This window comes from Dendrobates tinctorius, unplaced genomic scaffold (genome assembly GCF_039654945.1).
Source record: "Dendrobates tinctorius isolate UK_male_01 unplaced genomic scaffold, ASM3965494v1 ptg000043l, whole genome shotgun sequence".
Lineage (NCBI taxonomy): Eukaryota > Metazoa > Chordata > Amphibia > Anura > Dendrobatidae > Dendrobates > Dendrobates tinctorius.
In genome coordinates this window covers 11,803,603-11,947,781 of record NW_027361711.1, presented here as the reverse complement: position 1 = coordinate 11,947,781, position 144,179 = coordinate 11,803,603, and the positions used below count along the sequence as shown (strand labels likewise).

At 44.4% G+C, this 144,179-nt stretch overlaps 1 protein-coding gene across 1 annotated transcript; it reads left to right on the top strand.

Moving 5' to 3' along the window:
- The first annotated feature begins 24,487 nt into the window (after window positions 1–24,487).
- On the top strand, window positions 24,488–126,436 carry AFAP1L1 (actin filament associated protein 1 like 1). Its single transcript, XM_073575203.1, has 18 exons — window positions 24,488–25,110; window positions 84,628–84,756; window positions 86,928–87,005; window positions 87,831–88,019; window positions 88,678–88,776; window positions 93,672–93,883; window positions 98,135–98,314; window positions 99,389–99,469; window positions 102,608–102,695; window positions 102,899–103,051; window positions 103,462–103,673; window positions 105,409–105,554; window positions 106,035–106,101; window positions 108,441–108,555; window positions 112,251–112,415; window positions 114,294–114,472; window positions 125,269–125,388; window positions 125,541–126,436. The coding sequence occupies exons 1-18, from the start codon at window positions 25,095–25,097 to the stop codon at window positions 125,562–125,564; spliced, it is 2,253 nt and encodes a 750-aa protein (XP_073431304.1). The 5' UTR covers window positions 24,488–25,094; the 3' UTR covers window positions 125,565–126,436.
- The last annotated feature ends 17,743 nt before the right edge of the window (window positions 126,437–144,179 follow it).

Here is a 144,179-nt window from a genome sequence, read left to right as displayed (position 1 = left end):
TGTTGAGGGCAGAGCAAAATACTGCAGTGCGCAAGCGCTGGGCCTCTCTGACCTTTCCCGGCACCTGTATAAGGGGGTACAGAGACGAGTTCATGCCAAACACTTCTTACATACATCCCTGCAGAACTGGTATATTTCGTATGTCTGATACCTCATATGTTTTATAATGCTGCTATAATGTATCATGCAATGTACATATGTTATTGTGTAGGGAAAGTGTAGGATTTAGATTAGCCCACTGGGGGAGCACAATAGAGTAATATAGGAACAAGTTAGACCGATGGGATTTAGTTAGGAGGGGCCAGCTGGGAGTAAGATAGGGAGCTTCCTGAGTTCAGTTAGTTTGGGCTGGGAGCCAGTTCAAGACAGTTGTGTCCCGCAACGTTTTAGCTAGGGAGCCCAGCCGTCCAGGGCCTTTGGGCTGACAGTCACATGGTAGTAGTGGAATACAGGGCAGCCTCAAGATGGTAGCTATTTTCATGGCAACAATCCCAAACATCCAGGGCGAAACGGACAGGGAACTCCTGAAGCGGGTTGGTCTGGCCAGTCTCGAAACTGCGGTACCGAAGGCAACGGTATGACCCTGCAATATTCCTGGAGGAGTGAGGAACAGCACAGGGAAAGGCAAGGTTATACTCTGTGAAGAATCTTGTGCTCCTTCTGTGACAAAACTGGATGCGCTGTGTAAAGAACTACTGTAAGTAAAGTTGTTTTGTTGGAACTGGATATCGACTCTGACTGTCATTGCGTGGTCCTTAAAGGAAGAAGGCCCCAGCAGGCCGGAGTGGTCTCTGATGTGCAAGTAAGTGAACCACCAAGTGCACAACTGAAGGGACAATGTGTTTATGTGACGGTGTGACAGTTAGCTACGACTACCCCCCTGGCCTTCGTTACACCTGTGTACTGCAGTACTTTCCTCTGCCCTCAACAAGTCATAAAAGTACACCTGCGCAGAAGCACGATGCCAGGGAGCCAGAAAGCAAGCAGGAGGGCGGCAGTGCAAGAAGATGAGATGACCCGGACCCACGACAACCATCGGACCGAACCGCTCCCCGGGTGAATATAATAATACTTATTTTTCTTATCTTTCAGGCCGGATCGGTAGCCCAATAGGAACAATGCATATATAAGAGGTATTGAATATATCCTTAATATACAAATGTTTTACAGACTAGATGAGAGAAAGCTGCTTCCTAGCATAATAATTAGGAATGCTTCTGTAAATACTTCAGCGCTACCGGCAATAATATCCCAGTTATGACTAGACTGGTCCGCCAGCAGACATGGGACTACTGTTTTAGGCAAGGGGTCACCCCATGCAGCATTCTCTCCCTGTAGTTAGAGAATAACTAGTTTTATCATATGTACAGTCATAAGTATTCAGACCCTTTGCTCAGACACTCATTTAAGTCACATGCTGTCCATTTCCTTGTGAGCCTCCTTGAGATAGTTCTACTCCCTCATTGGAGTCCAGCTGTGTTTAATTTAAACTGATAGGACTTGATTTGTAAAGGCACACACCTGTCTATATAAGACCTCACAGCTCACAGTGCATGTCAGACCAAATGAGAATCATGAGGTCAAAGGAACTGGCCAAGGAGCCCAGAGACAGAATTGTGGCAAGGCACAGATCTGGCCAAGGCTACAAAAGAATTTCTGCAGTACTCAAGGTTCCTAAGAGAACAGTGGCCTCCATAATCCTTAAATGGAAGAAGTTTGGGACCATCAGAAGTATTCCTAGACCTGGCTGTCCAGCCAAACTGAGTAATCGTGGGAGAAGAGCCTTGGTGAGAGAGGTAAAGAAGAACCCCAAGATCACTGTGGCTGAGCTCCACAGATGCAGTAGGGAGATGGGAGAAAGATCCACAAAGTCAACTATCACTGCAGCCCTCCACCAGTCGGGTCTTTATGACAGAGCGGCCCAGCGGAAGCCTCTCCTCAGTGCCAAACATATTAAAGCCCGCATAGAGTTTGCTAAAAACCACACGAAGGACTCAGACTATGAGAAATTAGATTCTCTTGTCTGATGAGACAAAGATAGAACTTTTTGGTGATAATTCTAAATGGTATGTGTGGAGAAAACCAGTCACTGCTCATCACCTGCCCAATACAATCCCAACAGTGAAACGTGGTGGCAGCATCATGCTATGGGGGTGTTTTTCAGCTGCAGGGAAAGGATGATTGGTTACTATTGAAGGAAACATGAATGAGGCCAAGTACAGAGATATTCTGGATGAAAACCTCTTCCAGAGTGCTCTGGACCTCAAACTTAGCTAAAGGTTCACCTTCCAACAAGACCATGACCCAAAGCACACAGCTAAAATAACAGGAGTGGCTTCAGAGCAACTCTGTGACCATTCTTGACTGACCCAGCCAGAGCCCTGACCTTAACCCGATTGAGCATCTCAGGAGAGACCTGAAAATGGCTGTCCACCAACGTTCACCATCCAACCTGACGGAACTCGAGAGGATCTGCAAGGAAGAATGGCAGAGGATCCCCAATCCAGGTGTGAAAAACTTGTTGCATCATGCCAAAGATGACTCTTGGCTGTACTATCTCAAAAGGGTGCTTCTACTCAATACTTAGCAAAGGGTCTGAATACTTTTGACCATGTGATATTTCAGTTTTTCTTTTTTAATAAATTTGCAAAAATTTCAACATTTCTGTTTTTTTCAGTCAAGACAGGGTGCAGAGTGTACATTAATGAGAAAAAAATGAACTTTTTTGAATTTACCAAATGGCTGCAATGAAACAAAGAGTGAAAAATTTAAAGGGGTCTGAATACTTTCCGTACCCATTGTACATATGTTCTGCCCATATGTATTTAAATGAGTAGTTTGATTAGTACTTTGAAATAAAAAATGGACTAAATGGCCTGACCACTTGACCTCTAGCACCAGTATAATTATAGTAAGACTGTATTTATAGGTGGTCCTGATATCAATGAGAGATTCATATTTTTCTACCTTTTAACTTCTCTTCTAAGGCCAGAGATCATATGTAATATTTCCCAAATAACCATTCTGCCACCCCCGGACTGGGAGTCGGCAGCTCTCTGAGCCGGGTTTCAAGCTGACAGGAGCTGTAGCAGTATTCTGAAAAACGCAAGTGCAATTGAACCTCTAACCGCCGGGTCAGAGCAAAGTCAGCAGCGTTGATCAGGTTATGTGAGCACTCTGCTGATGTCACTCGCCAACACATAGGGCATTGGCGATAAGTGAAGACACCGCTGAAGACCCCAAAGATTGGGGGGATATTTACAGCCGTGGGGGGTATTTACTGATGTGGGGGGTATTACTGTGTGGGGGAGGGATTTACTGTCTGCATGTGGTATGTACTGCGTGGGGGGCATTATTGTGTGTGCGGGGGGAGGTATTTACTCTGTGTGGAATTTTTACTGTGTGTGTTGGAAGAATTTACTTTGTGTATGGGTGGTTTTTAATGCTATGGGGGGGTATTAGTTTGTGTATGGGGGATATTTACTGTGTGGGAGAGGTACTGTATATACTGTGTGGGAAAGGTATTTACTGTGGGGATTTATTCACTGTATGTGGGGGGTGTCTTTGCTGTGGGGGTATATTTACTATGCGAGGGTATTATAACGGGCCTGGGGAAGATTTACTGTGATGGGTGCATTTAATGTAACTCGGCGGGGGGGATTTGGTGTAACGTGGGGATGATTTGAAGGCACAAGTTTGGGAAGCAAAGAAGGGACAGCTGCAGACATAATATGGGGAGTGGGAGAAATTTGAATACACAATATGAGGAGGAAGAGGTGACATGAGGGGCATGTATGGGAGGGATGGGTGCAGAGGAGGGAGGGGGAAATGTATACAGACAGTGGAGAGCGAGGGTGATTGAATAGGTGTGGACACAGTAGGGGGAATCAGAAGGATGTGTGAGAGGCAGTATGGAAAGAGAAGATAAATGTATGAGGAGGGAGGGGGAAACGTGTGAGGAGACTATTGAGGGCAATAGTGCGAGGAGACAGTATGGGTGGAGAAAAGTATGAGTTGGTACTGTCAAGAACACTGCACTGCACTTGCTCACTGAGTCAGTGCGCGTGTCCTGAGTACAAAGACTGCACAAAGATACCTGTGGAGCGGAGTCTCAGTGGTGACGATGCATGCTCCAAGCTCACAGGACCTGAAGCATGTGACTGCTGGGGGCGTGGCCTCAGAGCCACAGAGCCAGGAGCTGCAGGGACACTCCTAGAAAGGTGACTAAAGGCAATGTTACCAAGGGGCATAGACAGAGACAGAAACCAGATCAAGTCGGGTCAAAGCACGAGATAGCAATACAGTAGCAAAGGTTTAGACAGAATGGATAGTCAGGACGTAGCAATAGATCAGAAAACCAGAACGGGCAATAGACGGTACAATAGGGACAAACTGTAACAGAGTAACGATAGCTAAGCCAGGAGGTCAGAACCAGAAAAGACAATAGTACCAAAACGAGAGACGGAGAACAGAGTGAGGGAACGGAACGGACCGGGTCATACAAACAAGCAACGCAGAATACACGCACACCAGGGGTCAGACACACCAGAACAACAGTATAGCTGACAGAGAACCCTGGTAAAGAGTGAGTATAAGTACCCCTCCCAGATCCAGAAAGAGGCCACGAACACTTAACCATGTGAGTGCAGGGCAAGAACCCTGTTCAAACCATGACAGGTACCATCTTACTGGAGAAGAAAGAAAAATTCCACCTCCAAGATGGTGCTGCCGGCGCATGCCTAGTAGCTGCTATCAGATCACCTCTATATACACTGATAGCTGCTACTGCGCAGGCGCAGCGGGTGCCATTTTCAAATTGATTTTTTTTTCCAGCTGAATAAACATGAAGAATAGTTATTATTGGTACATCAAACCTGCGATTATGCTGCAGAGCAGGTACCCAGACCGGCACCTGCCTGCAGAAGGTTTTTTTTTAAAGTATTTACAGATATTCATTATGCAAACTAAGGGGCAGGTCAGTGAGGGATCAGTGGCCTGTCAGCAGTCTGCATTATGAATATCTAATCAGAGCACCACTTAAAGAACCCCCCTCCAGGCCCGCCCCAGGGCAAGAGCATATATTTAACTGAAAATATAGATTAAAGAATAACCACAAAACCTTTCATCAACCAAAGAATCATTTTAATCAGTATAACGGCGCCAACCTGACACTGTCTCTTGGTTACTGTGCCCAATCCTGCTGACAGGTTGCCTTTAAGGGTATCATGTGGGGATGTGCTGCAGAAGACTGGAGAAGATGGGAGTCTGCAGAGATGACCTGTGGATGAGAAAACTCCTCATGGCGTCTGGACAAGGTGAAGAAGAAAAGAAAGAGAACGACTCCACAGACGTCAATTATAAGGTACCGGGACGAGTAGCATAGCTACTGGGGGGGGCAGGGGGGGTGGCCCCGGGCCCCGCCCTCTGAGGGGTCCCACCGGAGCTACACTACACCACTATTCTGCAGCAGAGCAGGGAGAATTGATCTCCCCATTCTGCTGCCCGGCCGTTATGGGCCCCTGAGAGGACGGTGGGGGCCCCGATGCCAGCAGTGGGACCCCCACCTCTCTGCCAGCAATGTCATCCTGGGATATTCTGTGCGCTCAGGACCTGTGATGAGGTCACAGGAGGGGTGGAGTCAGGGGTCACATGATCAGGGGCTTCCGTGGCTGCAGGACTCTGCTGTGCTGGTTATCATGGTGCTGGCTGGATGAGGTCAAGTTTCTGTGTGGGGTCAGGAGGGGTTTACAGCCAGGTAGATGTAGCAGAGCTGTGTGTGTATGAGGTGTACAGAGTAGAGCCGTGTGTGTAGAAGGTGTACGGAGCAGAGATATGCATATATGAGGTGTACGGAGGAGCGGAGCCGTGTGTGTATGGGGTGAGAAGAGCCGTCTGTGTACAAGGTGTACGCAGCGGAGCCGTTTTGTACAAAGTGTATGCAGCGGAGCCGTTTGTGTACAAGGTGTATGCAGCGGAGCCGTTTGTGTACAAGGTGTACGGAGCGGAGCCTGTGTGTATGGGGTGCACGGAGCGGAGCCATGTGTGTACAAGGTGTACGGAGCGGAGCTGCATGTGTACAAGGTGTACAGAGCAGAGCCACGTGTGTACAGCGTGTACGGAGCAGAGCCGCGTGTGTACAGCGTGTAAGGAGTAGAGCTGCGTGTGTACAGCGTGTACGGAGCAGAGCCATGTGTGTACAGCGTGTATGGAACAGAGCCGTGTGTGTATAGGGGGTATCAGGTGCAGTAATAGGGACACATGCGGCAGCAGCGGCTCAGCATTGGGGTATCAGGTGCAGTAATAGGGACACATTCGGCAGCAGAGGCTCAGCATTGGGGTATCAGGTGCAGTAATAGGGAAACATATGGCAGCAGTGGCTCAGCATTGGGGTATCAGGTGCAGTAATAGGGACACATACGGCAGCAGCGGCTCAGCATTGGGATATCAGCAGGATGAGGGGTTTGTGCAGGTTGGGGATATATGGTGATGTAGCTGGAATATGAGAAGTGAAACATGTCGTTTTTGTATTCTCTGTAGCAGAGCCATGGCTGGAGGAGTTGTCATGTCGGACTGGGCCAGATGGAAAAGACGTGAAAAGTGAACGATTTCATCCGAAAGATCGTCAGCGGTAATACATTATCTGTAACTCTGCTGTAATCACTTGTATGTTTTGTAGGACTGGTATTTACCACTGACCATGGTGGTAATATCAATATTGGTCTTTATATAGGGATTATTTTCAGTAACAGCGCAGTCGTCTCCTACATCCACTATTAGGGTGCGTCACCGAATTGTTATCAAAGGTACCTAGTTAGCGGCCCACTCAGAAGTTTCGCCCCCCCGAACCAAAACCCTAGCTACGCCTCTGACCGCTACGTAAATGTTTGTTTGTCATATTCATTAGTGCTCATTTTTATTTAATTTTGGAGCAATAAAGGGGTTGTCTAGGTATGTGATGAGACTGCAGTCATTCTTTGTGACTGCAGACCTCTGAATTCGCACAATGCACGCTGTCAGGATTTTCTGGTGCTGCCGATTTGCATACACTCACTGAAAATGAATTGAGCGAGGCTGGACAAGTCTAGTTGGAATGTGGCCGGAAGTATACAAATCACATACTTGTGCAAAGGAGAATCCTAAGGGTATGTGCACACGCTGCGGATTGGGGTGCGGATTTGGCCGCGCAAATTTTGTAAAATCCGCAGGTAAATCTGAAGGTCAAAAGACCTGCAGTTTTACCTGCGGATTAGCCTGCGGTTTTGCTCTGCGGTTTTTCATCTCCACAATGGAGGAGATGGCAAACCGCAGCGGAATCCGCAGAAAGAATTGACATGTCAATTCTTTCTGCGGTTTAGAAACCGCAAGAAGACCGCGCGGAAAAATCTGCACCGTCTGCACTGCGGTTTTTACTATCCATAGGATATTATGGTAATGTACACCGCAGCAAAAACTGCTGCGGATCCGCAGGGCCAAATCCGCTGCGGACCGCAGCAGAATCCGCAGCGTGTGCACACACCCTAAAAGTGTGCAGTGCACACACCCTAAAAGTGTGCAGTGCATGCGCTGTGAGATTTCAGAAGCCTGCAGCAACCTGTAGTGACTGCAGACTTTCATCTCAAGCCTGGACACACCCTTTAAAACCTGGACGCCACTTCACTCATGCAATTTTCATACTTGCAGTCAAGTGAAAACAAGCTTCTCTTCGGCTTCTCTCAGTTTTTCACTGAACATTGAATTAGGGAGAGCAGCTCGTCAGGACCTGACTAGGTGTGCAAATCGCATATGTGCTTGGGGATGGGGGCGCGAATCTGAATTGTTGCCCTGAGTGCCAGAAAACCTAGATACACCTCGGCGTGTGTACAGTATATAGGGAGAGACCTATTAGTCACTGGCAGTCTGTCTGACTAGTCTCCCATGTGGCTCGATCCTGTCGACTACTAAATTACGTTTAAATACAGCAGCATTTCAGAGCTAAACTTACCTATCTGAGATCAAACAGCCGGCATCTGATACATGCTGCCCATAAATCGGCGGCATGTATCTGCTGTCTGGTTCACTTTCATACATTTGGTACAAATCCTTCCAAAGACATCCTTTCTTTAGACGAGCCTTTGTAAATGTGACCCAATGACTGTTAAAGTGACAATGACATAGAATTATACTAACTTTCCAAGTTCAACAAAGCTCTCTTATATTCTGCTAGGGCTTCTCCAGTCAGTTGTGTATCGAGTTATTGTTCATTGCAAAACTCTAATGGCACAAAAACGGTTTCCCATGAGCTTCACGGACTGGATCTTCATTTCTGGGCTACAAGCCCAAGATCATATGTAATATCAGTCAGTCATTGGAATGATGGTTTAGGAAACATTTCTGTTGGACGCTGGAGCACAGTATACAAATGATCAAGATTTCTGAATCACCGTTGACTTATCTGGATGGCCACGAGAGCCAATGTGTTATGCCAACCGTAAGTTTTGGTGGAAAAGAACTAATAGTCTGGGGCTCTTTTTCACACGGTGGGTTGGGCATCATAACTCCAACGAGGTGACAATGCCCCTGAGCACAAAGCCATAGTCCATACAGCATTGGTTTTCCGAGTTTGGTCATTTGACCATGTAGTGTGTAAGTGATGTGTACAAAGTAATTTATTCAACAGTGCCCAAATTTATAAAAGCAATTTCACTAGTAGTCCAGAGGAAATTGCTTTGCAAAGTCGCAAAAATGGCATTTTCACAACAGTTTTTCATCTCAGCCAAAACAGTCAGAGCAGTGGTGGGACAGGGGCGTGATGCCAGAGATCATGTAATTCATGTCAAACTGTGACATTTCCTATGTCAAGGACTGGAGTAAGATTTTAGACTTGGTGCACGCCACTTGTCATTGGCATGCACCTCTTAAAGACGCAGGAGCACCTGACTCCAACACTCCTCTCATCACGATCAGTGATGAATCAGTATGGAGCACTCACAGGAGACCCACGCAAACACATGGAAAACATACAAAAATCACCGGTCTTGAGGATTCTGATGTACCTGAACAAAATCCTCTAAAACAGAGGGAAAATATATAAGCTCCTTACAGATGTTGTCCTTGGTGGGATTTGAACATAGGACCTAACCACTGAGCCACTGTGCTGTTCTGCGCTTCCGTGCCACCACTGTATGGGGTTAACCCATGTAGATGGTAGCATGTAGAACCTTATACTTTTATATCAGCAGCCATAAGTTTTCCTTATGCAGAGGACGCATGAAAAAAGACGCCATTGAATTTCATAAATGGAAACGCGGAAAGCCTTTCCTTTAATAAACTGCTCAAATTCATTATGTATTGTGCAATATAATATGGGTCAAAATGGATGCGGTCTTATGTGAGGCCCGTTCACAGAAATAAAGTACACATTAGCTGCAATCTGAGCTTCTTAGTAGGAGCAGTAAAAGGACTACACAGTGCCATATGAATAAATGTGAATTCCTATGTCTGGGGGTGACCGCTGCATTATTAAACAGGGGCCATGTCAGCCCTGTACAGCGAGATCACATGACACATTCCCACTCCTACAATCTCCGCCGTCCCCCCTCTTATTGCTCCACTATATCCTGTGTACTGTGCTCATTGATTTACATGAATCCCATACCACAGCCTTTACCACTTACATGACCTATATTCACCCATCTACATAGGGCACAATGACAGCGCAGGGTTGTCAGCTTGTATGTTAGTGTTAGGGCCCAACATCATGTACCCTGAAGACTTGATGATGTCATAGACGTAATGCCTACATTCTATTAAAAAATGATGTAGGAAACCTAAAATTGCATGTGCGCATATGTAATGGAAGATGACAGAGGCAAGGACAACTAACAAGCACTGGATTTGGTCTGGTAAGATTCTGATTAGATAGTAAGACATCAGATAAAAGACAAGCTCTCCATGAATAACATAGCATTTACCAATGATGGTTGTGGAGTTTGAAGGTGTTGTCCGTGACTTTTGTATTGGTGGCCTATCATTTATATCTGATCAGTGGCGGTGAGTCACCCGGCACCACTGCCGAGAAGTTGCTACCTGTGTTGGTGGTGACTGGATGTGCTGAGTTGTGGAGTGGAACTATACAGCTCTATCATCTGCATTGTTACTGCACATCCGCCGCTCCTTATTAATTCAGATAGGTGTGGATCTGCAGTACAGAGCATCATCCATACATCTGATGGAGATGCGCTGTACAGCTCCGCAACTGATCATAACGAATGACTACTGGCACCGGGAACAGTTGACTGGCAGGGATACCCGATGTCGCACTCCCAAGGATAGAATCATAGAATGGTAGAGTTGGAAGGGACCTCCTGGGCCATCTGGTCCAACCCCCTGATCAAAGCAAGATTCACTAAATCATCCCAGACAGATGTCTGTCCAGCCTCTGAAGACTTTCATTCATGGAGAACTCACCACCTCTCGTGGCAGCCTGTTCCACTCATTGATCACTCTGTCAAAAAGTTTTTTCTAATGTCTAATCTGTGTCTCCTCCCATTCAGTTTCATCCCATTGCTTCTAGTCTTTCCTTATGCAAATGAGAATAAAGATGATCCTTTGGTAATTGGATATTAATTACCTTTCCTCAGGATAGGCCATCAATATGAACGTTCCGGACAACTGCTTTAACTATTATTTTTCTATGAGTGCTTTCATCATGGACAGTACTATTCTCAGGGACCTATAGGCACCTACTCTTAAAAATCTCACTGAAAACCACATCCCTTATGCATATAAATAAAATAAATCTAAATTATTGATCAATATTCAAACAAGAACAATCAGAGCATCATTGGAATACACAAGTATAAAATGTTATCTTTGCCCACATACTGTACACCAGGCCAACTTTCCTACAGGACTGCTTTTAGCTACATAGATCTTATGACAAGTTAAAAATCCAACCCTGAGCATACAGCATGACATACAGTGGCTTGCAAAAGCATTCAAAAATGGTCCAAGTCGAGGAGGATACATTGCATCAGAATACATTGCTGATCTGTGGCATAGGTAGGGCACCTGCTCAGCCCGGCATCCAGGACACAATGAGTTAAGCATGAGAAGGCGGTAACCTTAATGACATCACACACAGGCACATTCTCACGCTCAGCAATGCAACCAAATGTAGCATAGTTAGTGATCTTCATGGGACATTACTATTATGAATATCGATAGGCAGGAGAGTATGAATTTGTTATTTTATTTTTACATTAATAAATGGGTAAAAGAGGGCATAAAAAAGCTGACATCAGCCCCAAAACTATTACTCCGTTTGCCACCGCTCCATGGCAAGTAGGAAGAGCCAGGCCAAGCATCAGAATTGGCACATCTAATTGATGCACCATTTCTGGGGCGGTTGCGGGCTGCTATTTTTTTGCTGGAGAGGGCCTATATCCATGAGCGTTCCCAACCTGAGAATACCAGCCCCCAGCTGTCCACTTTAGCTTGGCTGGTTATCAACAATGAGGGGACCCCACAACGTTTTTTTTTTAATTATTTATTTAAATAATTTAAAAAAATGGCATGGGGTCCTCCATATTTTTAAAAAGCAGCAAAGGCTAAGAAGACAGATGAAGGCCTTGAATATTGGCCCCATTCCTGACTAATAACATTAATAAAAAATCTAATCCTCACCTGTGCACAGATAATCCATAATAATGAGGTCACTTGACTAAACCAAACTCTGCTACATCCAGTGTATGGAGCTCTGTTCAAACAACGCATCTCCATACATACACAAATGCTGGGTGTCGCGCTTGAGACCCAGCTGCTGGGAACTGAGGTGACATGAGGTTATCTCAGTTCACAACTCCCAATACTCACGAGGGCAGCACCACTGTGAACTGAGATAACCTTATTGTAAGGTCATCTAGGTTCATAGCAGCCGTTTCTCATTCTGCACAGCACCAGTGCCTGACTGATGAACGACCGCGAGTCTGGCACTCAGTACTCCGCAACTCTCACACTCAGCTCAGTGTGCTCTGACTGCCAGGCTGAGCGGGGACATTTGTCACCGCTCAGCAATGCAACTAGATGTAGCAGAGTTGGCGATCGTCATGGTACATCAGCCTGGGTGAAAGTGTCTCAGTGGACCCCTTTAATACATACCACAATTCATGATGTACAGTTAAGAAGTATAGCACAATGCAAAATATTTCACTTACTTCTTACATTACAAGAGTGATATCTAATGTAAATTTTACAATAGCTCAGAAACTGACGAATCCTTACATTTCACAGTGCATGCGCTGAAGGGATTCAAAAGTCTGCAGTCACTCTTCATTTTAGATCGGACAGTATAATTCTCCATGCAGTATTATGGGCACCACATAGTCCTCCATACAGTATTATGAAAACCATATACTGCTCCGTAGAGTATAATGTGACCCATATATTGTTCCATACAGTATAATGGGCTCCATACAGTATAATGGGCCCCACATAGTGTTCCATACACTATAATGGGCCCCATATAATGCTCCATACAGTATATAGGCCCCATATAGTAAATACTGTAATTATCCCATATAGTGCTCCATAGAGAATAATGGGCCCCATATAATGATCCATGTAGAATAATGTACCTCATAAAATGAAATGCTCCATACAGTATAATGGGCCCCTTATAATGCTCTATACAGTACAATGGGCCCCATATATTGCTTGATATAGTATATAATGACCCCATATAATGCTCCATACAGTATAATGGGCCCCATATATTGCTCCATACATTATGCAATATACCCATATAATGCTCCATACAGTATATAATGGGCCTATATAGTGCTCCTTATAGTATAATGGGCTCCATATAATGCTTGATTCAGTATAATGGCCCCATATATTGCTTAATACAGTATAATGGACCCCATATATTGCTTCATACAAAATATAATGACCCCATGTAATGTTCCATACAGTATAATGGGCCCTATATAATGCTCCATACAGTATAATGGTCCCATATATTGCTTCATACAGTATAACGGGGCCCATATATTGCTCCATACAAAATAATGCGCCCCATATATTACTTCATACAGTATAATGGGCCCCATATATTGTTCCATACAATATATGAAGCAAAGAAGAGGAAAAAACAATAATGCAGCCCAAGAGTGAATAAAAATATAAACACTTCATTATCATAGTTATATCAAAAGAGATGAAAGTGGAGAGGAAAAAGTGCAGGAGTACAGAGTGCAGGAAACACGGTGCAAACTGATGGTCAAACATTAAATATATAACAGTTGGCCAAAGGCCATCACATTAGTATATAGAATTTAAAGACCAATAGCCCAGAATCAGTACCAAGTGGTGTGATGTCAAATAGCAGGTAAAGTAAGCCAGTATTGTAGCTAGGCCATGAAGGTATAAAGTGGCACAATTAGCATATAAATGTTAAGGTAATTAGTACATACCTAGTAAAGACACCACAAAGCAGAGGGCACAGCAGCATATGCATGGGCCCCAACGCGCGTTTCGGACCTGCTTTCATCAGTGGGCATATCGAAAATGTGAGTGCAGAGGGCGGGCCGAGCCAAATGTGTGCAGATTGGAAATGACGTGTGGGTTGCCGCAGCAACCACTATGCCAGCCGGAGTCCATGTCATGTGGCAGGTGAAGCCGGGAGCACACAGGGCTCAAGACCCGACGCCAGCCAGGCGTTTCTTGTCACATGTGTGACCTTTTTAATGTTTTTGTGTGTCCTTTTGTACTCAATAAAATTTCTATATAGTATTTATGCTCTGTGGTGATCCCCTTATTATGGCCTACATCTTTCTCTGTTGTATTTGAGACACGGAAGGCCGGCGGGAACAGAAAGCCCACAGCACCCATGCGTACATGGTCACCATGCAGACCATAAGCCACACACCTACCACAGTGGACACATCCACACCTAGTAACACAGGCATCCAAGAACATAGTCTTAAGGGGGTTTTACACATAGCGATATTGCTAGCAATATCGCTAAAGCGTCACCGATTTTGTGACACAGCAGCAATATTGCTAGCGATATCGCTACATGTGATACTTACCTCCGACCGGCTCCCCCGCTGGCTATCGCTGATCATGCGAGATCGGTCTGGTCCATTTCTCGTCGTCGGCTTCCTGCTGGCGCCGACGAGCGAGCCATGGATGCAGGCGGAAGACGGACACCCTCTCCGCGTCTGAAAGGTAAGAGCAACCGCCGAGCATCGCTGCGTCGCTAGTGAGATCTGCCTGTTTGGCAGCTCACTAGCGACCATTTAGCGATACACCAGCGATCCTGACCAGGTCATATCGTGGTCGGGATCGCTGGTGCATCGCTAAAAGTAAAGGGGCCTTAAGAGTAACCAATATAGTGGTTAGTCGCAGTTATTTTGGCTAAAGGTTGTGCAACCAAGTATTAGGCTGAGGGTGCCAATACTTTTGTCTGGCCCATTTTTGGAGTTTTGTGTGAAATGATCAATGTTTTGCTTTTTGTTTCATTCTCTTTTGTGTTTTTTCATTTAAGACAAATTAAATGAAGATAATAATACCAAATAATTTGTGTTTGCAATCATTTTCAGGAAGAAACTGAGTATTATCTGACAAAATTGCAGGCGTGTCAATACTTTTGGCCACAACTGTATATTGCTACATACAGATTAATGAGCCCCATATATTGCTCCATACAGTGTAATGAGCACATATATCACTCCATACAGAATTATGAGCCCCATATATTGCTCCATACAGAATAATGAGCCCCATATATTGCTCCATACAGAATATGAGCCCCATACAGAATAATGAGCCCTTATATTGCTCCATACAGGATGAGCTCCATATATTGCTCCATACAGAATAATGAGCCCCATATAATGCTCCATACAGGATAATGGCCCCATATATTGCTCCATACAGTATTATGGGCACCACATAGTGCTCCAAACAGAATAATGTGCCCCATATATTACTCCATACAGAATAATGAGCCCCATATATTGCTCCATACAGTATAATGGGCCCCATATATTGCTACATGCAGAATAATGAGCCCCATATATTGCTCCATACAGTATTATCAGCACCTCATTGTGCTCCATACAGAATAATGAGCCCCATAAATTGCTCCATACTGAATAATAGTCCCCATATAATGATCCATACAGTATAATGAGCCCCATATAATGCTCCTTACAGTATCATGAACCACATACATTGCTCTATACAGAATAATGGACCCCATATAATGATCCATACAGTATCATGAACCACATACATTGCTCCATACAGAGTAATGGGCTTAATATAATGCTACATACAGAATAATGGCCACATACAGTGGGGAAAAAAAGTATTTAGTCAGTCAGCAATAGTGCAAGTTCCACTACTTAAAAAGATGAGAGGCGTCTGTAATTTACATCATAGGTAGACCTCAACTATGGGAGACAAACTGAGAAAAAAAAAATCCAGAAAATCACATTGTCTGTTTTTTTTTTTCATTTTATTTGCATATTATGGTGGAAAATAAGTATTTGGTCAGAAACAAAATTTCATCTCAATACTTTGTGATATATCCTTTGTTGGCAATGACAGAGGTCAAACGTTTTCTGTAAGTCTTGACAAGGTTGCCACACACTGTTGTTGGTATGTTGGCCCATTCCTCCATGCAGATCTCCTCTAGAGCAGTGATGTTTTTGGCTTTTCGCTTGGCAACACGGACTTTCAACTCCCTCCAAAGGTTTTCTATAGGGTTGAGATCTGGAGACCGGCTAGGCCACTCCAGGACCTTGAAATGCTTCTTACGAAGCCACTCCTTCGTTGCCCTGGCGGTGTGCTTTGGATCATTGTCATGTTGAAAGACCCAGCCACGTTTCATCTTCAATGCCCTTGCTGATGGAAGGAGGTTTGTACTCAAAATCTCACGATACATGGCCCCATTCATTCTTTCATGTACCCGGATCAGTCGTCCTGGCCCCTTTGCAGAGAAACAGCCCCAAAGCATGATGTTTCCACCACCATGCTTTACAGTAGGTATGGTGTTTGATGGATGCAACTCAGTATTCTTTTTCCTCCAAACACGACAAGTTGTGTTTCTACCAAACAGTTCCAGTTTGGATTCATCAGACCATAGGACATTCTCCCAAAACTCCTCGGATCATCCAAATGCTCTCTAGCAAACTTCAGACGGGCCCGGACATGTACAGGCTTAAGCAGTGGGACACGTCTGGCACTGCAGGATCTGAGTCCATGGTGGCGTAGTGTGTTACTTATGGTAGGCCTTGTTACATTGGTCCCAGCTCTCTGCAGTTCATTCACTAGGTCCCCCCGCGTGGTTCTGGGATTTTTGCTCACCGTTCTTGTGATCATTCTGACCCCACGGGGTGGGATTTTGCGTGGAGCACCAGATCGAGGGAGATTATCAGTGGTCTTGTATGTCTTCCATTTTCTAATTATTGCTCCCACAGTTGATTTGTTCACTCCAAGCTGGTTGGCTATTGCAGATTCAGTCTTCCCAGCCTGGTGCAGGGCTACAATTTTGTTTCTGGTGTCCTTTGACAGCTCTTTGGTCTTCACCATAGTGGAGTTTGGAGTCAGACTGTTTGAGGGTGTGCACAGGTGTCTTTTTATACTGATAACAAGTTTAAACAGGTGCCATTACTACAGGTAATGAGTGGAGGAAAGAGGAGACTCTTAAAGAAGAAGTTACAGGTCTGTGAGAGCCAGAAATCTTGATTGCTTGTTTCTGACCAAATACTTATTTTCCACCATAATATGCAAATAAAATGAAAAAAACCAGACAATGTGATTTTCTGGATTTTTTTTTCTCAGTTTGTCTCCCATAGTTGAGGTCTACCTATGATGTAAATTACAGACGCCTCTCATCTTTTTAAGTGGTGGAACTTGCACTATTGCTGACTGACTAAATACTTTTTTTCCCCACTGTATATTGCTACATACAGAATAATGGATCCCATATATTGCGCCATTCAGTATAATGAACCCCATGTATTACTCCATACTGTATAATGGGCCCTATATAATGCTCCATAAAGAATAATGAGCCCCTTATATTTCCCCATATATAATAGGCCCCATATAATAAGCCATACAGTATAGTATGGGCCCCATAGAGTATGAGTCCCGTAAATTGCTCTATAATGAGTCCCATATATTTCTCCATACAATGTATAATGGGCCTTATATATCATGCTCCAGTGTATGATGGGCCCCATATATGATGCTCCAGTGTATGATGGGCCCCATATATCATGCTCCATTGTATAATGAGCCCCATATATGATGCTCCAGTGTATAGTGGGCCATATATATGATGCTGCAGTGTGTAATGGGCCCCATAAATGATGCTCTAGTGTATAATGAGCCCCATATATGAGGCTCCAGTGTATAATGAGCCCCATATATGATGCTCCAGTGTATAGTGGGCCACATATATGATGCTCCAGAGTATAATGGTCCCCATATATGATGCTCTGTGTATGATGGTCCCCATATATGATGCTCTGTGTATGATGGTCCTCATATATGATGCTCTGTGTATGATGGTCCCCATATATGATGCTCTGTGTATGATGGCCCCCATATATGATGCAGGGAGCCAACCCATGCCAAATATTGACTGAGATGTCCGCCTCGCCATCCAAATGTAATTCTCATCTAGTAATCTCCCCTGCTGGGCACATCCCTCCCCCCAGCTCATTCTCATCCCCCCTCATTCTCATCTCCCCCGCTGGGCTCATCCCCATCTCCCCCGGGGGCCAGGCTCATTCCCCCCATTCATTCTCACCTGGCTCATTCCCCCCGCCGCCGCTCATTCTCAACCTGGCTCATTCTCACCCAGCCCATTCCCCCCCTGGCCCTGCCGCCGGTCAGTCTCAACCCAGCTCATTCTCCCCCACCCCCGGCTCATTCTCATCCTCGCACACCGCTCACCTGAGTCCTGGCATGGTCCCTGCATGTATGTCCAGCCAGGCGCCGGTAACTTTTTCCTGTGAGAGCGTGCGGTCACGTGGTCATGAATATGGGCGCCACACCTATGGGAGCGGAGTAGCTTCCATATTCATGACCTTAATGAGCGGTACCAGGTAACCGCGCGCGCACACAGGAAAAAGATACCGGTGCCGGAGACCATTGAGCTGCAGGAGGTGAGTATGATGTCTGGCGGAGGGCGGGGGACCGACCCCGGACTTATTAAAAAAAAGCCTTGATCAGGTGCCGAGTGGGCCCCCCTGATCTCGCCATACATACATAGAAATAAATAATAAATACCTCTACTCGTTCCCCTTGACTGCGGTCGCTTCAACATCTTCTGACTGTCTGCACTGGTCAGCAGAGGGCAAGCTGTAGTGACGACAACACACCCTGTACACTGAGAAGTCACAAACGTCAGATGACACTGAATAGACTGGAGTAGCGAGGAACAGGGAGAGGTGAGTATTTTGGGGGGCCCGGTGCCAGTGCTGACACCAGGCTCCCCAGACTCGCAGGTCCTGCGTCCCCGACAGCAAGTGCCCCCCTCCCATTCGTCCAGGGCCACGGCACTTACCTGGGTGCGCTGGGTGGTGACCCCAGACCTGCCTGTATTTTTCTCACTTCACTGCGCCAACTTAGACTATTTATTGCCGATGCATCACCTACAAATCAGATTACAAAAATATTTAAAACACAGTTTGTAATAGAACAAAATAGTCTGTATATACAGTAGCTTGCAAAAGTGTCGGCACCCTTGAAATTGTTCCCAAAAATGGCGTCTATCCCCCATAGAATATTTGAGGGTGTCAACAAATTTGTCCGTCCCATTTTTGGGGTTTGGGGTGAAATTGTGCACAATTTGCATGTTTGTTTTTTTTTGTGTTGTTCCAATACACACAAAGGAAATAAACGTGTGTAACAAAACATGAGTGATTGCAATCATTTTCTGGGAGAAATACTGCATTTTCTGGAACAATTTCAAGGGTGCCTCTCTCTCTCTCTATATATATATATATATATATATATATATATATATATATATATATATATATATATATATATATATATATATATACATACACTCACTGGCCACTTTATTAGGTACACCATGCTAGTAACGGGTTGGACCCCCTTTTGCCTTCAGAACTGCCTCAATTCTTCGTGGCAGAGATTCAACAAGGTGCTGGAAGCATTCCTCAGAGATTTTGGACCATATTGACATGATGGCATCACACAGTTGGCGCAGATTTGTCGGCTGCACATCCCTGATGCGAATCTCCCGTTCCACCACATCCCAAAGATGCTCTATTGGATTGAGATCTGGTGACTGAGGAGGCCATTTGAGTACAGTGAACTCATTGTCATGTTCAAGAAACCAATCTGAGATGATTCGAGCTTTATGACATGGCGCATTATCCTGCTGAAAGTAGCCATCAGATGTTGGGTACATTGTGGTCATAAAGGGATGGACATGGTCAGCAACAATACTCAGGTAGGCTGTGGCGTTGCAACGATGCTCAATTGGTACCAAGGGGCCCAAAGAGTGCCAAGAAAAAATTCCCCACACCATGACACCACCACCACCAGCCTGAACCGTTGATACAAGGCTGGATGGATCCATGCTTTCATGTTGTTTACGCCAAATTCTGACCCTACCATCCGAATGTCGCAGCAGAAATCGAGACTCATCAGACCAGGCAACGTTTTTCCAATCTTCTACTGTCCAATTTCGATGAGCTTGTGCAAATTGTAGCCTCAGTTTCCTGTTCTTAGCTGAGAGGAGTGGTACCCAGTGTGGTCTTCTGCTGCTGTAGCCCATCTGCCTCAAAGTTCGACGCACTGTGCGTTCAGAGATGCTCTTCTGCCTACCTTGGTTGTAACGGGTGGCAATTTGAGTCACTGTTGCCTTTCTATCAGCTCGAACCAGTATGCCCATTCTCCTCTGACCTCTGGCATCAACAAGGCATTTCCGGCCACAGAACTGCCGCTCACTGGATTTTTTTTCTTTTTCGGACCATTCTCTGTAAACCCTAGAGATGGTTGTGCGTGAAAATCCCAGTAGATCAGCAGTTTCTGAAATACTCAGACCAGCCCTTCTGGCACCAACAATCATGCCACGTTCAAAGGCACTCAAATCACCTTTCTTCCCCATACTGATGCTCGGTTTGAACTGCAGGAGATTGTCTTGACCATGTCTACATGCCTAAATGCACTGAGTTGCCGCCATGTGATTGGCTGATTAGAAATTAAGTCTTAACACACAGTTGGACAGGTGTACCTAATAAAGTGGCCAGTGAGTGTATATATATGTAGCAAAAAACAGGGAAACAGCACATGGAGTAAGAAAAGTGAACTTTAATGCCCAATGGCATGGCAACGTTTCGGATGTGAAATCCTTTTTCTTGCTATATATATATATATCTATATATAAAACTGAATGTACTGTATGTATGTGTGTATCACCAACCAATCACGAAGCATCTTTGATTTCACCAGAGCTGAGAGAGAATGCAACGGACGTCCATCCATCAGAATCCGCCGCTAATGTAAGTCTATGTGGAAAAAAAAAGGATCCGCCAAAAAAAAAAAATCGCTGATCCGTTTTTTTGTAAAAACCGCGGATTTTGACTGACGTCAAAAAACTGAAGTGTGAAACAGGCCTAACTTAAAAATTCAAACACAGTTTTTAAAAAAACACAAGATGGATTTCTCCAACCCAGGTATCATTTTAATCGTTTAACAGTGCCATCCTGACAATGTTGGCTCTGACGGGATGATGTGGGATATTAGGGGTAGTAGTCCGGTGGGTCTGACGGGATGATGTGGGATATTAGGAGCAGTAGTCCGGTGGCTCTGACAGAATGATGTGGGATATTAGGAGCAGTAGTCCGGTGGCTCTGGCTGACAGGATGATGTGGGATATTAGGGGTAGTAGTCCGGTGGCCCTGCAGGATGATGTGGGATATTAGGGGTAGTAGTCCGGTGACTCTGACAGGATGATGTGGGATATTAAGGGTAGTAGTCCGGTGGCTCTGACTGGATGATGTGGGATATTAGAGGTAGTAGTCGGGTGGCTCTGGCTGACTGGATGATGTGGGATATTAGGGGTAGTAGTCCAGTGGCCCTGCAGGATGATGTGGGATATTAGGGGTAGTAGTCCGGTGACTCTGACAGGATGATGTGGGATATTAAGGGTAGTAGTCCGGTGGCTCTGACTGGATGATGTGGGATATTAGAGGTAGTAGTCCGGTGGCTCTGGCTGACTGGATGATGTGGGATATTAGGGGTAGTTGTCTGGTGGATTTGGCTGATGGGATGATGTGGGATATTAGGGGTAGTTGTCCGGTGGATTTGGCTGATGGGATGATGTGGGATATTAGGGGTAGTTGTCTGGTGGATTTGGCTGACGGGATGATGTGGGATATTAGGGGTAGTAGTCCGGTGGCTCTGGCTGACTGGATGATGTGGGATATTAGGGGTAGTAGTCCGGTGGCTCTGGCTGACAGGATGATGTAGGATATTAGGGGTAGTTGTCCGGTGGATTTGGCTGATGGGATGATGTGGGATATTAGGGGTAGTTGTCCGGTGGCTCTGGCTGACGGGATGATGTGGGATATTAGGGGTAGTAGTCCGGTGGCTCTGGCTGACTGGATGATGTGGGATATTAGGGGTAGTTGTCCGGTGGATTTGGCTGATGGGATGATGTGGGATATTAGGGGTAGTTGTCCGGTGGCTCTGGCTGACAGGATGATGTGGGATATTAGGGGTAGTAGTCCGGTGACTCTGACGGGATGATGTGGGATATTAGGGGTAGTAGTCCGGTGGCTCTGACAGGATGATGTGGGATATTAGGAGCAGTAGTCCAGTGGCTCTGGCTGACTGGATGATGTGGGATATTAGGGATAGTTGTCCGGTGGATTTGGCTGATGGGATGATGTGGGATATTAGTGGTAGTAGTCCGGTGGCTCTGGCTGACGGGATGATGTGGGATATTAGGGGTAGTAGTCCGGTGGCTTTGACAGGATGATGTGGGATATTAGGGGTAGTAGTCCGGTGGTTCTGACAGGATGATGTGGGATATTAGGAGCAGTAGTCCGGTGGCTCTGGCTGACAGGATGATGTGGGATATTAGGGGTAGTAGTCCGGTGGCCCTGCAGGATGATGTGGGATATTAGGGGTAGTAGTCCGGTGGCCCTGCAGGATGATGTGGGATATTAGGGGTAGTAGTCCGGTGGCTCTGACAGGATGATGTGGGATATTAGGAGCAGTAGTCCAGTGGCTCTGGCTGACTGGATGATGTGGGATATTAGGGGTAGTAGTCCGGTGGATTTGGCTGATGGGATGATGTGGGATATTAGTGGTAGTAGCCCGGTGGCTCTGATGGGATGATGTGGGATATTAGGGGTAGTAGTCCGATGGCTCTGATGGGTTGTAGTGGAATATTAGTGGTAGTAGTCCGGTAGTTCTGGCTGACGGGATGATGTGGGATATTAGGGGTAGTAGTCCGGTGACTCTGGCTGATGGAACGATGTGGGATATTAGGGGTAGTAGTCCGGTGGCTCTGGCTGACGGGATGATGTGGGATATTAGGGGTAGTAGTCCGGTGGCTTTGACAGGATGATGTGGGATATTAGGGGTAGTAGTCCGGTAGCTCTGGCTGACGGAATGTGGGATATTAGGGGTAGTAGTCGGTAGCTCTGGCTGACGGAATGTGGGATATTAGGGGTAGTAGTCCGGTGGCTCTGGCTGATGGGACGATGTAGGATATTAGGGGTTGTAGTCCGGTGGCTCTTGCTGACGGGACGATGTAGGATATTAGGGGTTGTGGTCCGGTGGCTCTGGCTGACGGAATGTGGGATATTAGGGGTAGTAGTCCGGTGGCTCTGGTTGACGGGATGATGTGGGATATTAGGGGTAGTAGTCCGGTGGCTCTGGCTGACGGGATGATGTGGGATATTAGGGGTAGTAGTCCGGTGGCTCTGGCTGACGGGATAATGTGGGATATTAGGGGTAGCAGTCCGGTGGCTCTGATGGGACGATATAGGATATTAGGAGTAGTAGTCCGGTAGATCTAGCTGACGGGATGATGTGGGATATTATAGTGCAGGGGTCCCCAACCATCAGTCCGCGGCCAAGGACCGGGCCGTTGGGGTTCTTGCGCCGGTCCGCGGCGGTGGCGCCGACCAGCACTATACACACAGACATTGTTCTCTGCGGCGGCTCAGAGAACACTGCAGGTGCCTATGACCAGGGCGGGGCGTGCGTACGCACACAGCGTTCATCATCTGAACGCTACGACGCATGTGTGGCTGCAGCCGGGAACGCGCTGACCCCGTTATCATAACGGCGTTATGTGTCAGCACGGTCTGTTGGCAGAGAGCATTCACTCTGTTCTCCTGCCCGTGGCCCTAGTAACACTGCAGCCGTAGCCCAACTGGAGCAGCAGTGGAGGAAGAGAGGTATTTTTGTGGGGTACATTGTGGGGCCATCATACTTTATATGGGGGTTATATGTGTGGGGCCATCATATATATATGGGGGTTATATGAGTGGGTCCATCATATTATAAATGGGGGATTACATGTGTGGGGCCATCATATATATGGGGGATATATCTAAATATATTAAACTACAACCCTGTCCATAGCTCCACCCCTTATGACCAAAGCCCCGCCCCTGACACACCTCTATCCCCGCCCTACCGGGCCATGGAAGAATGGTCTTGCTTGCAGCCGGTCCCTGGTGCAAAAAAGGTTGGTAGTTATAGTGAATGTGGCTATGCGGAGTGGGCGGGGCTATACACTCAGCTTTATATATATATATATATATATATATATATATATATACACAAATATAATCATTATAATTTGTTATAACTAACCGTAGTTAGTTACTATGCCCAGGCAGCGCCGGGCTCTTCAGCTAGTATGTGTGTGTGTGTGTGTGTATATTTCAAAAAGTCACTTAACACTGGATACTGAATAAAAAAAAATGCATCTTAACCTGGAAGACTAGACATAGGTGTGCATGGTGAGAAATTGTGTCCATCACCAATTCTACAGACAATCTCCATCCAGGAATGTATGTGCCTACAGATTGCACATAGTGGTCATACTGGACATCCCCATCATAGGGAACAGCAGACAGGTTTGCAAAATATCTAGGTAATTAACCATTTTGCAACAACATATTAAGCAGAATTCCTTCTGGAGATCAAGATCCCAATACACCAATCCAGCTGGTGACTCATGGCGATCATTTCAGGATTTGTTTAGTAATTGGGAAACTTTTGCTACAATGTACAATAATAATATTCAAACATAAGGAATAATATTGAAAGGAGAAATCTGACTGCAACAATGTGTCATAGTGTGGCTGCACAAGCCATCAATCCTGTGTCCTGGGTTAGGAGAAGTCCATGTAGAGCAGTTTTCATTGGAAGCAGCACACCTGTTTCTTACAAGGGGGTATATTTTTGGAAAGCAATCCCCAGGCTCCCTATGGGAGAAGCTCTTGGAGTGGAACATTTTCCCTTTCCTAGAGAAGGGTGAGGCAGGGCACTCCTCAACTGCAGACCCTCCCTGGAAAAGCTTGTCAGCAATGTGTGGGTTATAGAGTAGAGGGGGTGGGGAAGCACTAAGACCCTCTGATTAAGGGGCAGAGGAGGAGACACAGGACAGGACACAGGAAAAACGTTACATGTTCCTTCAAACTTTTAAGACTGCTTGTCAAGAGAGAAGAGGAGGGGTGGAAGCAGAGACCAGAGAGGATTCAGTCACCTCAGCCCATCAGCCCACGTCCAGGAGGACCTCTGGCAGATAGCACGGCTCAGATCAGACTCCTAAGGAAACCATGATCAGATGCAGGACCTGGAGGAGGATCTCTGGCCAGTCACAATGATCAGATAAGGAGCTGATCCAGGAGATCTTTGCCATTGCTCAAAGGCTGAACACATAAGAGGCATCAGCTTACATCAGAAAAAGTGCAAGTTTTCAGAGATCTACCACTGTGGGCAAAAGCAGAGGGGAACATTAAGTGACCCTATACTGGTCCTGGCCAGTGACCCACCTCCCACCTGGGAATGCAGCACTGAGCAAGGACATGGAGCGGATTAAAGGTCAGTGCTTTTTCATGTATGGTTTTCAATAGGGAGAAGGGTAGATCTTCATCCTGGAAAATCAATTCTCCTGTTCTCTCCAGGTGTTTTTTTTTTTTTTTTTTTAGATTTTAAACTCTTGCCATTGATTTCTAGCATTTAGAAATGTGCTTGATTGGTTGTAAATCTTGAATGCATGTAATCAATTAAATCAATTTTACTACCCCGAATATAAAATGTTTTGTAGTGTATGGACCTATAAATTTACTAGGTCAGGAACCTGGTTTCATGAAGGTGTGTACTTGGAAGTCTCCCTGCACCTACTACCCAGCGATTGATGCCTTTTAAAGGGTATTTGAAAAAGATGGTATCCGTTAACCTAAAAGGCATCAACCACTGAAGACTCTCTGAAATTTTTATATTTTTCTATCTACTGGCTAACACAATACAAAGATATTTTTTTTTTTTTTTTTTCCCACACCAAGTATATAAGATGACCATTATCACCTATGTAGTCCCATAAACTCTGACCATCTAAAAATTATTATTCTGCGGTTTATAGTATATATTGACTCACCCAGTAAACCACACATAAAAAAAGCACTTTTTTTTTTGCATACAGGAATTCCCTTTATTCCAGACAGTACCTGCAAAAATTAGGGTTGGTAACAATTTTGGTTGAATTGACATATGGTGGTGCCATGCACTGAGCGGATTTAGCAATTTAAACCTGAAACCATTCTCTGTGATGTTTGCTGTGAGTCATAAGCTACAACTTCTTTTAATTATCCCCTTTGGCAGCTAATTCATTGTAAACCACCCCGCAATCCTTCATTCTCATATTTCGCTGTGTTCAGGTGCCCCCACACATACACAATAAAAGGGCTATGCTTAGGACAAGTAGCACCATGTTAACATCTGTAGGGGAGCAGACGATGCGTGACATTGTGTTTCCTACGATCGTGATTTTAATATAGAATTGGCACAAGCCAATCTGCCAGTATATCTAGAATTCCTGCTGTATATACAATATTATGTGACCTGGAATAAGTTTACATTATACTTTCTGTTCATAAATAGTATTCAATCTATTGCACCTTACTGGAAATAGATGCCATGATAATCACTGAAAAAGCATCTTCCAACCCTGCCAATATTTGGTGACGAAAAAATATAAACGGGGCTTGAATTTTGACATTTCTAAAGATTCAACTACCTATGTCCCAGGATGACTTCTACCACTGTAATGTGCATAATACTATGAAAGGTACATGTAAAGCAACGTGCCAGATAAATGGCTACTGCACTCTGTATGTCGTGTGTTATAGTACATCTTCTAAGATGATGTCCTATTGCTAGAATATGGCATCACTGTATGATTAGAGGTGTAACCTCTGGACTATCACGGATTCCTACAATGAAGGGGCCATAGATATGAATAGGTACTATGGTCCCTTGACTGTTTTTCTCTGCACAGTGGCGCTCCAAGGCCTTTTGGTAGCACAAAGAATTGCATCAGGCCCCTGCCAATTATGCAGAGAACTACAGCTTGCTACAGCAAGGTGGACTGCCTCTACATGGTGTGTGGCCTGGCTGTCACTGTAAAAGGAATGACTTTACCAGGACAGCAGCACTAACAAAGCGCTGAAGTCTCTTTAGTCCCAGGATCGGTTGGGGTGTCAGAGATTGAACCCCCTCGATCATTCAGTGAGGGTATGTCCTCACAACATATCATTAAATTATGTGATGGAAATCCCAGTGTACTCTTGGGTTCATCTGGGTATCATTCTATGGTTTGATTTTTCTGGGTTCATGACTGGTTTTTTTTTTTTTTTTTTTTTCTAACGGTGGCTCACCTGGCCAGTTATCTGTGCATAGTCCTTCATCAGGCCCAAGCCAACGTTGCAGAGAACTGCAGCTTGCTCCAGCTAGGTGTTTTTTTTTCCCTGCACAGTGTTTGGTCTGGGTGCCACTGTTCTGGGAATGTCCAGTGGCGCTTAGAGTGCTGAAGTCTATCTGTTCTAAGGAGGATCTATTGGGGTCCCAGAGATTGGACGCCATGATCTAGTGAGGGCATGTTCTAATGGTATATGATTAAATTATCCAATGGACCATTACTAGTGTACTCTTGGGTTCATGATGGTTTTCTCTTAACTACAGCTTGCTAGAGTTGGCTGCAGTTCACCTGCAAAGTATTTGGCTTGGGCGCCACTGTTCAGACAATGGCTATATGTATAGCATCGCTTAGTGAGTGCTGAAGTCAGCGTCTGTAGGGGTGCCATAGGCTGGACTCTGACAAACATTTAGTGGTGGCATGGCTCCTAATATATAACTTATCTGGTGGGAATATTTCTTCAAATTAGTATTTAATACTTTTTATGAGATACTTTTCATTATAAAGATCAGGACAAAGTGAAATATAGAACAATACAGTGCAGGGACTGAGGGGATGGTCCATGACACAGGGATTATACATCCACCAAACACATCCTTCGTGTCTTGCGCCATCTTAGTGCTTTCACATTGCGTTCAGGCACCCATCCAGTGGTTCCATCAGGGGTTATGTCTGAACCACCGGCAAAACGAGTTTCGGACGTATGTGGCGACGGGGCCATAGACTATATTGGTGCTGACATTGTTGTGGTTGATGTGTGCCTGCTGAAGACCGATAGCTTGACCTAGTCTACTACGTCTGATTGTCAGCCTCTGCTAACATCATTAGGCCACAGGCACACGTTGAGTATTTGGTCAGTGTTTTACCTTAGTATTTGAAGGCCAAACCCAGGATTGGGTGATAAATCCAGAAGTGGTGATGTGTTTCTATTATACTTTTCCTCTGATTGTTTCACTCTTGATTTTGGCTTGCACATACTGAGGTAAAAAACTGACTAAATACTCAACATGTGACCGTGGCCTTGTAGTCTATGGCCATGTAAGCACATGCATCCAAATCCCATTTTTGCAGGGGGTTCAGATGTAAGCCCCGACGGGGCCGCCAAACAGGTGCCTGAACGCAATGTGAAAGCACCTTTAGGTCCTCTAGTAGTACTTAGTATAACATGATTTATTAGTTTTAGCTACAAGTGAATTTATTTGTTTTGTGCTAGAGCAAAAAATGACTTATCTGTTATTTACCTTAAGTGACTCCACGACCAATAGTCTATAACTTGTTCTCCTGACCCCTTTCTGCACAAAAACGGAAAAAAGCAAGAAATTCTAAAACTATAAGTGGTGATGCTTCCAAAATAAAAATCTCCTATTCTGTACCTGATCATCCTGTATATACATCTCATTCAGTGCACTGATGTGAAATAAACCAAATTACTTAACTACTAAGAGGATTAAGAAGAGTGCTGTGGAGGTAAGCTGGTGGTGTCACAGCCAGGGAAATAATCGGCCTGTCACGTCCTTTGAACCCATAACAGCAGGGGTAATTGCTGGCCTAATTGATGACACATGCCTACATTGATGTTAGTAGTCTGAACTGACAGGATTCCCATTAGACATTGCAGATTTAGTAACATTGCAATAGCCTTACTATACTAAGGCAAAACTAAAAGCTGGGCTGCCACTTACAGTAATGGAAATGACATGATTACAGAGAGGTCACATGTAGTGTTATAATTTTGCCAAGATTATGACCACATTTTTAGGGAAGCTGTTCTATGAACCTAAAATTAGAGTTTTTACATGTGGTTGGAAATCAGTCGAGTTTGTTATGGACCTGAACATCTTTTGAAATTTTCTGCAGTCATCTCTCCCTGGTAAATGTATTGCAGATGCCTAATGGCTTATAAGGGTTATAGATTTGGAGAACCCTTTCTATATGCCATATAAATGCGACTCCCTATTCAAACCATTCTATCAAGCGAGCACCACTGCAAGCAGTGACTCTCATTTTGAGGGGACACTGTAAATCTCTATCTTATCCTTCCACTTTATATAGTTGAGACCAACAATACTAGAACCTGCTCAAAGACTGGATTTATCCAAAGTATTCAACTTCTTAAAATGAGTTCTCACCATGAAGAACCACTGGCAGTCAGCTGATCCGCATCGGCTGATCTGTTGAAACGCCTCAATGTTATCAGAGGAAACTGTAGTTGGGTAGATATCCCTCCTGCAGAAGACACCTGGGTGGCACCAAATGAATGGACATGCCATTGCAGCAGCTTTCTGCTCTGGTCTCTAGAATTGGGGTCTCCAGCCAAATATGATGTCCTCATGGTATTTGGATAGGGGTGTTCTTAATAGATCAATCCCTTTACATCACCAGATTGAAGTAGGTTATTTCGTAAAATGAATAAATGAAATTAAATCTCATTGTAGTCTGTCCTCAAATTACTTATATAAAATTAGGCTTTTAATCCAGGTTTCATAGATTAAATAGCAACTACAGTTATATTTTTTCATAAATTAACAGTACAAGTGAAGATAAACTTTTATTTGTATTATACGGGAATGAGCTGAAAGTTGTAAAGGGCTTCTACCTACTTGGATCAATGATCACTCAAGATGCAGCAATGGAAGGAAGTCAATAGGAGAATCGCCGTGGGCAAATCAACAATGAAGTCTCTGGACAAGGTCTTCAAATCAAGGAATCTTTCACTGAACGACAAAGACACGGCTTATACATAGTTTGGTCTTTTTTTCTGGTAACAGAAGGATATGAAACCTGGACAATAAAGAAACCAGACAGAAGAATTGACACCTTCAAAACTTGGTGCTGGTAAAGGATGTTATCAATACCATGGATGGGTAATAAGAACATATTTTGGAGCATCAAGCCAGAGATGTCACTTGAAGCAAGGATCACCAAGCTACAACTCTCCTACTTTGGACACATCATGGGAAGGACATCATGGTTGGAAGAATAGAAGGGACATGGTGAAGAGGAAGACCAGCACACCCGATGGCTTGACACTATCAAGTTAATGGCGTATAAGGCCGTGGTGGACTTATGTGGACTTGTACAAGATTGATCTTCCTACAGAGCGTTCATCCATCAATTCGGCATAGCTCAAGATGGAGCCGAAGGCCGTTATTAAAGCATTTTATTTCTTTCTCTTAGAGAAAAATGCTTCTTTCCCCAACTTCTCAATCACTTTTTGTCTTTTGCATCTATCATTCAGTTTCAAAAACTGCTCAAATGTCTACAAATCTGTCTGCAGTGAAGGATGAAATTATACCTGCTGTGTGTATACGTGCAGGGGGAACTGCTAAAAGTGCATTTAATGGCCAGAAATAGTGTTATTCCTTCCCTATGTACACACACACACGGCAGCTTATTATGATTAATTTGACAGTGCAGTTAAACTTTATACCATTCCTGCAATTAAATAGACCCATTTTATTAAAGAAAAAAAATAAATGCTTTAGCTTAGATGCCACTATTATTATACCATGGCTGCTCATGTTCACATATAAAACTGACAATTCCATGTGTTTCTGAGCTCTAATACAAACACTTGTCTCCTCCGTTGTCCAGTTGTGACATGTAAGAACAGGTTATTAATACTATCACCAGCTGTGGGTGGCCTTTATCCACAACTATGTGGTGGCTAGCTAGAAAGACAGCGGCACATAGCTTCAATTTAGGCATTAGTGTCTTGTACTGGTATTTCCTTAGAATAAACAGATGTGATCTTAATTCTCTATTCCTGCTGTGATGGGACTATACGAACTCAATCATGTTAAACCAAAGTCACAAGCAATATATGGAGGCTTCAGGACAGAGCTGTCTGGTTATTAGGGGATGAGAAGATGAATGGTATAACATTGATCAGTATTAATAAGAAATGTTAAGACTTCACAGACGAGAATAGACAGTGTTTCTTTAAATGCCTTTTAGGATTTATCTGATGCTGTTGATGGGATGCTGATCTCAGTTTAGTGATACAAAGGATCATTGTTGGAATCCACACAGTTAACAGAGCTCTGAACATAACAAATATGGAGCTTTGTTACAGCTTGTTGGGTTCTAGCAGTAACTAACCACACTGAGACCGCTGAAAATGTGAGAGTTTGGTAGCAACTAAGAATCTCAAGACTTTTTCAAATTTTAGCACTGTATATAGTAAGTACATACTGATGATTTAAAAAAAAAAAAAAAAAACATTAACAATGTCTTCCTAGGGAATGTTTCTCCAAAGAACAAGTAGGATGGGGTATGCTTGGACATTGCCTTCATACTTTTAAGTCACCTGCACCCATGTCCAGCAACACGTGCACCCCTGCAGAAACCTTGCACACCTAGACACCCACGCACCCTCTGAATATTCTACTACTGGCATCCATATCCTCACTCCATGACAGACGGTGACACTGCTTTCTACAATGCCACTGTCGCATCATCTATAGACGCGGTTGCCCCTCTCGTTCATGGCAGAATGCGACGTTTCAACAGACAACCCTGGCACAATAACACCACTAAAAAGCTCCGGCAAGTGTCCAGGATGGCAGAGCGTCGCTGGAAGAAAACAAATTCGCAAGATGACTTCACCACATTCAAACAGGCAACACTCTATTTCAAATCTGCCCTCACCTCTGCTAAACAGGCCTACTTCACAACCCTCGTATCTTCCCTATCTTACAACCCCAAACAGTTACTCAAAACTCTTAAACTCCCTCCTCCGCCCACCACTGCCTCCTCCAACCTCCCTCATCTCTGCCAAGGACTTTGCCACACACTTCAAAAATAAGATTGAACAAACAAGGCAAGTCTTCATCACTCAACCACCACAAACCCTTTGTATACCAGACCAATGCCCAAACCCCATAACCTCACTCTCCAACATCACTGAAGGGGAGCTTAATCGTCTCTTCTCCAAATCGCACCTCACAATCTGTGCACTTGACCCAATCCCATCCCACTTCCTCGCCAACCTCACCACCACACTTATCCCATCCTTAACCCACCTCTTCAACCTATCAGTAACGTCCGATACCTTCCCTTCTGCTTTCAAACATGCCACAATCGCTCCTATCCTTAAAAAGCCAACCCTCGACCCAACCGCTATGTCCAGCTATCGCCCAATATCAATGCTCCCATTCGCTTCCAAACTCCTGGAACAGCACGTCCACGCTGAACTTTCCTCCCACCTATCTAACTTGCTCTTTGACAATCTACAATCTGGCTTCTGCCCCCATCATTCCACTGAGACAGCCCTGACCAAAATTACTAACGACGTACTTACAGCCAAATCAAATGGACGATACTCTATACTCCTTCTAGACCTGTCCTCTGCATTCAACACAGTTGATCACTGCCTCCTACTACAGATCCTCTCCTCCTTCGGCATCAAAGGCATTGCCTTATCCTGGATCTCCTCATACCTTTCCAACCGCACACTCGGCGTCTCCCACACCACTTCCTCATCCCACCCTCTCTCTGTTGGAGTCCCCCCAAGGCTCTGTTTTAGGACCCCTACTCTTCTCAATCTATACACTTGGTCTGGGGCAACTCTTAAAGTCCCAGTACCACCTTTATGCTGATGACACTCAGATCTACCTCTCTGGCCCAGACGTCACCTCTCTACTATCCAGAATCCCAGAGTGTCTATCGGCCAAATCCTCCTTCTCTCGCTTCCTCAAGCTCAATGTGTACAAATCTGAACTCATCATCTTTCCTCCATCTCACAGATCTTCCTTACCTGACCTATCTAACAATTAATGACATCACACTTTCCCCAGTACCGGAAGTCCGCTGCCTCGGAGTAACCTTTGACTCTGCCCTGTCCTTCAAACTGCACCTCCAAGCTCTTTCTACCTCCTGTCGCCTCCAGCTCAAAAATATTTCCAGAATCTGTCTTTTCCTCAACCCTCAATCTACTAAAATGCTTGTGCATGCCCTCATCATCTCCTGCCTCGACTACTGCAACATCCTTTTCTGTGGTCTCTCTAACACCCTTGCACCTCTCCAGTCCATCATTAACTCTGCTGCCCGACTAATTCATCTCTCTCCTTGCTACCCCTCCGCTTCTCCCCTCTGCAAATCTCTTCACTGGCTCCCATTCCCTCAGCGTATCCAGTTCAAATTACTAATACTGACCTACAAGGCCATCTATAACCTGTCTCCCCCATATGTCTCTGAACTAATCTCCCGATACCTTATGTGAGAATCATGTGGGAATAGTGGATGAGGGCAGGTATATCTCGCCCAGATTCCTTTCCTATGTGGCCTAGTCTGGTCAGTATCGCACCTGCTTGCTAATGAATAATGGGAGGTGGATATAAAAGGATGCCAGGTGGTTGTGTGAGTGTCTCAGCCTGGGAACACAGAGAGCCTGTCTGTGTGAGACACACGTGAGTGGAAGCAGTGCCCACTGCAACTGTGGTTTGGCTGGACGGGAGAAGCCCGCCAGTCGGTAGTTAGGTTGTCCATTGTTTAGTTAGTGCCGGACAAGCAAGGATTTGTTTTATGTTTTTTTTATTTCCTTTTTGCATTGCTTTCACCGTTAATAAACCTGACCCAGGGTCAGTTACACCCGAATCCCAGCTCTGCGCCTGAGTTTCATGTTGGACGCATGTGACCTTTGACCCCAGCAAAGCCGATCCGGAGTGTTTTATCACACATACCTCACGTAATCTCCGATCCTCCTTCTCTCCTCCACACTTATTCGCTCCTCACCCAACCGCCTCCAAGACTTCTTCCGAACTGCCTCTATTCTCTGGAATTCTTTGCCCCAACAAGTCCTATTATCAAACACATTTGGATCCTTCAGACGGAACCTGAAAACCCACCTCTTCAAGAAGGCCTACAGCCTGCAATGACCCCGCTACCACCACCTCCTCCTCTCACCACTACCGGTGATATCACCTCAACCAACACCGGACCTGCTGCAACCCACCAACCTACTGTCTCCTTCCCCACAATCCTGTAGCATGTAAGCCTGAAAGGGCAGGGACCTCTCTCCCCTCTGTGTAAGTCAGTCTGTCATTGTTAGTTTGTTTACTGTAAGTGATATCTGTAATTTGTATGTAACCCCTCCTCATGTACAGCACCATAGAATCAATGGTGCTACATAAAAACTATTTGCAGTAAAAAAATCCACTTGATGACTATGTCTTTCCAAATTAGTGAAAAAATGTCCAATACACATTAGATAAGTCAGATAATGGGAGCAACCAACTATCTAAAGGCCCTGTCACACACAGCGATATTGCCAGCGAGATCTGATTTTGTGACGCCACAGCAATCTCGCCAGTGACATCGCTGTGTGTGACATGGATCAGCGACCGCTGTTTACCTTGGAAACCGGCATGCACGCTGGTCCTGATCGCTGGAGGGGCTGTCTATGTGACAGCTCACCAGCGATCAGATAACTATGTCCCAGCGATCCCATCCACGTTGGAGGGATCGCTGGGACATTGATAGGTGTAACGGGACCCTAAGGCTATGTTAACATGTTCGATAGTGATCAGTTAGCATGGATCCAGCAGCAGTACGTGGCAAAAAATGGCAAAAAGGTTGTACAGACACAATATTTCAGTCTTTTTTTTTTTTTTTAATCGTAATAAAAAAAACATCCATTGCAAATGAAAACCGATGGCTAATTAACGGATCTGTTTTCCATAGACTTCAATGTTTAAAAAAAAAAAACAAACCTGCAGAGAATAAGTATTTAAGACTAGATTCAAAAGTTTTCTGGATAACACAAAAAAATATCTGATTGCTGCTGGATACGTTCTAAAGTGTATAAGGGCCTCCTGACTCTCCACCAATGGCAATTGTCAGGGTATTGAGGCTTGGATAGGATTGGATTTCAACTTTGCTGATCCTTTTTTCGCACGAGATGAGCCACTACCAGAGAAGACTGGCCATGCCTTGTTCTAGTGTTCCCCAACATGTGGCTCGCGGGAACATGTTATGTGGGTTGATGCTGTTTGCTAGACCTGGTACTAATGCACTAAGTTGACCGAAGAGCAGATCTTCAGAATGTTACTTTTGGGAGTAACTCCGCATAGAGGAGAAAAATGGGGGGGAAAAAGAGCTGAATATGGTAAATTGGAGATGGGATAAAATTACCACTTAGAGGGTTGCTTGACGCTGGATTCAATAGTGTGGTGGGATTGTGCTTGATGAGAGAATACTGAATGGGGGTAAAGTAGGAACATTTTGAATGCAAGTATACTGCTTATAAGGAACAATGGCACAAGGCTTTGGTGTATTTTGTCTGCCATTAAACCAATAATGGGGGGGCTCTGAGTGTCATTACTGTGGGGTGACGGGGCGCTGGATGGGGATCACTACCATCTCTCAGAGCTGAATGTGGCTTGCTGTCAGGGCAAGAAAGGTTGGTACCATTCTAGCACACTTTGCCAGACTCTGTATTAGGCCAGGATCACACATACGAGGACTACGGCCGAGTCTCGCATGTTAATACTCGGCACTGCCGCTGGCACTTGGATCGTAGCGTTTGGCCGCATAGCAATACATGGAGCCGCACGCTCTGCTCCGGAGTGTGGGGTATTAACATGCAAGTCTCTACTGTATTCCTTGCATGTGTGATCCCGGCCTTACATTGGTGTGCATTCAGTGTTAATGCAAGATGTGGCAATATGAAACTTCCCCAGGCAACAAAGTAATTGGGAATTTTATGAGCCTAATCCATGGCCTTTTTTATTTCATATTTTCTAAAATTGATTCTAGAAATTCTACATAATTTTGATTTTCTACTTTAAGGCTACGTGCACACGTATGCAGATATTTTCTGCATAAAATCAGGACTCCTTCCCAGAAAACACGTGTTTCTTTCCAGGACATCCCTCGCCTCCTTGCAGGGACAGGAAGAGGTTAAAAACAGTCTCCACCCCCATTCCCTCAGTGTTTCTTCCTGTCCCTGCACGGAGGGACGCACAAGAGGAGTCTGCTTACCGGAGGGGTCCAGGGAGTGATCGGGTGAAGCGGCCCCGGCGCTGAAACCCTCCTGGGTGGGGGTCCCTCAGCCACAGAGACCAGGGGAGGACGAGCTTCCTGGGTAGAGCTGCTTCCTCCCGCAGCGGAGGCTCTCAGCTCCGACGCCGGCAGCAGCGCGGGGACAGGAAGCAGAGAGACCGATGACGGAGCGCCGGAAATACAGGCCGCCAGCGGGCGCTCTGAAGGAGCCGAGCGTGGTATCAGTAAGACAGGAAGCACCCTCCTGTCCTGACCTCGCAGAGGCTCTCAACAGCGATGGAGAACCAGGGCAGAATCGACCTGGATGGGTAAGTGTGCATAGCGCAGACCGACCGACTGACACCCGGAAGGCCCAGATCAGAGCCTGACTGTCCCTCTCTTGCACTATGCAGGAAAAGGCACAACCGACAGCGCCCATTCCCACAACCAAACAGGTGGAGAAAGACCCAGGGAAGCCCAATAAGTGTCCCGTATGCAGAGTTAAGTTCCTCAGCAAGCACAAGAAGTTGCTGTGTGACACTTGTACCGCCAAAGTAATGAAAGGCGAACAGCCGTCCCTCCTATCGGAGATGAGATCGCTGATTCGAGAGGAGATCCAGGCTTCCATGGCCACCTTGTCACAGCCGGCCAGTCCAAGCCCCAGTGCTAAGCGAACCAGACGGGAGATGGAGCTTAGTTCAGAGGAAGGTTCCTACTCCTCAAAGTCGGATCAGGAAGAAGGCGAGCTGGGCACTAGCGAACCGGAGTATGGGAAAAGATACCTCTTTTCCTCGGATGATACAGACAATCTGGTTCAGGCAGTCAGACACAATGCAGATTGAGGAGGTCCAGAAACCTCAGTCCAGGCAGGACATGATGTTTGGGGGCCTTAGGGCGCAGAGGAAAGTAGTATTTCCTGTGAACGACCATGTGCGAGCTATGGTCCTGGAGGAATGGGAGGAGGCGGAAAAACGTCGCGTGATATCCCGGGACTTTAAGAGATGGCTCCCCTTCGACCCCGAGGACATTAAAGAATGGGAGGTAGTTCCCAAGATTGATGTCCCTGTGGCAAAAGTAGCTAAGAAAACAACGATCCCTTTTGAGGACTCTTCTAGTCTGAGGGACCCCATGGATAGGAAGGCGGATAACCTACTAAGGCGGGCCTGGGAAACAGCAGCAGCCTTAATTAAAACAAACGTAGCCGCTACTTCGGTAGCAAGGTCTATGTGTTTATGGTTGGGCCAGTTAGAGGAACATTTAACAAATAAAACCCCAAGGGAGGAAATTATAGATTCTCTTCCGATCATGAAGTCAGCCACAGCCTTCCTAGCCGATGCATCGGCGCAATCAGTTAGAATTGCCGCCCGGAATGGCTCTTTGTCAAACTCGGCACGCAGAGCCATCTGGTTAAAGACCTGGATGGGGGACGGAGCCTCTAAAAACAAGCTCTGTGCCCTTCCCTTCTCTGGGTTAAGTCTTTGGCCCAGCATTGGATGATATATTAGAAAAAGCATCCAATATAAAGAAAGGGTTCCCTGAGGAAAGGAAACCTAGGGTCCAGCCCTTTCGTAGACCCAGGGGATATAGAAGCCAGCAGTACTATAGGTACCAGGGGAGCTCTCAGAGGGGTTCCTACGGTAGCACCCACTCTAGAGCTGGAAGATCTAGAGCCCCCCCCTTCTGGATCACGTACTAGATCCAGGAGAACATGACTATACCAACAGGGTGTCGACTCAGAGAATTCAGTACCCAGTGGTCTCAGATCACAAAAAATCAGTGGGTCCTGAGGACAATAGCAGAGGGTTACCAAATAGGATTTTCATCCCCCTTCCCCCGAAAGGTCCATTTCTCCCGCAGGATAAGACGACTCCCAGATGTGGGTCGACGTGACAGAACTGGCAAACTTAGGGGTGGTAATTCCGGTTCCCCGGGCAGAAATTGGGGCGGGCCACTATTCGTCCCTATTTGCCATCCGGAATCCCGTACCATTATAAATCTGAAACCCTTAAATGCCTGGGTCACATACAAAAAATTCCGAATGGAGTCAATCAGATCCACAGTCCATTTGATAGACAAGAATGCCCTGATGTGTACCCTGGACCTGAAAAGTGCCTACTATCAGGTGCCAATTCACCCAATGTCAGATTCCTGAGGTTTGCAGTAAGACTTCAGAATTGGACCTGCCACTTTCAATTTCAGTGTCTTCCTTTTGGTCTGGCCTCGGCGCCTCGAGTCTTCACGAAGCTATTCGCGGAAGTGGTGGCGTTCCTAAGAAATCGCGGAATAATCATCATTCCATACCTAGACGACTTCCTCCTGGTGGCAAGATCGGCAGAAGAACTACGGCGACACAAGAAGGCAATAGAGGTTCTAGAGTTTCTGGGCTGGATCATAAACAAAGAAAAATCGAACCTAGTACTAGAAAGAAGAGATTTTTTTTTTTTTTTGGGGGGGGGGTACTACTGGACTGCAGAAGCAGAACTTCCTTCTTACCACTAGAAAAACAGACAAGGATACGGGACAGCATGAAGGAACTTCAAAAAGGCCGTGTTTCCATCAGAATAGCCATGTGCGCTCTGGGCCTCATGACATCCTGCATCCCTTGTGCCCGATGGGCACAGTTCCATGCGAGAACCCTTCAAAAAGAAGTACTGGCCGCCTGGGATCGTCACCAGACCTCCCTAGACAAGAAAATGGCCTCGTCTCCAGCAGTAAAAAGATCCCTGGTGTGGTGGATGCAGCGACAAAACCTAAGGAAAGGTGTCCCCTGAATCACCTCTCCATGCATCATAATCACTACGGATGCCAGCAAATGGGGCTGGGGGGCTCATCTAGAAGGCAAAATTCTTCAGGGAGAATGGCCGGCAAACATGCGGTCAACTCCTCCAACTACAAGGAACTTTATGCCACATGGGAGGCCCTAAGAAGAAATCAGGACAAACTAAGAAATCAACATGTCAAGATTGTATTGGACAATGTGACGGCAGTTTCCTTCCTCCGGCATCAAGGAGGAACAAGGCATTTGGGCACTCCAGGACCTGGCAAAAAAGATCTTTTCCTGGTCAGAAAATACGGTTCTGTCAGTAACAGCCGTCCATCTCGAAGGGTTGCAAAACACAGTGGCAGATTATTTAAGCAGGCAGAAGATCTGTCCCATGGAGTGGGAGCTGAACACAGAGATCTTTCAGCACTTATGCCAGCGCTGGGGAAGACCGCAGATAGACCTCTTCGCAACCAGAAAGAATACGAAGATGTACAGGTTTTTCTCTCTGAATCCGTTGGCCAATCCAGAAGGGGTAGACTCCCTAAGCCAAAAGTGGGGGCAGACTCTCATATGCATTTCCCCTGATAGCTCTCATTCCAGCCATCCTCAGGAACATTCAGGAGGATCAGGCAAGAGTGCTACTGATAGCACGTTATTGGCCGAAAAGGAGCTGGTTTCCACTCCTGGGGATTATGGCAGAAGATCGATCACTCCTGCTTCCACAGAGGGAAGACCTCATCCACCAAAGGTCAATGCTTCACCAAGATCCAGGAAGACTTCACCTGTCAGCCTGGATCCTGAACGGCAGATCCTGAGGGCTCGAGGCCTGTCAGACCAGGTCATATCAACTATTCAGGCCAGCAGAAAACCCATAACTTCTGCGATATACCACAAAATTTGGAAAAGATTGTCTGGATTGTGGCAGGCCCGACTCAGCGGAAGGAAAGCCAGACATCCCAAAGATACTAGATTTTCTTCAGGCAGGCTTTAATAAAGGACTTAGGCCTAGCACGCTGAAGGTCCAGATCTCTGCATTAAGTGCCTTTCTGGAATACCCCTTGGCCTCCCATCTCTGGGTAATAAGATTTATCAGGGCAACTCAGAGGTTACTTCCCACAGTCAGGAGGTCAGTTCCCCCCATGGTATCTTAGTCTTGTCCTGTGGTCCCTTTGCTCAGATCCCTTTATCCAGAGTCAGGAGATGCCCATCTCACATCGAACCATGAAGGTAGCAATCTTAGTGGCGATCACCACTGCAAAACGGATAAGTGAGATACAGGCGCTATCTATCCGAGACCCATATCTCAATCTGGGAGGATCGAATAATCATGAGATTAGACCCCACCTTTTTGCCCAAAGTTGCGTCAGTCCAAAACTTAAACCAGGAAATAATTTTACCTTCCTTTTGTGAGAACCCTTCAAATGACAAAGAAGGGGCCCTGCACGAATTAGACGTACGCCAGGCAGTTATTGATTACATCAGGGCCACGCAGGGTTGGAGACAGGACCATAACCTTTTCTACTCTATGGGGGGGAAAAACAAAGGGAGAATAGCCTCAAAAGCTTCCATCGTGAGATGTATAACATCGCTAATCAGTTTAGCCTATGTCTCTCAGGGGGTTCCTCCCCCAGAAGGGTTAAAAGCTCACTCAACACGAGCTTTATCAGTTTCCTGGGCGGAAAGAGCAGGGGCTTCAGTAAACCAAATCTGTAGGGCCGCAACCTGGTCCAGGTTGGACACATTCTGTAAGCATTACAAATTAGATGTGTTATCTAACCAACAGACTGCTTTCGGGAGAATGGTTCTCCAGGCAGTCATCCCACCCTAAGGGGATACTTTGGTATTCTCCCTGGTGCTGTCAGGAGGGACGTCCTGGAAAATAGGCATTAGACCTACCGGTAATTATGTTTCCAGGAGTCCATCCTGACAGCATGGATAGTTCCCTTCCCGAATTAATGATGTCATATGTCGTAATATGATTCTGTAAATTAAGTTGCAGCATCCACAAACACTGAGGGAATGGGAGTGGAGACTATTTTTAACCTCTTGTGTGCTCTTCCTGTCCCTGCAAGGAGGCGAGGGACGTCCTCCCTGGTGCTGTCAGGATGGACTCCTGGAAACATAATTACCGGTAGGTCTAATGCCTATTTTCAGCATGGTTCTTGCGCTTTTTTGCGCAAAAAACGCGCATTTTGGTTTTTTTTTTCTGCGCGTCCCCAGACACCTAGAAAATAGCCAGAAATGTGGAATTTACTGCAAAATTAATGAGCATGCTGCGTTTTTTACCGTGAAGCGTTTTTTCGCGGAAAAAAACGCATCAATATGCACAAAGTGTAAAATGAATGGGAAGCTTCTTTTTAAGCAGATTTTTTGGTAAAACGGGGGAAGAAAACGGGGGAAGAAAACGCAATGTGTGAACACAGCCTAAATGCTGTCAGATTACCTCAGGCAGCAACTCGGAAACCCTGAAGTATTTACGTTGGTCTAGATAAGGACAAAGGACCATTAAAGACAAGTCACTATGAAGGCTCTCCTCCACACTAGACTAAAGTCAGATGAACCAACTGATATCAGGACAGACTATTCTGTGTGAGAGGCCTCATGATGCTCAGCTAAGCTGATCGTTCTTGTGTATGGAGGACTCAAGAAAGCTAGCTGTCAAATTGTCTAGTGTGTGAGTGCCTTAAAAGCCTCACCACCTCCACGTCCCTGCTGATAAAAAGTAATCAATCTCAAGCCAGGAAAATGATACAAGCGTCAAGTCTGTTCTTTTTTTTTTTTCTGCCCAGCAACTTGTGTGTAAACCAATTGAAATTCCCCTAGTGATAGAATTGTAGTTGGCACCAGAAGGTGATGAGACAGATGCAGTCTGTTCATTATCTGCCATCAGCTTCTATCAATGAGTTCTTCTCATATACAATTTATGGAACGTTCACAGAGATGGAATATTCCCACCCTCCACATCTCCACCTCCACCCTGGTTTTTGATTCTACAGGATAGGAGCATTTCCTTGTTTTCCGGCCTTGTCTCCCCCCTCTGAGTCCATAAACAAGGCCACAGGATGCCACTAGCACAGGAAACTTCTGAGTCGAAAACTCTGACCTTGGAGCTGCACCTGATCTATCCCGCCTTGCAAGGGAAGGGCAAGGCTGACTACCCACAGGAACAGCAGCTTAAGTGGGTACAGTGTGAACTTAGGATATACCACGAAAATGCCAAGATGAGTGAGGGCAACTTCTAAACAACACTCAGTAATCAAAATGACATGTATATTTATATTTCTAAGGGGGAAAAAAAATATTCTAAAACCGAATGAAGCAGATCTGGGAAAAAGTGCATTCAAATCCCGCAGTTTCTTTTCTCAGCAGATTTCTTTTGTGAATAGATCAATAATTTGCAATTATACATAACTTTTTTTTTTTTTTTTTTTTCTTCAGAAAAGCGCACGGTGACCTATAATCCAAAGTTATTGTGTAAGATTAAGGTTATAACTTTTAAATGCCATATGGGCAGCTTATATTTTGTCTTGATAAGTCAGAGGTTGTCCAGGACTTATGTATTGAACATCTATCCTTGGAGTCCACACCCAGCATCCCCACCAATCAGAAGTTTGCAGACCCCATGGTGGTTGGAAGTATGAAGTGTATACAGCTGGGACACAACAGTTCTATACGGTTTTCCACTGACCGCTTCAGGACCTGCTGTTAGTTGTCCCACTAGGGTGAGACCCTTCTTAATTGTCTGAGGCCAAATTATGTGAGCACATGTGCATGCACAGAAGAAATACCACACCATGTGCTGTGTCTAAAATGGATTACTCCTCTCTATTGCAGGAAGATACAGTGGGTTTTTAAAGAGAAAAAGCAAGGTGCCTGCCAAGTTATTACCTTTTGCTGACGTGGCTCACTCCCGGTTGTAAGAACAATTGCGTCCACGTATACCAAAAGTAGCTGTGTTGTAATGCATTGGCAGATATAGTTTAAGCGCCACATCATTCTATTTCAAGATATACTAAAAAGCGTTCATATTGGATGTGAGTGTTCATGATTCAGATGTAGCATCTATGCATATATATATGTATATTTTGGATATCTTCCTAACTAAATATTGACTTCATATCCTTAACAGTTCCCACTTTGGAGATATACAAAATCAAAACCCTAATCTCATTGAGCCTATTGATCTGTTCTCCCACACCTATCTAACTAAAATAATCTTGAAGCAACTAACTGAGCTGATCTTAACCGTGTTCAAGATTACCCATCTCTAATAGACAGGCCCCCTCTTAACAGACTTGCGCAGGAAGAAGTCATATCCTACTCTCTCACTCATTGGTCTGCTTCAGGCCAGCATACTCTGGCGGGGGAGGCGGATATGGTATTTTTTCCAAGGTTTCACTTCTTGACAGAATCACTGATTGGGTGGATCAGGGAAATGCTGTAGATATAGTATATCTTGACTTCAGCAAAGCATTTGACAAAGTATCTCACACAATCCTTATTGAAAAAATGACTAAGTATGGAATGGACAAGGCAACTGTAAGGTGGATTCGTAACTGGCTTAGTGATCGGACCCAAAGAGTGGTCGTAAATGGCTGCACATCCAGTTGGAAGAATGTCTCAAGTGGGGTACCACAGGGCTCTGTCCTGGGCCCTGTATTGTTCAACATCTTTATCAACGATTTAGATGAAGGAATTGAGGGTAAACTGATTTAAATTTGATGATGACACAAAGCTAGGAGGGATAGCTAATACTAGAGAAGAGAGAGAGAGGATTCAAAAAGATATAAATAAACTGGAGCAGTGGACAGCAACTAACAGAATGGTTTTTAACAGGGAAAAATGCAAAGTACTACATCTGGGCAATAAAAATGAAAAAAAGCATATACAGAATGGGAGGAATAGGGCTAAGCAACAGCACATGTGAAAAAGACTTGGGTATACTAATAGATCACAGACTGAATATGAGTCAACAGTGTGATGCAGCAGCAAAAAAAGGCAAATGCAATTCTAGGATGTATTAACAAAAGCATTCAGTCTAGATCACGAAGTCATTATTGCCCTCTACTCCTCTTTGGTCAGACCTCATCTGGAATACTGTGTCCAGTTTTGGGTGCCACATTTTAAAAAAGACATCAACAAACTGGAGCAAGTTCAGAAAAGAGCGACCAGAATGGTGACTGGTCTGCAAACCCTGTCTTATGAGGAAAGGCTGCAGGATTTGGGAATGTTTAGCCTGCAAAAGAGAAGACTGAGAGGAGACTTAATAACTGTCTACAAATATCTCAAGGGCTGTCACATTGCAGAAGGATCATCTTTATTCTCATTTGCACAAGGAAAGACTAGAAGCAATGGGATGAAACTGAATGGGAGGAGACACAGATTAGATATCAGAAAAAAAACTTTTTGACAGAGTGCTCAATGAGTGGAACAGGCTGCCACGAGATGTGGTGAGTTCTCCTTCAATAGAAGTCTTCAAACAGAGGCTGGACAGATATCTGTCTGGGATGATTTAGCGAATCCTGCTTTGAGCAGGGGGTTGGACCAGATGGCCCAGGAGGTCCCTTCCAACTCTACTATTCTATTCTGAGACCAAGAACAAGCATGAAATGTGAGATATCAACTACGTAGCCAGCAGAATTGTGAATACAGCTCTGGGCTACAATGCAGTTCAGTTATGGACTAGGACAAGATTTTGTACTTTACTGTATTCAAAGGTGAATCTACACTATAAAATTGTGAATGTATACCTTATTTAAACTTGTCGTTCTAAAAATTGTTAAAATGTTGGAGGCCACAGTAGAAGGTCTGTATATCACAGATTAATTCTGTTTTATGCGGTTACCCAGTTAGGTGTTAAGATCTTCTCTTGACAAAGTCTACTGTATGGCACATAATGTATACCTTATTGTTTGCCCACCATGTAACTCCTATATGAATGACCTCCACATTCAGGCTGATGGGTGTTTCCTTCTTTTTGCTTCTACTGGGAGCCCTACCAGTGGTTCACAATGGCATATTTATAGACCTATTACCATCTCCCAGATGTATCGCATGTCCAAAGCTTTGGCTGACATTTAGCAGGTGTAAACACTGTCTCTTAATGGAAACCATTAAAACTCTGAATATAGTTTCTTCATTTGTTTAAGTTCGGGGTTCCACTGTTACTTTTAGTTCTTCTGACCTCTTAGGTTCTGTACATAACAGTAACTAAAGTGTTTGTATCTAATAGAAAAAAGGAGGGAATGTTATCGAGCGCCAAGTGTACAAAATAAAGGTTGACCTTCATTGAAAAAAGTTAGAATCCAGAATCAATGTATCCAAGTAGGAGAAAGATAGGCTTGTTAAGTTGACAACAATATTAGTCTGTATAGTTAACTAAACTTAAAGGGGGCTGTCTACCTTTTTTTTTTTTTTTTATATTTCCCTCCCCATGTTCCAGGTCTTCCCAGCCTAACCTGGAACAACTGAAAAATAAATGTTATTATACTCACCTGCAGAGCGGTCTGTTGCGATGGATGTGGCTGGTCTTGGTCCGGCGCCTCCCATCTTCTTATGATTGCCGCCCTGCTGCTTGCTTGTGGATGACGTGTCCCTGCATCATCCACATAGGCTCACTGACATTGCGTTCCTGCACAGGTGTACTTATCTGCCCTGTTGAGGGCAGAGCAAAGAACTGCGGTGCGCAGGCGCTGAGCCTCTGACCTTTTCCGGCACCTGCGTCCTGCAGTGCTTTGCTCTGCCCTCAACAGGGCAGATAAGTACGCCTGCACAGGAGTGCGATGCTGATGATGCAGGGACGCGTCAACCACAAGTAGCAAGCAGGAGGGCGGCGATCATAAAAAAGATGGGAGGCGCCGGACCAAGATCAGCGACACCCACTGGACTGGACCGCTCCACAGGTGAGTATAATAAAACTTGTTTTTCAGTTCTTCCGGGTCGGGTTGGGGCAGATATACATGATTATAGAATGCTGTGTATATCCTCGAAAGGTGATGGCTGCATCTTGTATCAGCCAAAACTAGTGACATGTTTCCTTTAAGATTGGCGCATAGCAAGGTACGTGACCCCCGGTGGCTTCACCTTCTTGGGACAGGGGTAGACTAGGGTGTGCCCTATTTCTAGGAATCAGGTAGGTGCCCACAGTCCCTAGTCACTAAGTGACACCCTATTTATTTTATGCACTATTGCTTTTACCTATAGCAGAGTGTTTATTTTGTTTCTGTCTTTGGCCATTAAACAGACAAACCCTATGTGAATGCTCTTATTTTGCATGCATTCCAACTTGTACTCAGTTCAGTTTTTCAGACTGCAGAATGAGTTACCTGAGAATTCATCAGTCTGCCCGCTATCACATTTTATATAATACCGATTATTTATTTATTTGCTTTATCTAAACGGGTCCAGTATCCTACGCTGTTTAATGGCATAAAATATCCTTCTAGAATATTTTTTTTTTTTTCTTATCCAGAACTCCAAATTCTCTGCTTTTTCTTTATGTAGTCATGCAGTCTACTACTCCAGTGTTTCCGCTCTGTTGATCCCCCTGGTTCTTGCGATAGTGACCACCAAATGACCACTGAAGCCAATTAACAGCCTCAGCAGTAGCATGTTCACTACCCTACCATCACCACAGAGGCCAGAGATTGGCTGTAGAGGTTATGAGTGTGGATGGACCATCAATGTAGGACAAGTAACAAAGACTAGCAAAACCACCAGAACAATCCCTTTAACTGTAGGTGGATACAGGTGATATAGAGCACTCTGACAAGACATTGGACATCCAACCCAACACAATCTAAGGCCGAGGTCACATTTGCGAGAAACTCTCACGAGTCTCACACCTCGATACCCTGCACTGCCGCCGGCACTCAGACCGGAGTGCTAAGCCGGAGCTCTCAGCTGCATAGAGATACATGCAGCCGCACACTCCAGTCCCGAATGTGACCCCCGGACCAAGAAAACTAGCACACAATTTATCCTCCACTATATGGAGTGCTAATCTTTAATGTGGTGTTTTTCAGAGGTAGTACATGTGACCATTTGTTCTTCTCTAGAGCCCTATGTTATGCTATTTCAGAAGGTACTATTGTAATTGCGTGCGCACACAGGCTTGCATAATGACACTGTGGTACAAACAGTGTGCCCCTACAGCAAGTACATTATCTCCCAGAAGAAGTAGAATTAAAAATTCTGAGACCCCATTGATGCTTTTCAGGATTTAGTTTGGGGCAACTTATACAATAAGAAGTATTAAACATTGTCATTTCCTTTAAATAATACTCTAAGTTTAATCCTGAAGAACATCATGTCTGCCCTTGACCTAATCACCTAATACTTTATCCAGCACTATAAGCTTTCCTCCTCTTCGTGACCTTTTTTCATGGCTTTATTTCCACATTCATTACCAATAGTTCTGGGCTTGTTGAATTACCGGTCACAGTCGGCAAAGAACAAGGCGTTGAGATGGGCAGGATGGCATGTGCAGTGCCTGCAGCTGTTACAGAGAAACTTATATGGGGCCGATAATGTCTTTTATATCTCACAGAAATATCCATAAGTGAGTCTTGCATAATACAGGATATATTAAAACTTTTTCTAACTATATCTGTACATTAAGTAACTGGATAGTATTTCTTCATTGAACTAAAATAACTTGTATTGGATAAAGCCTGAAGAATAGGACTAATTTATTCTTTCTCCTCATGGACCGACTATTCACTCTCAATACACTAGTAAAACCTATCCAGTAAAGACTATTTCTAATCATTGAGAAATTAGATGACAGTTGCTGCTTATAACAGTCTATGTAGAAAGATGAGTCTGGAGGTGCTAGACGCAGACATTCTGTTGCAAGTACACTCTACCTGATGCTTCCATATTGCTGACATATATCTCAATAAAGGTGTTGTCCACTACTGACAACCTCTTCTCAAATGCTGTATTACCAGTTATAAAAAAAAAAACCAAACAGCAGCATATACTTGCCTACGGTGCCAGCGTAGGTCCAAAAATGATGGAACATGCTCTTCTGGAGCTCACATAATGCCATGAGAACCCTGCACTTTTATTCAGTCGCCATGACAGCACCACGAGAGAGGGGATCCGCCCTTCGGGGACAGGAAACCTACAGACATAAAAAGGGCGGCCCTCTCTCCCGCTCCAGTTGGTTTCCTGTCCCTGACAGGGGACCCTGCAGACATACCTGAAGAGGAGTAGATGGATGCCCGGGCTTGGCCGATTCAGGCAGCGGGGTCCCCTGCCTCGGCCTGACCAGGACCATGGAGGCGTCGCACGGCAGGGGAACTGTCGGTGCAGGCGACGTAGCTGTAGGTGGCCTCCAGGGGGAGCGTCCAATACAGGTAGGCCCGCACTGGTGCCGCCGCCGGTTCCCCTTCCTCCCTCCCTCCCTCTCCCCGCCGGGACCGGGGGAGGGCGCTCTCTGCCGGGGCGCGCGGGCCCGGGGAGTGTCCGCGCCATTGCCGCCGCCTACTTCCCCTTTGGGGAGCAGCTGTCGCAGTTCGGGCGCGGTCTAATGACACGGCCGGTCGTGCCGGAAGTGACGCGGCGGGCGCGCGCTGCGGCCGCAGCCCGGGCACCGCGGGCGTGCCTCTGGGGGTCGGATGGTGGCGGGGTGTGTGCGTGTGGCATCCCGGGGGGGCGGCCGTGCGCCGGCTGGGGGAGGGGGGTGTCTCGCCGCGGGTTCGGTCGGGGGAGGGGGGGCGGAGGAGGTGGGGAATGTGAAGGGGACCAGGCGCTGATGGAAGGCACCTGTGAGCCCCAGAGGGGGCGGTGCCATGTCTACTTAAGGGCTCAGGTGACCCGGAGAGCTGCTTCTGGCCCTGTAGTAGCCCATAATGGCGTCTCAGGAGCAGCCAGAGCCTCGGGAAGAGACGCAGCCTAAAGCCCCAGAGAAGCCGGAGCAGCGTTCTACCAGCTGTAGCAGCCGTTCTGAGAAACACAAGTCCACTCAGAAGGCGAGACCTGAGAAGTCCACGAGCCGGAGTATGGCGGCTCCGATGGACCCCGCCTGCAGAACCCGGTATTGCGCTGTCACATACCAGAAGGTGTGGAGGGGGTAAGTGAGCTTTGAGAAAGTTCAGTGGGTGATGATCTGTTCCCCTTATGTTCCCTCTCTCCCATTCTGCCAGGGGAAAAAGCAAGCACAGACAGTGTGCCGGATGCGGAGTCCCCCTCCCGGACGGTCAGGGAAGGAATCTCTGTAGACCCTGTATTAATCACTTGGTCTCGGAAGAGACGGCAGACTTTTCCTCCAGTATAAGGGAGATAGTCAGGCAGGAACTTAGGCGTTCGGCTGGATCTCGGTCTCCAGCAAAACTTAGAGACAAGTCCCCTAGACCATTACTCTTAGTCTCCGACAGTGATTCGCAGGAGCTAAGATCAGATTAATCTTCATCCTCGTCATCTGAGACCAGATCAGGACGTTCCTGTTTACCGCTGGAGCAGGTCAATCGTTTAATAAAGACGGTAAATACTACAATGGGGATTGAGGTAACCCCAGCAGAGAAGTTGGTACAGGATTGTATGTTTCGGGGTTTGGACTGGAAAAATCGAAGGTCATTCCCTCTAATAGACAAGGTCAGGGCTCTTATCACTAGAGAATGGAAAAAACCTGAAAGGAAGGGCTCCCTACCTCCAGCCTTTAAAAGAAGGTATCCCTTCGAGGAAACAGATTTGGCATCTTGGGATAAAGCCCCAAGATTGGATGCGGCCATAGCAAAAGCTTGCAAAAAGACTTCCCTTCCCTTTGAGGATCTTGGTAGCTTAAAAGACCCATTGGATAGGAAGGCCGATGCTTTCCTCAAAGGATCCTGGGAAACATCAGCTGGAGCTCTTCGACCAGCGATTGCGGCCACATGCACCGCCAGATCCCTAACAGTTTGGTTAGACCAGCTAAAAAGACAGATTAGGGATAAAACCCCAAAACAGGACATTCTCTCCTCCCTCTTGACAGCTCAGGGAGCAGCAGCCTTCCTCTCGGATGCATCGGCGGACTCAGTGAAATTGGCAGCCAGATCCGCGGCCCTCTCCAATGCAGCCCACAGAGCCTTATGGCTTAAATGCTGGCCGGGTGATTTGCAGGCCAGATCTAAATTATGCGGTGTCCCGTGTGAGGGAACTTACTTGTTCGGCAAAGTTCTGGACGAACTGTTGGAGAAAGCAGGAGATAACAAAAAACGCTTCCCATATTTTGGTAGACCACCTTTCAGAAGGGGATCTTATAGAAGGTGGTTCGATCGTAGGCGACCTTCCAGAGAGCGACCCAGATACGATACCAGAAGGAGAGGTAGGGGGTATATGTTTAACACCCCTCGTGACCGTAATGATCCCAAATGACTGTCGGGCCCGGTGGGAGGAAGGTTACTGTCCTTCTACCCAGCCTGGTCGCGTATCTCAAATAGTCCTTGGATACGGAGCATCATCAAAGCGGGACTAAGATTCGAGTTCCAGCAGTCTCCAGGCGACAAGTTTATCCTAACTCCCATCCGTTCTTCACCCACAGAACAGAAGGCGTTGGAGGCAGAGATCTACGATCTTCTCCGAAAAGGTGCACTGATTAAAGTTCCTGAGCCGCAAAGAGGTAAGGGGTTTTACTCCCCTCTCTTTCTAGTCAAGAAACCGGATGGCTCTTATCGCACCATAATTAATCTCAAATGCCTTAATAAATTCATCAGAATCTACTCTTTTAAAATGGAGTCTGTAAAATCGACGATTAAATTACTGTTCCGGGGGTGCTTTATGGTGGTCCTAGACCTTAAAGACGCCTATTATCATGTTCCGATACATGTAGAACATCAGCAATTCTTAAGGGTAGCTGTCTCACTGGAGGGAAAAGTAGGCCATTTTCAGTATACAGCACTTCCCTTTGGGGTGGCGGTGGCACCCCGGGTCTTTGCAAAATTAATGGCGGAGGTTATGGCCCATCTGCACGAACAAAACATTCTTGTAGTTCCCTATCTAGACGATCTCCTGATTGTGGGGAACTCTGAGTCTCATTGTGCCACCCAATTAGGGAAGGTAATAGCCAGCCTCCAGGATCTGGGGTGGATCATTAACTTTAAAAAATCACGACTACAACCCACAAAAGTACAACAATTCCTGGGCCTTACTATAGACTCTGATTTGCAGGAATGTCGTTTACCAGAGTCTAAGGTTCTGAAAACTCAACATCACATATGTAGGGTAATAGATAATCCGTCAATGACCCTTAGAAGGGCTATGTCACTCTTGGGCTCTCTTACAGCATGCATTCTGGCAGTACTCTGGGCACAACTCCACACAAGAACCCTACAGTGGGACATCCTATGCAACACCCATCGGCTGGAGGGTTGCCTCGATGCCAGAGTCTCCTTATCTGAGGTTACGGTTCAGTCCCTTCACTGGTGGTCCCTGGGCTCGAATCTATGTAAGGGGGTTCCTTGGATAAACCGAATCTCCCGAATTCCAACAACAGACGCTAGCCCCAGAGGTTGGGGGGCTCATATGGGAGACAACTGGGTCCAGGGAATATGGTCCCCGCCCGAACAAAGTCTCACCTCTAACCTTAAAGAGTTACTAGCAGTAGAGTGGGCGGTGAATGCTTTTCTTGTGTCCCTACAGGGCGAACACGTCAGAGTATTCTCAGACAACCAGGTAACTGTAGCCTATATTAACCACCAGGGGGGAACCCGGTCCAGGCCCTTAATGGATGTAGCAGATCATATCTTCCAGATCGCCGAACGACACCTCCTATCCCTCACAGCTCTACACATAAAGGGAAAACAAAACCTGACAGCCGACTTTGAGTCGCAACAGGCTCAAACAGGGAGAATGGACACTAAAAAAAGCCATCTTCGGACAGATCGTGCACATGTGGGGGCTTCCAGAGATGGACTTGTTTGCCAGCAGAAAGAACAGTCAACTCCCTCTATTCTGCTCTCTGGACCCCAGAGAAAACCCGTACGTGGTGGACGCTTTCCTGGTTCAGTGGAGCTTTGGACTGGCGTACGCCCCCCCCTCCCCTCTGAATCTGATTCCGATGGTGCTAAGGAAGATCCGAGAGGACAGAGCCAGGGTTATCTTGATAGCCCCATTCTGGCCCAGGCGGACATGGTTTCCTAGGTCGAGAGAGATGTCTGTATCCCAGCCATGGATTCTCCCCGAGCTCCCGGACCTTCTATCTCAGGGTCCGGTATATCACCCGCGGGTCTCCAATTTATATCTAGCGGCTTGGAACTTGAGGGGGAACTTTTAAGGGGAAGAGGGTTTTCCCAGAGGCTAGTCAATAGCCTCCTAAAAAGTAGGAAGGCCTCCACAACAGATATTTACGCTAGAATCTGGAAAAGGTTTCTAGCAGTGTCAGGAGCAGAAGTCGGTCAAAGAATCCGAATTAGTCAGGTTTTGGAATTTCTTCAAAAGGGGTTGGAGATGGGTCTAGCCACAAATACACTTAGAGTCCAGGTCTCGGCATTAGGGGCTTTTTATAACTGCAACTTAGCAAGCAATTACTGGGTGGCAAGGTTCATTAAAGTAGCAGCAAGATCCAGACCCATGGCTAAAGACAGACTGGTCCCATGGGACCTCAATCTTGTTCTATCAGCTCTGACAGAGCCCCCCTTTGAGCCCATTGGTTCCATTCCCATTAAGATCCTGTCATTTAAAACTGCCCTGTTGGTGGCCCTAACGTCAGCTAGGAGGGTTAGTGACTTGCAGGCCCTCTCTAGGATACCTCCATACACTCAGTTCACAGATGATAGGGTCACCTTAAAACCTGACCACTTATATCTACCCAAAGTCGCCTCAAAATTCCACAGGCTTCAGGAAATAGTCCTCCATCCTTCTACCCGAACCCCTCTAACCCGACCGAGCAGAAGCTCCATCTCCTCGATGTAAGACGGTGTCTCCATAGTTACATATTAGCCACGGAGCCATGGAAAAAAGACAATGCCCTATTTGTGTCGTTCCAGGGAGCTAGGAAGGGCCTTAGAGTGTCCAAAAAACACCCTAGCTAGGTGGATTAGGGAGGCTATCTCTTGTTCTTATACTGCAGGTGGGCTGGAGATTCCGGAAGGCATAAGAGTGCACTCTACTCGGGCCATGGCAACATCCTGGGCCGAAAGGTCGGAAGTATCCATCGAGGACATATGTAAGGCGGCCACATGGTCCTCTCCATTAACTTTTTTTCAACCACTATAGACTAGATTTAGGCGGGTCCGCTGACCTCCCGTTCGGGAGAAAGGTGCTTGAAGCAGCTATCCCTCCCTAGAGCTTTCCTCATCTCTGTAAGTCTCTCGTGGTGCTGTCATGGCGACTGAATAAATGCTCAGCTACTTACCGGTAGCGGTGTTTTTCAGGAGCCCATGACAGCACCTTTACATTCCATCCCTCTGCTTTCACATATACTGGGTCAGCACCTTTACTTTATTTAAAAAAGTTTAGTCACAGTAGTAGAGACATGTAATTGACTGTACATATTTAAGTTGCCACTAACCAGGGAGGTCCTCTCATGCTCTGAAATCCAACTGGAGCGGGAGAGAGGGCCGCCCTTTTTATGTCTGTAGGTTTCCTGTCCCCGAAGGGCGGATCCCCTCTCTCGTGATGCTGTCATGGGCTCCTGAAAAACACCGCTACCGGTAAGTAGCTGAGCATTTTCTTCACACTTCAGATATAACTGACATTTGGAGCAAGTCTGAGAACACAGCACCTCTGACTCCTTCCGTATGTCAGTCTGGTCCAAAGGAAAGAGCCAATGCCATCTTCGCTGGAACAACACTGCTGTTTTATGGGGGCGGGGGGGAGATATAGCAATTTTGACAATGTTATCAAAGTAGTGGACAACACTTTTTTAATTGCATATTTTGCATCCAAGAAGATTTAAAAAGCATGCTACTTTTCACTTTTACCAGGTGTGTGATTTAAAAATCCTTTATTCCTTAGTCCATGGAACAAATACAAGCAAAGTGGAGGGCAGGGAATGTGTGGGAGAGGAAGAGGACGACTGCTGTTTTGCACTGGACCCATAGAAGTGCAGGTGTAGCGTGAAAGTGCCATCGTCCTCTTCCTCTCTCCCACACACTCCATGCCCTCCGCCAGCATCGGACTGGAACACCTTGGGCCCACCAGAGAAAATCGTTCTTGGAGCCCACTATGTAGATACATAGAAATAAATACAAGACCACCAATTGTGTGATAAAACGCGCTACTATCCAGGTATAATATAAGGTAGTACAAATCTTAATTATGTAGCAGGAGTTGGGGTAGCCTCCCTCATAGAATATAATGCTAGATAGATGGATAGATATATTGATTGATTGATAATGGATAGAGATAGATAAATCTATGGATAGATATAGATGGCGATAGAGGGAGAAAAACCAAACCACAATACTCTCCTCTCCTCCTCGCTCCCACGCGGATGCCTGCTTCAGTCTCAGGAGCTGCCCCGTCTGCAGACACAGCGGGAGCACAATGAAGTGACGTCATCGCGCACCGGCTGTGAGTCTGAAGCAGAGGGGACTGATGGGACAGAGACGCTCTCTTCCATTGCAATTGAGGGTGGCGCCGGCTGCTTAGGCTTGGGGGGCGGGGCCCCGGGGGAGCGGAGACTGCTAAAGTGAAATTTCTCTTTAGCAGCGGGGACAGGGGCTCCTGCCTCCTGTCACCCGCTGCTGCTCCACTAGCACGGGCCCCATAGCAGCTGCGTGGTGTGCCGCTGTTAGCGACACGCCACTAGCTGGGGGCCCCTGGAGCATTGGGGGCCCTAAGCAACTGCTGGCCCTGTATGCCAGCAGGTGCCAGGGCCCACCGGACGCTCCTCCGATTCTCCAGTGGGCCAGTCCGACGCTGCCCTCCGCTTTGCTTGTATTTGTTCCATGGACTAAGGAATAAAGGATTTTTAATCGCACACCTGGTGAGTGCCGCTTTTAATATCTTCTTGGATGCAAAATTTGGTACTACCACCAATAGATGTGATACATGGCAAACTGCTCTAGAAGAGAAGGCTGACTCCATTAATGCTGCTATATGCTGGGACTGGTGCCTATAGTGCTTCTCTTGATCTTTACACTTGTTTTCACCTTATAATTGTACTAGATGGAGGCCCGATGCGACAGCATCGGAAGGGCAGTAATGTCACGACCGCGGCAGGCTTTGCAGTGTTGAGAATTCCCCCCCCCTTGTGCTCACCCTCCTATCCACTCTTTCCCCATGTGCTGACTTCTCCCGTCTGTACTGTTCTTTGACCTGTCTACCCCATGTGCTATCCCCCTTGTCTGCTGTCTCTCTCCTTGCTGTGCTGTGTTCTCATCTCATGTGCTCTCACCCCTGTGCACACTCTCCCTCCCATCTGCTGTCTTCTCTCATGTCATCTCTTCTTTGACCTGTGTACCCGATGTGTTTAAAAATTGTCTGTCTGACCGTGTACAGAACATACCATAGCTCCTGGGCAGGGGAGGAAGCAAAAGACAATACTAACATTACAGCAGGAGATCACAGAGGATACATTTTATGAGGTAAAATATTGTTTAAAAACAGTCAGTGAAATATTTTACCTCACAAAATAAATCCTCTGTGATCCCCTGCTGTAATGTCAGTATTGTCTTTTGCTTCCTACCCTGCCCAAGAGATGTAGTATGCTCTGTACACGGTCTGACAGACCATTTTTACAATGAACTTTCGTTCGTGGGAAAACCCCTTTAATGTGACCAGCTTCCACTGCCTGTAGACACGTCGCGCATCTGCTGCCGGGATCAGCCGAATGATTTGCTGCACCTGCGTGGAATTTGCACAGGCGCAGTAAATCAAATCGACTATCAGCCCGCAGCTGTCTGCATAGGCTTTACTGGTTATTAAAATACGGGGACCCCAAAAAAATGACGTGGGGTTCTCCTATATTTTATAGTCAGAAAGGCTAAGCAGACAGCTGTGGGCTAAGATTCATAGCCTAAGAAGGGGCCATGGATATTGGGCTGCCCCCCCCCCCCGGTCTACAAATACCAAATAAAAAAAAAAAAAAGAATAAAGTGTTTTAATGACCTAAAACACAACACAAATATTTTTTTCAAAATTTTTATTGTAGTGCCGCAAAGTGACAGGTGAATTCCGGTGATCTGTCGGTGGTGGAGTGATACAATGGCAGAGTTAATCCTCCACATTGTATCACTGGAGCCCCTGAAGAGCGGTCGAATCAGCTGATGTGACAGCTCTCCACGGGAGATCGTCGTGGGACAGTCTTATTAATTGAATTACAGGGATTAGGTGTAGATGGTGAGTATGGACTGTGTGTTGGTGTTTTTTTTTTTTTTTTTTTTTTTTTTTTTTTCTTTAAACATTCAATACATTAGCCGGATGATGGGACTACTACTGTCAATGTATCAATCACTGTAGCAGGCATAGCCCGATGGAACTTGTAGTCTCATTCGGACGATGCCTGCATACACACACAGTGTTGGAGCATGCGCAGTTAAAAAAAAAAAAAAAAACCTGAATCCGTCGCCGGATCTCGTCACTTGTCAGACAGCGACGGATTAGTCGCCCATAGGCTTCCATTCTAGCAAAAATCAGACAGCGACAGAGCAGTCGCAGTCCGATTTTTCGACGTAGACAAAACACGTTCCTATGTCTGTTGTCTCCGTCCGACAAAGAATTTCCGACAGATCCGTCGAACGACGGATGAAACGTGCGGCAAGTCTATGAGAAAAACGGATCCAGCGGCATCAGTTGGCAAATCCGTTTTTTTCAAAATTCGACGGAATATGACTGATGGCAAAAAACTGTGTGTGTGAAAGAGGCCTAGAGTCAGCACACCTTTGGGAAGTTTATTTGCCCAAGTAAACCAACCCTTAGTTCAATTTCATGGATATCTAATCTTGATCTGTCTCTGCTGGTCCACAGTTACAGCAATTTTCTCTGCTCATCTGCTGACCCCTATGTTGACCTGAGCACTTATCTAGGTTTATATAGGTAGATAGAATAACTAATGGTGACTCTGCGGCCTTATTCTAGAACCGTGAGAAGGTGGCCATTATATGGCTGCATCACTGCTCTCTACTACAAAGACAGTAATACAAGACTAGGTTTTCACACACATTCACTTGAAAAGCGAAGCATGCAACATGGGCTCCAATTACAGTCGACCTTGTTACTTTCCCGATGTTTTAAAGTCAGGCAAATGTACAATTCTGTCTTGCCCTTGCTCAACAATGGCCAAACCAGATGTTTAGCCGGGTGCTAAGAAAATGGGTCCGTATAAGATTTGGCCTGATCTGTGCGTGGCCACTGGACAGTAGTCAATTTCCAGTAATGATCAACAGATTTACACGTTTTATCTGTGTTTATCCATGGTCGGTAACATACTGTACCTCTAGGCTCATCTGTCATCTATATAATACATTGCTGCAATCTAGAAAAAAATCCTACAATGTTTTGTGCCTCATAATTGTAAAAGTGTATGTCATAAGTATACTCTGAAAGGGTTTTCCAACGTATAACTGCAATGAATGTTTTCAACACGTACTGTTTAGGCTGATGTTGGAAGCATCCATTGGCTTCCATGTAAAAAAAACAAAACAACTTTTTTTTACAATTTTTTTTATTAGAATGTAAAAAATGGCATGGTCAACTACACTATTCTGCACCAATGTATACTGGCTTTTTGAAGGCCATTGTGATGCCCTTTGGCTGGATTGGGCTGATGGATTTATTTCATATTCCAGCAGTTGTCCCAGTCGTTCACTTCTTCTTACATGTCCTAGTGCTTGTGTTATAGGCCCTTGACGCTCTGAAGAGTCAGCTTCTGTTTTCCTGGTTACACTGATGGCCATATCCCGGCTTCTCCCCCGGGTTGAATTCACATTGACCGGTAATAGAATGACCTCAGAGCGTTTCCTTCCTCTGAAATAACATTTCCTCCTCCTTACAGGTGAAGACTCAGAGCCGGGCTTTCTGTCATATGCATGCACTGAAGTCCATTGATGTCCCTGGTTATGTTTATCTGTTCCTATGTTTGTCTGCCTGTTTGTTCTTTTCTTGATCATTTGTCAAAATGCAAAAAGGAAAACCTATGCAAAACACATAGCATTTGCTTCTATTTTGAGTAGGGTCTATATAAAACTTTTCCGCTTTAGGTATATCTTTTTGTTTCCAGGAAGCAACATATTAATAAACATGTGTGTGCGCTATATATTTGTATAGACATAGTAGTATCCTTATTTTACTCACATAGCACCATTATTTTCACAGCGCTTTACAGACATCATCGGCACTATCCCCATTGGGGCTACCATTATAAGTCCCATATCAGTATGTCTTTGGAGTGTGGGAGGAAACCGGAGTGCCCAGAGGAAACCCACGAAAACGCGGGGAGAACATACAAACTCCTTGCAGATGTTGTCCTTGGTGGGATTTGAACTCAGGACCACATACACTGAAACAACACAATGTATCTCCAATGCTGTAGATAAGGCCCCGATGTAACCTGAAAGATAAGAAAAGAGTTAGATTATACTCACCCTGGCGTTCGGTCCGGTCCGATGGGTGTTGACGTCTGGTCTGGCGCCTCCCATCTTCATATGATGCCATCCTCTTCTTTCCTCCCTGTTGTGGCTCCTACGCAGGCGCACTGCTCTGCCCTGTTGAGGGCAGAGCAGAGACCTGCAGTGCACAGGTGCTGGGAAAGGTCCGGCGCCTGCACACTGCAGTATTCTGCTTTGCCCTCAACAGGGTACAGCAGTGCACCTGCGCAGGAGCCATGACAAGCAGCAAAGAAGAAGACGTCACCGTTAGAAGATGGGAGGCGCCAGACCACAACACCCATCGGACCAAGACCGGACCGCCCCCCTCCCCGGTGAGTATAATCGAACTCATTTTTCTTCTCTTTCAAGTTACATCGGGGGGGGGGGGGGCCCTTATCTACAGCATTACAGAATGCTGTAGATAAGCCCCTGATGTCTGTGCCGGCAGCTCATATTCAAAAAAGAGGTGACAGATTCCCTTTAAAAGCCAAAAATACCAATGTTGACCATATAAACAAACTTATTGTTTGGCACTAACCAAGAATGGCTGTGCACTGCCTGCCAGTGTAATGTGCCCTTGCAAAGTATCCTACAACTTTGTTTTCAACTGTTTTGTCAGTTCTCGAAAGAGGAAACTGTGTACCATGTCCCAAAAAGCAGATATGTAAAATGTACGTACTTGATTGTTGGCAAGTGTACAACTAAAGTCTATGGGACAGAATAAAAGAAACCTCTGATCTTTAAAAAGTTTTAAACTTTGGTACATGCAGCCTCAGATGAACAACATATGAAAAATGAAACCTTGTCATTATTTTACAAAAAACTAGGCTAAAACATAAAAGAAAAGCTATGTGAAGGAAAAAGTACACCATTACAGCTTCCATAGGCATTAAGATGGAAAGTAGCAGATAATGTGCTGCTAATGAAATGCGCTTGGTTTAATTAATCATTACCATGTATGACCTCTTCTACAAAAGCAGAAGTTTTGTCAGTTTTCTGGCCTGGAGCATGCCAAGAAGGAAAGAGATAAGCAATGGGCTTGAAGAAGCTGCCCATCAATTTGGGAAGTTATGTTAAATGTTCAAGTTCATGGCATTACAATTAGAAAGACTGAACAAGTAAGATTTGTTTGGAAGGGATGTCAGGAGAAACTTTTCCTTCAAAAAGAACATGGTAGTAAGACAAAAATTTGTTGCATCTGAACAAACCACAAGACCTTCTGACTGATGAAACTAAAAGTTGAGATGTTTGGCTATAAAGCCCTGCAACCTGCTTGTAGAAAACCAAACCTCTCATCAATAGCCAAGCAGGGTGGTGGAAGGGTGTACAGTTGTGGCTAAATTTAGATTTTTCGCAACGTTTGCTACTTCAGTATTTATACATCTTTTAGTTAAATGCGTCTGTGGTTACTGAAGTACAACTATAAGTATTTCATAAGTTTTATTTTTTGACATGTACACCAAGTACAAAGACTCGATATTTCCAGCGTTGACCCCCTATCTTTCAAGACTTCTGCAATTTGTCCTTTCAGGTGGCCATCAGCTTCTGGGCCAAATCCTGATGGACAGCCCATTCTTGTCTACTCAGTGCTTGGAGATTATTACAACTTCTGTGTATTTTTGTCCAGTCTCTTTTTGCGGATTGACCACAGTTTCTCAATATGATTGAGATCTGGAGAGTTTCCTGGCCTTGGGCTTAATTTCAATGTATTCTTTATCAAGCCAATTAGTTTATCAGTTTTGATGCCCCATCATGCTGAAAAAATTTTGTTCATCACCAAATTGCTCTTGGATTTTTGAGAGACGTAACTCTTGGAGGATGTTTAGATATCTTTCTTTATATATGGCAGTGTTTCTTAGACAAAATTGTGAGTGGGCCTTTGGTTTGGTAAACCACTACACACATGAATGGTCTCATGATGCTTTATTAATGGCATGACACATCACTCATGGTAGTGCTCATCTTTTATTCTCCGGACAATAATTGTTCTTCCCTCTGAATACAGGGCAAATATGTTTGTATTATGTGCTGGGTTTAGTTAGCACCATCTAGTGGTGGCTGAATTTATAGCTGTGTCTTAATAGCATTTACAGCCTGTTTCTTTAACAGTGTTGCAATGTATTCTGGGATAAGGAAGATGCCATTTTCCCTCTGTGTATTTCTTAGGATGCACGTGTGTATTTGTCCTCCTGTAACTTCCCTACTTGAGTTTATCTGGGTAAAGCATATCTGGTAAGATTAACATCTTTTCTTGCAATGCAGTGTTGTTCAGCGAGGTTGTTAACTGTATGGCAGCCAGAGCTCAGCAGATGTAATTAGACACCTGTGTTCCATGTAAAGTTTGCATCTCACTGTATGCTTCCTGTAATTGTGTTAGCTGTGTGATCATCTGTCCAATACTTAACCATATCGTTTGTATTCTTTATAGTTTTACCACATGTTCTATACTCATCACCAATAAACAAGTCAGACTACAGAGAACAGTCTGCTTATTTTGGAACATAGAAGGTGGTTTATGCTGTATGCTAGAGTGCACACCGTGTCAACGTGTATGAGGGCAGAACAATAATCCTTGCAGATGTCACAAGCAGTCTGAAGGGGGCTTCATCAGAGAAAATAAAGTTGCAGTAAGTACAGGGATTGGTCAAAGATGACTGGAGTAAATTTTATTTTCTCTGATGAAGCCCACACCAAGAACAACTTCTACTGATGCTCCGAGAGTAATTTGAGGACCAATGCTTGTTCAAGCATGAAGTACCATGTCACAAGGAAAAAGTGATATCTAGGTGGCTCGGTGAACAAAAATTGACATTTCAGTTTCATGGCCAAGAAACTTCCAAGATCTCAATCCCAGTGAGAACCTGTGGTCGTTCCTCAAAAAGTGGACAAACCAATAACCCAGTCATTGTGATAAACTCCAAGCACAGTTTAGGCAAGAACGAGCTGCCATCAGTCTAGATTTGGCCCGCAAGCTGCTCCTCAGCATACCAGGGCAAATTACAGTGCTGATGCTCATTTTTCCAGGTTTCTGCAAACATTGAGTCTTTGCATCAACCTGATGTATTTGTCAATACAAGTGAGCTCTATACTGTAGACTGCATATAGCCATTTTTTAAATCCCCATATAGTTTATTCAGTAGATCTGGGGATCCTTGACTTTCTCCTGTCTGTGACCTCATTCTTTGTTTATTATTTTCATTCCTTGTGATGTTATTGCGTTTAGCAGCTTGTCTCCATTCCAGTGTCTGTGCCCATCTGAAAGGAAATCTGACAATCCCAGTGTTTATAGATAAAAACAAACTTTGCTTTGCTTCTTGCATCCCCTTGAGTACTCACGCAAACCAACATATTTTACATTGCACGGTTCATCCGTGTTGGCCCTGGAACGTCCCTGAATAATTTCCATATCATACAGACCTAAAGATAAAGTCTCACATTTTATGCACCAATTCAATAGTTTTCTTGCTTTGAACCAGATGGTCACATGCTGTCATATCTAATCTATACATTGACTTAAAGATATTTATTATACTCAGTGACACTTGATCAACAATCACAGGATGAGTTGTGAATAGAGGTGGAATTGAATTTTTCAAAAATCCATATTCTCTAGAACGAGGCTTTTTTTTTTTTTTTTGTAGCCACGCTTGAATAAATGTAAAGATGGTGTCCATGTGATCTTCTGGCCACCTCCGTTGCATGCTCGCCCCCATATGGTTCTTGCCGCCTCTTCTTACCGCCGTGTTGTACTGAAAGCCTGGGCCTCTTTACACTATGCTTTCAGTCATGACAAAGACTTGGACTTCTCCATGCAAGCACGTCATAATGTTGTGAAGTCACAACATGTGGCAACCTTATGAGCATCAACTCTAGACTGGGACTTATGGCCACGATGTCATGTCTCTTCAACAAAATTTTTTTTCCTTTTTTCTTCCCTCTAGTGGGTCCAAGGTTCTTTGGTCTGGCTCTGCTATTGTCAATGATGCACATGTAGACATTATATGAAGGTAACTTGAAGTTGACTTTAAGCATATCAATTAGTTGTGTCGTAGTAAGATATTAGACTGGGATTTCAATGAGCGGCAGTTGCATGTGGACGTTGCTGTAACTGCATGGTATAGAGGTACAATTTTGAAGATAAACCTGTGTTTGCCTACAGAATTGTGAAGGCATTGGCCAGTACACAACCTAGCCATAGTAGTAGACCTCTAGATGTCCATACAACTATGAATATCTGAAATTATCCTAGAAATGGTCTGACTTCTCCATCTCCATGACTGTGAGCTGAACGGGTGTGCTTGGAATGGAATTTTTTTTCTGTGTAAGAACCAAGATTTTTTGGGATCTTGAGTGGGAAGCATATCTGTAAAAAGTCTGTGTGAAGGAAGTTGAGCCAGGTCCCAGGATGATAAGAATCTTCTGCTTTGCAAGGGAGGGTTCCTATGTTTTGTATCCATGTTTCTACACCACAAACATAGAATAAATCTTCACATTAGTGAAACATAAAAGTTTGATCTCTACAACCTCCTACAATTCTCCTTTATGCCTCAAGGAGAGATCACTTATCAGCGCCTTAGGGAAACAAGAGAGGACTGAGCTCTCCATTAATCCCCCTACTCACCCTTAATTAACTCCCTCCCCCACAGTATGAGCTAAGCAAAATTGCTCACCCCCTTTACTTCCTTGCACAATTCGTTGATTAATTGTGAAGAATCCATTTGGTGATGCTGGACAGCTGAACTGATCCGGTCAGTGGTGTGGTTATACCGCTAATGTGGTGCTTTGGTACAAGTGAGGACAATTCAGATATCACTGAGGCATTAATATGGAATTTAGGATGGGATATGCAAAGTTTTACATTGTAAAAATTTACCATTGCTCACGTAGATGAGTCATTTTGGGCTGTGAAAGGCCTTGTGTGCTGTCAGGTACTGCAGCTTATAAAATACAGATCCATATACTAGTCTGCGGTCTACACAAGTGGGTCTGTTGCCTTCGTGCTTGGTGCTGCCTTGGAGCATTTTATGGCACTTGCCGATGCTGCATTGTGAGACTATTACGAAGGTATATGGCTTAAAACATCACTTCATTGTTAACCACGGTGACTGTACAGTTTTGAATCTTTACATTGCATGCACTATGAGGATTCTTCGGTGCCAGGAGCGAGCAGTCATGTGATGGCACGTATGTGATGTTCATACGTCTGGCCACAATCTGACTAGACTATTTCTGGCCTCTTCAGTACACTTACATTGAGCTTGGCTGGGCCCATCTAGTCGGAATGTGACCGAGAGTATGTCTTAGGCCGGGGTCACACTAACCGACGCAAAATACGGTCCGTAGTTTACATGCGTAATACGGATGAATGACCCCTAAACAGTGCTCCGTATGTCATCCGTAAGCAAGGTGTGGTCGCGTATTTTGCGCATGTAAGCATCCGTATGGCGAGATTTTCTCGCAGGCTTGCAAAATGGACATATAATGGTGCCCTATGACAGGGTTTCTAAACAGAAACCAAAGAATAGATATAGACACATTGAATGAATGAATGAATGAATATATATATATACGTATTCTATGTGTCTATATCTATTCTTTGGTTTCTTTATTAAACCTGTCAGTGTGAGTTTACTGTATCGCGCACTGAATTGCCGGCTTTGCTAAAAGACACCTGGTGCGTATTTCTCGCAGGTCACGTGTGGTCCGTGTGTAATCCGTATTTTTTGCGCACCCATAGACTTGCATTGGCGTACTACGGGCGTAGTACGCTGACAATCGCAGCATGCTGCGGTTGGCACGGAGCGTAGGATACGGATGAGAAATATACGCCTGGTGCGAGGGACCCCATAGAGAATCGTTTGTCCGTGTCTAATGCGTGCTGTTAGCGCCTCTCACTCGGCCGTATTCCTCGCCAGTGTGACCCCGGCCTTATTCTTGCTAGCACATAACCTCCCACTCCTGGAAATCCTCCATGGCGTGCAGTGTGCATGATGTTAGGATTCACAAGTCTGCAGTCACATAAACCAGGCAACCTCCTTTAAGGGTCTCGCAGCACCTGCATGGTTGGCCTTTATGGGAAAACCTCACCTTGCACAGACTCTTATAACAGACCTACAGGATACTCCTTTTTGAAATAATTTGCTCCATTATATATCTTTGACCTTCTTCTAGTCGGGGGCATCCAAACACATTAGCCGCCTCTGGTTCAGCCTCTCTAAGGCATCTCGGACTGAAGTGAACACTGCATACACAGGGAGCTGTTCCTGACTTGTATTTTTGCAGTGTCTTTTCTTTGCACCAAAAACCTGATTGTCGCATTTGTGTGTGCGTTTTTACTAATTCAAATGAAAACCAATGCAACAAAAGTTTAAAAAATTGCCATGCAGCATCTCATCCAAAACGCAGCAAGGCTCAAAATATGTATAGAAAAACCACCCCATGTGCATGAGAATTAGGCTGGTACTGTAAAATGTTGCATTTTTTATGTGCAAAAACGACCGCATACCCTAAGGTTCTGTAGGCCCCGATTCAGTAAAAATGTGTTTTGTTTTGTTTTTTTGCCTCAATCTGGCTGCTACTGTTTGTTTTGCGTGTAAGAAAATGTAGAAGATTGTGCTTAATTATACAAGGTCACCGCCAAAAAAATTCACAGTACACTTTTTTTTTTTTTTTCGCCCTTTATAGGGACCCACTGTAGCTACTGTCGCACGCATGTACAGTCGACAGTGATGGCAAGCAGTATGTACTGAGCCTTAGACTATTCTTTCTATTCTACCACTTTGAAACTCTTAACCCAATTTTTCATTAAAAGGGTTTTCTGACCTTAAACTACATGTCTGCAGTCATTCTATGTGACTGCAGACTTGTGAATCTTCACATCATGCGCACTGCAGTCTGTGAGGAATCTTCAGAGTCGGGCGTGTGACTGCAAGTATGACATGCATACATGTGGGCATGTGCACACTAGACAAGTGATCATGCTGCAGACCTTGCCCTGACCTGGCTGTTCGTTTCAGTTGGCGAGTACAATTGATCACTGGGAATCGATGAGATGCACCTTCTCTGAACCGGCTGTCGGCTTGACAGCCAGTTCAGAGCATGGCAGGACGTCCAAACTCCTAGTCCGAGGGCAGCAAAATGCGGCGGTCAGAGGTGTCTCCCTGGCGCATCGGGCGGCCTGACGGTGCCCCCCATAGAGGTGATAGGGTCACAATGGACTCGTGCAGAGGCTGTACTGCTAATTTTAGTAGTGCCTAAAGAGACACACATACTCTGGTATGAGCTCAGCTGTCTACAATGTCTGTCTGTGATGGTGAAGGATGCACATCCTCTTCAGGAAGACTGGACCTTTTGTTCTGAACTAGCCCCTTTCAACTCTGACATGGCAAAACCTAAGTTCTTCTGTAAGGGGGTGATGTGTCTTTCTTGCGTCCCTTCCTCGGATTGCCCTTCAGTTGTTAATGTGTACATAATGCTGATTGATAATGTCTATGATAAATGCCTTTGGTACTGCTACATAGAAATATGTATTATCGCTCATCTTTAATGGTGTTGCCACATGTACATTACCATTTTGTAGAAAGCTGTAATATATTGTCTTATGTTCCTTTATTGCATAATATAATGTGTCTGTGCATGTACAGTTGGGGTAAGTCAGTGTATCCATTTTGGGGGGACATTAGAGGAGGGCACTTTTAGTATATAGTTCCTATAGACACGGGTAAGCGGAATTCTGTTGAGGGCCACTAGATGGGGGCATACTAGTGGGCCTGAGAAGTATAGCTGATAGGATGTTTAGAGTGGGTTAATTGTAGGAGAGGCTGCCAGGTAGTAAGAAGGAGTTTGCTAGGAAGTTAGGTCAGACGGGGCTAGGGTGCCCTAGCGTCCACATGGGCTATAGGCCTGGACAGCTTGGCAGCCACATAACATTCAAGCGCTGCAACCCACATTACTCACGGCCACTGTGTCTCGTAGCAGTGGGCCAGTGCAGGAAAGGAAGGATGTGGTGACTTATTGCCTGGGCAGATGCTTTTAGGGCAGGAACTGGTTGGACAGCTGAGATGAAGGAAGTTGGAGCTTCAACGAGATCGGTACAGACGGGCCAGATGCTTTGTCAGAGGCAACCAAACCTGGTGACTGACTGATTTTGAGTCTGGGGCGAGACAGGCAGAAGGAATTGTCATTGTGGCGAGGTCGGGCCAGGAAGGAACTGGGGAGCAGTCTAGGACAGTTTGGTTCGGGCGTGTACTGCACAGTAGTGACTGCCAGAAAGGGAAAGATGAGAAAACCAGTAAATATCTTTATGTACCAACTGTGGATGTAACGTGTGAAGGAAATGGATCACCCGCCAGGGCAGTGGGGATACTCTGAGAGCCAGTGGTAGGCTCATGGATGGCCAGTGAGCCTGTTTGACCAGAGATGGCTTCCAGCTGGCTAGATATTAAAAAGACTGAATCAGCTGAATGTCACACCAGCTTCTTTTTCAAAAGAAAAGTGGTCTTCCTGGGGCTAGGGTCACGCCACTGTACTTTTTTTTTTTTTTTTTTTTTTTTCGTTCGAGAAATCTGGCTGATGATGCTAATCATACTCTGATCTTAGTAGTTTGTAGATCTAGTTTGATCAGAGTCTGATCATAGAGATAGGGCTGGCATGGGGGCAGCTAGTGGAAGTCCGGGACATGACGGGAGTTTAGGAGATAGGGTTAATTGTAGTTATTGCAGGTAGGCATGAAGGGGGGGGGGATGGGTAAAAGGAAAAGTCAAACAAGGGGCAGTAGGTATCATTGCGTGAAAGTTGTAGGGGGTGGAGTACCCCAGAGGAGGGAGAGGAGGTCCCCCGGACCAACTGCTCCATCAAAGATTCAGGACCAGTGAACATGTCTCACACATGCCCTTAATTTTGGTGGTGTCCTTGACCAGATTTTGTGGTGTGATGTGGGATTCCTTTTGTTTGTTGTGACCATTAATCAGTGTGGTTATTCCCGCTGGAACTGTTTGTTCATTTTTTTTCAGAGAAAAGTTATGTGGTCAGTACTGTGACAACTCATGCAACTGGGGAGTGTTTTAGTTTGTACTGCCCAGGGTTTTTCTGGCTGGCCATCCAGGATCTCCTCTAACAGAAGGGTGATTTAAGTTTTTGTTATAAATGTATTGTAATCAATAAATGCTGCTGGCTGTGGCCATTATTCTGCATTGTCACTCAGCGTCATGTTAAGAATTTAATTAGTACTGTATACAACTTTCAATTTTCTAAGTCATGTGATCCCATTTTCTCAGATGTGGAGATGATTGGGGGGGGGGGGGAAGTCTTCTATATCCATGAAAATTGTAGCACACTCCATGTCATCCAAGTGCAGTCTAATGTTTCCCACGGACCCACTGACTTGCATGCTGACCGTGATCCAAATATTGGATGCAAATTGTGCATACTCCTATCATTCTATGCATGGCTCAATCTTCGGACATGTACGGCCCCATAGAATGACATTGGTCTGCGTGTGATCCAATATTTTGTTGGATCGTACTCGGACCAAAAATACGGTCTGCACAAGCCCTACAATGATTAGGCAGCCATGTAACCAATACTAGGAGAGGTTGACAGCTGAAGGGATGTGATATCAAAACTTTTGCAATTTGTGTTCCTTATAAATTTTTAATGTAGCAATTTTTCCAAAGTATGTCATGTATAATGAGCTTCTAATTATGCCATTTTTAAAGGGAATCTGCCGGCAGGTTTTTGCTATCCTATCTGAGAGCAACATAATGTAGGGACAGAGACGTGTCACTTACTATGCTGCTTGCTGTAATTTTGATAAAATCCCTGTTTAATTAGCAGGAAATTATCACAAGGACTAATAAACCTGTTGCCGTGTAGTCTTAGATATTCATTAACTCTGCGTAGCTCTATCCACATCGGTAATTGGCAGCTTTCTGCCTATGCACAGTGTACACACAAAGCCGCCAATCAGTAGTAAGAGAACTGGTAAATCAGCAGATAAAACTGATTTGATCAAAACTTGAGTAAGAGACACATCACTGGAATCAGGGTCCCTGTTCTACATTATGCTGCTCTCACATGGGGTACAAAAATCTGATGACAAATTCTCTTTAAAGAAATGATTAGCGTTTACTGCATTATTTCTTTGTATTTTATTCTTGCTTCTATTCCACATATTCATTTTGTATACTATTTGGCAATGTTTCAAAGAATGTTTTTATTTCCAAATGTCCTCCCTTATAAAACAGACCATTCCATCGTTCTAAGACATCAGTTAAAATGGAGAAAGAAACTGGTCAAGGAAATAATTTGACCTTTTTCCAAGCTTTAAAAACAGAAAATAAAATTTCAAGTTTGGATATTTTGTAGAAAAGTCAACCACAACGCTGTCATGTTGACATCTGATGGCGCTTGATCACTGGTAAGTCGGTGACATCTGGGCACCGTGCGTCCGTGTAGCTGCCATTTATTTGAGCTGCTCCTATTAATCAGTTTCTGTAAATTCAACAATTAAAATGTGCAGGAAGGACTCCGGGCTCTCTCGCGGCCCATATTTCAGGAAAGGGGACACCCTGTGTCTAAAAATAAGACTATCTAAATGTAAGCCGGATTTCCTATTGGACAGAGGAAAACTGTTGTGAAAACAAGATTGTTTGCGGCAGTGTAGCATACCGCTAGAAAGGAATATTATATTACAGTTTTTTATTAGTAGCTGTTACATTATCCTTATCTAGATTTGATGCTTAAGGCCCCGTTACACACTATATTGTGAACGATATTGTTGCAACGTCACCAGTTTGACGTTGCAGCGATATCGAAACGACATTGTTGCGTGCGACACATAGCAACGATCAGTTGGCTGATGATTAATCGTTGCCAAATGGTCTGGGCCATAAATCTATCATTGGTCTCCCCCTGGGCAGCACACATCGCTGCGTGTGACAGCAAGCTCCCAGCGCCATACAGCAGACGCTGGTATCCAGGGTAAACAGTGGGTAACTAAGCGCTGCGCGTTGCTTAGATACCCGCTGTTTATCCTGGATACCAGCATGCTTGCTGGTCCTGATCTGGTATCCAGGGTAAACAGCGGGTAACTGAGCGTTTATCCTGGATACCCGCATGATCGCTGGTCCTGATCAGATATCCAGGGTAAACAGCGGGTAACTAAGCGTTTACCCTGGATACCAGCATGCTCACTGGTCCTGATCGGGTATCCAGGGTAAACAGCGGGTAACTAAGCGTTTACCCTGGATACCAATGTTCTCGCTGGTCCTGATCGTTGGTGAGTCTGCCTATGTCCCAGCGATCCCATCCACGTCGATCGTTGGTGGGAAGGCTGGGACATTGAAGCGTGTAACGGGACCCTTAGTTGTGGCTGGGTAATGGGAGAAAATGTTGAAAAAGCAGACAACAGACTTTCCATGAACCCAACCCCCACCTGCTCACATGACCGTAGAGAGAGAATTGGGTCGGTTATGCTAATGAAACTCTACAACTTGATCACAGGTTGATCAGCGTGCCAGTAGTCTGATCAGATTTTCTTACACTCTGTAAAGAAGATGGAGAACAACATTTCTCCATCTTCTCCATTGTGTGACTCCACGGAAATCTGAAAGCAGTGAGTGTAGACTGATGTTTTCCAAGCACAGTATTCTTCAATGAGCGAGTGGCATCTGATATCAGAGTGAAATCGCAGCATGATGCAATTTTTTTTTTTTTTTTCCACTGACAGATTCTGGCAGTGAAAATAATCGGGCATCAACGCTGCCCCAATGAATAACACTGTTCCAAGTGCTATCAGATAAAACGCTGGATAGCACTCACCCGATGTATACACTTGTTTTTTTCTTTTTTTTTTAATATAAATGATATTCTTTGTGTCTTTTAAGAAAAAAAATATATACCTTTTTTTGCAATGGAATAACAAGACGATTCACTACTTGAGTTTCCTGCAAAACCGACTGCACTTTCTTACGCTTCCTATTGCTGACAGCAGACCGTAAAACTAGTAATGACATTATTAATTTGGTTATTAAAGGGGTATTCTGGTTGGGAGAAAAAAAATCCCCTGTCTACTGGCTAGGTGATAACTCATAAATCAGTGGGGATCTGACTTCTGAGATGCCCATTAAGGCCACATTCACACATTCAGTATTTTAGTCAGAGGAAAAGTATAACAGAAGCACGTCACCACTTCTGTATTTATCATCCACTCCTGGTTTTGGCTTGCATATACTGATGGGAAATGGTGACCATAATACTGAACGTGTGACTGTGGCCTAATTGCCAAAATGGAGCCCTGTCAGGGCAGGTGCAGACAACGTAGATTCTTGCATCCGAGGGAATCGAGTGATTATGCTAATCACACTCTGAAGATGCACTTATCAAAAGTCTGATCATCTTCTCCTACTCGGAGACTTTTCTCGAATTCTCTCAATCTTCTCTATTTTGTTAGCCTATAGAAATTGGGCTGCACTCCGATGTCATCCAAGTGCAGTCCTATGGTCTTCACTGACTCATTGGCATGCATGGCTAAGTGTGACCCAACTATCAGATCATACTCTGGGGGGGGGAATGGAGCCAGAGGTTGTAAGTTGTCACCATCCCATGGGTAGGTGATGGTATTCCGGTTGGCAGGAGTTATCTGTTCCCATGGTCTTCAGTTCTCTGGGTCAGTCTTGGGACTGTGCTGCTGGATCTTGGGAGGCCTGTGATCTTGTAGAAAATGGTCCCATGTAAGTAGTTGGGTGGACATATGGAAACGCAGCTCCAACATCTGATGCTGAATTTCAAAAATATGTACAGAATTGCAGCTTTTTTGGTAACACGAGAAGCCTTTATTCTTTGTACCAAACTGACGTAATGTATATGATCAGCAGTATGTAGTTATGTTAGTAAATCCTCTGCACTCATGATGGCAGGTTCTGCTCCATAGCACCAGAACATAACCCTGTGTGCTGTTAGCAGGCCCCTGAGCACAAGATATCTCTGCCTATTAATCTGCTTCTCTGCAAACAAAGGACTTCAAAGGCCGCCTGTTTCCCTGCAGGGTAACCTGATCTTGGAGTAGAGTTGGTGAACTCCACTCCAGCAGGAAATATTCATTCTGCCCAGTGACTGCTGTGGCACCATGCTGCTGCCGGAGCCCCACGTGGCTGCTGGGCTCCTCCATCTTTTCACAGCATTGTGTCATATTGTACTGTACAGCAGCAGCATGGGTGATGATTGGAAAATCAAAGCGATGTTTTTTGCACATGGTGGTGGTTCACACACCATTCCCTCTGAATGTGAAATGTAAACTCTGTTTGGCTGGGTTCACACGTAGCGGAACTCTCATGGAAATTACCGCGAGAATTCCGTAATTCCACGGGAAAATCGCATTTTAAATTCCCGCAGAAAAACTAGCATTTTGCAAGCGTATTTAGCTTGCAGAATTCTAGCGTTTTCCAAGCGATCTGTAGCATCGCTTGGAGAACTAATTGACAGGTTGATCACACTCGTCAAAACATTGTGTTTGACGAGTGTGACCAACTTTTTACTATTGAGGCTGCCTATGCGGCCTCAATAGTAAAAGAATGTAAAAAAAAAAATAAAAAAAAAAAAATTGTTCTCACCTTCCGACGTCCCGCGCAGCCTTCCCGCCTCTCTCCACGCTCCCGGTCCCAGTAATCCTTTGCGACAATTACCGCGATGACGTCTGTTCTCGTGGGATCGCGACATCTCGCGGTCATTCGCGATGACAGCAAGACTTCGCGATCCCGCGAGAATGGACGTCATCGCTCACAAAGGCTTACTGGGACCGGGAGCGTGGAGAGAGGCGGGAAGGCTGCGCGGGATGTCGGAGGGTGAGAATAACAATATTTTTTATTTTAAATTCTATTTTTTACAGGGATATGGTACCCAAAGCACGGAGGACAGTATCCTCTCCTCCGGACCGTGGGTGCCATCCGCAAATGTTCTGCTTACTTTTCGCATGGTGTGCACAGCCACATGCGGGAAGTAAGCGGAACAATACATTCCTATGGGTGCGGGATCGCCGCGATTCTGCGAAATTAATGAGCATGCTGCGTTTTTTACCGCAAAGCGATTCCGCCGTGGTACAAACCGCAGCATTAGCACAGCATTGCGGAATCCCATAGGAATGCATGTTATGCTTATTTTTCGTGTTTTCGCGGCAAAATTGCGCGGTTAAAACCGCCGCGGAAACGTGAAAAAAAGCCACATGTGAACTTAGCCTTAATGTATATTTTCTTGGCAGCCAGCAGTGAGGGTGTCCTATGGCATGATGCAATAAACATTTACTGAGCAATAAACTAATTTATGGTGCACTTTAATTTGGGATTTTTGTGTTTTATCTGTGACTCTGTGGTGGCAGCAATTCTTATATTTGCAGGTGTTCAATGATATGTATCGGGGGCTGGCAGTGCAACAACATGGTGTGGGAAGACATTAAATGTAGACTGGGGAGTAGCAATAGATGGACTTCCTTCTGAGGACCTTTCTATACTGCGACAATTTATTTATTCCTTTACTAGCTGAAGAGGTAACTAACTATGCTTAGTTATAACAAATTATAATATAAAACAGCATTTTTAGTGGTAATTTTTTTTTCATACTTTATTTTGATTTTTTTTTTTTTTCACCCAATTGGTATCATACAGTAATATTGTCTTTCAGCACCCTTTGATTCTAGCCAATATCTTGCAGTAATGGTCCCCTGGCCTGGTCCCCATATTACAGTAATGGTCCGCCTGGCTGCCCCCCCATATTGCAGTAACTGTCCCCTGGCCTGGTCCCCCCCCCCATATTGCAGTCTGGCCTGGTCCCCCCATATTGCAGTCTCTGGTCCCCTGGACTGATCTGTCTCCCCCCCCCCCCCCCCTCCCCATATTGCAGTAACTGTCCCCTGGCCTGGTCCCCCCCCCCATATTGCAGTCTCTGTCCCTTGGACTGATCTCTTCCCCCCCCCCCTCCCCATATTGCAGTAACTGTCCCCCTGGCCTGGTCCCCCCATATTGCAGTAGTTGTCCCCTGGCCTGGTCCCCCCATATTGCAGTAGTTGTCCCCTGGCCTGGTCCCCCCCCATATTGCAGTAGTTGTCCCCTGGCCTGGTCCCCCCCCATATTGCAGTAGTTGTCCCCTGGGCTGATCCCCCATATTGCAGTAGTTGTCCCCTGGCCTGGTCCCCCCATATTGCAGTAGTTGTCCCCTGGCCTGGTCCCCCCATATTGCAGTAGTTGTCCCCTGGCCTGGTCCCCCCATATTGCAGTAGTTGTCCCCTGGCCTGGTCCCCCCCATATTGCAGTAACTGTCCCCTGGGCTGATCCCCCATATTGCAGTAGTTGTCCCCTGGCCTGGTCCCCCCATATTGCAGTAGTTGTCCCCTGGCCTGGTCCCCCCCATATTGCAGTAACTGTCCCCTGGGCTGATCCCCCATATTGCAGTAATGGTCACTTTTGTGCTGCTCTTCATTCACGTTAAAAAAAAAAAAAAAAAAAAAAAAAATCCTTCTCACCTGTCCTCCCTCAGAGAACAGTGTCCTCTTCTCCTCCACACCCGGCAGGGCAGTGCATGGCAGTGACAGCTTATGTTGCCCGCACCTGCACACCGTCAGCTTCCAGCCTCTGATTGGCTGGTGGCAGTTATTGGTACTATGGTGCAGAGACCTGCTCTCCTCGATACATTTCATTTGACTGGGTTGAAGGACGCACATTGAATTGAAGAGAAGCGCTGGTGTTGGCGGGCCCCTGGACTGGGCAACATCATTACAGGATCTCTCATGATCCTGTGGGCTGCATGAGGGGCAGCGTGTTTGAGACCCCTGTTGTAGTATATGGCTAACCAGTGCAATGACTGGCACAAGCAGCTGGACAGAAATACAACTTATCTGAAAGATGACTCTATATTGGGGTCCTTATAAAGGACTTGAAGGAAAAAAACTTTTTTTAGTGCAATAGATGTGTCCAGTAAGCAGAGCTCCAAGAAGTATCATTTCTCCTTGCGGAGAATGACATGCTAAGCATGTCGAGATGAGGAGACTTAAAGCCGCATTGCTCCTCTGGGAAATATGCAAATTAAGCAAATTGTCTCTACAGAGAGGAAGAGGACTAGAACTCTAGTGCCACCTATTGGAGGTAGCAATCCTAAAAGTCAGTGTCGACCCTTTAACGAGCCTTGTCACATGACTTAGGATAATAGCCAAACCAGAATCCCAATTTGCAGACACTGCACTGACGAGGGGCAGTACCCCGAAACACAAAGTGTGAGATCTGGTTTGTCTCCTCATTTCAGCATGCTTAGCATGGAGAAATGATACTTCTTGGGTATCGGTCAGATGCCTCTCCTACAGCCAAACCAGATCTCACACTTTACACTGACGAGGGGCAGTACCCCGAAACACAGTGTCTGCAAATTGAGATTCTGGTTTGTCTATTATCCTAAGTCATGTGACAAGGCTCATTAAAGGGTCGACATTGACTTTTAGGATTGCTACTTCCAATAGGTGGCGCTAAAGTTCTAGTCCTCTTCCTCTCTGAAGAGACAATTTGCATAGTAAGCTGAGCTGTAATACCACACAATGGCCATGGACGACAGTGGCGCTGTTTCCAGTGTGTGTTTTTTTTTGTTTTTTTTTTTTTTCTTTTCTTTTTCTTTTCTTTTTGTTTAATCTTGTACAGTTTGAAGTTGTGAATGTTTTTTTTTTTTTTTTCCTTCAAGCATCTGCCTGAACTGCACGTGCAACATGCCAAAGGGGTTATAATAAAAGTTAGAACTGTTCTCTACCCTCTCTGAGGACATGTAAAATTCATCGTCTTATCCAGAGAAAGTATATACCGTCGATGAAAACTTGTCATTTGCAGACACAGTGCTAGATGTGACTTTTCCACATTCTCGCGTATAAAGGGGCTATCCCAGCAAGTATTATTGATTATCACAAATCTGGCTCCCCCATCAATCCACTATTGGCTGTTAACAGCTTTCATACAGTCACTAGTAACAGCAGATCAGTGGGGGTGCGGGGTATCAGACCCCCACTAATCTGATATTGATGGCCTAAACCAAGGATGATCTGCAACCATTTAAATTCCATCTAACCCTAAAAAGGCCCCAGGGAGCAAATACGGCCCTACCACAGGAGAAATTGAGAGACCTTTCTAATTAGACTGAGCATCTTGCTGTTCTGAAATAATCTTAAAGGATAACAGAATTATCAAGTAACGTTTCGTTTGTGGGTGCATGAAGAATAACGCTGTGTCCATTGAGACTTGTATTCTGCATTTTCACATTTTCTCCTCTGCAAGGTTTCTCTCTAAATTTGCAATTGCCTCTGAGCTGGTGGGTGGAGACTAACTGCTATATTGTCTCCCATACACAGAACACAGGGATGGATTCCTACTGTCTTTCCTTACTTCCTTTTCCAAACTTTTTATTGAATGTCATAAAAACAAAGGGGAGAGAAGGGGGGAAGGGATTGGGGAGGACCAAAAGAGTCCTCTAACAAACATTTTAACATTGTACCCAAAATAGACAATTACATCAATATAAACAAAAAGCAAGATATGCAAGTACATTCCACAGGTATATCAAGGGTACAATTCCATCCATCGGGACTACTTCTTAGCGAGTTTGTCGTAGCCGTTATTAACCAATGCCATTTTATTCTCAAAAGATTTATGAAGGCAGACCTTCTCAATTATATCCTGAATTTGGGGAAGTGGGGGGGGGATCAGGCCTCTTCCAATAAAAGGCTATAGTATTTTTTTGTTACTAAAAGAATATGAATTATGATGCGTTTCGGGGATGGGTCAATTTGATTTGTGTCTAATGACAAAAGAGCCAGTTGGGGTGAGAGATATTTTTGGACAGAAAGGTGTTGATGAGGTCAGATATTTTCCTCCATAGAGGTTTAATATAGGGGCATTGCAGGCTGCCATATTGCCCACAGTTACTCCAGCACTCTGAAGCATGCACTGGGTTTATTTTGGACAACCTAGCTGGGGTATAATACCACCTCGTGAGAAATTTCTAATGGGACTCTTGCAAAGACGTTGAGATTGTGGCTGAATATGAGATTGAACAAGCATGTTCCAAATCAGAAGAGTCAAGATTTACTTGACTTCCTTCCTTACTTCCAATTCAGACAAAAGCAGCAGCAGCATGGAGGAAATTATACAGAAGTAATGAGCAGTGGAGATGTGAATCCAGCTCTAGGGTTGTGGTAAACTACTTGTTGAAAAGTACAGCACATTTTTTCAGTCTTCTACCGGTTTCCTCACTTTCCCCCTCACAGCTCTTCCCCCTCTCTATACAGGAGGTGTAACCTGATCTCACTATACTGGCAGAAGTCAGTCTTGTATTTGGGCTATTTTTTTCAAAGTGGATGATAAGGTTAGGTGGTAGAGGCTAAGGGAAGAAGTGGCACATATGTAAGGAGGTACACAATAGAAGATATGGTTCTTAATATTGTGTAGCACTTGTGACCAAATGTCGCTATCTGCTCTCCAAACTGAATAAGGCAAAACTGAAAGACTGAAGTGTTTTTGGAAGGATGGATCTAAAGAGAACAATGAGTCAGGTGGTAGCTGTGGCGCAGTTTATCAAATATAAAAATGAGGAGTAACAAGGTGAGAAGGCCGTTGGTCTAAAAACCAGCAGGATATGAGTGGAGGGATGCAGAGTTACTTGGGTGTACTTGGGGACCAAGATGGACGGGACGTCGTGAGGAAAGCATCACAATCCACACAATGCCGGTCAAGACTTGGGATCCATACTCTGATCAGCACCCAAAGCCCAGCCTTCATCAGTGGAGCTAGACGTCCCCGTTCAAGCACTGAAATCTGAATATGGAGCGTTATCTGGGAGTGACAATCGACTCTGGTGACCAGGAGGTGAGAGTGAACTGGGCCGTTACTTCCATCACTGACGTATGGTACAGGGTTCGGGCCGGGGCTGTGTAGCAGAAGGGACAGGGTCTGAGAAGGGTCCATAAAACATTATGCAACTTTGTGCTAAGGCCTTGCGGCCTATAGGGAAATACCAGTGGCCTCTGTTAGCGCCCATATATTATTTGGAAAACATCTGAAGAAATACTCTAGTGACGGCCTCATTGTTGTGAGTGCCGCCCATGGGGTTATCGCACAAGGAACATCAGAGCACCATCCTTACTCAGATAGTAGAATAGCATGTGTGATACTGCAATTAGGAAATTGCTAATATTGTATGACCGGATATCTTATATCAAAATATCTGACCGTTTCCACATTTAACCTCTTCCCCCTCATGTTAATAGTTAAGTTGGTTACCTTTGCCTCATCCTTGCCTCCCTTGTAACCTATTCGCACATACATGAGGAATGAGGCAGATTTCTGAGTTTTATTACAAAGTTGCTTATCTTCTGTACTCTTAATGTATTCAAAGTTTGTTGGAAATACAGTTCCCATTTAGGGACCATAAAAGTAACTGGGTCACCTGATTGTCTAACTTTTCGGTGTAAAAAGGATGGAATTTCTCCCAGTGTGTTTGGCAGGCGATATAGGCTGGCAGCCCTGACCAGCTGTGTTTCTCTTGCAACCACTTTTCCTGTTTTAATAGGAGGAAACCTTTTCATTGATAAATCTGGATATATGTCAGGCCAAGTCTAGAGTAGTCTAGAGTAGATTTTGGTGACTCCCCTCCGTGAAAAGTGCTGAGTGCGGCTCTAGTCAGTGTTTCACTTGGCTGGAGTGAGCTGGAAGGAAACAGAAGGGCCGCATAGATAGATATACATTAGCTGCTGATATGTTTACAGCCGGAGGTGGCAGGAAGGGCAGTGGTTGGAAGGTGGGGGTGACATGTCCAATTTACATCTAGCACAGTAGCAAATGTGGAGAGTGACCCAGCTCAGGTCATCTACGGTTATTTCATATTCTGCTAAATGATCAAGTGGAATATTAAAAGCAATCAGCACATCTGACCTACATCATCAACCGTGGACGTGTGTCTACCCATTGTCCTACAGGGAAAGAAGACCTGTAACTAGAATATACTTTATAGTATGTTCTCCATGTTTGCATGAGTTTCCTCTTGGTACACCAGTTCTTTTCCACATACTGATAAGACAACTCTCTTCTTATAAAATGGATCTTAGTGTCTTTGACATAGATTGTGTGAGCCCAGCTAGGGTCGGAGTTGCGTGTAGCTCCTGACCCTCTCCGCTAAGGGTGCATCCGAACCCCCCCGGAAAACTGTATTGGACGTATGAGCCGACAGGACCATAGACTATAATGATCCAGTAGACGTAAACACCTGAAAATTGTAACCTCAACTGAGCCAATGAATGGGTGTCTGAAGGCAATGTGAAAGCACCTTAGTGTATATGATAGCCACTGAACCGGATGGTGATTATTTTTTTTTTTTTTTTTTTTTGTTTCCAATGCAATCGATGAAAAAGTTGATGGTAGACATTTGTCAACAGCTTATTTACTGTAAATATATATTTGATATTGTATAGACTGTTGAAATTTCAACAATCTGATCCGCCTCTCCCCTGATATCTGTTAGGGAAAGTCTGTAAGTTCCCATACATATTACGGTAGATTGGTGATTGTCTCAATCACCAAGTTCGCCATACTTTGAACTAATTTGTATGTCATGGGGGCCATAACTGTAGAAACTTTACTTGCAATTTGATTAATTCTATTTTTATGGCCTCATTATGTAAGAATATTCTCTTCATTATAGCAATATATTTCATTGGCGTTGGTTTTAAGCCGCTTGGACCACCATGATCACAAAAATGATGGGACTATGCTGCTCCACCAAGCCTTGTATCTGGAGGGTATGCCAGCTAACCGACCTACACTTAATGATCACCCTATAAATATGATCAAACCTAAAAGTACAGCACAACTTTATCCAAAAAGAAATGGTTATTTTTCTCATCATCATGTCTGGTATGGCAAAATAATTCTCATTTTGTGCTCATATTTTCAGCTAACAAATGTGAAATCCATATTGTAACCTTAAAACAAAAAACGTGCAGTGACTACAAATGGAGGAAACTGCACTCTGGAGAATGGCAGAGTGAGGAAGTGGCCATGGGACTCACAGCGGGAATGGATGACTGCACATTCTCAATATTCAAAGAAAGAATGAAGGAATTATAGAAAGATTGGCCAATAAACAATCATGAGAATTTTGGAAGGAAGTGGAGATAGGAGGAATAAAAGAGGGAGTGGTATGGGAAGGAAAGGCAAATTCCTACTGCTGTCTGCAGGTGCCTACCCCACTTATTGCCGATTTGCTTATTGACTCTGAGACCCTCTTGGACCTTTCTTGTTTCCCAGCATTGTTTGTGTGATCCTGTGGACTGATTGCACATGAGGAGGGTCATTTGTTGATAACCAACCTTCATCACTCTAATGACTGGAATGTGATATTAACAAGCGGACATTGACCACCATTTATTGGCGGCAGGCCATGATTTCCAATAAATATATTTAGTTATTTTTGATGTGGACACTACTTGTCACAATTAAGTACTACTTTGTGTGTTGCAACTCTAAGGATAGTGATTTACGATCTGAATTTGTGGATGGGAAATTTGTATTATTGTAACTGCAAAGTGCATGAGATTTTACCAAGTGTCATTCACGCACAGTGGAAAAAAACTGCAGTGGAAATTGACCTACGATATGCAGTTAACTCTCTATACATATACAGTATATATCCAGTGGAAAAGCGCCATGATAGTGCGTGCTAGATGCTTTTCTCACTATTGTGAAAAGAGATCTAAAACAATTTTAAAAGATTACGCACATGATCAGATCTCACCAGACCCACCATGAATAAAACACATGGCACTTTTATGCTTGCTTACATGGCACCAACCTATTCTGCAGCGCTTTACAAACATCACCACTGTCCACATTGGGGATCGCCATCTAGTTTCCCTATCAGTACATCTTTGGAGTACCCTCAGGAAACCCATGCAAACACTGGGAGAACATACAAACTCCTTGCAGATGTTGTCCTTGGAATTTGTGGATGGGAAACCCACAGAGAAATAGAGTACGGCATATACGCAGTGTGTGTGTGGTGCAATGGTGTTCCGCTGGTGGTACCGCACAAGAGGCTGGTACCACCAGCAGTTTCCATATTGACACCCATCACTTGGGTGCCCCAATTTGACGGTCAGTGAACTTCAGTTGCTTGGAATTCTGGGATCCAGACACATCTGGACCGAACAGAATGTGAAGGCATTACAAAGAAAGTGTGTGTGTGTATATGTGTGTATGTGTGTGTGTGTGTGTGTATGTATATATATATATATATATATATATAACGACAAAGCAAAGTTCAGCAATAACGTGAGCAATCCGGGATGCTGTTAAAAATTTTTTTCTTTTTATTCATAAATCCATTAAAATGCAATGGTCCAAGCAGTTCAAAACAGCAATAACGCAGGAAAGTCATGCAGATAGGACTATGCGTTTCAGCGGTAGAACCCGCCTTCTTCCCGGTCCAGAATCTGGACCGGGAAGAAGGCGGGTTCTACCGCTGAAACGCATAGTCCTATCTGCACGACTTTCCTGCGTTATTGCTGTTTTGAACTGCTTGGACCATTGCATTTTAATGGATTTATGAATAAAAAGAAAAAAAATTTTATAGCATCCTGGATTGCTCACGTTATTGCTGGACTTTGCTTTGTCGTTGTTCACATTTGTATGGATGGACTCCTACATCCAGATCCGGGCACAACGGAGTTAACCAGGTCAGCTGAGGTTCCAGGTGGTTCACAGGAGTGAGCTGGTCTACATTGTTGGATTTATAGTGTATGTGTATGTATGTATGTATGTATGTGTGTGTATATATATATATATATATATATATATATATATATATATATATATATATATATATATATATATATATATATATATATACACATATCTCTGCACATATTCTTTATATTCCTAATCTAGACAGTCTAATGAATGTCCCTAGTGAAAATTGTGTGCATGAAGGGTTAAGAACAGTCCTCTGACAGGACACTGATGTATGGTTGCCATGTTTCCCAGCAGTGTCCACCACTGGTATTCGCAGCTGATAACATTATAACCTAGATATAGTAGAAATCAAATCTAGAGATAATGTAGAAATGTGCAGTTACTGCTTTGTACCTGGCTTGTGTGTGAGCTGTCAGCGCCTGTCTTGGTATTACTCATATTCATGCCTTCAGCCTTGATGTTCTGCCATTGTACACAGCCCAGATAAGGCATTTCTCCACACATGCCTTTGTATTACCCTCATTGTTCACATTCCACCTGCCTCTTCCACTCCTCACATACTGGAGGCCGAGATCTCACAAGTGCTCTTCATGTTCTCTCCATACTGTGAATGTTGGCCGTTTCTAGGAAAACACAAGTGATTTTCACATCACAAACATTAAAGTATCTGGAAAAATGCAGATTTTACCTTAAGTTCACTCTTACAAAGTAACGATTCTGGAGTAAATTCTTGGGAGTAATGAGCCGCAGTTATTCCACCTGGAAATGCATGACAGACTTAGAGGAGCTGTCATTTGCCCAGAACATGTATATTTGTAACCTGACGTAAATGCTACTGTTCTCTTGCATGTGGCGATACTTAGTGTTCCTGACACTTGACCCCCTCTTCCTTGTATATACTGTAAATCTATAGTCCCCTTTTTTTTCACCAACTGGGTGTGGCCTGAAAGAAGACTCCCAAAAAGAGCTGATGCCCCCTTAAGCTGACAAGACTAATTTCTATAGGAGATGGCCATATCTTAGAAACTGAGGGGTGCAGGAAATAAAGGAAAATGCGAGTGACAGGCCCTCTTTAAAGGGGCTGTCCGGCCTTGGGGTACAAGTCTACAGTCAGTCTGTGACTGCAGACTTTGGAATCCTCATATGTGCTGTCCATATTTTTTTTTTTTTTACTGATACATTGGGTGACTCTGTTCTGTAAATTTGACCAAAGTATGGTCTGTCTCTATTTGGCCTTGTGAAAAGTACCAAAGACTATAGGTCATTTAAAAACTGATGAGATAGAGATATATACTATTTGAATGTGTGTATCACTAACCAATCATGAAGCATCTTTCATTTCATCAGAGCAGATTAAAAGAAGCTGAGCTGTGACTGCTATGAGCAACCGTTTTCCCACTCCAATACAACATCTCTGCAGACACTGACCGGGTGGGAGAAATCTAGGATCCCAGGAAACATAAGCTCCCAGAAATTGTCTGCCCCCCAGAAAGGAGCAGAGAGCACTCGACAGAAATGAATCCCCCCCTCCCTGCCCATATACCCATCACACACCCTCCATCCCATAGGTACATCTTCCCTCTTAAAGGGATCTCCGGTATGGAAGTTAGGGCAAATCCCTCAGCGCTCTAATCCCTTTAATAGAATTCTGCGGTCAGAATCATTCGTATGGAAGTCAGGGCAAATCCACTCAGCGCTCTGGTTCTGACGCCAGGACTTTCTTAAAGGGATCCCCGGTATGGAAGTTAGGACCGTTCCACTCAGCGCTCGGGTTCTGATCCCAGGCTGACGGGATGATGTGGGATATTAGTGGTAGTTGTCCAGCGGCTGTGACTGGATGATGTGGGATATTAGGAGTAGTAGTTCGGTGTCTCTGGCTGACGGGATGATGTGGGATATTAGGGGTAGTAGTCCGGTAGCTCTGGCTGACGGGATGATGTGGGATATTAGGGGTAGTAGTCCGGTAGCGCTGGCTGACGAGATGATGTGGGATATTAGTGGTAGTAGTCCGGTAGCTCTGGCTGATGGGATGATGTGGGATATTAGGAGTAGTAGTCCGGTGGTTCTGGCTGACGGGAGGATGTGGGATATTAGTGGTAGTAGTCCGGTAGCTTTGGCTGACGGGATGATGTGGGATATTAGGGGTAGTAGTCCGGTAGCTCTGGCTGACGGGATGATGTGGGATATTAGGGGTAGTAGTCCGGTAGCTCTGGCTGACGGGATGATGTGGGATATTAGGGGTAGTTGTCGGGTGGATTTGGCTGATGGGATGATGTGGGATATTAGGGGTAGTAGTCCGGTAGCTCTGGCTGACGGGATGATGTGGGATATTAGGGGTAGTTGTCGGGTGGATTTGGCTGATGGGATGATGTGGGATATTAGGGGTAGTAGTCCGGTAGCTTTGGCTGACAGGATGATGTGGGATATTAGGGGTAGTAGTCCAGCGGCTGTGATGGGATGATGTGGGATATTAGGAGTAGTAGTCCGGTAGCTCTGGCTGACGGGATGATGTGGGATATTATAGTGAATGTGGCTATGCGGAGTGGGCGGGGCTCTACACTCAACTTTATATGTATTTATAACTAACCGTAGTTAGTGACTATGCCCGGGCAACGCCGGGCTCTTCAGCTAGTGTGAGATGTGAATAGGTCCCTAGCCTGGGAAGGTATTAATCCTGGTCACAAGGTTAATAGCAATATATTTATACATTTCAGGTGTAGTGACTTTCTCATGCACTTGATCAGATTATAATGCATTTAGTAGTTTGCTGTGTTCCTCCACATAAATCTGTATGGGGCAACACTGATGTGTTGAGACATGAAAATCAGGGTATCGCATTGTGACATTTACTGCTTGACCCTTGTAGTGCAACCCACAACCAGCACCAACCGTAACGTTGCGGTTGTAGAGAATCCAATGCAGTTTGACTTTCAGTTGCTTGTTGCACATGACTTTGGTACCATAGACTTCAGGTCACAAATGCTGTACAAATTGTACTGTTATATATGGGAGCCACTTACAGTTTATTGTAGGGGAAGATATCTATCCACCATGTCTGCTTCTGCACTGCCGATCTTTATTCTCCCATAGATAAGTAGTCAGCAGACACGCTCAGGAGCGCTTGGCTGAACGAATACTTCTGTGTATGGGAGAGACTGTCGAGAGATGATCGCTGGCCGAACGATGGCCGTCAGCTATGTCATAAATTACTCACTGATTTTTTTTTTTTTTTTTCTTAGGGTGTGTGTTTTTTTTTTTTGTTTTTTTTTAACAGCCACATCACAACTATAAAACAGTCACACAACATGGCACAGACACCATGCACAAATTTTTGATGACCTTACCTGTCGAATTGCCATCATACAACACTGCACCACTTGGCTCTATTGAAGGCAATAGAAATCAAATAGCTAGAAATATATAGCCTCTTAAAATCCTAAAGCCGGAAACATGTTCCCAGTACCTTGAGGAATATTAGGCAAATGTTTAGCATGAACAATTTTCCGGTCACTGGGTTATTGCACTTGTGCCTCCTGTGGTCCATCTGACACTGGAAACTATGGGATTAATAATTTATCATATGCTTTTCTAATATAGTAATCTGTGTATTTTTATCTATCCTAGTTCTAGATCAGCTGTTGCCAGAACTGAATGTGTTGCTGAAGCTTTTGGACCACGAATTCCTGAGTGCCACCACTAGGGAGAAACAAAGTGCAGTGTGTAATATCCTGCGCCAACTGCAGCCATCTCCGGGTAGGAATCCTTCATCCAGGATGTGACTAATGCAGGGAATCGATGCTTATTAATTACCCTGGTATCTCTTCATTGTCTCCTTTCACTAACTGTACTTGACAACTGATAATATCTAATTTTTACAACGTGTTTCATGAGCATCCTTCATTAGCAATTTATTTTTCTACACTGTCCATTATTATGATTACTTTTTTTTTTTTTTTTTTATTCTATATGTATATTGGGTTTTGATTGTCTTTTTCTTTTTTCTTTGCTTTTCTTCAACTTGCTTTATTTAAATAAGATAAAAACATTCTTTTATTAAAGCTAGAAAGCATTTGGTTATAGCTGATCGACTTCAATGAGAGACATAACCATTGAGTAATCATAAAGAGGCGCAATACTTTGAGGGCTATTCCAAGCAAATATTACCTATCCACTGGATAACTGGTGATAACTGTAAGTTCCACTGTTGGGAACCCCACTAAACATTAACTGGTATCTTGTGTCCACCATTTCACCCTGGTACTCTATTTCCAAGAGCATGGCCAGGAGCTGTTGAATGGAGCAGAAGGCCACTCTTGTGCCCAGCCGTTCTTTTCAAGGTTGTAGGATTGACAAAGATAGTAAAGTTATGCAGTCGTCTACCTTAATTTTTATTCTTAATTAGAGCGGAATTGTGCATGCGCGATCTGTTGCTCTATTTAACTGTTCTAATAGTTATCGCCTATCCAGTAGAAAGCTGGATGGATGATGACTTTCTAGGAGCACAATGCCTCTTTAGGTCTTTATTTGGAACAGTGCAATTTATATATGTTCTGGTGAGGTTCCCTTCAAGGCCAATACTGTGATATATTCTAGTTTACCAGAATTATGCCGTCCCCTGGTCCCAGAGTGGCCAAGGCCTGAAGATCGTCCCCTGGTCCTGGAGCGGCCAGACCTGTTCCCTGATCCCAGTGCATGAACATTATCCTCCAGTCTATGGGTGGCCTAAGACTGATCCAGTATCCTAGACTGGCATGTCTGAACTAAGCCCTAAATCATCAGCGTACCTGACCCCTGGGGTCCGCAACTGCAGTACCGGGTTCTGCCTAGGAGTGGTACCTGGCGGCTACCTGCCACACAAGTCTGACCTCACCACTAGAGGTTCCAGTGAACACCAAGGAAGCTGCTTAGTTACACCCCTTCCTGGTTAGACCCGGCAATGTGGCAGTGGGTCCATAAATCCACATGCACGGTTGGGCGTAACAATTAGCTCGGCCCAGTCATAGCGGCAACACTAATATATTATAGATATACAAATACACATGTATATGACCAAAGAAAGCCTAATGTACACTGCACGGTTACCACAGATAGAGAAAAAATATATATTCCCCAATGAGTATTTTCACATATGTTGCTCTTGCTACCTCAGGGGCTATAATACAGCAGGGTTACCATAGACATATATTCCCCAGTGTTAGTTTTGCGTATATTGATCTTGCTTCCTCAGGGGTGGTTATACTTTCTTAGGAAGTAGGATCAATATACGTGAAACACACATTGGGGAATATATGTCTATGGTAAGAACTCAAATGGCTTTACACACAGTTTCTGTAGCACTTTGCGACATGCACTGCTCAGTTGCCAGTTGTTCTGGCTGTTGTAGCCTTTATGCATTTTTAGTTACTTAATAAATTTTTACATATTTTAATTTCAATAAATACTTTTTACCTTTAAAAAAACAAACAAAAAAAAAACCAAAACTTATTTGCTTTTGTATAAAATTCTTGTGGAGGAGCTGATGGCCACCATTTTAAATTATGTGCCTTTCACTGGATTAACTGGCCAAATGTATAAGTGAAGTATGCACTTTATTTGGTTTGACTGTATTAATGCCGTATATTTGTGTACTCAGTACATTTTTCTACCAAGAAAAGTCTGTAGTGTTTTTGGAAATGCATTTCTTATAGGATAGCCATCCACTGGTGGTAGGAAGTGTGTACTAATTTGTACAGGAAAGATGTATAGCTTTGTACCGTGTTAGCCACTAGATAGATATTTTTTTATTAGTCAGTGCCTGATGAAGAGACCTGAGTAGTCTGGAAAGCTTGTAATTTGTTATCTTTTCAGTTAGCCATTAAAAGGGGTCAACCACTGAGGACTCTCAATTCTCTACTAATTTTGTATATTGTATGTGATCTCTCTAGGAGAGGACTTTCAGTATATGAACACTGCAGCGTACCACAATGGCACCAGTTTCGTGGAGTCCCTCTTTGAGGAATTTGGTAAGTTATTGCTATACAAGATTGTGGTGAAGATTTTCACTATGTAGAACAAGTATAGTGAGGTGACAGAGGCTTGGGGCTAGAGCGCAACATTTTTTTTCTTCAAGTTGTGTACAACCCCTAGGTTATTTGTATCTGATCAGTGGAGAGGTTTGACATCAGGTACTTCTACCGATCAGCTGATAGTCATCACACACTGAAAATGACACCGCCTGGTACATTGTGTAGTGGCTGTGACTGGTTCTGCCTGCGCTCTGAGAGCTTGGAGTCCTATTCCCAGTTATTGCACAGTGTACGGAGGGGTCACTTCCAGTGCTCCATGCCTCCTTTAATCAGCCTGATCGGTGGAGGTGTCTGGTGTTGGACCTCACCAATCTGACATTGATGACCTAGTTTAAGGACAGGTGTTCAATAGTAAACCACTTTAATATCCCCACTGTGTGTCATAGCAGCATCATCACTATGACAAACCGAAGTGTTAGCTGAATTGGCCTTTGTGACATCCTATTACTGCTCTTCAGCACTAGCGGAAACAATGTTTCATTAAACAGAGCCATTTAGTAACTTTACTATCGGACTACCCTAATACCTCCATCCGCACGGTTATTGTGTGAGTCATTCTTATAAAACTTGTCGCTACTTTGTCCTCCACTAAATGTAACACTTGTTTGGGAAACGATGTGCGTAGTTCTTCACAATTGGACATATTAACTACATTACTGGAAATGATACACTTTGAATGCTGGACTCTATAAAGGAAATGTTGATGGCATGTGATTTATTTATATTTTTTTTTTGTTTTTGTTTTTTTTTTGTCTTTCCTAGACTGTGACCTGCAAGAATTACGGGATATGCAAGATGACTACAGAGAAACAGAAGGCCAGTCCTCCCCACCTCCACCTCCACCTTGTATCCCTCCACCACCATTGCCCACTACTCCACCACCAGAAGATTATTATGAAGAAGCCACACCATTGGGACCAGGAAAGTCCACAGAATATATTACCTCTCGAAGTAAGTCATCGCCAACTTTTCTGTACCTGCCATAGTCCAGTGCTACTGATATGTTCTATATACGGCATGCCAGTGATGGGTCCATTCATTGGCACCTGGATACCAACAGTTTTGTGCGATCTAGTCTATGGAATATTTGATCCAAAAGAATTAAAAAAAAAAAAAAATTACAGCAAGTTAAATGTAGTCACTTGTGAGGTTTGGAAAACGGTTGTTGTCCGAGTAGACCCTCACATCAAAGGGGTTGCCAGCGCGCTGTCAGGATTCTTCGGTGAAAATGCCGGTAGCAGGCGGTCTTGCAGTTTGCATGCTTTCAGCCACATTATGACTAAACTGTGTCCTGACTCACTCAATACATGTACACTGAGCAAGGCTGCGCCCATCAAGTCTGCACATGACCGTATGTATGCAAAATGCATACTTGCGGTCACACGACCACCACTCTCGACGCCAGCATCGGAGAATCCTCACCGCGTGTAGTGCGTGGAATGTGAAGATTCACAAGTCATAGTGACTGCAGTCTTGTAGCTTAAGGCCAGACAACCCCTTTAAGTTATATTTGCCATTATACAGTGTTTCCTAGTGTTACATTATGACATCACAGCGGTCCGATGTTATTGTGTTATGTTCCTAGTAATCATCTCCCTGTTTTGTACAGATAGCTCCAGTCCTCCAAATTCCATAGAAGATGGATATTACGAAGAAGCAGATAATAATTATCCCCTGACGCAGATCAATGGAGAACAGAAACACTCCTGTAAGTGGCACTAACCACTTCTAGACAGAGTGGAAACCAATAACATTACATTGTAGTGCAGGGTTATTTCACTCAGTTCCAATCAGCCAGAATATTGGGCCTCACCAGTGGTTAGAGGTTGTCCAGAACTTAACAATTGATGACCTATTGGAGAAGAATGAAAGAAGTGAGTCTGCTCCTGAAGTTGCCAGATACAAGGAATGTATGAGGCAAAACCTTTTAAAGCGAACCTGTCAACAGGATTTTACTAAGTAAACTACAGGCATTGTCAGGTTCTAACACTGATTACACAAGAACCACAAGACGGATTTCTTCACCCCAGGTATCATTTTAATCCATATGAGGGTATGTGCACACGTTGCAGATTCCTGTGCGGATCCACAACGGATTTGGTCCTGCAGATCCGCTGCGGATTCGCCAGAGAATACAGTACAATGTTATTCAATGGGGAAAAAAAAACGCTGCGGAAATGCAGCGGTTTATTTTCTGCAGCATGTCAATTCTTTGTGTGGATTCCGCAGCGTTTTTACACCCATTCCATTATAGGAATCCGCAGGTGTAAAAACGCAGGTCATTTTACCTGCGGATTCTGCAGATTCCACACGGAAAAATCCGCACACTAATCCGCAACGTGTGCACATACCCTCACACTGCCAACCTGACAGTGTCTGTAGTTTACTTGGCAAAATAATGCTAACAGGTTCACTTTAACACAGCGGAGAGGATTCATCAAGTAGTTTTCAACAGAACACAGGCATATAAAAGTTGCTAATTAAAAATTGTTGAGAATTTTGGTGTTTTTCTGCCAGGTGTAACAACCATTTAAAAATTCACGTTTTAGTGGGATGGTGTGGCCTAGTGCAGTCTGACAGATTCACTATAATTTAAACTACAAATGTGGCACTGATTATGCACTCCGGTTCATACATGGGCTGATGAAAGATGCACCAAATTCCTTAAGAGCCAGGCACCACTTAATACTCCAGCGGACCCTGGATCAAGGTAAAAAAAAATCTTGATAAATACCAGCCGTGGCCCTTTTATAGTGCTTATATGGAAACAGTGAAGCCAGTTCATCAATATTGGCATTTTGTATGGTAGCCTTGATCCAGGATGCGTTGAAGTTGCGCAAAATTAAGAGGCGCACACCTCTTGATGAACTTGACACATCTTTCTGCTGCCCATGTCCCATTGTCATAAGTGTTCTCCAGTCACATGTAACTTTTGTGGTATAAATTATAATGAAATTGTTGGGCTGCGCTTGGCCATGCCCCTCCCGTTAATCTTTGTCCACATAGCAAAAAGTTGGTGGAGCCAAAATTTGCGCAAATGAGTGTTGCACAAAAATATGGTGGCATCTGTGAAAGTTTTACTTACCCCAGTATTCCGCCTTAACTGGCAACTTGGGACCATTTTTAAATTGTAAAAAATGAGGATATACCATGCTAAAGTGCATAACAAATCAGGAATGTGGCATTATAGACTTGTGCTAATTTGTAAAGAGAATTTGGTCCGAGCTGATGCAAGGCTGGGTGGTAGAGTTGTTCTCCTCATGCCCTCTAGTGTTGAAAATTGGTGGAGGTACAGCAAAAAAGATGCCTGCTTTTGTCCACGCAATTCCATACACAACTCTAGCAATATAATATTTTGTCACCATAGATCAATTTACTCCTCACTGAATTTTAATTTTTTTTTGCAATTTTTTTTCACCACTACAATGGTCTTTTATCCTATATTGAGCCAAAAACCCAATGACTGACACCCACTGAATTTAATATGTTTCAATAAAAGAATATTCAGTCCTGAGTCAGTAGTAATTGCTTCTGAATCTAATAAAAATTGGATACTGTCTCGCTAAACAGCCAGTGGATGGACTTTGAAAGAAACAACGAGGAAGTGTAATGATAAATATATCAATAAGAATTGCATGTGTAAAGTAATGCTCAGAAAATCCCTTCAAAAATCATGGTAATTCAAACTTACAGGTATTTCTGATCAGTACCTCTCTATAAATACAAGGAATAACAATTTGCGGTGTTTCTCTTAACACTACAAATCTAGCGTTTGGGTTCTAGATCTTACCTATAGGGTATGAATAATTCACTATTCTAGTGTCAGTTTATTATGCTACAAATGGTTACCACCACAGACCTAGCATTTCAGCTAACAATCATGCATGGGAAGCATAAAATGGAGTAACAAAAAGACCTGCAGTTTTCTAATATTGTGCCCTAACTGGAGGATGGGGGTTATCCTTGTACCTCTAAAGGACACTATATAAGCACTTCTGGTCTTCTTTTTGTTCCTCCTTTTTATGTTTCACGTGCATGTTTGTTAGCTGAAACGCCAGGTCTGCGGTGGTAACTATTTGTAGCATTAGAAATACACTTTTTAATAGAAGAGGATTGTGGCTTTTTTTTTTCCTAGATTTTCCTAGTAAGCTCTATAACCCAAAAACTAGATTTGGCTTTTTTTTTTTTTTTTTTTTTTTGTTAGAAACGCCACATATTGTTGTTTCTCGCATTTGTAGAGAGGTATTTATCATAAATACCTGTGTGTGAATTTGAAGGGATTATCTGAGCATTACTTTATACATACAATTCTTAATATTTATCATTGCACATCCTCCTTTTTTTATTTATTTTTTCTTCCATGTCCATCCACTAGCTGTTTAGCGTGACCGTATCTAAATTTTTTTCTGAATATCTTTCTTCACGGGTTGCCACACTGGAGCCATTTTTCTTTCAGCAGTACCTATCCCCTTGGGTACTAATGTCTTTACTTTGCTTATAAATATAGTTAACCAATAAAACCAAATTGATGTGCTCTGATTATTATGTGTGCACTGCTTAGGCCTGTTTCATACCTCCGTCATCGACGGTCAGTTGAAATCCGCCAAAGGTTGAAACCAGCGGATCCGTGACGGACGGATGTCAGCGGAGCACATAGTATGAAGGATCCGTGGGAGAAGCGATGCGGCCAAATTGCATGTAGATCGCGTGAGGTGGAGCGCGACCGGGAGAGAGACATCGCGGGATTTGGAGTAGCGCGATCGGGATATCGCGGGAGCTGGAGGAGCGTGATATTGCGGGAGGGACGAGAGAGAGCAAAGCCGCTAAAATCTTGGCGGATCCGTAAAAAAACGGGTGGGACGGACGACCGTCAGTCAACATCCGCCAATAATGTAAGTCTGTGGGGGGGAAAAAAACGGATCCGCCCCTTTTTTGGCGGATCAGTTTTTTTTTTTTTAAATCTGGCGGATTTTGACTGAAGGGAAAAAACGGATGTGTGAAACAGGCCTTATGGTATATGGCACCTACCAGTAGACTGTACTTTTTGCCTGGTGTACGGAGAAAAGTGAAATATCTGTTTCCCACCTTCAAAACTAGACTCCAGGGTTCTATACGGACCATAGGTAATATATACAAGAATTTCCATGGCCTTCTTCCCACACTTATACATAGGTTTATTGATGTGTTAAGACCTATGGAGTCCTGGGATGGTTGTGAATGATGCCAATCTCTGTATAGCACTGCAGAATACGCAGAAGAAGTGGCGGTCATCCAGCAGTCACTACATATATCAAGACAACATAAAATCTAAAAAACAAAACGTTAAACCGCACCCTATCAGCGTCAAAGTCTTTAAGACAGATTTGTAGAGGCGCACGTCAAAACCAGGGAGTCCATCCTGGAACAATTTCCGTAGCAATAGACAAAAAGACAGCGCCTCAGACAGTGGTGGAAAAAAAAAAAAGCCTTACATTTTATTCTGCCCCCTGTGGCGACGTTTCCTGCTTGGAAAAGGTCTTCGGACCGAAACGTCGCCACAGGAGGCAGAATAAAATGTAAGGCTTTTTTTTTTTTTTTTTTTTTCCCCCACTGTGAGGTGCTGTCTTTTTATCTAAAGTATTAACATAACATAAAATCTAAATCTTCATTTAGTTTGATTTAATATTAAAAACTGGGAATAGCTAGAAATCATGGCAGTAAGCATCCAGATGTCTTGTCTACTCGTTTCAAGCTCTTAATCCTAATTCAAAGCTTTCTGCTTGAAACTCATAGACCAGACATCTGGATGCCTACTGCCATGATTTTAGTTTTTCCCGGTTTTCAATGTTAACCCAAACAAATATGAAGGCATTTTTCATTCAATGGTGAGCGGTTGTTTTTTTTTTTTTTTCTCTCTCCCCCCTTCCTCACATTACTTTGACTGGAGAATGTCTTCACTGTTCAAGTAGGAAATAAGAGGCTTCAGAATCTTGGGGCGTATTTATTGGGGTTAATAAGGGGGTAGTCACACCCAAGCCCACATGCCTAAGTAGACCAGTCTCCTATACGGATATCGGTGCTATAAATGATATGTCATAGTTGAGAGCTTAATTACAGCTCTTGGGGCACAGAAGAATACCTTCTACAGGCAGCCACTGTCCCTCCGACAGTTCAAAAGGATGCAGCCGCTTGCAATTTAGCAATACTGTTGCAGTGGCACAGCAAATTTGCGTGTGGTTTAGGTCACACAACACTCCTGATTCGATTTTTCTGCTGCCTATCTTGATAGTTTCCGCAGCTTTCCAGCGCATAGTTTTTCTTTATGCTGATTTTGTTGCTGTGCATTGCGTGAACGCAATACAATCCGTACAAAGAATTGACATGCCTGCAAAGCAGGTCAATTTATGTGCGGAAAGTTTCCACGACGTGTAGATGAGATTTTCAAAGTCTCATTAACTTTGCTGGTACTGTATTACGCTGTGTTTCTCCGCTTGGAAACCCCTGCAATGTGTGCAGCCAGCCTCACGGTAAGTACAGGTGAAGAACATATGAACCCTGCTACTGTAGTGGGTGAACCCAGTCTCCGATCACCGGCCAAACTGAGCTCTGCTTCTTTGTACGTAGATAATGAATCGGATGGACTCAGCAGTTCCTATGAGTCTTATGATGAAGAAGACGAAGAGGGGAAAGCTCAGCGACAAATGCACCAATGGCCTTCACAGGAGGCCTCCTTAGATCTTGTCCGAGACAGCAGAATCTGCGCTTTTCTCTTGCGAAAGAAACGATTTGGCCAGTGGGCCAAGCAGCTTACGCTCATCAGAGACAACAAGCTATTGGTAAGAGAAACAGAGCTTTCCACTTCAACATTACAAAGTCCAGTCCTAAAGTCAAGAACGAATTGAATAAATAGGCTGATGTTGTAAGAGTAGGAAGGAAGAAGGATATTCTCAATTACATCCCTCAATATCACAATATTGTGGCAGCCAGAAAGGATTTCCTGTATCCACATTTCATTGGCCACCTTCATGGAAATAAACTAGAAGAGTCAGATTGGGAACGAGTTGTTTTGTGGAGGTCACTGACCAGCCCTGGGATTCTACATCTCCTGTAATCTGTGGAGTCAGGGATTCTGTCTGACACATCAAAGTCCTGCAAAAAGCTGTGACTTCTTAGCATACAGTTAGGTCCATATATGTTTGGACAGAGACAACATGTTCTAATCTTGGTTCTAGACATTATCACAATGAATTTAAAACAAAACAGTTCAGATGTAGTTGAAGTTCAGACTTTCAGCTTTCATTTGAGGGTATCCACATCAAAATTGGATCAAGGGTTTAGGAGTTTCAGCTCCTTAACATGTGCCACCCTGTTTTTAAAGGGACCAAAAGTAATTGGACAATTGACCCCAAGGCTATTTCATGGACAGGTGTGGGCAATCCCTTTGTTATGTCATTCTCAATTAAGCAGATAAAAGGCCTGGAGTTGATTTGAGGTGTGGTGCTTGCATTTGGAAGGTTTTGCTGTGAAGGAAACATTCGGTCAAAGGAGCTCTCCATGCAGGTGAAACAAGCCATCCTTAAGCTGCAAAAACAGAAAAAACGCATCCGAGAAATTGCTACAACATTAGGAGTGGCAAAGTCTACAGTTTGGTACATCCTGAGAAAGAAAGCAAGCACTGGTGAACTCATCAATGCAAAAAGACCTGGGCGCCCACAGAAGACAACAGTGGTGGATGATCGCAGAATAATCTCCATGGTGAAGAGAAACCCCTTCACAACAGCCAACCAAGTGAACACCACTCTCCAGGAGGTAGGCGTATCAATATCCAAATCTATCATAAAGAGAAGACTGCATGAAAGTAATTACAGAGGGTTCACTGCACGGTGCAAGCCACTCATAAGCATCAAGAATAAAAAGGCTAGACAGGACTTTGCTAAAAAACATCTAAAAAAGCCAGCACAGTTCTGGAAGAACATTCTTTGGACAGATGAAACCAAGATCAACCTCTACCAGAATGATGGAAAGAGAAAAGTATGGCGAAGGCGTGGTACAGCTCATGATCCAAAGCATACCACATCATCTGTAAAACACAGCGGAGTCAGTGTGATGGCTTGGGCATGCATGGCTGCCAACGGCACTGGGTCACTAGTGTTTATTGATGATGTGACACAGGACAGAAGCAGCCGAATGAATTCTGAGGTATTCAGAGCCATACAGTGTGCTCAGATCCAGCCAATGCAGCCAAACTGATTGGTCGTTGTTTCATACTACAGATGGACAATGACCCAAAACAAAGCCAAAGCAACCCAGGAGTTTATTAAAGCAAAGAAATGGAATATTCTTGAATGGCCAAGTCAGTCACCTGATCAACCCAATTGAGCATGCATTTCACTTGTTAAAGACTAAACTTCAGAAAGAAAGGCCCACAAACAAACAGCAACTGAAAACCACCGCAGTGAAGGCCTGGCAGAGCATCAAAAAGGAGGAAACACAGCGTCTGGTGATGGCCATGAGTTCAAGACTTCAGGCAGTCATTGCCAATAAAGGGTTTTCAACCAAGTTCTAGAAATGAACATTTTATTTACAATTATTTAATCTGTCCAATTACTTTTGGTCCCTTTTAAAAACAGGGCGGCACATGTTAAGGAGCTGAAACTCCTAAACCCTTCATCCAATTTTAATGTGGATACCCTCAAATGAAAGCTGAAAGTCTGAACTTCAACTGCATCTGAATTGTTTTGTTTAAAATTCATTGTGGTAATGTCTAGAACCAAAATTAGAAAAATGTTGTCTCTGTCCAACTATATATGGACCTAACTCTATGCCTGTACAATGACTTAAGTGAGTGACACATGCAGTGCATTTCATTATAGGCATTTACCATAACATGAACTGAAAATAGGAATGTAATACACAATGTGCTGAAGTCTAGTCCGAGAGCCTAAATCTCAGGATACATGACTGCAGGCTAACCCAGGGGCAGACATATCATTGGGGCCCAGGGGATAAGGGGTCCCTTTACCACCTTCAAAGCAGGTGGAATTGCACATTTTGATGAGTTATTGCACAGGGATCTTCTTCTGTCTGTGTCCGCCATTGAGCTGACCACTATGCTGACATGCTTATAAATCCCAGAAGTCAACCTGAGCTGTTAGTGTGTATTCATACGAGAAATTGGTCGCAAAAATTTTTATGGACGAAAATCATTTTGTACAACTGTATGGAGATGTGATAGTAACCAACACATGATTTCTGCAAACCCTAATGGGAATGTTGTAGACCTTTCAGGGAAAATCTACCAGGTGTGAATTTACCCTTAGGGTGGTTTCATATGAATTTTTTTTTTTTTTTTGCCACTTTTTTCGTAAATGTAGTGTGCTCTTTACGTTTTTTTTCATGTATTTTCCTAGGGTTTCTCTCTTGGAACATATATGCTAAATGAAAATAAAACACAGGCGGTTAGCCCTATCTTAGACATTTGTATATCCACTGGTAAATCCACCTCTGGGACCTGCACCCATCCCAAGAATGTGTGTTCCCCCAATCACTGTCCCACCTTCTAAACCAACGGCTATGAATAGAGAGGTGTCCGAACAGGGGCGGACATACCGCATGTGCACTGGGCTGCACTGCACTGGGGCCCGGAGGTGGAGGGGGGGGCCCCTGCAGGGCGGCTAATAATGTGGGCAATCTGGCCTGTTTATGCGGCTCCGGGGGTCCCCTGGCCAGATTGCTCTCATGTGCAGATGTCATCATTCAGTGCGCAGCTGTGCCAGAGAGAGGAAGCTGACTATGATGCTGCGAGAGAGCGTGCAGAAAGGTGAGAGGTGCTGTGTGTGTGGAGATGAGGGGTGGTGTGTGTGCGTGCGTACGTAGTGCTGTGGGTGATGGTGCAGAGAGGTGAATGGTGCTGTGTGTAGGTGGTGGGGGAGAAAGTAATGATGGAGGTGGTGGAAAGGCCAATAATAAGGGAGGGGGGAATGATGGGGGTGGTGGTGGAAAAAGCAATGATGATGGGGAGGAGGAAATGATGGAGGTGGTGGGGGAGAAGGCAATGATGGAGGTGGTGGAAAGGGTAATGATTGGGGGGTGGTGGGGGAGAAGGAAATGATGGTGGAATAGGCAATGATGAGGGTGGGGAGAGGACAATGGGATGAGGGGTGTGGGGGATGGGAAGGGGATTTTGTAATGGACTTAGGAACAAGGGGAGGTGGAGGAAGACGTTATTCTCGCTTATTATCTATAACACAGTCCCTTAGTATATAGTGTACTCACTTATTTTGTATAACACCATCCTTAGTTACATAGTTTCCTCTTTTATTATGTATAACACGGTTCCTTATTACGTACCATCCTCTCTAGTTATATATGGTGCCGTCCCTTATTATATAGCTTACTCTGCTGTTATGTACAGTGCTGTTTCTTACATAGTGTATTCTTGTAATTTTTGTTATTCACAGCGCCCTCTTTTATTATAGTCCCCTCTCTTGTTAGATATAAAATGACTGCTGATGGAGGGAGCCGGTGACCAGATGACCAGCTCCTCCATTAGAAAAGAAGCTTTCCCATGCTCCATCAGCCATCATTGCATTATACAGCAAACAAGACAGGACGGTATGTAATAAAATCAGGGCTCTATATAATTCAATATGTAAGGGACGGTGCTGTACATAACAAGAGAGGGCACTGCATAATAAGGGATGGCAATATACATAATAAAGGAGACTATGTAATATAATGTGTGTGTGGCCATATACTATACATATATATGTAGATTTGTCGCCATAAAAGGAGCTGGTCTCTACCGACTAGCTCAGATAAAATTCCTGAGTTCACTGTACAAATCAATAAGACGATTTATTGTATCTAACTTGTGTAAACCTAAAATAACAAACGTGTGTAGTTAAAACAATTTTTGGCTAATATTTAGCTCTAATTTCTCAGACATTAGAAACCTCATCACCATGGTCATTAATGGAAGCTGTATGATCCCAATAATTGTATACTACCCAGTATTTACGTTTATTTCTGACTGTCCGTGTGCGGCCTTATACTTCATTTCTGGTAATAAATGTTTCTATCTACAGTGTTATAAGAGCTCCAAAGACCAGCATCCTCACTTAGAGATGCCCTTGCCCCTGTGTGGTGTCACTTATGTCCCCAAGGACGGGAGACGTAAGAAGCATGAGCTGCGAGTCTGTCTGCCTAATTCTGAGCTGCTTGTGTTGGCGGTCCAAAGTCGGGAACAGGCTGAAGAATGGATGAGGGTAATGGCACTGATGTGTAGTTGCCAAACTGTATACACAGTAAAACAATGCAATAACAATATTAAAACATGGAAGGATGAACTAGGAAAGTAATTGTGATTTGCAAGTTAAGAATATACCAGTACTTGTCTCTTACAGGCCTCACAATGTAACTGCCCAACTTCAAGATACAGCCACTTATCGTATTCTTTCAGAATTATTTGATCAAGGATTAAATCCTCATGGGCATTCTCCCCTTCTTTGTGGGAGATTCCTACCCTCTCACTACTTCTTAAGGTGGACATACACTGGCAAATATGTTGCCTGAATGCTTGTTTGACCGACAGCTATTCTTCCTGACCTCCCTAAACACATGCGTCCTCGGCATTTTAGCTATCATGAGAACATAGGATCAGGCATGTTGACGATTGACATGCCCAATCCTTTGTCCCTAAACCTGCACAAAAGGATTTGCTGCACAATTAATTCACATTAGATGGTTGGTGGGTTCAACCAGGATTTGTATAATGTAATATGGCCACCTTTAATCCACACATCAAAAATATACAGTGGGTATCGGTACTTTTGATGGATAGTACTTGTACCCATGTTATTATATTGGGCTGTGAATTTTTTTTTTTCCTCTGAGTGGCTCAAGGCTAATCAGTGACATTGTCTGAATGTCATATCAAAATCTGCATGTCAAGTCTATGGATCTGTTGAAAAAAATTGGACTGCACTTGGGTGACATCTGAGTGCAGTCTGATTTTCACAGACTGAGTGAATGAAGAAGGTGGAGAAACTTTTTTTTTCTTTTCTTTCCATCTGTGAGAGAGGCCGATACCAACTTTGATCAGAGTCTCATTGGCAGAATCGAACTAATTTTCTTGAATGGAAAATAGTCATGTAACCCTACCCATAGTGTAAGACATACAGTAGGAATTTATGCTCCGTCTGGGTACATAAACATTAGTAAATAAGCTGTGCCCAAAATGTGAATAGTGTGGTTGTCAAATATGCATAGTTTGTGAACACATGTGGGTGTGTATATATGGCACATGTCTATGGTAAACGCTATACTGCTCTCTTCTATAGGTGATCAGAGAGGTCAGCAGCCCAAACACATTGCAGCCTCTGGCTTCCCCAGCACTGAGACACAAACTAGACCTGGATAAGGTAAAATCCTCACTTCTGTTATGGTTCAGTCTATACCTGCCAGCGGCATCGGTTTTGTCCACAGGGCTCTGAACTTGACAACCTCGTATAGGTTGAGATCAAATTTCACAAAGAGGTGAAATGTTGCTGTAAATGCTGTGACCCCTGCCACCAATCACTCGGCACAGCAGTGATACTCAGACTGCTGAGCACTGATTAACTGCAGAGGTCCTGTGCACTGTAGTCATCAAAGATTAGGGACAGTTTTGGAGAGCTGGAGCAGGGTTGGGAATTCGGTTGATTTTAATTTTATTTATAGGAAGACCTTTTGGGTTAAAAATGTATTAATTGAAAATCCCAACTTTGCAGCATTCATGGCCTCTAGATAAAAAGACAAAGCCCTTAAAAATCCATATTACAAGCCTGCTCCGTTACCTCTGAGGCACCACCATTTGTCAGATTCAGTACTTTTGGGCTCATACCCATTTGCGAGAAATACGGACGAGTGCCTCTCCACTACTAACATCGGGGCTTGATGTTATCTGAAAGGCGACATCAAACCCCCAACTATTACCACATATGCCACCGCTACAGGGCAGTGGGAAGAGCAAGGCTATGTACCAGAATTGGCGCATCTTAGAAGCCTAGCAGGGGCCCAGCGAATACTATACTGTTCCCTACAGCGCAGATCTGTAAGAAAGCCCAGGGCCGGACTGGGACTAAAATTCAGCCCTGGCATTTGAAGTTACACAGGCCCACTAGTCACATGGTGACTATATAATATCTTTGTACACTTGTAGTTTACAAGAAGTGAGAGGAGATTAACACGACTATACTGTATAACATGTAGTCACAGCTGTGCCCAGTATTTCAGCTCAGTCCTATTTATTGCTTTTAGGTACAGTACTCCTCCCAAAGCTCTGTCCCCTTTTGTATGCATGATTACAGAATTCCTGGCAGAACTGCTCTTTATTGGGTAACCAGACCCCCTGGTCATAGCCGCCCCTATCATACCTCCCAACTTTTGAAGGAGGGAAAGATTGAGAAAGACTGCGGCGCGCGCAGCGCGCTGCTGCAAATTTTGGCCACACCCATTTCACAACTAGTCACACCCATGTCCACACCTAATCACACCCATTTAGCACTGCATATCACAGTGACTGGTACTGAGGGCACAGTGGCTGGCATTATGGGCACACTGACTGGCGCAAAGGAAGAGAGAAAACAGAGAGAGAGAGAAAAGAAAACAGAGCGAGAAAGAAAGGGGAAAGAAAGAACAGAGAGAGACAGAGAAAGAACAGTGAGAGAAAGAAAGAAGTAAAGAAAAGAAAGAACAGAGAGAAAGAAAGGGGAAAGAAAGAACAGTGAGAGACAAAGAAAGAACAGTGAGAGACAGAGAGAAAGAAAGAGGGGAAAGAAAGAGAGGAAAGAAAAAGAAAAAAAGAGGGGAAGAAAGAACAGAGAGAAAAAAGAAAGATTAGAGAGAGAAAAAGAAAATGAGGGAAAGACAGAACAGAGAAAGAAATAAAGAAAGATTCTATAAAGATACTATAGCAGCCCGGCTCCCATTGTAGTGCCCACCTGAGCCTCCCGGTACAGGACATATCATGATCCGCTCACATGGCCGGCATCCCCGATTCCAAGGCGATCCTGCTGTCTGCGCTGTCGGAGGAGGACACGGTGATGGATCTGAAGCATTCCTGGTTCCGTCACAATCTCCTCAAGAAATTATCTCATTTCCGGTCAGCTTCCAGCACATCACTTCAGGTGGAACGTCATGTGTGTGTTTTAAAATGCTCCTCGGGGCTCCGCCGTGTACTCCTGTGTCCGTGGGAAAAGCCCGCTTTGTATGCCTTGTACACACTTGGCTCCGCTCCGTACATCCCGTACACATATGGCTCCACTCCATACACACACTGCTCCACTCCGTCCACCTCGTACACGCGCGGCTCCGCTCCGTACATCCCGTACACACATGGCTCCACTCCGTACACCTCGTACACGCGCGGCTCCTCTCCGTACACCTCGTACACGCGCGGCTCCTCTCCGTCCACCTCGTACACGCGCGGCTCCTCTCCGTCCACCTCGTACACGCGCGGCTCCTCTCCGTCCACCTCGTACACGCGCGGCTCCTCTCCGTCCACCTCGTACACGCGCGGCTCCTCTCCGTCCACCTCGTACACGCGCGGCTCCTCTCCGTCCACCTCGTACACGCGCGGCTCCGCTCCGTCCACCTCGTACACGCGCGGCTCCGCTCCGTCCACCTCGTACACGCGCGGCTCCGCTCCGTCCACCTCGTACACGCGCGGCTCCGCTCCGTCCACCTCGTACACGCGCGGCTCCGCTCCGTACACCTCGTACACGCGCGGCTCCGCTCCGTACACCTCGTACACGCGCGGCTCTGCTACATCCACACTGTAAATCCTGACCCCACACATACTTACCTCAACCAGCACCATGACAACAGCAAAGCAGAGTCTTGCAGACGGTAGAGGCAAGGCTGAGCGCACAGGACATGTGATGAGGTCACAGGAGGGGCGGAGTCAGGGGTGACATGATCGGGGGTCTGGACAAAGGCTCCTGATCATGTGACCCCCTGACTCCTCCCCTCCTGTGACCTCATCACAGGTCCTGCGAACAGAGCGAGCAGGCAAGCGAGTGCAACGCTGTGAGTGGCTGCGGGGGAGGGGGTCTCATGCTAAGGCGAGGATGGGGTGCGTGGGGGGGGGCGTGGCGGCTTATCTCCCTGCAGTGCGGGAGGAACTTGAAACTATCACCGCCGTGCCCGGAGAGGGCCGTCGTCAGGAGCAACAGTGGCCGCAGCAGCTGGCAAGCGGCCAGATGATCGGGCGCTGCCGCCCGCGGCCCACGTGACAGCGGCCCAGCGGGAAAATGCCCGGTTGGTTATATTGCCAATCCGGGCCTGAGAAAGCCTCATACATGAGCCCATGTCACTGAGGATCCATCATACATAGTGAACAATCATCGGTGTGAAGTAATAGATCGTGTCGGCTTTCAGCCACTAGATGCAAACAAGCATGTCCCCATCTGGAACCAGCAAGCAGTGATGTTACATTTTATTACACAATGATAACCAGCAGGGAAATGCAATCATATAGCAAGCGATTTTATAGATTTCTGTCTCTTAACTGTCTGCAGAGACTATCCCATGACAAAACCTCCGATTCGGACAGCGCTGCCAATGGAGAGAACGGCTCCCCCAGTGGGAAGGAGAACCGGGACAATGGTGAGTTCTCCTAGTGATACAGAGCCTATAACCTGGAGCCTGCCAAAGCTAGAGAGAGAGATCTCTTTTTCTCCTTTTTTCTTTTCTTTTTTTTTTTTCTCATTCTCTCATTATTTCAGTGGAAAGGTAAATGTTTTGTTGAGACTCTTGATAATGCCAAATATCTCCTATGGGAATATTACCAAGTGTTTATTCTACTCTAGCGAAGTGTCGGAAGACAGGTTTGGCCGAACTGAAGGGTTCTATGAGCCGAGCTGCAGGGAAGAAAATTACTAGGATAATTAGTTTTTCTAAAAAGAAGCCATCGGCTGAAGAGCAGCACACCTCCTCTACTGATGACGATGTGCCCTGCTGTGGTAAGTGGCAACAGGCCAGCGCTGGCTTCTACACACTCTAGATGAGGGGTCTCAGACTCGGCTAGGTATATGGGCCGCATAATTAAAAAATAAATTTGAATTTGGGGGGGCCGCATTCTTTGTAGGACAAAGTGTCATTTTTTTTTTTTCTTTTTTTAGTGATACCATTTTTCCTGTACACTTTTTGAACATTTTTGCCGTATCTTTTAGTTTTCTGTATCTGTTATTGTAGTTTCATCTGTTCCTTTTGGCCTTTTGTAATTTTGTACCAGCATAGACAAGCAATTGTACGCATTAACTATAATTGTAATTGCATTACTTTGTCCAGTGTTGCGAGGATATTTTATTTTCCATGGTTTTTCAGTTTATATATGTCATCACATCATCTTCCTCTGTGCTATCTGTTCTAGGCTTCCTGAGCGTGCTTGTAAATCAGTGCTGGAAAGAACGCTGGTGCCGGTTAAAGGGACAGACTCTCTACTTCCACAAAGACCGCAATGATCTCCGGACACACATGAATTCTATTTGCCTTCGTGGTTGTGAAGTGTCACCAGGATTTGGGCCTCAGCATCCATTTGGTTTCCGGATACTAAGGCAAAATCAAGAAATCTCAGTGTTGGAGGTATAGTCCTATTTTGTATGCTTCTATTTTATTGTCAATATGTCACGGAATTTACTGCGACAGAGAGGAGTCAAATGACCTCATGTCTGATTTCTCCTACTTCTGTACTGATTAGAAGCACTACACCTTAATATTAAATGGTGTCAATTTCTTTTGGCAGTGCAAGGGTTAATCTGCTCAGGTGAGAGCTCCTGGAGCATTTAGGCTCTCAGCTGTGCACTGTTTGCCACTCCCATCTCCTATATAAACTGGATCCTAGCTAGCACTCATTGTCAGAGTCAGCTTATGCTGCATGCCTGGAGGTTGTTGGTGGATTTATCTGTGATTATTGCTAGGTTTTGAGTGTGTTAATTCCCTTTCTTCTACTTTGGTTTAACCCCATCCTCCACTCCCTGGTGTATACCTCTTTTTTTTTTTTGTTTGTGTGTATATTTGTATGATTGGTAATCTCCTTTATCCCTCTTCGTATTACCTTGTTAGTTTGATTGGTGTATTATGATACATTACTACTTGACTCTTCCCTGGGTGGGCGAAGGGTACAGACTGAGGGCAGATCCAGGAGCTGAGGCAAAGTACGTGGCCCTGGCGTCTTCACCTTCAGAAGTAATCCAGGGAACAGGGAGAGCTAGGGTGCCCCAAGCTTTGAGGACTGGGAAGGAGCCCCTGGTCCTGGGACACCTACAACAGATTTGACACAATAGTTATAGTGAACATAAAGAAATAATAGAATACATGATGGCTTTGTCACGTCATACTTATGTTGTATGAAAAAGAACAAAAGGGATGGCACTCACCGTTCTGAAGTGAATTTATTTTCAGATAAAAAGCATAGGCTCAGGAGAGATGTGTGAAGTGTGGACAACGGCTCCCGTTGAAGCGCAGTTGGCGTGAAACGGCTGTTGTCCACAGTTCACATCTCTCTCGAGCCTATGCTTTTTATCTGAAAATAAATTCACTTCAGAACGGTGAGTGCCATACCTTTTGTTCTTTTCATACAACGTAGCCAGGCATGTTTTTCTTTGGATTGAGCACCCGTTCTGTGGGTAGCTGGCGTGCAGCCCAGGTGTGTGAGTTTGTACCGCACTATAGTGCACATTAAGGTGGCGGCAGTGATGCCGAATTTTCTTCTTGGACATGTCATACTTATAATCTCCTAACAGAAGCTACTGTATACAGTGTTTTAACTCTAAGGGTATGTTTCCACGATCAGTATTGGCAGTGCTTTGGATGCAGCTCTCTCCAAAGAGCTGCAGGCTTTTGTACGCGCCGTGATTCCGCATGTGTTTATTTAACCATGCGGAATCACCGTGTCCTATACGTAGGATGGTGATATTACCTTGCGGAGACTGCGTGTCCCTGCAAGATAAATAGACATGCTGCGGTCTAGAAGGATGCGCCGCATGTCCGGTTACGCAAGGAAGCCGGAGGCATCCCTGCACTCGTAGTGCAGACAGGATTTCATAAAATCCCATCCACTCTACTGTAACATCTGGCCGCTGCAGATTGGACGCTGTGGCTGTACGCAGCGTCCAATCCGCAGTGTTTACTGACTATGGATACATACCCTAAAATGATTTTTCACAGTTTCCCAGATATGTAAATTTGGGAGAGTTAGAACAATTGCATACTGTGCCCACCATGAAATAATTCCGCATTTGTTTGGTAGAATTTAACAATTATCATTATGCCTTACATAATACAATGGCCTTGTGTCCTATTATTCATGCTCTTACAGTCCAGCAGTTCGGAAGAAATGGGTCGATGGTTGGGTCTTCTACTTGCTCAAACAGGCTCCAAAACCAAGCCAGAGGCCTTGCACTATGACTATGTAGATGTGGAAACCATTGCCAATATAGTGACTGCAGTTCGCCATTCATTCATGTGAGTTTACTAGGAGGGAAACACAAATAAAAAAAAAAAAAAAAGTGAGTATATGAGTAAGGGTGTTCTTACACAATTCAAAAGGCGGCATCGTACAGTCACCGATCTGGAAGTCTTTACCTATCAGTGATCATTTAATATCCTGTTTGCACAGGCTGTGGTCATTGAGCGATATGTAATAGATGGCTCAATGCGCATAGACTGTTACAGTTCTCGGTGGTTCAATTCTTGATTATACAGGACAATGCGCCCCCGAAAATTTTTTTTTTTTTTTTTTTTTTGCACATTTCCAAATAACCCACTTCACCACCATATGAATGAGCATTTTGATTGATCATGGGATGATTTGCAGCCTATTTACACCGCAAGATAATCGTGAAATGGGCGGTTTTAAGAACACTCATTCACCGTTGTCCTTCAATATAAATGTAGTTTTAGATATTTGCTGTGCTAACAGTATATTTTAATCCTCATTTTTAGGTGGGCAAAATCTTCACACAGTGGAAGTACTGACACTCGAGTCTACGATGATGTGGCCTATGAAAAGGTATGGAGTTCACAGGCACCAAACATGTCTAGTTTCTTTTTATGTACCGTAAGTGGTGAAAAAAGAATCCAAACTTTGTTAAAAAAAAGGTGCTATATTCCGAGACCTGTAGCGTCTCCATTTTTGGTTATCTGGGGCTGGGTGAGAGCCTATATTTTGCGCACCGAGCTGACATTTTTATTGATACCATTTTGGTGTAGATACAATGTTTTGATCTCCAGTTATTGCATTTTGTTACAATATAGCGGTGACCAAAAAAAGTTATTCTGACGTGGGGTTTTTTCATATCATGCCATTTAGCGATCGGATGAATTCTTATGTAAGTGTGTGTGTATATGTGTGTGTATGTATGTATGTGTGTGTATATATATATATATATATATATATATATATATATATATATATATATATATATATATATATATATATATATATATATATATATAATATTATTACACACTAGAAGCTGCAGTACTTTGATCGCCTCTGCTACACGCAGGCGATGATCAGATATCCTGTGTGTAGCAGAAATGCTCACTTGCTATGAGCGCCTAGCACTGGGCGGTGCCCATAGCAATCTGGCAATGACAACCACAGAGGTCTGCTGCAGGCCTCTGGTTGTCATGCTGACCCATGGGAGACACGTGTTCATGTGACTAAGTCACCGATGGGCGGAGCCAGTGACTCGCTTCCTGTAAGTGAGGGTTAAATGCCGCTGTCAGAGATTGACAGCAGCATTTAACTAGTTAACAGCCGCATGTGGATTTCGACTCCACCTGCAGCTGTTGCAGGTACATGTCAGCGGTATAGGTCAGCTGTCTAAACCACTGGAAACAAAAGGGAGTACACCCCTAAGTAAAAATGGCCAAATTGTGCCCAAAGTGTCATTATTTTAGGTGGCCACTATTCATTTCAAGCACTGTTTTGGGCATGGAGTTCACTAGAGCTTCACTGGTTGCCACTGGAATCCTCTCCCACTCCTCCATGACAACATCACAGAGCTGGTGAATAGAGATTTTGGACTCCTCCACCTTCCGTTTTGAGGATGCCCCACAATTAGTAAATGGGGTTTAGGTCCGGAGATGCGCTTGGCCAGTCAAACACCTTTACCTTTAGTCCCTCAGTTTCTTTAGCAAGGCAGTGGTGATCTTGGAGGTGTGTTTGGCATCATTATCATGTTGGAATGCTGCCCTGCGGCCCAGTCTCCAGAGGGAAAGGGTTTATGCTCTGCTTGAGTATGTCACATTACATTTTGGCATTCATGGTTCCCTCAATGAACTGTAGCTTCCCACAGCCGACCGCACTCATGCAGCCCCAAACCATGACACTCCCACCACCATGCTTGACTCTAGGCAAGACAAACTAGTCTTTGTACTCGTCACTTGGTTGCCACCACACACTCTTGACATGATCTGAACCAAATAAGTATTATCTTGGTCACATCAGACCCTGGGACATGATTCCAGTCATCCATGTCCTTAGTCTACTTGTCTTCAGCATGCTTTCCTGTGCATCACCTTTAGAAGAGGCTTCCCTTATGTATGACAGCCATTTGATGCAGTGTGCGGTCTGAGCACTGACAGACTGACACCCCCACTCGTATAACCTCTGCAGCAATGCTGGCAGCACTCATGTCTGTTTTGGAAAAATAACCTCTGGAGGATATGACGCTGAGCATATGCACTCAACCTCTTTGGTTGAACATGGCAGTGCCTGTTCTGAGTGGAACCTGTCTTGTTAAACCACTGTATGGTCTTGGTCACCATGCTGCAGCTCAGTTTCAGGGTGTTGGTAATCTTGTAGCCTAGGCCATCTTTATGTAGAGCAACAATTTTTTTTTTTTTTTTTTTCCCCAATTCTTTTTTTCAGTTCGTTGCTATGAGGTGCCATGTTGAACTTTCAGTGACCACTAGGAGAGCATGAGAGCGATGACACCAAATTTAACACACCTGCTCCCCATTCATACCTTATATATTGTAACCCCATTGAGTTACGTGACAACGGATGAGGAAAATTGCTAATTGGCACAATTTGGCCATTTTCACTTAGCGGTGTACTCACTTTGTTGCTAGCGGTTTAGACATTAATGGCTGTGAGTGGAGTTATTTAGAGAGCACACCAAATTTACCGTTATACAAACTGTAGACTGACTACTTTACATTGTACCAAAATGTCAGATCTTCGTTGTTGTGCCATGAAAAGATATAATAAAATATTTACAAAAATGTGAATATTGTGATATATTGTACATACCAGAATACTATAATACTTAACTGCATTCTCTATAGTGACCAGTAGTGGGAGCCAAAATTCTTTTTTTCATGCTCAAATGTTTTCAGATTGAAGACCCAAAACGCTCACAAGGAGGAACACAAGTGAAGCGTCATGCCTCGTCTTGTAGTGAAAAATCCCGCAGATTGGACCCTGAAGTTAAAGTCAAGCGTCATGCTTCAAGTAAGTACTACACATTAAAAGCTAAAATACCAATATTTAAAGCCTTTAGGCCCCTAGACACATTAGACTAAGTCCGCCAAACCCGTCAGTATCCAAAAAATAGCAAATTTAGTGCAGCACCTCACCACAAATTGCTATGTAGGTAGTGGTTGCAAGTATGCCATAAAGCAGATGATCCCATCCTCCATAAGATCCACAGGTGAAGGCAGCGACTACAGCATCCACGGCAGCACAAAGTATCTTCTTTATTAATACATCACATAATACAGGGTTATGGCAACGTTTTGGCCTCCCAAAACGGATAGGTCTTTATCAAGCTGTAGAAAACACATCCACATATTTATATTTGCACTCGCCAAATAAAAACACCATATGATCAGCCAATAGACAAGGCAGAGACAAAAAACTCTGATTTAAAAAAATGTAAAACATACTTAATCAGAATGCACATATACATCATTTAAATGCACAACTATATGAGCAACACTACAAAACAGTACAATTAACGGGTAAACAAATGGGCCATAGAACACCATTAACCCATTCGCTACTGATGGCTTATATAAGTCATCAGTCATCTCCCTGCCTTTGATGCGGGTTCTGGCGTTGAGCCTGCATCTTTCCCAGCACATGACGGCTCATTTGATTAGCTGTCATGTGCATCTAACAGCCACAGTTGGAATTGCGATCCACTCGCAGCTGTTAACAAGTGAAATGTGACATTTAACACGCGCTAACAGGAAGTACGTCAAGACGTACCTGTCGTGATCGCGGTGCACCGATCGGTGACGGCCAGGGGTATGCAGAAGACCCTCCATGCTGGTCATTGTGAACTTCCTACGAACACTGGAAAGTACTGAGGCAAGTAAAAAAAAAAAAAAATTATATAGAATATATATTTGCTTAAAGGCCTCAGCAATATTGCAATAATGGGCGATTAAATCATCGTTATCTATCCCAAAATTGGCGCACAAAAATAAGCCCTCACCCAGCCCCAGATGATGAAAGATGGATACTCTATGGGTCTTGGAAAATGGTAACATTTTTATTTATTTTTTTTGTTCCTTACGAACGTTGCATTTTTTTACTTGCCACATAAAACAGAACCTACATGCAAACTCGTAATGACCTGGAGAATCATAATGGCAAGGTCAGTTTTAGCATTTAGTGAAGCTAGTGTAAGAAAAAAAAAAAAAAAAATTGTGGAATTGCACTTTTTTTTTTTTTTTTTTGCAACCTCACCACACTTGAGAGAGAGATATATATATATATATATATATATATATATATATATATATATATATATATATATATATATATATATATATATATATATATATATATATATATATATATATATATATATATATATATATTATGTATGTATATATGTAAAAAAAAATAGGCAGCACTCAAGCTTGATAAAGACGGGTCACCGTTGAAACGTTGCCACTGGAGGATCAGTAAAGTATCCACTTTTTTTCACATTTAATTTGAGTGCTGCCTATTTTTTTTACCTTTGTTAATTTGGCTGTTTGGACACTGCTGAATAGGTTTTGCACCAACTATTTAATTTTGGTAGTGCTGCCCTTTTTTTGAGAAATATATATATAATCTCTCTATATTTTTTTTAACACAGTAGACTATGTTGTAAAATCAATGCGGTCATTCAAAAGTACAACTCGTGCTCCAAAAACCCAGCCATCGCTCGCCCATATTGACAGAAAAATAAGTTATGACTCTGGGAAGAAAATTGCCTGTAGATGAAGGGTTTAATGAACCAGGTTTGTTATGGGTATAGTAGTATTACAGGCCCCAATGAGGATTCCAACATGGCATGTCAATTGCACTTCTGATTTTTCACTGCCGATCGCATTGTTCTTCCAGAAATAAGTCGCTGGCCAACGTATCGGTAGGAGGCTTTCTTATAGAGCACATGGGAATGATCCGCCGGCTGAGTGCTCCTATGTTTGGGCTTGTCAGCTGAGATGGCTGTTATCCGAACGGTCAGCCGAAGCATTGTTCGCCCGACAGCTATCTGTGTATAGGCAGCCTTAGTATGCTAGCGAACACCAACACCTATGCATTTCAGTGCATACATTTTGACATTTTCCCAGGGAGTGATTTGACTCCACATTGACATCCACTGAATCTAACAGAAAAGAAAAAACTTCATCATTTGTCATGGGCAACCTCAGGCTTTTCACTTAGAAGGGTTCATTCACATGTTAGTTTTTCACATTCGAGTGCTGTTTTTTTGTTTTTGTAGATGGCACTTTGTATCTATGACAGTCTATGGGGCTGTTCACATATCAGGTTTTTTCCTCAGACCAAGTGGTGCGTGCAAAATCACTGAGGCATGATCTGACATGTGGATCAATATCCGACAAAATCAGAAGTGCAAGTGTGGTAATGGCCTCGATTGGGGGGTGGTCCACTGCTTACCACGACCCGACGCGGCAAAGACGAGGCAGAGGCAGAAGTCAGTTGTAACAGATCCGGGTTTATTGGCCGTCCTCCTGACGACCATAGCCATACACCGCAGCACGTTTACAGCTCTCCGTTTCCAGGCCCGGGTACCTTTCACCTTTCCTCCAGTCGTGATGACGTCCCTTGTGGATCTTTCGCTGGGGCTGTCCTAGACCAATCTACCATCAGCGCTTCACCTGCCCGAGGTCGTCGTCCAGTCGGTACTCCCGGGGCCTCGTCTGTCCTGCGGTACGTCGTGTCAGGGCCACCCCCCTGACTGTCTTCTCTTGTTAGTCCCCTGGTCGAGCTCTTTACCGTTCTCCATCTTCTGTCCTGAGTCCTCCTCTGTTGAGCTCCTCCCGACTAGCCTCTGGAACCCCAACCAGTCCTATGTATCCCCTCTCACTGGGAATTTCCCTCCTGGGTTCCTATCTCCCCGCCCCCCATGACTAAGCAGTTTCTATAGCCATAAGCTGATGTTAAGTCCTGAACTACGGTACACTCCCCCCTGCCATCTTGTGGTCAAGTTTCAGTACTGCACTCCCTTTTCTGTCTTTCCCTGCTGTTACCTTTCTATCCTTGCCAACCTCCGTCTGTAGTGCACAAATCGTCCCCTCCTACTTCCAGTCAAGTCTGTCCGTCAAGTCACCTTCCCCACACAAGTCTAAGGCGCAGTGAACAAAATGTACAGCATTTGGATGCCACCTGAAAGCTGACCATTTTCACTGACATATGAGAAGGTGGAGAATTTTTTTTTTTTTTTCCTCATCCGTGAAAAAACTTATGAAACTCTTATTTTTCTCGTACTTCAAAAAACCGATGTATGAATCAGGCCTAACTTGTAGAAATCATATAGGTAATTTACCAGTTGGCACTTTGCTGCCACTTTTTTTGTATGTATTTTGTTTTTCTAGCCAAAAGTAGAAAATGGGTCCACAAGACAACGTGCCGAGATTGCATTTAAAGATTACTGCCCCCATTAGCCACAAATACTGTTTTGTTTTTTTTTTGTTTGTTTTTTTTGCTCAAAGTCCAAACTTCAATATAGTATTGAAATTTAAAAATAATTCTTCTGGAAGGTCTTATTCAATCATAATTTGGGTAGGAATAGGCAGCAAAATGAACAAGTACCAAAAAATAATAATTTTGACATTTTCTCTTGTGCCTATTGTGTCCATTTTGCATTTAAGGTAAATACAGTCCTATAAAAGTGTCTTTTGTTTCAGATGCCAACCAGTACAAATATGGTAAAACCAGAGCCGAGGAAGACGCTCGTAAGTTTGTGAAGGAGAAAGAACGTCTGGAAAAGGAGAAAGAAGTGATAAGAAACAAGCTAGTAGCACTGAGGAAAGAAAGAAGAGAGCTGAAGGAGATGTTGAAGAATAGCACAGGTGAGAAAAATAATGTGGAAAAAGCTTCAGGAGTGTTCACATATGGCAGATTTTGCTGCAAAATTATCTGTAACCGTCCCTATTGTCAGGATGGATAAACTGGAGAACTTCATGTCAAAATAGCTGTATTCAGATCTGATTAACCGTAGCAGAAAGCTCTGCAGGAAATCTTACTGCATGTGGATCAATCTACCCTTAAGGCCTCCAATACACAGCTTAAAGGGGTTATCCAGGACTGTTTCTCTTTTTGTTTAATAAAAAAAAACAAAAAAAAAACAAACAGGCAAGTAACTGCTAACAGACAACTTCCTGACGCCCGCTCAGAGCGGTCACTGATTGATTCTGCTGGCGATTCAGCTACTCCCACATCAACAGAGCAGCTCTTCTTCTGGGCTGCTCTGTCAACTGGGCATCACTGCCAAAGTCATGGTTGATGGCCAGCTCCCCACAGTTGGGCAGCAGGGAGACCCGGCTGTCAACCAGCATGACATCGGCAATCACACCCATCAACAGAAACTTTGAATCACTGGCGGGAGAGGTCAGTGACATATCTGTGCCGGCACAGATCTACCTGACTGTTCTTGGGCCAGTAGTGAAAAACTATATAGTCCTGGAATATGAATTTCAACATGACCAGCCTACCATCTAATGAGTAAAGGGGTTGTTCTCGAACATCCCGATGGGCGGCTGCTGCTACCAATGGAAATTCGCAGTGGGTTGGCTCTCACCAATAAAAACACACGTTAGACCAATCCGTACGTTCTTGTTCATGGGGGAGTCAAAGACCACTTTTGGCTAAATGATCATTGACTGCATGGCTGTCTAAAATGTATGATGGACACTTTTGTACGAATTCCAATTATATTTATTAGAGAAGCTCCAAAAAGAATAAAAAAAAAAAAAAAAAAAAGCCTTGACAATTGTGAAGTTTCGCTTTAGAAATTAAAGAAAACTGGTAATGTTAGAAGTCAAATTACCACGCAATGTATTTGGTCCTGTAATCATATTACGCCAATATCATGAGCCTAAGGATATTGGCACTGGTTCCATACCTGATGTTTGACAGCATTCAAAATTCACATGCTAGGGGAAAAAAAAAATCTGTGCAGACTTAAACCTGGTATCATCTGATTGCTTGTACCATACACACTGATGCCACTGTACTGCTGTATATAGGAAAAATTGCAGTATCCTTTCAAGCCCAGCCTCAGGGCTGAATTTCAACATAGCTCTTTGATAGCAGTGCAGGGTCTTCAACAGAACACGGCTGCAATAGCAACACAGCTGATCATAGGACAGCTGAAGGGCGTGTAAGGCGCACAAGGCGGTAGCCATGGATGATGGGCTTCTATGTTCCCACACCTTGACATCCCACAAATGTCCCATCTCCTTTGTGCATTGTGTAAATTGGATTACCCTCTCACGGTTTTGCTGGTAGCCTTTTCTGACTCTGCATCCCTGAATCCTAGATCAGCCGTACATTGAACAAGAGACACTAGATCCTTTTTCGAAAATGCTTCTGGATCATAGGGGGGAAGTTTGTTGTTGGATGACGTTTTAGGTACCATTCTTTAATCGTGGCAGTGATTCATTTTATTCAACTTCCTATGACCTATATTCCCGTGTAGACCACTTAGGAGGGTTGATCCTACTGCCAGATTCCCTTTAAATCTTTTGGTTTTGACTGTTCATGTGGTCTCCTCATTAATGTCTGAGAAATCATGGACATTTGCAGTAAGAAAACAGCTATGGGAAACTAATGCTAGACCGTGCAGGTCCTCAGTCAACTTGTGGATACAGTAGCCTTGAATCAGCATTTCACTTTTCAATAGATATATACAGTATATTTCACACTCTTACTTTCTCATTTGTGTTCAGGAAAGCAACAGCAAGATCTAGAGGCAAGGTTAGCCTCTTTGGAAGAGCAGTGCAAGGACAATGAGAAGAGCCGTGTAGATCTGGAGCTACAACTTACAGAAGTGAAGGAGAATCTCAAGAAGTCACTTGCTGGAGGTCCGTCGCTTGGGTTATCAGTGACAGGAAAAGCAGAGAATCCAGTAAGTATTTGATATTTTCATATGTGATCTTAATGGTCGTAGATGCATACAATATCAAACACTATATGGACAAAATATTAGGACACAATTAATTATGGTTATGTATTCAGTATCATTGTCACAAGTGTATAAAATCCAGCCCCTAACCATGCACTTATGCAATCTGCCTTTGCAAACATTTCTGTAAGAATGAGTCATTCTAAGCCGTTCGCTAAATTTGAGTGTCAGACAGTTCATGAAGTTTCCTTCCTCTTATATATTCCACGACCAACTGTGAGTTGTATTGAAAAGTGGAAGCAATTGCCAAAGCCGTTCCAGATTTCTCCCTACCATGGTTTCTTAGGCTCTGGCCTACAAGTAGACATGTTCCATATTTGGTCTAGTGTTTGGTTTAATCCTCTTTTCTATACTGACATCCTTTAAAATCCTTGGGCAGCCCTTTTAAATTTTTTAAACATCGAGACTTACAACCTCCAAATTTTAACAATTTAAAAGTCTTTCCGATGTAATTTTGACTGCTAAGCAAACAATTGCTGAGGTATGTCAGAAACTTTGTTCAATTTTATGGAGTGAAACCCAGACTGGATGGATGTTTAATCAAAGAAAAGCTAACCGGTATAATTGAGATACCCATGACAAATTCTCAAAAATCTGGTCGCCTTGGATCACATACAGTTGTGTGAAAAAGTTTGCCCACTTTCTGATATCCTATTCTTTTGCATGTTTGTCATACTTTATTTAATTTTTCTTGGTGATCTGAAACATTTAAGGCAAAGAACACCAGTAAACACAAAATGCAGTTTTTCAATGAAGGTCTTATTAAGGGAAAAAGAAAACCAAACTTAGAGCTCTGAGTCAAAGTGATTGCTCGCCCCCTTAAAACATAAATTAACTGTGGTTTATCACATTTTTGGGGAGCAAAGTTAAACTTCCCTTGCCACATGCAGGCCTGATTACTTCCATACCGGTTCTGCAATGAAGAAATCACTTAAATCACTGCCTGACAAAGTGAAGTAGGCCAAAAGATCCTCAAACGCTAGACATCACCATGCAGCTGTCCAGAGATATTCTGGAACAAATGAAAAACAAAGTTGGAGATCTCAGTCCGGAAAATGGTTATAAAGCCATTGCTCAAGCTTTGGGACTGCAGCGAACCATAGTGAGAGCCATTATCTACAAATGGTGAAAACCTGGTCCCAGGAGTTGTCGGCCAATGAAAAATAACCAGAGAGCGCTGTGACAACTCATCCAAGAGGTCACAAAAGACTCCATAACAAGATTCAAAGAACTGCAGGGCTAACATGCCTCAGTTTAGGTCACTGCTTGCTTCATTACTCCATGGCATTGCACTCCTGCGCAGATGCACTTCTCTGCCCTGTTGAGGGCAGAGCAAATTCCTGCAGTGCGCCGGGCCTCTCTGACCTTCCCGACGCCTGCGCGCTGCAGCACTTTATTCTTCCTTCAATAACGCAGAGAAGTACGCCTGTGCAGAAGCGCGATGCAGGAGGGCGGCATCGCAAGAAGTTGGGAGGCGCCAAACCCGGACCGCCCCCCCGGGTGAGCATAATAAAAGTTATTTTTCTTATCTTTCAGAGTGGACCGGGGGCTTATCTACAGCATTATAGAATGCTGTAGAGAAGCCCTGAAAGGCGGTGGCTGCATCTTATAACGGCCAAAACAGTTTACAGGTTCGCTGTAATAATAAAGACCTTCATTTAAAAACTGTATATTAGGTTTATCTCTGTCTAACATTTAAACTTGTTTGGTGATCTGAAACTTTTAAGTGTGTCAAATATGCAAAAGAATGGGAAATTGGAAAGGGGGGGGCAAACCCTTTTTCCTACAACTGTATGGTCATCCACAACTTCCAACTGAGGCCTTGGTTTTATAAGGTTATACCACAGGCTGCCTTCACAACTCTAATTCTCAAAATGTTCCTCCTTTCTTTTTCCATTATTTATTTATTTTTTTCTATTCTTTTTTCTGGCATACTCTTACCTGTTACTTGTCATGACCATTCTTGCTTTATATTGGTAAAGTAGTCTATGATGACATGTTGCCATTCTCATTGTACATGGATATAAAACCATGTACTTGTTGCATATCTATAATAATAAATGCCCTAACCAGCTTCCGGTTGTAACAACTTCCGTCCAGTTGTAACCGGTGACGTCACCCCACACACACGCACGTTAACCCTCAACACACCACACCGCCTCAACACACACTCCTCTCACCTTTCACCTCCACTCATGTCCACTCACTCTTTCACTCCACATACGTTCCTTTCTCTCACTCCGTTTCTCATACTCACACTGTCATCGTCGCTGCCCCGACATCTTCCTCCGCCGCTGCGATCCAGGATCCAGACATTCTCCAGGCCGCCGACATGTTCTTGCGGGACGCCATCTTGGATGTCGTGAAATCCCGCGATATTTAAGATGGCGTCGCCGCAACAACATGTCGCTGGCGTGGACGACATCGGGATCCAAAAAGATGGCGTCGGCGAAATCTCGCAAGATGCGATGCGATAGCATCGGGCCATAATCTAGTGGTACATAAAAGCCACTTATGCTCTGCTGACTACATTGCTGCAGAGATTGAGCAGAAGATTCATGCGCAGTGCACCTCTTTGAAGCTGGCATGAGTACAATTGGCTTCAGCGGATCAATGAAGTAATTGAAAGAAGCTGCATGTGTGCGCGAGGTACGTAGAGCACTAGCACAGATGCTGGTGCTTGTAAGAAATGTTAAGTGGGCCAACTAGTCTGGGAACACTAATTCCTCATTTACATATAAATGGACTTTAGAAATACTTTTTCTAAAGATCTGTTTGCGTGTAATGTAAGGGTCCCGTTTCAAATAGCGACGCTCCAGCGATCCCGGCAACGATACGACCTGGTAAGGATTGCTGGTACGTCGCTAGTAAGCTGTCAAACAGGCAGATCTAGTCAATGACGCAGCAACGATATGGCGATCCATATAACGACCTCAGCGGTCATTGGGACCTTGTCACACAGCAGCTATTCTGACGACTCACGCCTGCGTCCCTGAGTTTTGTGTCGCCAACGAGGTCGCTCGTTGGCGTCAAACACAGCAATGCATGCTGGCCAGTGGGACGCCAACAATCAAAAAATGGCCTAGGACATTCGAGCACGATCATAGATATCCAGCGCAGGGGGGGCGGTCGCCGCTATGTGTCACACGTAGTGAGATTGCTGGCGAGGTCGCTGTTGCGTTCCAAAATCTGTGACTTTTCAACGATCTCGCTAACGCTCTCGTTATGTGAGACTGAGCCTTAATACAAGGAGTGTAAGGCAGGATTTACATATGCAAACACAACTGCTGGTGCTTCTGGGGTCACGTGGGACCTGACTGGTACCTTTTAAGCATGCCAGAACATTTTGCATAATTGTATGTTTCCAACTTTGTGGGAACAGTTTTTTGGTTTCTTTTCTGTTCTAGCATGATTATGGACTTTGCTTTGAGTAGGTTTGGGTTTACTTGACTTTAAGCGCCCGTTACACATAGCGATATCGCTAGCAATATCGCTGTAATGTCACCGATTTTGTGGCGTAGCAGCGATATTGCTAGCAATATCGCTACATGTGATACTTGCCTCCGACTGGCTCCCCCGCTGGTTATCGCTGATCGCGCGAGAACGTCCTGGACCATTTCTCGTCGGGCGCTTCCTGCTGGGCTTCCTGTGGTGCCGACGAGCGACGCATGGACGTGGGCCGGAAGACGTCAGGATCGCCGCATCTGACAGGTAAGTAGCGACCCCCGACCCCTGCTATGTCGCTGGTGAGATCTGCCTGTGTGGCAGCTCACTAACGACCACTTAGCGATGCACCAGCGATCCATATCGTTGTCGGGATCGCTGGTGCATCGCTAAGTGTAACGGTACCCTAAGGCTGGGGTCACACTAGCGAGGAATACGGACGAGTGAGAGGCGCTAAAAGCACACATTACACATGGACCAATGATTCTCTATGGGGTCACTCGCACCAGCCGTATATTTCTCATCCGTATTCTACGGTCCGTGCCAATCGCAGCATGCTGCGATTGTCAGCGTACTACGGCTGTAAAACACCAATGCAAGTCTATGGGTGCGCCAAAAATACGGATTACACGCGGACCAGACATGTGACTTGCGAGAAATACGCACCCGGTGTCTTTTAGCAAAGCCGGCAATTCAGTGCTCTATACAGTAAACTCACACTGACAGGTTTAATAAAGAAGCGAAAGAATGAATATATATATAATATAGAATACACACATACATAATATATATATATATATATATATATATATATATATATATATATATATATATATAGAATACACACATACAATATATATAACACACATACTATATATATATATATATATACACACACACACACACACACACACACACACACACACACACACACACACACACACACACACACACACATGAAAAAAAGTATTTAGTCAGTCAGCAATAGTGCAAGTTCCACCACTTAAAAAGATGAGCGGCGTCTGTAATTTACATCATAGGTAGACCCCAATTATGGGAGATAAACTGAGAAAAAAAAAATCCAGAAAATCACATTGTCTGTTTTTTTTTTCATTTTATTTGCATATTATGGTGGAAAATAAGTATTTGGTCAGAAACAAGCAATCAAGTTTTCTGGCTCTCACAGACCTGTAACTTCTTCTTTAAAAGTCTCCTCTTTCCTCCACTCATTACCTGTAGTAATGGCACCTGTTTAAACTTGTTATCAGTATAAAAAGACACCTGTGCACACCCTCAAACAGTCTGACTCCAAACTCCACTATGGTGAAGACCAAAGAGCTGTCAAAGGACACCAGAAACAAAATTGTAGCCCTGCACCAGGCTGGGAAGACTGAATCTGCAATAGCCAACCAGCTTGGAGTGAAGAAATCAACTGTGGGAGCAATAATTAGAAAATGGAAGACATACAAGACCACTGATAATCTCCCTCGATCTGGTGCTCCACGCAAAATCCCACCCCGTGGGGTCAGAATGATCACAAGAACGGTGAGCAAAAATCCCAGAACCACGCGGGGGGACCTAGTGAATGAACTGCAGAGAGCTGGGACCAATGTAACAAGGCCTACCATAAGTAACACACTACGCCACCATGGACTCAGATCCTGCAGTGCCAGACGTGTCCCACTGCTTAAGCCTGTACATGTCCGGGCCCGTCTGAAGTTTGCTAGAGAGCATTTGGATGATCCAGAGGAGTTTTGGGAGAATGTCCTATGGTCTGATGAAACCAAACTGGAACTGTTTGGTAGAAACACAACTTGTCGTGTTTGGAGGAAAAAGAATACTGAGTTGCATCCATCAAACACCATACCTACTGTAAAGCATGGTGGTGGAAACATCATGCTTTGGTGCTGTTTCTCTGCAAAGGGGCCAGGACGACTGATCCGGGTACATGAAAGAATGAATGGGGCCATGTATCGTGAGATTTTGAGTGCAAACCTCCTTCCATCAGCAAGGGCATTGAAGATGAAACGTGGCTGGGTCTTTCAACATGACAATGATCCAAAGCACACCGCCAGGGCAACGAAGGAGTGGCTTCGTAAGAAGCATTTCAAGGTCCTGGAGTGGCCTAGCCAGTCTCCAGATCTCAACCCTATCGAAAACCTTTGGAGGGAGTTGAAAGTCCGTGTTGCCAAGCGAAAAGCCAAAAACATCACTGCTCTAGAGGAGATCTGCATGGAGGAATGGGCCAACATACCAACAACAGTGTGTGGCAACCTTGTGAAGACTTACAGAAAACGTTTGACCTCTGTCATTGCCAACAAAGGATATATCACAAAGTATTGAGATGAAATTTTGTTTCTGACCAAATACTTATTTTCCACCATAATATGCAAATAAAATGAAAAAAAAAACCAGACAATGTGATTTTCTGGATTTTTTTTTCTCAGTTTGTCTCCCATAGTTGAGGTCTACCTATGATGTAAATTACAGACTCCTCTCATCTTTTTAAGTGGTGGAACTTGCACTATTGCTGGCTGACTAAATACTTTATTTCCACAGTGTGTGTGTGTGTGTACATATATATATATATATATATATATATATATATATATATATATATATATATATATATATATATATATATATATTCAAGATTCAGAGAAGCTTTATTGGCAGGACTAAATACACATTAGTTTTGCCAAAGCAAGTGCACAGAAGGGAATAGGGATAGGGACTGTAGGGATGTTGGGAAGGGGCTGTAGGAAAGGTGGATGGGGCAGATCCAGGATGGGGCTATAGAAGTCCATGGCATAGGGAAGGTGGATGGCGGCAGATCCAGGATGAGGCTATAGAAGTCCATGGCATAGGGAAGGTGGATGGGGGATTGGGGCATATCCAGGGTGGGTGCCATAGAAGTCCATGGCATATGATAGTTCTCTTTCTCGCAGTCTATGGCATTCGCTCACATATTGCGCTGCTATCTCCACTGCTCTCTCTTCTTCCCCCAGCAGGATGTATGTTTTCTCTTCCTCCTTCATGGTGGTGAAATCTGGGAAGAGATGTGAGAGTCTCCTGAAGTGAGTGTCCCTCACTGCTGAGTACTTGGAGTAGTGTAGCAGGAAGTGGGTCTCATCCTCCAGGGCCTCCTGGTCACAGTGTTGGCACAGTCTTTCCTCCCTGGGCTTGTAGCTCTGCCTGTGTCGGCCGGATTCGATGGCCAGACTAGAATACATACAATATATATATATATATATATATATATATATATATATATATATATATATATATATATTAGTGTATGTATTCTAGTCTGGCCATCGAATCCGATGGCCAGACTAGATATATATAACTAGAATACATAATATATATATCTATCCTTTGGTTTGTGTTAGAAACCCTGTCATAGGGCTCCATTATATGTCCATTGTGCAAGCCTGCGAGAGAATCTCGCCATACGGATGCTTACATGCGCAAAATACGCGACCACACCTTGATTACGGATGTCATACGGAGCACTGTTTAGGGGACATTCATCCGTATTACGCATGTAAAATACTGACCGTATTTTGCGTTGGTTATTGTGACCCCGGCCTTAGTGTGGAACAACTTGTATGCCCCACACAGAGCCCTGACCTCATCTCCAATCACACATCATTGAGATTAACTAAAATGGAGATTGAGACAAGCCCTCTTATCCAATATCTTTGACCTCACAAATGTGTAAGCAACGGCTGGTGTGGTGTCCTTGGGTGGATCCAGCGAATCATGGTCCAGCTTCTGGCAGCAACAGGCGGTCACCGGTTTTACCTGTGGAGCCCCTAGTCCATAAATCTGTGTAGCCAAAGTAAGGAGCACTGCAGGAGTCTCATGTCTGCTGCTGCTCGTCTTTCAGTAAAGGGGGACGCACCTTGGGACCCTGCACCTGGCACACACACCTCATTACGAGCACAGCCCTCTGCCTAGCTGGGCACGCGGCGCTCTGCACAATCACTGTCTGAAGCACTCGCTTAATCTCTGCTGCTGTCTGTCACCCTGCGGAGCACGCCTGCTTCTGCTCGTGCTGCCAGCAGGAAACGGACTCCTGCTTCGCGCGGTTTCAGCTCTGTTTCCGGCTTAAACACACCCCCTGTTCCCGGTTCATGGGACCTGTCCGATACCCTATTCCTACCCCAAGGCAACATGGGATGCAGCCTCGACAGTTACGGACCTTGCTCAATACAGGTACCTGCAGCCCGGTCTTCCTCCTTATCTGGATGAATGAGCAAAAATTTCCACAGACACACAATCTGATACTCTAATGCAAAATCTTTGCTCAGAAGAGTGGATGTTTTCTATGCATCCATTGGGTAGGAGGCCTGTTGCTTGCTTAAAGTGGTTGGCACAAATCTGTCTACTTAGTAGGTGATAAATTAGACAGCTGGGAACCCCTCTAATCACTGGAACAAGAATCCAATGTCCTATGCTTGCCTGTTATTTCAGGTTACGTTTCAGAATTATTTGTCCTGAGTCTGTACATGACGAATACCACTATTCCTGGCCATTATATGACTTGTACTCTGCATTTTTCAACCGTTTGAGCCTGCAGACAGGAAATCTGATTTTCTGTTTCATAGTGTGCCAAGGTAAGGAGACTTATTCGTCATGCAGTGCTCCTGTGTTTAATATGTACAGTTGTCGCCAAAAGTATTGACACCCCTGCAATTTTGTCAGATAATACTCAGTTTCTTCCTGAAAATGATTGCAAACACAAATTCTTTGGTATTATTATCTTCATTTAATTTGTCTTAAATGAAAAAACACAAAAGAGAATGAAGCAAAACATTGATCATTTCACACAAAACTCCAAAAATGGGCCAGACAAAAGTATTAGCACCCTCAGCCTAATACTTGGTTGCACAACCTTTAGCCAAAATAACTGCGACCAACCGCTTCCGGTAACCATCAATGAGTTTCTTACAATGCTCTGCTGGAATTTTAGACCATTCTTCTTTGGCAAACTGCTCCAGGTCCCTGATATTAGAAGGGTGCCTTCTCCAAACTGCCATTTTTAGATCTCTCCACAGGTGTTCTATGGGATTCAGGTCTGGACTCATTGCTGGCCACCTTAGAAGTCTCCAGTGCTTTCTCTCAAACCATTTTCTAGTGCTTTTTGAAGTGTGCTTTGGATCATTGTCCTGCTGGAAGACCCATGACCTCTGAGGGAGACCCAGCTTTCTCACACTGGGCCCTACATTATGCTGCAAAATTTGTTGGTAGTCTTCAGACTTCATAATGCCATGCACACGGTCAAGCAGTCCAGTGCCAGAGGCAGCAAAGCAACCCCAAAACGTCAGGGAACCTCCGCCATGTTTGACTGTAGGGACCATGTTTTTTTCTTTGAATGCCTCTTTTTTTCTCCTGTAAACTCTATGTTGATGCCTTTGCCCAAAAAGCTCTACTTTTGTCTCATCTGACCAGAGAACATTCTTCCAAAACGTTTTAGGCTTTTTCAGGTAAGTTTTGGCAAACTCCAGCCTGGCTTTTTTATGTCTCGGGGTAAGAAGTGGGGTCTTCCTGGGTCTCCTACCATACAGTCCCTTTTCATTCAGACGCTGACGTATAGTACGGGTTGACACTGTTGTACCCTCGGACTGCAGGGCAGCTTGAACTTGTTTGGATGTTAGTCGAGGTTTTTTATCCAACATCCGCACAATCTTGCTTTGAAATCTCTTGTCAATTTTTCTTTTCCGTCCACATCTAGGGAGGTTAGCCACAGTGCCATGGGCTTTAAACTTCTTGACACTGCGCACGGTGGACACAGGAACATTCAGGTCTTTGGAGATGGACTTGTAGCCTTGAGATTGCTCATGCTTCCTCACAATTTGGTTTCTCAAGTCCTCAGACAGTTCTTTGGTCTTCTTTCTTTTCTCCATGCTCAATGTGGTACACACAAGGACACAGGACAGAGGTTGAGTAAGCTTTAATCCATGTCAACTGGCTGCAAGTGTGATTTAGTTATTGCCAACACCTTTTAGGTGCCACAAATAAGTTACAGGTGCTGTTAATTACACAAATTAGAGAAGCATCACATGATTTTTCGAACAGTACGAATACTTTTGTCCACCCTCTTTTTTTTTTTTTTTTTTTTTTTTTTGTGTTTGGTGTGGAATTCTATCCAATTTGGCTTTAGGACAATTCTTTTTGTGTTTTTTCATTTAAGACACATTTAAATGAAGATAATACCAAAGAATTTGTGTTTGCAATCATTTTCAGGAAGAAACTGAGTATTCTCTGACAGAATTGCAGGGGTGTCAATACTTTTGGCCACAACTGTAAATTGCCTCTTCAGAGAGGAGCACGACTTGAACTCTATAGCGCCACCTGTTGGAAACGGCAATCCTAGAAGTCACTATCGACAGTTTACCGAGTCTTGCAGTGTGACTTGGGATAAAAGCCAAATCAGAATCTCACTTTGCAAACACGGTGTTTTGGGCTATTGGCCCTCATCAGTGCAAAGTATGAGAACTGATTTTGCAAGGTGAGAGGCACTGGACTGAGGTCTAAAGGGTAATGTTTCTTTGTCACTCTCCACAAGTGCCAATAGTCACTGCTCTTCAGACGTTCCTGGTCTACACCAGATTTGGTGGACTATGGTGGACCTGGGTGGGAATTTTTTTTTTTTTTAATTAAATTTGTAAACAAGGGATAGTGTTTGGGTGCTTATTTAAATAAAGTATTTTTTTGTTTTTTTCTTACTAGGTTAGTAATTGGGGTTTCTGATAGACATCTCTCCATTACTAACACCAGGGCTTGATGTCTGCTTATTTTTGGACACTGTACAGCTGACACAAGCTCAAAACCCCATTATTAACCCAATTGCCACCGCACCAGGGCAGTTGGGAATAGCAAAGGCTTAGCGTTAGTATTGGCACATCTAATGTGATGCGCCAATTCTGGGGCAGCTGCGGACTGGTATTTTTAGGCTGGGAAGGGCCCAATAACCATGGACCTTCCCAATCTGATATCAGATGGCTGCTTTACCTTTGCTGGTTACAAAAAGCGGGGGCAAGACCCCATGTCATAAAATAAATTTAAGAATATCATAAAAAGCTGTCCAGTAAGCTCAACACGGTGTAATTTTTAGAATATGTTGGGGGTTGTGCAACTATATTTCTATAGGTCTGTCTATATTATCTCTATAGCATTCATTGCTGTCCAAAAACACGGTGGAAATAGTGCAGAAATTTCTTCATCTAAATACTCAATATGGAAATAGCCTTACTGTAAAGAAAATAATTCATTTATTTCTTCTGCAGGCATCAAAAACTCAACAAGAAAATGAGCGCCCTGTGCCTGTCAACAGTGCTGCAGAGTTGAGACACAGAGCCCCATCCATAGTGACTACCAATAAAGGGAAGGTGCTCCAGAAGGCCAAGGTATGCTCCACGTACAATGAGTCGAGAGGGGCAGTCAATGAGAGATCTTTAGTGTCCTTCGGCATCACCTGGATATTTTCTGTGCATAAAGACAACGATATTAATATCTCTTCATTCCTCTGTAATCCTAATGTGCTACTATTTTATTTCAGGAGTGGGAAATGAAGAAATCCTAAATCGTGAACGTCTTCTATGTGTAAACTCGTTCTGGTGCACATGAAGCATTTGTGAAACGCATGTACCTTCTCAGAGAAGAACTGCAGAGATGAGTAAAGGCAAAGAGTGAACACTGGACTTATATGATGACCTGGATTCATCATATACATTCTGAAAGATGAACTATATCAGACAAAATGAGATTTAAAACCAAGAAATACATGGAACATCAACTCCTCATAATAGAGTCCAGTAGTGACAGTTGTGGCTTGCATGCATAAGCCCTTAATGATCAAAGCAAGTGAATGAATTTGGATTTTAAAGCCGAACGAGAGATTGAAAGTGAAATTCTATATTATAAACTGTATTAAAAAATATTGTTGGTCTATGCTGTGCATACAGGACATGGCCTCTTTACTGTGAATGTCTAACCGTTTTCTCATCGCCTACACTAATTGTACATGACTGGCCACAGAGGGATGAGAGTTGTATACTGGGTAGTTTCTTATATTTTGTACTTTACATAGAAAATCTATAAGAATATAATTGAAAGACCATCCCCGCTAGACGTAAAGAAGGCTGTCAGTTATTCTACATGGCATTTACTTACTGAGCCAAGCCTCATTAGCATTGTGAATACTGGCAGTGGTATTAGTCTGACTTGGCGAGATCTCTTGTCGTGTAGATATTCACTTCCTCACACCAACCCCAACTAAAGAACACTCTAAAACACTAGGTGCTATATGTAAGGCATGTACATTTCTGATTTCAGCTTTTAATTGTGCACATTAAGTGCCCTTGAAAATGTATTGGAAGAGATTTGTAAAAACTAATGTAAAAATGTTGTTTATTTTCCAGGGTTCCTTAATAAAATGGCAGTCGTATAACAAGAGGTCAACTATTGACATCGTTGTAGTGTATCACTAGGATATGCCATGAAGGGAGCCAGATACAATAAATATCTGAATGTTCAATCAGCAGCTATCTTTCCCGAATCCTCCATACCTAGCGCTGACCAACTCCTGGTGGCGGATTGTCTCCCGGAGAACAAAAGGATGAGCAGTCCGAACTTGGACACGCCGGATCCATATTTCCCCCGATGATACTTGTCGGGAGAAAGTTGAGTCCTCCATATATAATTTACTGTTAAATGAGATCAGTGGGTTCAGATGACTTTTAATTAAACTTATCTAATGTGTATGGTGACTTTTACAGCCTATGGGTTGGGGATCAACCCTTTGGAATAGAGAACTATGGGATCTAGTTCTACTTCCACATTGTAACTCTCCTGACTGTCCATCATACAGTGAACTGCAACACGGCACTATTTTATAACAATGAATTCCCGTTACAAGGTGTGGCTAAAAGTTGCGGTGTAGGTAGAATATGCTAGGGGGCCACAGTGGTCAACAAGTACTGTGGCCCTTTAATTCAGTTGGGATCATAACCGACTCCACATTGTAAGTTAAGGGCCAGTCACACATAGCGATATTGCTAGGGATATCGCCTAAACGTCACTGGTTTTTGTGACGTTATAGCGATATTGCTAGCAATATCGCTATGTCTGATACTTACCTCCGACCGCTCCCCCGCTGATTATCGCTGATCGCGCGAGAACGTCCTGGACCGTTTCTCGTCGTCAGCTTTGTGCTGGGCTACCTGTGGTGCCGACGATCGACGCGGGAGGATGTCGGGATCGCCTCGTCTGACAGGTAAGTCACGACCCCCGCTATGTCGCTGGTGAGTTCTGCCTGTGTGGCAGCTCAATAGCGACCACTTAGCGATCCTGACCGCGTCATATCGCTGGTCGGGATCGCTGGTGCATCGCTAAGTGTGACAGTACCTTTAGAGATGGTGTATCCTACAGATTTAGGCTGCTTTCGCACATCTGCATGTAGTGTCGGTGTCCTGCTGGGATGGATTTTGTTATTGGAGAGCATACAGACTTGTTGCGTATGTGCTGTTCTGAATCTCAAAATTGGATCAGCAGAAGACCTGCTTTGAGGTTCACGGATCGCATTGTCAGATTCATTATTTTAACAGATGCCTCAATAGATCCTTTTAACTCAATTGGTCCATGTCCTGTCCGATAAAAGATCTGGCAGCACGCCGACATTTCACATGGATGTGTGACTGGAGCCTTGGCAACACTTTCTATGGTAGTAAACCTCTTACATTTGTACTTGGTTTTAGAAAGATCCTGGCATGGTATACATTGTTTTGCAAGTTTATTCTCACTCGTGTGTGGGTATCTGATTTTGATTCATGTTAAAATCTCAGAAGATAACTATGGATTTGTGGTGTCAGCCTGGGAAAGTGGTATGATTTCCCATCATAAGGAATAGAATAGTGGGAAGGAAAACACACTTTTTTCTGCATATTGTGCCACTGTTGTACAAAGAGCTCTATGCACTTTGAGACTTCCAACTGTTTTTCAATAAAAGGGACAATATACAGAATTACTCTGGGATTTTATGTTCTAACTTTATTTCTATGCAACAGATGATAACCGTTACATGCTCCGTTATAAATACATAAGACATATTGGATTGCTAATTTTTAGAGAATAAGCAATATATTTGTGATAAACTTTTCATCGCAAATATAAATTGCTTAGGCTAGTTTCACACTAGCGTTCTTGTGCGCAGGGCTGCCGCTAAGCCCCACCCCTGGCCATGCCCCCTCCGGTCAAGGTTCTCCACTGATCGCATGCAGCCTCATGTGATCAGCGTATCCTATATTTAGCCCTGGATACGCTGATCGTGCGCTGGTCTGATTTTGCTGGCGCTGCGCCCAGCGCACAAAAACGCGCTGTTGCATTTTTGTGCTCTGGGCGCAGCGCCAGCAAAATCAGACCAGCGCACGATCAGCGTATCCAGCGCTAAATATAGGATATGCTGATCTCATGCGATCAGATGAGGAACTGACCGGAGGGGTTCGCGGCCCAGCACTGCTCACAAGAATGCTAGTGTGAAACTAGCCTTAGTTGTTGGTTCTGCCAAATTAAGGAGTATGGCCACCTCTAGGGTACAAACACAAGGGCTGCCATGTGGCCACTTTACAGATGAATACTACGTGGCCTTCCAAGCTGTAGCAGTTTTAATAGATCTTCAAAAAATTGAATGCATTTGTTAATGGTCACAATCAACTTCAATGCATTAGAAAACAGGAGTGTTTTTCTTGGTCTTATGGTTTCAGCACCACTGTGGGCATATCTCAGCTATCTGGCAGCAGTCGCATATGTTCATACCCTAAAGGTGTCCATACACATATGATGGCTTTCAAAGAGGAGTCCAGAGAAGGCCTCTGCCAAACTTCTCTGGCAGCATCTTATTTCCTGAAGAATTAAAGGGTTGTGTAGTAAATTCAAACTGCCCAACACTTATCACCCTCAACATTATCAGTGGACTGTCGACCAATCCCGCCTTACGGAAGATCTACACAAGATTATTTTTGTTTTTCCATACATGATTTGATCAACTATTTTTTTGAGAAAAAAATGCTTCAATGCAAAACTTGAAATTTAAATATGGATAAACTCCATGAACTTACAAAAGCTAATTTTCTAGAAGGCTAGTCAGCATTTTTTAATGATGCACCAGATCCAGCTATATAAACTGACCTTTATCATTGAGAACAAGCATCAATGTTAACCATTTATATATACTGTAAATAATTTTTTTTTCTATTTTAAGGAATATATTAAAACATTTAGGGGACAGATTGAAAGACTTTTCCATCCTTTTGGTCCTTAAATGGCCATGTTGCATGTGCAAAGAATTTTATGGCTTGCTACACTATTACATGTATGTTTAAAGGGAACCTGTCACGGGGAAATATAGTCCAATCTTCAGTTATCATGTGATAGGTCAGTGGGAGCTGAGTAGATTATTATTATTTATATAGCACCTTTAATACCATGGTGCTGTACATGAGAAGGGGGGTTACATACAAAGTTATAGATACCGTTAACAGTAAACACATTTTCACAACAAATTTACAATGACAGACTGGTACAGAGGGGAGAGGACCCTGTCCTTGCGGAGTTAAGGGCCTGTCACACTAAGCGATATCGCTAGCAATATCGCTAGCAATATCGCTAGCAATATCGCTATAACGTCACTGGTTTTTGTGACGTTATAGCGATATTGCTATGTCGGATACTTACCTCCGACCGGCTCCCCAGCTGGTTATCGCTGATCGCGCGAGAACGTCCTGGACCGTTTCTCGTCGTCAGCTTCCTGCTGTGGAGGCGGGTGGGAGGACGTCAGGATCGCCTCGTCTGACAGGTAAGTAGCGACCCCCGACCCCTGCGATGTCGCTGGTGAGATCTGCCTGTGTGGCAGCTCACTAGCGACCACTTAGCGATGCACCAGCGATCCTGACCGCGTCATATCGCTGGTCGGGATCGCTGGTGCATCGCTAAGTGTGACAGTACCTTTACATTCTACAGGATAGCGAGGAAAACACAGGAGGTCGGGGGTGCAGCAGCTCTGGTGATGATGAGGCGGCAGCTCAGGTGGTGGTGAGGCGGCAGAATGGTTATTGGTCTGTAAGCTTTCCTGAAAAGATGGGTTTTCAGGTTCTGTTTGAAGGATCCGAGTGTGGTGGATAATCGGACGTGTTGAGGCATCGCATTCCAGAGAATAGGGGATATTCGGGAGAAATCTTGGAGGCGGTAGTGTGAGGAACGAATAAGTGTGGAGGAGAGTAGGAGGTCTTGGGAGGATCGAAGAGTACATGAGGGAAGATATTGGGAGATTAGTTCAGAGATATAGGGAGAGGATAGGTTGTGGATGGCTTTGTAGGTTAGTGTTAGTAGTTTGAACTCTATTTGTTGGGGAATTGGGAGCCAATGGAGGGATTTGCGGGGGGAGGAGAAAGGTGGATTAGTCCGGCAGCAGAATTGAGGACAGACTGGAGTGGTGCAAGAGAGTGTTGCAGTAGTCAAGGCGGGAGATGAGGGCATTTACAAGAGTTTTAGTAGATTGAGGACTGAGGAAGGGACGGATTCTGGAAATATTTTTGAGTTGGAGGTGGCAAGAGATTGGACATGCGGTTTGAAGGACAGGGCAGAGTCGAGAGTTAAGGGGGTTTTACACATAGCGATATCGCTAGCAATATCGCTAAAACGTCACTGATTTTGTGACGTTATAGCGATATTGCTAGCGATATCGCTATGTGTGATACTTACCTCCGACCGGCTCCCCCGCTGTCTGTCGCTGATCGCGCAGCTCCATTTCTCGTCATCTGCTTCCTGCTGGGCTTCCTGCTGTGTGAGACGAGCGACGCTGGACGCGGGCGGGAGGACGTCAGGATCGCTGTGTGTGAAAGGTAAGTATCGACTGCTGTATCGCTGCTGCATCGCTGTGAGATCTTCCTGTGTGGAAGCTCACTAGCGATGCACCAGCGATCCTGACCGGGTCAGATCGTTGGTCGGATCGCTGGTGCATCGCTAAATGTAAAAGGGCCTTTACTCCAAGGCAGCGGATTTCAGGTGTGGGAGAGAGCATGATGCCATTTACCATAATAGATAGATCGGGTAGGGCAGATACATGAGATGGAGGAAAGATAATGAGTTCAGTTTTGTCTGCGTTGCGTTTTAGGTTGGTGTATAGTTTTGCTCTTTCTGGGAATTTGGATCCAGTGGGTGGTCTGATCAGTGACTGACAGCTTTCTTTTAGAGTGCATAGAGATATAGGAGAAAAATATTTGCTTCTTCTAGACTTTAGACTCCATTATCTATTATGTAATGACTGCAGTGTGTGGTAAATGAGACCTAGTCCTTCAGATCTAACCCACACAAACATGCCTAAAGGGATTTATGGTTTACTGCCCTTTTGTAGATCATAGTTTCCAGGTAATGTGAATGGTTTCTTGTTAAGCCCTGTGAGATCAGTATCTTGTAGGCTACTTGAGAGATAAGTAAAAGGTACTATTGTGTCATACTGTTTCCAGGCCAGCGCTGTGTACACTTCCAGATAACAAGCAGTTTATGTACTCAGATGAAAAAAGACATTCACTTTGTAAATCGAACATGTGAAATGATGTGTGGAAATGTGCACAATGGTTATTTCTGTTTTTGAATCTGCTTGGTATAATAGACAGCTATAAAATGTTGCAACGCCGGATCTATTGATTTGAATGGTGACGGAAGTGTCCTAAAATATCTTTTTTGTTTGACTGCATTTTTTTTTTTTTTTTTTTAGCTGGACTAAAGATGTAGTCTGCACAACTTTTTTTTTTTTTTGCCTTATCCCCAAAAAATGGATAGCAACTGGATTATTTTTTTTTTTTTTTTTTTTTAACATTGAGGTCTATATAGGGTACATTATAACGGATGGTTATCTACTATGAAATCCATTTACTGATCCGTTCTTTGAGCACTGAACATGCCCAGAACAAGAGAACATCTCTAAGGCCGGGGTCACACTAGCGAGAAATACTGACGAGTGCGAGGCGCTAAAAGCATGCATTAGACACGGACCAATGATTCTCTATGGGTTTGCTCCCAACAGCCGTATATTTCTCGGGTGTATTCTACGGTCCGTGCCAATCACAGCATGCTGCGATTGTCAGCGTACTACGCCCGTAATACGCCAATGCAAGTCTATGGGTGCGCAAAAAATACGGATAACACACGGACCACACGTGTGACTTGCGAGAAATACGCACCCGGTGTCTTTTAGAAAAGCCGGCAATTCAGTGCGCTATACAGTAAACTCACACTGACAGGTTTAATAAAGAAAGAATAGATATAGACACATAGAATATATATACATAAATACATACATGTCATTGTGACAAATATATACCGTATATATTTATATTTCACAGAGTTCTTCATAGCAGAATAGCCGCTAATTAAATTGCCGGCTTCCATCAAATAATTCCCCAATCCGACATGAAATGACACATGGTTTACATTCAGAAAACCATTTCATTTCATGTTTTTTTATATGTCCCTGACTAATAATTAGATGCGGGTTTGTGTGCAAAATTTGGGAGTTGTAGTTGATATTTTAAGGGGTTTATTCGTTGTTAAAAAATGCGTGGGCTTCCCTTTGCCCGATATTGGTGGCGAGTGGGTTAATCTAACAAAGGGTTAATGTCACCATTCGATTGTAAGGTGACATTAACCCTTTGTTAGATTAACCCATTCGCCACCGCTACAGGGCAATGGGAAGCCCACACATTTTTTAAAAACGAATTAACCCCTTAAAATAACTACAACTCCCAAATTTTGCACACAAACCCGCATCTAATTATTAGTCAAGGACATATAAAAAAACATGAAATGGTTTACTGAATGTAAACCATGTGTCATTTCATGTCAGGTTGGGGAAGGATTTGATAGAAGCCGGCAATTTAATTAGCGGCTATTCTGCTATGAAGAACTCTGTGAATATATATATATATATTTATATATGTTTATCTCAATGACTTGTGGATATATATATATATATATATATATATATACAGTGCCTACAAGTAGTATTCAACCCCCTGCAGATTTAGCAGGTTTGATAAGATGCAAATAAGTTAGAGCCTTCAAACTTCACACAAGAGCAGGATTTATTAACAGATGCATAAATCTTACAAACCAAAAAGTTATGTTGCTCAGTTAAATTTTAATAAATTTTAAACATACAAGTGTGGGTCAATTATTATTCAACCCCTAGGTTTAATATTTTGTGGAATAACCCTTGTTTGCAATTACAGCTAATAATCGTCTTTAATAAGACCTGATCAGGCCGGCACAGGTCTCTGGCGTTATCTTGGCCCACTCCTCCATGCAGATCTTCTCCAAGTTATCTAGGTTCTTTGGGTGTCTCATGTGGACTTTAATCTTGAGCTCCTTCCCCAAGTTTTCAATTGGGTTAAGGTCAGGAGACTGACTAGGCCACTCCAACACCTTGATTTTTTGCCTCTTGAACCAGGCCTTGGTTTTCTTGGCTGTGTGCTTTGGGTCGTTGTCTTGTTGAAAGATGAAATGACGACCCATCTTAAGATCCTTGATGGAGGAGCGGAGGTTCTTGGCCAAAATCTCCAGGTAGGCCGTGCTATCCATCTTCCCATGGATGCGGACCAGATGGCCAGGCCCCTTGGCTGAGAAACAGCCCCACAGCATGATGCTGCCACCACCATGCTTGACTGTAGGGATGGTATTCTTGGGGTCGTATGCAGTGCCATCCAGTCTCCAAACGTCACGTGTGTGGTTGGCACCAAAGATCTCGATCTTGGTCTCATCAGACCAGAGAACCTTGAACCAGTCTGTCTCAGAGTCCTCCAAGTGATCATGAGCAAACTGTAGACGAGCCTTGACATGACGCTTTGAAAGTAAAGGTACCTTACGGGCTCGTCTGGAACGGAGACCATTCGGTGGAGTACGTTACTTATGGTATTGACTGAAACCAATGTCCCCACTGCCATGAGATCTTCCCGGAGCTCCTTCCTTGTTGTCCTTGGGTTAGCCTTGACTCTTCGGACAAGCCTGGCCTTGGCACGGGAGGAAACTTTCAAAGGCTGTCCAGGCCGTGGAAGGCTAACAGTAGTTCCATAAGCCTTCCACTTCCGGATGATGCTCCCAACAGTGGAGACAGGTAGGCCCAACTCCTTGGAAAGGGTTTTGTACCCCTTGCCAGCCTTGTGACCCTCCACGATCTTGTCTCTGATGGCCTTGGAATGCTCCTTTGTCTTTCCCATGTTGACCATGTATGAGTGCTGTTCACAAGTTTGGGGAGGGTCTTAAATAGTCAGAAAAGGCTGGAAAAAGAGATAATTAATCCAAACATGTGAAGTTCATTGTTCTTTGTGCCTGAAATACTTCTTAATACTTTAGGGGAACCAAACAGAATTCTGGTGGTTTGAGGGGTTGAATAATAAATGACCCTCTGAATAAACTTTTCACAATTTAAAAAAAAATTAAACAAAGAAATAACATTCTTTCTTGCTGCAGTGCATTTCACACTTCCAGGCTGATCTACAGTCCAAATGTCACAATGCCAAGTTAATTCCGAATGTGTAAACCAGCTAAATCTGCAGGGGGTTGAATACTACTTGTAGGCACTATATATATATATATATATATATATATATATATAGAGAGAGATATATATATAGATATATATGCATTCTATTATTTTGTTTCTGTTATAAACCCTGTCATAGGGCTCCATTATATGTCCATTTTGCAAGGCGACGAGAAAATCTCGCCATACGGATTGCATACGGATGCAGACATTCGCAAAATACGCAACCACACCTTGCTTACGGATGACCTATGGAGTACTATTTAGGGATCATTCATCCGTATTCGTATTACGCCTGTAAACTACGGACCGTATTTTGCGCCGGTTAGTGTGACCCCGGCCTAATACTGATGGACCCTTTACAAACAAAACAAAAAATGGAAACTAAAAGGTGCATTTTTTGTCCTTTTTTTTTTTTTTTTTTTAATGGATGGTTTTTTTTGTTTTTTTTTTAATATTGGATCACTTACAAATGGATGACAACTGAACATGTGAACAGAAACTAACAAACTATATTATAAGGGTAACTAAATGTTTTAGTTTGTAAGCACTTTTAGTGCCTGTAGTTCACTATGGCTCCAGATCCTCAGACCCTCACCAATCACTCAAAAGAAGCATGCAGCTTGGTGGGGAAGGAGAACTCCCTGCATGAATAAAGGTGAGTAGACTTTGGTTAAACCGCGTTGATCTTTCCCTTGTGCGCTATTGCCTGACCATATCTTTTATTTTTTAGATTTTTCAATAAGTTATTTTTTTAGCCACCTCTGCCTATTACTGGATATTCCTCCCTTTGCTCCTTCATTATAGAATATTCTAATATTTTTGCAATTGAAGGGTCTCAAATAGGCAACTTTACATCTATAGGAGAACCACAAAGAAAAACTTTCACACCGACAGTCCTGTCAGTCAGTCTATTCCCAGCCAGCACGGATGATGGCCCAAGGATTTCCTGAGGCAGAATATTCATAGGCATCAACAGAAAATGCTCAGACATTACCGAACATTATATTTTCTGTTTAATTCTTGACCGGAACGTGACATGAACTATACTGTCCCTAAATGGCCACCATAGTGTTAGACAGAATAGTAATAACTTTAACATTCTCTGCTAGAACAAAATGATAAATAATAAACTGATAAAGTAGAGCATGGTAACTACAAAGAGTCAAGGGGTGGTCCAGGCTTGCTCCATTCATACAGACCTGGCATTGCAAGGCAGCTCACCACAGCGTGTGATAAATACAGAAGTGGTGATGTGCGTTCTGTTCTCACTAAATGAAGCAGACTTCATGTAGCTATACAGGCAGCTAAACTGCTATACCGGGGTCCAATAAGGAGACTGTAGGTTGAATCTGTGCTTTATTAAACGTGATGATATATTGGCGCGGTGAAACTACAAACAAAAACATATGCATACAATCAATACTGGATTCATCAGGGATTCAATATACATAAAACATGATCTTGATCTGCACTGACAGCTAGCCAGGGGAGAACTAACTAAGCAGGCTAATATGAGACAGGAATTGAATACAGGAAACATAAGTACATACCAGCAATGCTGTCACAAGGGGAGAAGAGAAATGAGATGCTTCCTGAATACAGGCAGAAGGAAAATGGTGGACTGGGGGGAAAATGGGGGCTGAACTAACCATAATCCTTTGCAAAAGGCTACCAGGGTACATTGCAACCTTACCAGAATGCATTGTAAATGGAGGGAATTAGAAAGTGAAAGTAAAGCACACAATAACACTGTGGTTATGACTCTGGTAACTAGATGGAGCCAGAAAACACTGTAAACATTAACAAGCAGATAATCAGGGATTATGTATTAAATGTCAGAGACAGAACACTCCCTGTCTGGCATAAAACGGATGTCACCATTCTTTATCTCCGAAGACAACAATAAGACCAGCTCAGTTACTGGTCTGAAGAATGTCTTAAGTTCATTCCCTTTGGCCGTCCTCAGTTTGACTTTGCGGACTTTGCCATCCTTACTCGGGAATGTCATGGTCACTAGATCAAGTGGCCACTGGTTCCAGTGGACTTGACAGTCTTTCACAAGGATGAAGTCACCAATCCTCAGATTAGGCCGAGTAGATAGCCAGTTCGTCCGTGGCTGCAGGGTAGACAAGTACTGTTTGCGCCACCTGTCCCAGAATATATTGGCAAGACTTTGTACCTGTCTCCATTGGCACTTGTAGAGGTCCTCAGCGTCGAATCCTCCTGGAGGGGCACTGGATAGTCCTGTTTTCTGGGTGAGGAGAGTAGCTGGAGTCATTGTATGAAGTGTAGACACTTGAGGGTGAATTTCAGCATCTGGGTCCTCTCTCACTAGTTCAAAGGAGTCTGGAAAACGTTCCTCAGTGTACAATAGTTTTGGTCCTGAGTGCCATGTTGTACTTCCCAGTCGACTTGCATCAACTGCTCTAGTTGCATGATCTGCAGGATTTTGGTCCGTGGGAATGTAATGCCACTGTTTTGGATGAACTGATCTCCTAATTCGTAGCATTCTGTTGTTGACATAAACATAGAATCGTCTAGTATCATTGTGGATCTATCCCAGGACTACTTTGCTGTTTGAGTAGGTCGATATCCATCTCGGATGCGATGAACTCTGCTAATTCAACTGCTAAAACTGCAGCACAAAGCTCTAACCTTGGTATAGTGTGCTCTGGTTGTGGAGCAAGTTTGGCCTTCCCCCATAACGAATTACCAGCTGGTAATCAGCGCGCTGGTAAATAACGTACACATCGGGTATCTAAGGGACGCACGTCCCTTGGATACCCGATGTGTACGAGAGTTACCAGCAGATCGCTGGTCTCCCGCCTGTCACACGCAGCGATGCGTGCTGGCCAGCGGGAGACCAGTGACAAAAGAAATGTCCAGGGGTTTCCTACAGCGATCAGCGATACCGGCAGGGGGGCCGGTCACTGATCGCTGTCACACACAGCGATCTCGCTGGTGAGATCGCTGTTGTGTCACAAAACTTGATTGCTATGTGTGTTGGGGCCTTTAGCATGGCTTTGCCTTGTATAGTAACAGGAGCTGCGAAACCCAAAGGATCGTACAGGCTGTTTATGGTAGACAGGACACCTCTGCGTGTGAAAGGCTTTTCTTTCTGTCTGACCAGAAAGGTGAAAATGTCTGACTGTAGATTCCAGAGAAGCCCGAGGCTGCGTTGCATTGGTGTGGGGTCTGACCCCAGGTCCAGGTCTCTGAGACCATTACACAAGTCTTGTGAAGGAAATGCTTTCTTGAGTTCTTGGCTGTTTGAGGCTATTTTGTGAAGCCTGAGGTTAGAACAAGCATACCAAGCAAGCATCTCTTGGGCTCTCCTGACAAGACTGATGGCAGTCTCATTTAAAGGCATGGCTTTCAGACAACCATCAACATAAAAGTCCTTTTCTTTGAATTGTCTGACATCTGATCCGTATTCTGTTTCTCCTTCTTGAGCTGACCTTTTGAGACCATAAATGGCGACTGCAGGAGAAGGACTATTGCCAAAGATGTGCACTCTCATGTGATACTCTGTGACCTCTTTAGTAGGATCATTGTCTCTGTACCAGAAGAATCTTAGGAAGTTCCTGTCTCTCTCTCTCACAAGGAAATAATGGAACATTTGCTGGATGTCCACGATGAAGGCAATGGAATCCTTACGGAAGCACATAAGTACTCCCAGTAGTTTGTTATTGAGGTATGGTCCTGTCAGTAGAACATCATTCAGGGAGACATCATCAAACTTAGCACTGGAGTCAAACACCACTCTAATCTGGCCCGGTTTCTTGGGGTGGTATACTCCAAACATCCAAACATGGGTAGGAACCACCGTTCTTCAGAGTCTTAGAGAGTGGGCGCTAGTTCTGCATGGCAGTTTTCAAAAATCTTTGACATGAAGGAGAAAAAGTGATCTTTCCTCTCTGGTTTCTTCTGCAGATTATGTTTGAGAGGAGAAACGTTTTAATGCCTGATTTCTGTTGTTCGGTAGACGTGGTCTGTGGGTTCTGAGGGGAAGAGGTGCGACCCAGCTGTTGGTCTCATCTTTAACAAGTCCCTTGTCCATTACCTCTAAGAACAACTTGTCCTCTACTGACATTGCTACTTGGTTGTCTTGTTTAGTTCTCTGGAAGACTGTGCAATGTATTTGTTAGCATACTTGTCACAGAAGATGGGGCGTGCATATGTCCCAAGCCTATGTTTCCTATTATGACCCATCCTAGGTCTAGCTTTTGGGCATAGGGAGCATTGTGGAGTCCACTGATATGACATCTCACTTTTTGAACCTGTAGGATATCTCTTCCCAACAGCAGTATTATCTGTGCCTGATGGTCGAGTTCCGGTATAAGGTGTGCTATGCTTTTCAAGTGAGCATAATGGATTGCCACATCTGGTGTAGGAATTTCAGATCTGTTGTCTGGGATCTGATTACACTTGATGATTGTAGGTAGTGGTAGGCAGAATTGTCCGACTAAGGACTCAATTTGGTAGTCAGTAGCTTTCCTACCTGCTGTTGTCACAGTACCTGCACATGTCTTTAATGAGTAGGGGGTGCTTGGCCCTTTGATGTTGAATAGGTCAAAGAATGTTGATCTAGCCAAGGATCGATTACTTTGCTCATCCAAGATAGCATACAGTCTTACAGCTTTGTCTCTATGGCCCTTTGGGTACACTCAGACGAGGCATATTTTTTTGAACAGGACCTACTGTCTATTGTCCCTTTACAGACTTCAATACATTGTGAAGTGATCTCTGGCGTAGCTGCATCAGTGCTCCTTTCCTCCCTGCCATGCTCACTGGCAGCTGGCGTGTTTTGTGCACTCCATGGAGCTGAGCCAGGTTGTAGAGCAGTGTTAGATCTGTGGTGCCACATTCTGTGCAGTTTTTACACTGACCTTACAATCCTTGGCGAGGTGAGTTGTGGATGAGCAGCACTTGTAGCAGATACCGTTCTCTTTCAGGAAGCTTCTGCGATCTGGCATAGATTTTCCCCTGAAGGCTCTGCATTTCAGGAGAGGATGAGGCTTCTGATGAAGCGGGCACTGCTTGTCAGGGTCCTATACCGTTGTCTCTGATTGAGAGCGGCCAGCAGACCTGTAATTGGAACTTGCAGAAGAAACATAAGTCTTGTGCACTGCCACAGATGTTCTGCGTGGGTTTGCAGCTGGTGACGGTGTGGCATATGACATTGCAAAATCAAAGCTGGGATAATTTTTGTTTGTCGCTTGTTTGTGTATAAAGTCTACAAAAACGGAGAAGGGAGGTAATGGAACACTGTGTTTGCATTTGTACGTGGAACCATGTGTGAGCCACCTCTCCTGTAGATTGTAGGGCAACTTTAGGACTATAGGGTTAACACCTTTTGGCTGTGTCAAGGAATGCAAGTCCTTGTAGGTCACCTTCACATTTGGCAACTAGGACTTCCTTTAGCAGGTCACCTAGTTCTCTAAGTTTCTGGAGACCTTTGTTAGATATTTTAGGAAAGTCATCGATTCTTTTGAACAAGGCTCTCTCTATTACCTCTGCTGAGCCGTAACACTCATCCAGCCTCTTTGAGGCCGATTTGAGGGTGTTTTATATTAATGTCTCTGATCCTCACTGCGTGTTTGACTGACTCTTATCCCAGGTATTTGACTATGAGGTCTATCTCTTCCCTGTTTTGTAGCCCCAAGTCTCTAGTAACATTTTGGAAGGAAGCTTTCCAAGCTCTGTGACCTTCAGCTTGGTCAGTGAATTTCATGAGTCCCATAGTAACCAGATCACGTCGTGTGAAGAACTTAGAAAATTCTGTTGTGAACCAGTTGTCAGCAGAGTATACTGGTGATGGGTCACCCTGATAGTGATGCGAGGTGCGTTCATACCTGTTAGTATCCTCAGGGTGGCGCCAGCCGGTGTCATATTGCTTCGGTCTGACGTGCGGTATGTCAGCAAGACGACGCATGTTGGTTACCTGGTGAGGGGCAAGGTAGTCATTAGCAGAATTGTTTTGCTCCACGTTTTCCTGGAGCTGAGCCTCATGATGACTCTCACTCGCTTCACTAGATGTGTCGAGTTCTTGGTTATACCGTATTTTTCGGACTATAAGACGCACCAGACCATAAGACGCACCCCAATTTTCAGAAGGAAAATAGGGAAAAAAATAATGTGTCAAATGGGGGTCCATCTTACAGTCTGAATTCAGCTTACCTGGGAAGAGATCCAGCACAGGTGGAGGAGTGGTCACAGGGGTCATTCAGTGCTCCAGGCTGGTGCGGTGGCGGCGGCTCTGTGCTGGGCCAGCTGGGCTGTGCTGGGCCAGCTGGGCTGGGGCAGGTGGGCTGTGCTGGGCTTGGGCAGCTGGGCTGGGGCAGGTGGGCTGGGCTGGGGCAGTTGGGCTGTGCTGGGGCAGGTGGGCTCTATGGGGTGAGGGTGGCGGCGGGCTGTGCTCCGGTGCAGGGGCGGCGGCTCCGCCGGCATTTCCTCGAAGCCCGGAGGCCCCCGCACATCCGTTGCTGGCTGCTGCCATGTTGTGGGGGCCTCCGGGAACATGGACGCCGGGAAGATGGACGCCGGTCCGGGGACGGCGCATGCGCAGGTTCAGATCTCGTCCCGAGATCTCGGGAGACGAGATTCAAATCTCGGCAACGAGATCTCATCCCCCCGAGATCTCGGGACGAGATCTGAACCTCCGCATGTGAGGCGCCCCTGAGGCTCAGTCGCCACAGAGGTACTGCACCTTCTCCTAAGGTGTAGTGCCCCACCATCCAGGTAAGGTGGGAACTCCTTTCCACACTCCAACACTCGCACCCCACACACAACAGGGTAGTTCTACACAATCACATTGCGGCTCAGTGCTTAGAGAGTAGCAGAGCACCTTTGGTGGTTCCCTGCTGGGAGGTGGGTGGAGTTTAGATATATAAAAAAGTGGGAAAGTGTAGGATTACAGGTTCAGTCTGGCAGAAGGTCAGGCGGGTAAGAAGTCACTCAGACAGGAGTGAGGATCCCTGAAAAAAGGGATGGAGGAAGGAGTGCTGCAGCTGCCTCAGTGATCTGAGCCAGCTGGCACGGGAAAGGGAAAGAAGGAGAAAGACGTAAAACTGCAACCTAAGCTTCCATAAGAGAGAAAGATCAGTACGGAACGAAGGAGTAAGGAGAACAGAGAGGACGTGGGTTGGAAGAGGAACCCTGCCTATAGGTTCTTAGCGCAAGGCCGGGGCCCGATCCCCGAGGTTGTATGGACACTTATGGTTCTGCAGCGGACACCGGTGGAGTAGTAGGCTGTAAATGCACTACTCCCATCTAAGACTTGGGGAACAACAGCAACTGATTTAGAGAGCCGGGACTCAGGAGAAGGGAGTCCCCGAAGTAGGCTACAGCTGTCTGCCATATGAGTAGAGTTCTTGGGAACATCTGACAGGAGGAACTCCAGAGTACCATGGTACTGGAGCTCTTCACACTTTAAGGCGCAATAGAAGAGTCGTTCAGGAAAGGTAAATGTTGGCGGAGTGTTGGAGAGGAGCTTTTCATCTTGCCTGGAGGTTGGCTGAGTCTCTGACCCGGAGGACACGGCCCGGAGGCAGGCACCCTTGTGTACCGCAGACTGTGAGTAAAGCTTTGGAACTGCAAGCCTCGGTGTCCTCCATTCATTCTTGCGCCAACCCGCTCAGTACCGCTACATCTGGGTACCATCCTTTACACTGCCTGCGCCTTTCCACCACCATTACAACTACACTGCCCTGGAACATCAGCCCTGCCTCTGGAGGGCTATACCATCCCTGCTGCACCATACCATCTGTCCCAGAGGATTTGTCTGCAGCGTTGGCTTAACACCTCCCTGGCCGAGCACCACAGGTGGCGTCACAAACTATTCCATTCCATTTAAACTACATTATAAACTCCCTTTGATTGCTTGGGCGCCCAGGGCCACGGACCGGGTCGCTGCTGCTGTGACACATCCCCCTGACACCGGCCCGGTACCAAGTACCCCACAGCCCTGGGAGGGCGACCCACATGCGCTGTCCCTGGACCGGCGGCCATCTTCCCGGTGTCCATGTTACCGGAGGCCACCGCAACAAGGCAGCAGCCAGCAATGGATGTACGGGGGCCTCCGGGCTTCGAGGAAATGCCGGCGGAGCCGCCGCCCCTGCACCGGAGCACAGAGAGCCGCTACCCCTGCACCGGAGCACAGTCCGCTGCCACCACCGCACCACAGAGCCCCGCGGCACATGCACTAGCCTACAGCCATGATTGGAGGTTAGTATATTGCGACCATAAGACACCCCCCCCACTTTCCCCCAAAATTTTGGGGGAAAAAAGCGTGTCTTATGGTCCGAAAAATACGGTAGTTTGGCTCAGGAAGTTCATTAACATACTGAGATGTGCGTTGTGGCGAATCTTGCAGTGGCAACTTCAGACTTGACATACGCTTCGGCTATGCAGCTCAGGGTTGTGGGAGGCTTTTAGTGATTCTGTTCCGGCTAGTGCTGCGGCAGCTTCTCTTCTTACTGCTAGGCTCTCTAAGGCAGCATCCACACGTGCCTTCTCTATCTGTGTCTTTCTCTCTTGCTCATCTCTCTCTAAGCATAACCTTCTCTCTTGGTCATCTCTTTCTGAGCGTAACCTTCTCTCTTGATCCTCTCTTTCTGAGTGTAACCTTATCTCTTCATCCTCTCTCTCTATGCGTGACCTTCTCTCTTGGTCTTCTCTCTCTCTGCGTGACCTTCTCTCTTGGTCTTCTAGGCGTGCTTTCTCTAATTCAAGTTGCATCTCTTCTTCAGCATAGCTTGCTCGCATTTTGATGGCTTCAGCATTTGCGCATGCAATAGCGACCGCGCTGCTGATGGAGATAGTCTTTGAGGAGACAGATGTAACAGATTTTGTCCTGTGTGATTTGTGGGACATGATGTCTTGGGGGAATGCTTGGCTGTGTAGAGTTTGCTGTAGCTCTATTAGTCTCTGTGTAGCCGGTGACTTGGATCTCACTAGGTGGGTGAGTGCAGTTTCATCAGTTCCTGCAAGCTGGAATAAGGGCTGTCTTTTCCCTGAATTCCACTAGCTGGATGGCTGCTGTTTAACTGGCCCCTGCAGGATGGAAGACTCTTCTTTCTCTGAGTTCCCACTAGCTGGATAGTCGCTGTTTCACTGTTCTGTCCTCACTAAATGAAGCAGAATTCATGTAGCTAAACTGCTACACCGGGGTCCAATAAGAAGACTGTAGGTTGAATCTGTGCTTTATTGAACGTGAAGGTATATTGGCACGATGAAACTACAAATAAAAGCATATATGCATACAATCAATACTGGGTTCATCAGGGATTCATATATACATAATCTGCCCTGATAGCTAGCCAGAGGAGAACTAACTAAGCAGGCTAATATGAGTTATGAATTGAATACAGGAAACATACTGTAAGTACATACCAGCGATGCTGTCACAAGGGGAGAAGAGAAATGAGATGCTTCCTGAATGCAGGCAGAAGGAAAATGGTGGACTGGAGGGAAAATGGGGGCTGATCTAACCATAATCCTTTGCAAAAGGCAACCAGGGTGCATTGCAACCTTACCAGAATGCATTGTAAATGGAGGGAAATAGAAAGTGAAAGTAAAACACAATAACATTGCGGTTAT

Excerpts from the sequence above, each read along its gene's own strand:
- AFAP1L1 (XM_073575203.1), top strand. Across the intron at positions 84,757-86,927 it reads CCAACTGCAGCCATCTCCGG|GAGAGGACTTTCAGTATATG; the intron begins GTAGGAATCCTT and ends TGATCTCTCTAG. Across the intron at positions 103,052-103,461 it reads TGACGATGTGCCCTGCTGTG|GCTTCCTGAGCGTGCTTGTA; the intron begins GTAAGTGGCAAC and ends TATCTGTTCTAG.